The sequence below is a fragment of the Pinus tabuliformis genome, chromosome Q (assembly GCF_031772625.1).
Source record: "Pinus tabuliformis cultivar Carrire ecotype Pingquan chromosome Q, CPIR1, whole genome shotgun sequence".
In the NCBI taxonomy this organism is placed as follows: domain Eukaryota; kingdom Viridiplantae; phylum Streptophyta; class Pinopsida; order Pinales; family Pinaceae; genus Pinus; species Pinus tabuliformis.
The window spans coordinates 1,263,654,668-1,263,798,846 of NC_142296.1; positions in this window are offsets into that span (position 1 = coordinate 1,263,654,668).

The following is a 144,179-nucleotide window of genomic DNA, read 5'->3' on the forward strand; positions in this document are numbered from 1 at the left end:
AGAGACTAGCATAGATGACATTCCTCTTAGGCTACAACGCTATGTGATTGGGGTCCCAGGACCTTTCAGGAGGTTCCTTTGTAGGGTGGCCCGTATAATGGTTTCTTATCGTGATCATCACCAGTGATAGAATGATCGCATGTTGTAGACTCATATGACATTTTTGTTTTTTGTACTATCATTTTTGCCGATCATAAGCTGTTTTTCAACCTATGATCGAAGATGATGTATATTTAACACACTTCTATGCTATGCTATATCACTATTACTGGCTGTCTTATAAAACATGTTATGGAATGTTTTTAAATTTACTTGTTTGATTACTGCAAATGTCTACTTAACATTTGAGAAGAAATTGCATCTGCTAATGTATTTAAATATCTTGGAATATGCTGATATTCAATATAGTCAAATTCACGTTCCAAGAGATGAACTCTCAAAAATAATCTCAATAAAACTGGATTTCTAATGGCATAAACTCTATTAAGTTGTAATACAACGAGTTCAGAATCTAACCTCACAATCAAACTCTAAATCCCAAATGAGATGGATTTAGATAATAACTCAATCACTACACTATACTCTGCAATGTTGTTCATTGTTTGAACGAGGCTTACCCCATGCATAGATACCAACTCATCAGAGGGCGAATAAATAACCCAAGCTGCGGAAGAAATGTTCCATGTATCACGACAAGCACCATCAACAAAACCAATGTATGTTTGGAGAGACATCGACATCTGCAATATCAAGAGTAAAATCAAGATAAGCATGAATAATGACAAAAACACTCTCTAAGCTAAGCACACTTTTTAATCTAAAACACACCATCTAGAAAGAAAACTAACCTAACTAAAATCTCCACACCCAGATTTAAGCATAATATCTCTTCAGATAAAGACCATTTCTGGGCTTACCTAAAGAGACCCTGTCAAAGTCTACCAATTCATAGGCCCCTTTTTCCAGCTTTCGCTTAACAACATAAGGACCATGCCACATGGGTACGAATTTCCAGCGCCTAATTTATCATTTTCTTGATCGTACAGTAAGACTAGGTCTCCTTCCGAAAAATGACGAGGTGTAACATTTCGATCATACTGAGCTTTAATACGTTTGGCATGAGCTTCGATTGCTAGTGCGGCATCACTTCGATTCTCATCTAGCTGAGCTAAGTACAACAAATGTTTCTCCTCTTCGGAAGTGGCTGGAAGTAATTCTATGGCCATTTAGAATGACGGGATTTCACATTCAATGGGTAACACAGCTTCCAAATCGTAAACTAGTTCGAAAAGAGTGAAACCAGTTGATGTTTTTACTGAGGTTCGATACGCCCAAAGCACTAAAAATAACATGTTATGCCAATTCAACCTATGAATCCCAATGATTCATCGGATCATAATGACTAGAACTTTGTTGATGGCTTCAACCAGACCATTAGCCTATGGATAATATGGAGTTGAACTGTCGTGACGCAGGCCAAGTTGGTCTGTTAGTTCAGTCATCATAATATTTCAAAAATGACGCCCATGATCAATGATAATCGCTTGTGGAACACCGAACCTAGCAATTATATGATTGAAAACAAAAATCACAGCAGTTTTGCCATCTGCCTCAAATGTAGGCATCGCCTCGGCCCACTAGGTAAAATAATCTACCACAAGGATGATATACGCATGCCGCCCGACTGAGTGAGGGTTACATGTAATAAAATCGATACCCCATTTCGCAAAAGGACCGATGGCAATTATAGGGTGGAGAGGAGCAGGTGGAGTGCGCATCTTTCGATAAAATTTTTTGGGAGTTGTGGCATTTTTGGACCGCGTTAATACAATCTTTAAACAAAGACGGCCAAAAATAGCCAACGCACAATATCTTTTGGGCTGTGGAAAACCTAGACATATGACCGCCACACACTCTAGAGTGACATTCACTTAGAACCCTTTCAGCTTCCTCATGAATTAAACAACGTCGGAAAACAGAGTCCGCCCCACGACGATAAAGTGTATCTCTAATAATTTTGAATTGTTGGGATTGGAATCCTATTTTCCGACGCTGAGATCTTCAAATTTCAGCCCGAAAGGATTGGGGTTGGAGATAAACTATGATATCTCCATACCAGGGATCTAAAGTGCTGATTACAAACAAGGATTTGTCCACAATGGTCTCTTTCGCCACAGTTTCAGTGTCAGCACGCGGGAAGTCACACATTAACTCTGCAAAAAATATGACTTGGATTTTTCAAATTCCAAGTCAAACTCCTGCAGGATCACAATCCATTTGGAGTACTTGCCCCCTAGCAATTGTTTGGTCAAAATATAGATAATAGGGTTGCAATCGAAAATTAATGTAGTTTTGCGTAGTAAAATGTAATGACGAAAACGTTGGATAGCTTGAACAGCTGCCAGAGCCAATTTCTCCACATGTGAATATTTTAGCTCAGTTGGATTTAAGGTTCGACTAAGGTAATATATCACATGTTCACTACCGAATTCATCTTCTTGAACTAGTACCATTCCGATGGTGGAATACGAGGCGACGAGATATAAGAAGTAGTCCTGGTTGTAGTTGGGAGGATGCAATAACGGTACATGGGTCAACACGCGTTTTAATGCATCAAAATATTTGTCAGCTATCTCATCCCAAAAGAATGGAGTATTCTGTTTCAACAACTGGGTGAAACCCTTTCATATCTCGGCGTAGTTAGGAATGAATCGACGTAAAAAGTTTTCTTTCCCTTGCAAACTTTGGAGTTGGTGAAGAGTCGAAGGAGGAGGCAATTTGACAATAGCTTCAACCTTCGGGGGATCGACACGAATGCTGGTTTTTGAAACAAAAAATCCCAGTAACCGACCCGCTTCTATACAGAAAACACACATGTGGATTCAACCTAATTCGATAATGCCTACACCTCATAAATATTTCTCGTAAATGGATGATATGATCGGCTCGATGTAATGAATGAGCAGGTAAATCATCAAGATAGGGTTGCACAATGTGCTTGATGTCATGAAACGCGAAAGACATGGATCTTTGAAAAGTTGCACCAACGTTCTTGAGCCCAAAAGGTAATTTGCAATAAGCAAATGTCCCCCATGGACAAATGAAAGTCATTTTTGGTTGATCAACAGGTAGAATATTTATTTGATTATAACTGAAAAAACCATCCATGAAGGAGAATATTTCACTGCCGGCACAATCATCAATGATTTGATCGATATAGGGAGTTGGGTAATTTTCTTTTGGACAGGCTCGATTTATATCCCTATAATCGAGACATATTCTTATTGTCCCTTTCTTTTTATTAATAGGAACAATATTCGATACCCAATCCGTTAAGGGAATTGGATAAATGAAACCTGCTTTAAGTAATTTTTCAACTTCGGCTTTAATAGCAGCGGCTTTTCGCGGGTGGATCTGATGCAAGCGTTGCCCGATGGGTTTAGCATCTGGGTAAGTTTTGATTTCATGAACAACAATTTCTAGGTCAATTCCTGGCATTTCCTCATATGACTAGGCAAACACGTCACTGAATTCTTGAAATAGGGCCTTATATGTTTAAATTTCATCTTGCATACAAGAGGCACCTATATGAATGTTTTCAACAATTCCAGGCTTAACCGAAATGTCAATAGGAATAGTTCGAGAAATATTTCCCAAATTTAAGTCAGAATCAGGATTTTTCAATGGATTCTGAGGTTCCTTGACATAATCAGTCGTAAAAATAGATGAAAAATCATTTTCAAAGTGATCAATCTCAGGTAAAAAACGAAGATCTATGATGAAGATCTTCCCATGGTAAATCATCAACAGACGAGATATCACGAATTTTCTCATCAGTATGAACAAGTTCGGAGAATGTCATTGAATCTGAGTTTGATGTTGAAAGTGATTCTTCATGGACTACATTCATTAAGTCAATTTCGGTTGAAGAAGGGTTAGAAAATGACTATACGGCCTGATACACAATTTCATATGGACTCAACGACATAGCATCACCAAATGAATCTATCTAAAATTTGGAAGGTACGATCCAAGGATCATCATAAACAATAGTGTCTGATGAAATCATATGAATGGTTGCAGTAGAAGGCGATACGTTGGGAGGACGAAAGGAAAAGGTTCCTAGTAAACCAGAATCTTTAACTAGTCCTACTCCAACATCCTTATAAGGGATAGTTGTTTTGCCGACATGCTGGATACTTTCAAAAGAGGCTAGGTTGGATGAAAAGTAAGTTAGTTGGTCTATAGTTACGATCTTTCCATTATGAGGAAACTTTATAAGCTAAAAGACCAATGAAACAACAACAGTCATAGCGTAAGACCAACTACGACCCAAGAGAAGGTTGTAATATAGAGGGGTATCAACCACCTCCACATCTAGATTAATAGTTTTGCCTTCAACCCCTATAGGTAAATCCTGTAGAATGTGAAAAGGATGGAACCCATGGCCATCAAAAGCCTTTAGAATCATCGGGGATTGATTAAGTGTAGGAGAACCATGCGATCTCCAACACTGGATCGACATAATACACGTTGAGGCTCCCTCATCAATCACAGTCCTATAGCAAGGTTTGTTTTTTACTAACACTGGAATCTGGAAAGCCATTTGATGAGGTAAGTGAGGTGTACTATTTTCTAGATCGAAAATTATAAGGTTTGAGTCTTGAATATCAACAACTCCTAAACTGACAATAGAAATTTACGCTATGCTGGAAATGATTGTAGCACCTCCAAAGGCGACATTGTTGAAGGTGAAATAGCCAAATCTTCAACAATGTTATAGTTCTGAGTAGCTGTCGCATGTGGATTGAAAGCTGACTTTCGAAGTATACCCTTGGTGGGCGGTTTGATTACTAAGTCTGGATTAGGTTTCTCGATCTGTAGTGGATCAGATCTGGGAGTTGAATTTGATGGGTTTGAATTAGAAGATTCTACTTCCTTACCACCAACAGGACTTTTACTTCCATAATCTTGCGACCGTGTTGCAATCCTAACATGGGACATCATCATTATGGGTTCTTCTGAGGCATTTGAGGAAGAACCTATCATCTTACTGTCTTGACTAGGAAAATGATCCTTCAAAACAGCAGGCGTTTGAGAACCTTTGATGATTTTCGCAACCTTAGCGTGATGAGGGCAGTCTCTTGTAAAATTCTCTTCGTCACAAATGAGACAAAGATAACGAGGATTACGTTTCTCATAAGTAGATTCTGTTTTTTATGGTTTCTCTTTCGAATCTTTATCTGTTTTATTGTTCTTCTTCCCTTTCTTTTTATCACCAGATTTTGATTTGGCTGTAGATGACTCTACAACATGAATATCGGTAGAAATTTCCACAGAAGAGTCTCCTGTCAGGGAATCTGGTAAAGTTATGATAGGAGAAGAATTCTTGGAAGATTTATTCTTACTTTTGGTATTAACTATACCAATCATACCATCAGCGGCATGAGACATTGAAGGAGCTGCAGTTATTTGATTTTGTTTAGGAAGATCAGGGATTTTCTCATGTAACGTACCCGACTGCATATAAACAAGGTCTAGGTACTGAGCTTGTGAAATTAATTTCTCTTCAGTAATGACTCCTGCCTTAGCTACATCCTCAGTGATTTTCAGTAATAAAGATTTGAAAACCATTCTACTAAGATTTGATCCGGGATAAAAACTTTCACTAAACGTCGTCGACGTCTCCAATCATGAATGTGATATAAAATGTAAGTGGATGTTGATTGTTTTAATGAAGTTAATAATTCCGTTCTATTGTCATATCTGACATGCAATTGAGAATAAGTTAAAAACGAAGTAGCTAGCTGACTAAAATTATAAAAAGTGGCTCGCGGTAACTCAATGTACCACTTGGCTGCAAGACCAATTAGAGTGCGTTGAAAAAGCTGTAAACGAATTGAATCATCTGAAATGGAGTTAGATGCACACCAGAGGTGATAAGTCATCACATGGTTCGACGATTCCTCTCCTGATTTACCTTCAAACTTAGGAATATCACTAGGCAACTTATTCGGCATTGGCGGCCAAAACGGAAGATAATTAATTGGATCGTTCGTAAGGTGCGACAAATCAGGCAAGTCCAAAGTTGCAATGAACGGTAACTGATGATTAGGGTCTCTGAAACCCTAGGTCATGAGACCAGCCCCGGGAGGAGGATATCCAGGATAACTAGGAATTGGAATTGCTGGGATATTATATCCTCTCAGAAAACCAGGATTAACCGGACCATACTGGGGTTGTTGAGGTTGCTGATAAGTATATCCAGGGTACGGTTGATACTGATAGACTGGGTTCTGCACAGCAAGACCGAATTGGTACTGTCCCTAGTATGGTTGATAAGTAAATTGAGGTTGACTTGTGACAATCGTACTTGGACCAGGTTGTCCTACAGGCATTTGAGCCGAAGTCTAAATTGTGGGTCCAGACTGAGGTAAAAATGCTTGAGGAATTGATGTAGGAATAGTAGAAACCAGAGCTATCGATACTCCAGAAGTAGGTGGGGTAAATGGAACAGATGTTGCAGCAGTCATTTGGGGCAGAGTTCAAAGCGAACTAGGCCTAGGCTGAGAAACTACAGAAGGTGTAGAAGTTTGAATAGTAGGCTGGACAGGTTGCTGGGTTGAACCAGAAACCAAAGGTTGTCTAGATTGAGATGACAACTATACATTCGGTTGCAAGATCTGTTGTGATTGAGATGGATCCCACACTACATTCATTCTAGGGTATGGACCCATAGTAGATTGAGCATATTGAGGACCATAACTAGATTGAGGGTAGGGTTGATAATTCAAAGGTACATTTCCAGTTCCTTGGACAAATGATTGACCTGAAGGTGGTTGGAAACCTTGGGTTGGGTACTAACCTTTAGGTTGATAACCTTGAGGCATGTACTGATACTGGGGTTGACCTTGAGGTACATATTGATACTGGGGTTGACCTTGAGGTACATACCGAGTCTGGGGTTGACCTTGAGGAATGTACTGTCTCGTAGGTATGTACTGTCCTTGAGGTTGCCCCTCAGGCGGTAATTGGGTACCTTGAGGTTGCCCCCCAGGCGATAATTGAGGACCTTGAGGCTTCCCCCCAGGCAATAACTGGCCACCTTGAGGTTGCGGATTTGGAATGGTACCTAACATCATAAGAATATCTTCTACACTCAACGGCTTAGTTTCGTTATTACTAGTTAATAACCCTTGTTCAATAGGTTGAGGAGATGCTCCCAAAAAAGTACCAGTAAGTGACTGATACCCAGAGGGAACAGAAGGACCGCCATATAAAAATGTTTATGGAGATTGAGAAAATATGGATGACTGTCTCAACATATTCAAAGGAGGATAATAACCCCTAGGTGTTGGATGAAAAGGAATACGAGGTGGTGAAAAACTTAGTCCCGGGTTTTCCAAAAAAATGGTCAATGAAAGATACCAAGTGTCCCTCCTAGGTGGACTGTAAAAGATCGATTCACACTCCCTAAGTTCTATAGCTGGTTGATTTTCAAGGATAGGTATACCTTCTTCCGGAGTAACAAGTTCTTCAATAGCAATAAGTCCACAAGGAATATTTTGGGTAATGACTCTTTTTACCCTGGGTGAACCAGGACCATTGGAATTTGGAGAGGTAAATCCCGATGTTGGAGTAGCATCAGGCTCAGTTTCAGGTTCAGATATTTTAGGTTCCTCGACTAATTCACTTGTAGAAGAAAAACTACCAGTAACTTCAGAAAAGGAAACTGGTTCAATAATATACTCTGGTGCTTGCACTTGATAATCAGGATGTACAACTAAAGAAGAATCTCCTTCTTCAGGTGACACAACTCTACTGTCACTAGGAGTTACAAGGACTCGTAGCCCTTCAAGCTGGCTTGGTGAAAACTCAGGAGGTTGGCCTCGAAGTCTATGGGACTGCCTCGGTAATTCAGCCATAATTAAAAAAAATTAATTACTTCACACGCAAACAAAGGAAAATCTTAGTGAAAACCACCTAAAGTATCTAAAGAACCAAACAATTTTGAAGCATAGGCCTAAAGAATCTAGGAGGTCAAACCACACACAAACAGTAACTTTCCATACTGAAAACACTAGTTGGTGATGAAATCCAATGTCGCAGAATTCAATACAGAAATGGCGGTTGGAACAGTTACCCCAGAAATCTGCTTAATGAATAGACAGGTACAATTTTCTCCACTAAACCGTCTCGAGTGAAGAGAACCCCTTAGAAAATCCAAGTGAGTCTAGCCGACGTTTGCTCCAGGTACAGTGGGATCTTCCCTCCACTGTCACCTTAGGAAAGAATCCTATAGATTATGGTCACTATCGTTACCAACGGAAAAAAATATACCTGGGGGAACAGTCTGTGATCCGATACACACGCAAGGGCAGAGTAGCAAGCTCAATCCCCTTGAAGGCTCCTTGACATAATCCGAGGTTTACCAACAAGTGACCCCAGGCTCCTTGAAAATGGTTAATTGAGGAAGGATTGATTACCTCACTGGTTCAGACACAATCTCGTGCTTGACTCCTATAAGAGGAGCTTCCCAGAGCATAGATGTAAAAATTGGAATTTATCTCCTACCGGAAGATACAACTACTTGTTTATTTTACTATCCTGGAGAGTTAATTACTCCCTACTCCAAGATACTAGCCTAAGCTACGTTGGTGGTAAAGAGCCCTAGAAATAAAAAGATTACTAGATAGATTTTACTTTAAGTGTTATTTTTATTGGTTTTTTCTTAAGTCAAAAGGTGCGGAGATAAAACTTTATGGTGTGAAGACTCGACTCCAAAACACTAAAAATGCACTTAAGATGATAAACAATCCTTTCCCTTCAATGAACTTCTAGCTAAAGAAAGAGTTGAGAATGCAAATGCTTGTAAAAACAAATCTTTCCTTAACAAACAAATAAAGAGAAGAACTTTTTGTCTTTTACGACAAACTCAAAACGAGACTACTAATTATGCTCACGAAAGTTTCCCTTTCTTTTCAAACACTCAAATACTACAAAATCAAACTTTTTCAAAAGAGATTTTTTTTTTAATTTTATAAAACACTCAAAACTATTGAAAAATCTAATCTTGAGATCTATAAATTCTAAAAAGCTAATTGAAGTAAAAGCTTACAAGATTTCTTTTCAAGGATGTTTTACTTAGTTATGAGCAAACTAAGGACTAATTTGTCCAAAATCACAAATTAATCAAAAAACAACCAGCTTTTGTTTTCTTTTTTAAAAATGAAATCCAAAACTTTCAACACAAGTTCTTTCGAAGCTTCGCAAAGAGAAAAACAAGATGTATTCCTCAACAAAGGCAGATTTTACAAATCGGTCAGACTCATAAGAAGACCAACAAAAACCAGGGTGATCTGAGGTTTCTAAGGCTTCTAAGCTCTGAGTTACTACAAAGACCAAACAAAAATCAAGCCAGGAACACAACGCTTCTAGAAATTCACCTAAAACCTAAATGCCAATGGAATTAACCTACGAAAAGTTTTTGAAAAGACACATGCAGATCTTGGCAGAGGCTAAAACATATAAACAAATCCTAAGCTGACTGAATGAGAAAATTTTAAGTTTTTCAAAATTTTGACAGGGTCCGCAGGCTCCCAGTACAACCAGGTGCAGTACCACTCTGTGTGTAAAGCAAAAGTGCGGGGATGTCCGCACTGTGTTACAAACAGAGGGTGCGGTCCTCTTCCAAAAGCGTGAAAAACAAAAAATAATTCAAGATCTACAGAACCTACCCAATCCCACACACATCAAGCAAAACCAGAAACAAAGAAACAATTTCTCAAGTCAAAGTAAAAGCAAAGGCAAAAACCAAAAATTCAAGTCCCCAGTGGAGTCGGCATTTTGTCGGCTGGATAAGTCGTTCTTTTGGACAAGACCAACCTCCCTAGTATCTATGGATATATAGCGACAAGCAAACCAAACAAATTCTATCTTTCTCTAAATATGTGATTTATAAATAAAGGCTAGTAGATGTTTTAGGCCTACCTCGGGTCCAGTGCTAGTTTGTGGAAGCCACACTCCATTGATCCAAATGAGCTCCCTTCTAAAGAATCTGCAAACACAAACAAACACACATATTAAATAGCACCTGCATAGCCAATATAATAAAGCATATTTATCATGACGATTAAGGAATTCATGAAATAAATCATATAAGACAATTTATTGAGAAAAATGAATTTGATTGTATTAACTTTAATCAAAGAAGAACTTTACAACCTTGGTGCCTTGATGCTGTACAAGCTCCTCCCAGGGTCCAGCAAGAATCTCCTCTACTTTGACAAGTTTCACTCTCTTCCCAAAGAAGCCAAAAGGTATGTAATCTCTCCTCTCAAGCTTAACTAGGAAGTCTCAATTCCAACAGAATTTACCCTAAAAAATGTTTAGCTTTCAACCTCCATAGCAACCAGCCCAATGCCTCAATTTATAGTGCAGAGGAGGGAAGTTACTAAGTCCACCTTCAAAGGGATAGAGCCCTCCTTCAAAGGGATAAGCTCCTCTCATCAAGGGGTTAGCTCCTTTAGTTATTAGATGCATGAACCACCTAGGAGTGAACCAACCACGTCAAGATTCCTTCTAGAAACGTCCAAAATTAACCCAAAGTGAGTTTTTAAGAATAAACTTGCGCCTTTTTGACTTTTACAGGGGTCCGCACCCACTCCTTTAGAGACAGAGCGGGCAGGTCTGTAGGTAACATGACCAAGGGGTGCAGGACCGCAGGTAATGGTAAGAGAAAGTGTGGAACCAGAGTTTAATTGATTTTCAAAGAGTTTCTCTCGTTTTTAAAGCTTGACATGAAGAGCTGAGGTTTGAGACTTGCAAAGGAGGATAGTATGAGTGGTGATAGACTCACACTGACTACAAAAAGTCATGGTGACAATATTTTGTGTAACATGAGTCAATGTGTATTACATATAGTCATAAAATATAGATTTAAAAGACAATGTTAATTAAGAGAAAAAGGGTGTTGTGCACTAGAAAATGTCTTTTGAGACTAATGGGATGTAATTCCCAGTATTCATGCATTGAAGTGTTAGATTATGTCTCCAAGCTTGAAAAAATAGTGGGAGGATTAGAAGAGAAATTGGGTGATAAGTTATTTCTAATATGGTTGAAAAAACACTAGTTTATTTCTAAGGAGGCTAATAAACCACTTAGTGCTTGCCAAGAAGGTCGATAAATCACTACGCAGGGTAGCCATTCACTCGGGTGCTTGCTAAAATGGGATGATAAACCAATAAGTGTTTGCAAAGGAGGGTAATGAACCCCTTAGTTCTTTTCAAGTAAGATGATAAACCACCTATACAATGAGCTATAGGTTCCTACAATGCTGGATGTGAAAACACAACTAGTAAACCACTCATAAATTAAACTAATACACTCAGAGCTAGCTATTATATTGGATGAGCTTGGTTCAAATCCATGAGAAATAAATTCCTTGGATCGTGAAAGGAAGATCAATTTTATATTTTCATTTCTTAATGTAGATTAACAGGTTGAAACAAAAATTGAAAAGTATGACGTCAAAAAAATAAATATCAATCAAGTCATGTTTATTGTATTCCACTATCTAGATTTTATTTTAAATTATCTTTTTCAATGAATAGAATGTGTTAAAATAATTATGCATGGTTGCCTATAAATTTTCAAATTCATGTATTCAACAACAATGTTTTTAATCTATCCAGAATGTGTGTTTCAATTCGTAAGGTTGAATCTTCCCTAATATTTCTTTCTAAACCCCAATGTTTGAAGCTCTCCAAAACAATTTATCCTATTTAATTTAGTAATAACTATATATGATAAAGTAGTGTTTGTGCTACTAAACCCAACAAAATTTTGATAGCCATTAAGCTAAATGCGTGCAACATGACAAAGTGTTCGTATATGTAATATAAAATCTTAAAATTCCATTTTAGTTAATTAAACATACACAATAGCATGACGAAATTTCCATCCATCTAATAAAGAAATTTAGAAGTCCATGCATGTATTCGTTTTAACATATAGGATAACGTTAAAACATTCAAGAAATAAAGTAGAATGTACATCAACTAAACACATCTCATAATATGAAATAAAGTTCATGAATGAGACACTTATATTTTTTTTGAACAAATCCATAATAGAGGGCACTCCAGCTAATTATCGACTTGCTACTCCAATTCTCTCAAAAGCATGTCACCTACAGGTTGTGGCCATCAATCCACAAGAGGTGGTTGCTCTTAATGTTTGGCTATTGTCCCGTCAAAATAAGCTAATCCTATATTCATTGCAATCCACCATCTTTCTTTCCCTTCAAGATGCATAACCCAAGAAATGGGAACCCATTCTCTAGCATGTAATCCCTTAGGCTATTCCACTTCTCTCTAAGGCTTTAATGTAGTTAGCTCAGAAATATCCTTATTGTGGACTCTAGGAATTTACAACTACAACAAGAAAAGTTGTTGGTAGTAAATCACTTGTTATTGGGTAAAATCCCTTATAAGTTGAACAATCTCCTTCATCATGCATTTTCTAGCTTCGAGAGGCTTCATCATGCATTTTCTCTCTTTAAGCGACTATCCTCAATGCTCCCTATGTCTGCCTATAATTATTTAACACTAGAACTCCCTTTCTCTCATTCTCTCCAAATATAAAAGCTACTCTTTGTGCGCATTGAAATTCCCCTTTGTCTCATGCAAGTTTGAATTTCAGATTACCCAAAATGTCATTATATTGGCTTGCTACTCCCAATGAGTATGTGAATTGAATTTTGCCACTAAACCTGCCACATTATTTCAATGATTGGGTTTTTGGGATATTGAGAAAGGAAAATAAATGTTTCATGGCAAATAATTTAGAAATCGTGGTTTGATATTAACAAACCTAGATAGTTTCCCTTTGATCCCCCTTTTTAGTTTTGTCTTTTTGAAAAACTTGGCGCCCATGCCTTTGTCCATATTTTTCTATACTAAAAATTTATTTTGTTTTAATTTTCTAATTTTCGTCATCACTTCACCCATGAATATGTGTCATTTTTACTATGAATGTTTGGTGTAATTTGAAATTTCCCAAATTATTTTTTTGCGGAAGCAAGTGATGATCCTTCTATTTCATTAAACAAAAATAATGCTACAACATATACAAAAAACCTTACCTCTTCAAGGACTCAGGAAATATCAAGGGCATTCTGCCATAGATATGACCCTTCCCTCTATAGAAAGCAATGCTAACCTCTCAAATAATACCTTAGGTTGAACATAATTTATGATTCTTTACCCCAATGTAAAACTCCGCTAACCCCCCACATCATTGTCTTGAAAAGACTAATAGGACTTGTGGCCCCACAAAACAACACGGCCAATTGTGACTGTCAATTCATTCTGCTAAATCGAACAGCCCAGAGAAATATCGCATTTCCAAGATGAACGATTGTTAATGCACGACGGAGGGTGGTATTCCTTACCACTCCCTTGCCATGTGTTGGGAGCCTAATGGAATCGATCCCAAAATTCCAATACCACTTATCATTCAGAAGCCATGCGATCACCTGGAACTCGCTTTGTGCCTAGTTTTCCATTCCGTAAGTGGATTTCCAGTAAATAGCCACTGCAGGAAAGAACCAACTGCCCTTCCCACATGAGCTTGCAGCGGAGCTTACATCGGAGACTGCTGCTGATTGTAATTTGACCCTTGTGTTGCAATTAGAAAGAACAAGGAGACTGGTCAACTTACACCAGGGTGTTAAGTGACCGTTCTGAGCTTGCCCTTCTTCAAGGTACCAACCGGAGTGCTGTGATTAAATGTGCTTAGAAACCTTCATTCCATGCCTTTCACTCTGGCCGAATATCTAAAAATTTCTCGATCCTCTACTACTTGTTCATTGCAGAGAGCTTTTAATCTACTCTGAGGTGTCTCTTGCCACTTCATCTCAATCCTACATTCTGAATTACTCACTCCTTGGTTTCCCAGTGTATCCACTAGCTTATTAACTTTTCATCAAACATGGTTGAAACTAATAGTTCGAAGACTCAGGAGATGATTTTGAATTTTTTGGTACACTTGACATAGTCTCCAATGTTTTGAGACCTTCTTCGGTGCTGTTCTGCAATTTATTCTCTTAAACGCGTTAATCGAGGTCTCTGAGTCTACTTGTATAATGACATTTGAGCTATGATTTAGCTTCAGAAGCGCTAGACATTGTTCCAATGCCATTAGTTCAGCCATATGTTGGTGGCCTTACCTAAATGGTAGTGGAATACAAAGCTTATGTTTCATTCCTCATCTCTTAACACCCCTCCATAACCAGCTATTCCAGGGTTGGATTTTGAAGCACCATTAATGTTGCATTTTAGATAACCTTTCGTTGGACGATGCCAGAACTCCTTTTCCGTTTCCAAATCTTTTTCCTTTTTTCTTAGTCCATGAGGAATTATCTCTTGCATTCCTAGTTGCTTGAGAGTTTTCAACTCATTTTCTATGGGAGGATTCTTGGGATAATTGCAAACAGTGGTGCTAACTATCTCCTTAATCTAATTCAAGATCAGATCCAACAAGCGAAGATGAATAGTTTTTTCTTCCTTGAAAATTCTTTTATTCCTTTCTTTCCAAACATTCCAGATAATGAAGCTTGGTGTAAAGGCCCAAGCCAAATTAATGAGCTCATTCTCCGAAAAGTTTATTCTCCACTTCTTTAGGGTCTTAAGGATACTTCCTTTATCTTTGTCTATTTGTTGAAAAGTGGTTGCAAAAGGATCCCACAACTAGGTGGTGTATGTGCAGTTGTTGAGAATATGCTCCATTGTCTCCTCTTGAGCTTCACATAGCTGACATCTAGAAGGCCCAATAACACCCCTTTTCCAAATATTGTCCCAAGTTAAGATTTTATTGTGATGAACTAACCACATGAATAGCTTGATCTTCATCCACCCTTGGTGCCTCCAAAGTTGTTGCCAGGATTTCACCGAAACACAAAAATCTAGGTTCAGGATAATTCTTTTTGCTTCCTTAAAAGGTGCCTTCTTTATTGAGGCCCCATCTTAAGTGATCCTGCCCCTCTATTACCATGATCTTGCTTTGCTTTAATATGCTCATGAGTTCCTCTGCTTTTAATTTTATGTGGTTGTCATCTCTGCACTCTATGCTTCTCTAGTTTCTCCACTTCCTGGAGTTATGAGGAAGATTCCAGAAATATTTAACTTTGATTAATCCTTGGGAGTTTGTTTCCTACTTGAGGCTTATAAAGTCCTCTCTTAACATCATTGGTTCTTGTTTCCATTTCTCTTCCCAGAAGAGAGCTAGATCTCCTGCTCTAATTTCCCAGAAACTATTGTTTTGTACTAGGCTTCTATTTTCCCAGGCTTTATTCCAGATGTAAGAGCCTTTTATGTTTCCAAACATTCTTATAAGATCACTTGTTTTCCAGTAGCTTGCATACTTTTCTTTCTAGGTCTTAGCCCATTGAGCTTCTAGTTCTTTAACCCATCTCCACCAGAGCTTGGCTCCTAAAAATTTACTCAGAATCTGCTGATCATCTAAACCTAAACCCCCGTGACTCTTGGGTTTGCAGATTTTATCCAAAGAAACAAGGGCCCATTTCTTCCTTCTTTCCTCCTTGCCCCAAAGGAAGTCTCTCTGGATATTCCTGAATTGTTGTAAGACACCTTTGGGAGCTAGGACGACTGATAAAAGGAAATCATGGATTGATTACAGAATGGACTTTGTCAGAATCAACCTACCAGCTAGGTTTAACGATTTCATAGACCATTTTTTGACTTTTTCTTGCATCTTGTTGAGCACCAATTCCCAAATAATTTTGTGCAATGGTCTGGCTATAAGGGGAATTATCAAATACTTTGAAGGGAGGGAATCCCTTTGAAAGCCCAGAATTCTGGAGATATTTCTTTGAATTGCAATGTTAGTCTTTAAGAAAAATATTTTTGATTTGGAGAGATTAACTTCCATACCTGTAGCCAAGGCAAAGTCATTTAGGATTTGTTTGTATGCTAAAGATTCTTTGACTATGGGAATTCCTTACAGCATGGTATCATCCACAAATTGTTGGTGAGTCATTGCTTGACCATTTTTCATTAATTGAAGGCCCTTAATCTTTCCCAAGGCTTTGGCCTATTTAATGGACCTACCCAGTCCATCCATCATGGATAAAAAGAAAGGGAGAGAGTGGGTCTCCCTACCTGAGGCCTCTAGAAGGAGTGAAGATATCTGAGGGTGAACCATTCACCAAAATCGAAAAGATGGAAGAAGTTACCAGAGCCATAACATATCTAGCCCAGTTGTGATCAAACCCAAAAGCAGTAAGGACCTTCTTCATATAGATCCATTTCACCTTGTCATATACTTTGGAAATATCTAATTGCATGATCATATTAGCCTGCCTCTTGCTGGTTAGTGAGTGAACTACCTCATGGGCTTGTATAATGTTATTTGGGATTTGTTTGTCGTCCACATAACCAGATTGTTCCCCTGAATTAAAGAAGAATAGAGGTTTGAGTCTGCTAGCCAAAACCTTGGATATAGTTTTGTATACTGCATTACATAAAGCAATGGGTCTGTACTTGTCAGCACTCAGGGTTGAATCATGTTTGGGGATCAGCGAGATGAAGGAGGTGTTGAGGTCTTTTAGAATAGTCCTATTTCTTCCGGAGTCCTCCACAACATTTAGAATATCCTGTTTGACAATATTACAGCAGGCCTTAAAAAAGTCTACATTGAAACCATCTGGTCCTGGAGCTTTGCCATTCTGCATATATTTAATAACCTCACTGACTTCCTCTTCGGTTACTGGTTTATTCAAGTTAAAATTGTCCTCTCTAGACACCAGCTTACTAATATTTTTTATAATTTCATTGATGCATTGCTCTCTGTCTAGATTGTTTTGCTTATTGATGTCTCTAAAATGCTGTACCAACACAGCTTCAATATTATTATTAGAGGTCTAAAGATCCCCATTCTCATTCATTATAGAAGAGATTCTATTGTGAGCTCTGTTGGCCATGGTGGATCTATGGAAAAAATCTACTGTTATGTTCACCTTCTTTGAGCCATTGAACTCGAGACTTTTGTCTCCAAAAGATTTCCTCTTGTTTGCATAATTTTTCCCATTCTAGATGGTGTTTATCAGCTTGCTCACTTTTGACTTTATCAAAACCATATGTGATTAGTGTTTGATTGAGTTACTATAGTTTGATTTCCACTGATTTTTTGTCCACAAAAATGTTACCAAAATCCTTCTTGTTCCATTCTTTGAGTCTGAGTTTCATGTGCTTTAGTCTTTTATGTAGGAGGAACATTTAGTGTCCTAGATCTAAAAATCTTCGGACCACCATTTTTCAATGTTGCTAATGAAATCTGGGTGGGAGAGTCAGATATTCTTAAATCTGAAGGGTCTATTCCTAGGAGAATCGATCCCCTTGATTTCTAGTTGAATCGGCGAGTGATCAGAGCCTCCAAAGGGGAGAACTCTAGTTGTTATTTCTCTATTTGTGAGCATAAGATCCTCTGAGATAAAAAATCTATCTAACTTGGAGGTGACCTATGCCTCACTTCCTCTTTTGTTGTTCCAAGTAAAAAGGCCATTGTGTGTTTCTGAGTCAACTAGTTTCATATCTTCTGTGAAGGTTTGGAATGCTACGGAGTCTTTACTTAGCAATCTGGTACCTCCTTTTTTTTTCTAAAACAGATTTAATCATGTTAAAATCTCCTCCCATAACCCAAGGTATTTCTTCATGTCTGCTTCTAAGATCTACTAGGGATTCTAGAAATCTGAGTTTCTCATCCATTCTTTGAGGACCATAAACATTTGTGATTAGGAAGGTATCTGAAATCGTCACTGGTTGAACAATTACTGATTAATAATTTCTTGATGCCTCCGAATCTATTATGATAACTTCTTGGGGGTTCCATAGAGTGAGAATGCCCCCTGCCGTGTTCTCTACTTTAACTTCTAGAAACTCAAATCTATTAAGCCATTTCCTATGGATTTGTTTTAATTTCTGAATAGAGCATTTTGCTTCATGAATGAAGATTATGTCCAGCATTGCTAGTTTCATTATGTTACTTAGAATTCTTTGTTTCCTTTTACTACCTAAACCTTTGATATTCCAAGATATGAACTTCATAGTTAAAGATTTGTAAAGGAGTAACTGATTAGATCTTTCATCTTACCTGAATCTATCATTAGCTTTCCACACTCCAGCAAGATCTCATTTTGCTTTTTCCTGCCCCTCTTCTTTCCTGGATTTTTACTGGCTAATTCTAGAGTTGATTTCATATTTTTCACACCTCTGTGCTCCTGCTTGTGAATTTTTTTACCTTTATCCAACTCTCTTTCCTGAGTTTTCCATTAAAAAAAGACTGTCGTGTTCTGTTGCATTCTTCTTGAGGCAATGAATCTATTCCTTCCTTGGTTCCTTGCATCAAGAATCCTTCCAGATCCAGGTTTTCCTTATCGAGAATTTCATGTGGTTCATGATCTTCCAAATCTATTTCACTTTGGCTCGATTCCTCGTTTGTCTCCATTTCTGTTTCACTCATCATCGTCTCTTTTTTATAAACAATATCTTGAGATTGTTTGTCGTCTTCTTCCTTCTCTTTTTCAATAGGACCTTCCTCCTGAGATTGCTTTTCTCTCGTGATTTCTTCATTCTCTTCCAACACTTGAAACTTGTTCTGACTGACCTTCTGCCCTTCGTTATGTTGTTCTTTAGCCATTTTTTTCCTCATTTTCCCCTAGTTGCCACTTTCTGAAAGTTTTTAGTGTTCTTCGTTGTATTAAGTTTACCTTTGTTGTCTGTGTTACTGAGAGGGAAATCTTTGAACAAATGTCCATGCTCATGGCATTTATGGAATCTGAATGGGATATGCTCGTAGTCCACTGTTTTCACCCACTCCTCATCAAAAACTTCCAAGATAGCTTCATCCAGAAAAGCTTCTGATAGGTACATTCCCACACATATCCTTGCAAAGGAGGTATATTTCCCTCTTCTTGTGGCTTTAGAAGCTTTGACAAAATGCCCTAGTTTATTGCCAATGGAAATTAGCGATTCAGTTTGCCAATAATGAAGAGGTAGAGAATAGAGCCTTACCCAAACTGGAACCGAAGTAAAAGTCTCCCTCTCTGGGACAAAGTTCATCCTCCAAGGCCTCATATAGAGATCGACTGCTGCAAAAAAGTAGGGTCCTCCTTCAAATATTCTGTTGTTATCTTTGATATTTGAAAACACCACTGTGAAGAATCCCTTTGACCCAAGATGTAGGTCAATGCTTCCTTTGGGTTTCCAGTGATACTTGATCCACATCTGTAAAGCTTTTTCAGTGGGTCATAGTCCCATGAATTTACAGATAATGGCATAGGTCCCCATGTGTTCCATGTGCATTTACAGAGCAAGATCATTTAATATTATTCTTGGAGTGACTTCTGCTTTTGGTTTGCAAGGTCCCTTTTGCTTTTTTTCTCTTGAACCCTAGCTTTTGTCTTCTTCCTCCTTGTCCTTTGTGCTACTATTTTCCTTGGTCTTGGTCCCATCTGTCTCATTTTCATTATCCCTATTCCTTTCATCCGCAAAACCTTTGTTGCTCACCATCGGTGTTTTACCTCTACTAACTACAACGTTTTTATAGAAGGGAATCGAGCTCCCCCTCTGCCGCCCTCCATTAGAAACGATCTCTACAATTTTCTATAATCTTAGCTGATTGCTTCGGATCCGTTAACATCCAATGGATCCAATTTCCAAAATTCATATCATGATGACAAGTTTTAATATTTCCGTAATGGCCTATCTAAAACCTTACATTTGAATATACTAAAAGACAATTTTCCTAAACCTTGGTATTTGAATCTCCCCAAAACAATCTATCGAATTTAATTAAATAAAGATTATACATTTTAATCCACCTTTCTTCTAATTTGAATGGCTAATGACAAAGTTTCTAACTCTTAAAACAAATTTTCTTTAAACTTCGTTTAAATATACTTTTTATAAATTATAATATTCGAGTTTCTAGGAAACAATTTATCTAATTTATTAATATAATGGTTATTTGTTATAATTTACTTTTCAAATTTACATTATTAACGATGAAGTTTCCAAATCCTCATATAAATCTTGCTAAACCTCAATTAAACATTATATAATACCAATAATATAAATTAATATTCTAAATTACAATATATACGTCATTCTTTTAGAGCTATACTATCAAACAACATGTCGTCTTACCATAGCCAATTACATATTTAATAGTCAATAATCCGTGCTTTCAAAATGCTATTAACGTTAAATTTCCAATTTCTATTTTTTTTCTAGAAATTTCATCCTCTTTATATTCATATGCAAGATCATCTTTATATTCATATCAAGGTCAACTTTTCTAGGAATTACATCATCGTCATATCAATCTTGTCCATAACCTCACCGTTTTTCATCGAGATTTAATGGTTGATTCTTTGAAGAATGGTCAAGTAAGGTAGATAACCGTAAGTCAAAATAACAAATTATATACCTCTGTGCATATTATTGAATCATTTATGGCAATGAAAAAGAGATATAACTCATAACATGAAAATGATGTGAAAATAAAATATAACAAAACTAAATGAGTGAATATCGTGGATTCAGAATGGTTGTGGTTTGTTTTATTTCTCAGAAGGTTATTAGGGCTTCCTTGTGAGTAGTAGTTAGGGCTTCACTCTCACCTCCTTACCTGGTACTTATCCTCATTTTCATGACATATTTCACTGAAGGTCTTCTCCCAGTGCACTCACCTTGACTCGCATTGCCTTTCTGCCCTCGACAACCTCCTAAATTCACGTTATGACTGATTAGCGTGAGTTTCCCAGAGGTAGGTATTTTTTTTCTAATTTTCTGAAGGCTTTTAAGAATCGATAGAGTGGATATGTAGGGCAAATGAGGAAATTGTTGATTGTTTGGAAGATCCCATCCTGGAGTCTTTCATTTGGTCTATCCCTCCAAATTAGCCTCATGGGATGGAGAATATCTTGACATCCGGTGACCCACAACTCAGAGTATTTTCCTCGTTGTTGACCTTGCCGATAGCCACCTCTTTTTCCCCTATTGTACTTAACAATCCATCTTTTTACTCCTTCTCCTGCGGCTTTCCAGTCTTCGCCTCCTCTTCTGAAAACCCTCCAACCATTTGGTCACCTGCCCTGGATCACCACTCCCTGGAGGTTTCTTCCCCTGCGACCCTAATTTTTGTCTAATCCTATCTAAATCCTAGTAGCGGCATCCCACATTCTAGTCTCTCTGATCCTAAGATGATGCCCCCCTTACAAAGTACTCGAGATACCCCATTGGACTCCCTCGACCTCTCTGGCTCGACAACATATCCAAGCATTTCTAGGGCTCCCCCTAGGGTGGCTTTTTGCAGTGATCTAGGATCTCAACCTTGCCCCAATCATCAAATAGATGAGTCAATTTCGCAAGAGGAAACTACTACAAAGGAGTCGGATGAAATCCAAAAGCAGAAACTAAAGAAAAAAGTGCCCCAAGGTCAAAGACAAGAATCAGGTATTGGTTGTAGGACCTTCGCCTTGATGACATTATGGAGATGGCCACAAGTGTTTTGGCTGGAAGAATCAATGGAAGGAATTATTATGTCTTTCGACTACATAAATGGGCATAGGAAATCTACGGATAAGCCTTGAAAACCCTTCTAGTGATTCCAATCCTATAGAAGGGATTGTTCACACTCATATTTGCACATGAAGAACACACCATTTTGGTACTCACTCATTACTAAAACATTGAGATGCCTCTGGTTCTATTAGAGCTTTGGAATCCATTATTTGATCCTGAACATGAGAAACTGGGGGGCATTCCAATTGTTGGTACACCTTCTAGGATTATCGATGCAACTATGCTCTGAGGGCATCTTTTGCCTCATTGGAAATGACCTAGTTCGATATCTGGAATATGACAAATCCTATCTTGAGACTGGCAGAATGACCTATGCCAAGATATTGGTTTCTATGGATACGTGTGATCGTTTCATGGAGAACCTTATCTTACATTATAGAGGGCATATTTGAAATAAAATATTGGACTATGAAGTGGTACCTTTCATGTGTCACTGGTGCCATCAGGTGGGTCATGTTTATAAAGACTGACAACTTCTACAGTAAAATCGGGACCATAGTCTGGCGGGTGTTCAGGGATCTTGTGGGCAGACTCCCACTAGAGGCTCTTCCCAGTGTATGCCAGCCTCATCTAGTTTCGTTTCTTTTGGGGCATATCATCGGGTCGATAAGGAGATCCTTCAAACTTTTGGTGGGAGCGATAAGGTCATCAACACGATGACATACCTGCATCTCGTTACTGCCACACTGGTAATTTCTTCATCCTTACCGCCTTTTTCCTGTACTATATCACTGAATTTTGATCAATTGATGTCTTCAGACACTACTCTTTTGCATTTTCAGCTTACCATGCAACATCTTGATCCTATTTCCTACCCAGTTCTGACTCTCCATGTTTTCCACGCTCCTCCTCCATGCTCTACTCATGCTCACATCGATACCTCATAAAACTCAGGCTAGGGACATAGATATTTCCTCCGCTCTTCATCTTGTCCTCCCCCAGACCCTATTGTCCTCTGTCATCTCGGGATAGGTCTGGGACCTCTCTCCCCATCTAGGATCCCCAAGATTACCTGATATAGGAAGTATAAAATATCCAAATTTGTGAATGAGGTCAACCTGGACATAGTAGTTGAAAAGAAACTATCACTAGAAGGGGTCTTTAGAGCCATACATGCCCCTGCTAGCATTCCCCCATGAAATGGTTTTCTTTCAACTTTCAATGGTTGGACAACCCCTCAAAAAATACTTCCCTTAAACAATTGTTCATGTTTGATGATCTCAATATCATCCTTCTAGAAGAAATACTCAAGGCGCACCCAGAAGTAGAACACAGTCTATCATCTTTAGTTAAAGACCGTATATTTCATTAGTTTGATGCTATGGGTAGATTCGAGGCGATTACTTTCAGATACAACCCTAAATATATACTAGTGCACAACATTTCGGGATCTCATAACTATATTTCCACTGATATACACTCAATGGAACTTGGCACCTCTATCAGTCTGGTCAACATATATGGCCCATGTCACAATTGTGTCACTTTCTGGAATTCCTTGATGACTAAGTGCTTCACTAGCACTAATAAGATCATCATTGGGGGTGATCTAAATGATTCTATTTGAAGTACTAATTGTTGGGCTAGTAGGGACTCGAAGATGCCATGTCTGATTACATCATTTGACTCATGGAATCTCATAATCTCATCGACATCGATATGGAAAATTCCCTACCAACTTTGACGGACCAGAGGGTGCGGTGTGAAGCTATTTCTCGTGGACTAGATCGGTTCATGATCAAGGAGCACTTATTGCAGCATGTATCATGTTATAAGTAGAGGGTGGGTCAAGGAGGGAAATCTGACGACCACCCCATATATCTCAATATGCTTGGCCATTTTGAAAATCTCAGAGCCCCCTTCAAATTCAACTCTGCTTGGCTCAAGGAGGATGCATTTAGGAAGATAGTGATCTAATGTTGGAAGAGATGTCAACAACTGGAGAATCGAACCATTATCTCTCAATTCAACTATAAGATGAATAATATTGAAAGGAAAACCCTAGGATGTCTTAAAGGGAAACCTAGTTGAGATGAGGAAGTTTCATCTTAGAATGTGGCTACCCTAGAACGATGGGAACAGACAGATGGTGGGGTTACCAAACTCAATAATCAAAACTCCATCTTATACATTTGTAAATGGAAAACCAAAAATTTATGGAAGCCAAAAATGGAACATGGACACTCGAGAGTAGGGTCGTCTCGCACTATCCATGGGATGAAAACAAAAAATTATTCCATTAGTATGCAAAGGTTATAAAGGTTTTCAACAGTATATGGTCCCTTAGATTACTCTGAAAACGATGCTTCAAATTTGAAGGACTTGTCTAGAATGGGGATACAACATTTCCAAACAATATTCAAAGCCACTGAATATGTATCCCTGAGTGACATCATGCACATCATTCAGGAACTTCCTCGGTTTGTCATTGATGAAGACTCTGAAGAACTGACGTAGGCTATCACCTCAATGGAATTGGAATCTTTTCTTTGGTGGTTTAGGAAAGATAAGATCCCAGATCTCATGGTTGTACCATCGAATTCTTCCTCAAATTTTATGAATTCATTGGATGATATTTACTGGTTGTTTTCGAGGAATCTTGAACCACTGGTTAATTTTATAATGCTTTCAAGTCTAATTTCATTGCCCTTATCCATAGATTGGATGACGAATACTCCTTTGCAGACTACTGATGAGCCCCAAAAAATGGATAATTATATGGGCTCATTCAACCTCCTAATTCGACTTAATCCACCATTCTCATTATTTTATTGCATGTTTTTTATTATATTTATGCTAATATAGTGAATTAGGTTAGTCATTATGCCAACAAGTCTAATGGGTGCTTTGTGCAGATTTTTAGTCAATTTTGAGACAAAATTAAAGGTTTTAATGAGCACTTGGCAGCCAAATTTGTGGGAGAACAAGGGAGAGGATTTTTAATAAGGTGTCCCCTTCATTTATGGGCTCTTACCTCGAATTCTCCACCATCAACTCAGAGTTCAAGGGCCACCAAATAGATTATCACAAAGGCAGCCGAGCAAGTGCTAGTAAAAGTGTTGTTAACTAAAAGTCTTGGTAGTCGAGTTCCTAAAGTTTAGGAGGGCTGTTGGGGTCCTCAATTTGAATAAATAAGAGGGCTTAGGGCCTCATTTCATTTAGTCATTTTGTAGGAAAAAGTTAGCTAGTTTGTAGTTCGATTTTAGTCAGTAGATTAGCTTTGCATTTCAGCACATTTTCAAGCTTTCCCTTGTGGACAGTTTTTGATGTAACTATTATTTCTTGCTCAATAAAGATGAATCCAGCTTTGCACAAACTCTAAATCTCTCTTAGGAGGTTGTAGCTCTTGGGGTTGGGCCCATCCCAAGTGCCCAGTACCTCCTTTGTTTACTTTCATGTGTCTTTGTTGCATTCTTGGAATAAAATCTACTATTTAGATTTAAATCTTGTTTTGTTATTTGGGTTGCTTTTGATGATTAAAGTAGCTTTTCATGTTCAGATTGATTTGATAGGTTAATAACAGAAAGGATCGTCAGAAAAAAGGCCATCAAGCACCTCTGATCTCACCTCTCTCTCAGTGGGATCATGAGCTGGGACAAAGGTGACTTTGCTGCCAACAAAAACATTTTCTTTGCTTCGCCATGCAATCATTATCGTTCGATTCTTATTTGCAGAAGTTGGTTACATGTTCAGATTATTGATTGCTTCATTGCATAAGTTATTTCACATGGTTTCATTGTCAATAAAGTTTTGTTCATCATATTTTTGGTTTGTAGGTCAAAGTAGGTCAAATAGCTAGATCTCTTATTTTTCTAGACTTTCTTCGATCAGTTTTGAGAAATAGTGTGCAAATCACCTGTAATACATCCCTGCCTATCCTTCCTTCATCATACCACCTGCTCCAACCCCTAATCCAAGATTCCTTCCCTTCATTTGCCTCATTTTCCCACTTTGCCCTAATTTCTACATTCTTGTGCATCATCGCTTCCTCCATCCTCAAACAAATCCAATCGCTCCTTAGCCTCATCCACCACGTCCTAGACTCCTTAACATCATTATCAAACCTCCATTTCCACTTTCCCACCATTTTTCCTCCATCAACCCTCCAAAATCCTCTTTTGGGAACATCCTGTAGAAAATTATAGAACATCCTTTAGAAATTCCAAAACATACTGTAGAACCCCTGCAGACTTCCTGTAGAAGCTCACGAATGAGGTTTCTTGATAGCCAAACTCTGTGAAACTCTCTGGAAGGGTGTTAGGGACCCCTTAGGCCCTCTTTGAACCTTCCCGACCTCCTCCAAGCATTTCCTCTCACCAATCCACCTCTGCACAATAAAAAACAGTTAAACCTCATGCACAATAATTCTGCCAACTTACTCAAAAATACAAAAAGATGTTTCTTCCAAATTTTACTGTAAAAGTAGCTTAGTCACATGCCTTTTACCTTTCTAAGAGTCAATGGAATTCCTTTTTGTATCTTTCATCATTTTTCTTGCACTAGTAGGGTTAGCCGATAAAACTACGGTTTGCTAGGGTTTGCATTTTCTTTCCGCTTTCAATTTCTTTCTGCAAGTAGATTAGCCCCCTTTGAGTTAGATTTCATCCATAAGTTAAAAAGCTTCTTCCCAGAGCTCATAGAAGTTGGATTAAGCTCCTAGGGGACTTGTGCCAGCTGATCAAGTGACAGCTATGGCAAGAGCTAGTACTTGTGCATACAACACTGGCACTTCCAAGTTTGTTACGAACTACCGGGTTGATAAAATTAAAGAAGGGAGTCCCAGGAGTTGCAGCATTATTGCTGCAATACTGGGGCCCACCACTCTTTTTGGCGTCGTTGCCGGGGAAGCGTCAGAGTATTGGTGATTGCTGATTTTCTTCTATTTTCCACTACAACCTTCTGCTAAGTAGTTTATTTCATTTCCATTATGCAATTTCATTTCTGCAAAAGTAGATTAGCATTTCCCGCTTTCATAGATTAGCATTTCAATTCCGCAAGCGTAGCCTAGCATTTCATTCCTACAATTTCATTTGAGCAAAATAGATTAGTCCTTTCCTGCTTTCATTTCAATTCCTCATTTTCATTTCAGCAAGATAGTTAGTCGCAGTTCAACCTATTTTAGTTTTTACAGGTACAAGCAGAAAAAAGAAACAAAAATCAACCAAAAAGATTTCCTTTCATGCCTTGTAGGAGTAGAGATAATTCAGAAAAATGATTGCACAACACCCCCACTTCTTCACACAGCCAACCTTCTCTCTTCTTTGATGGCTGTGATTAAAGAACCCTTAGGTGGAAAGAAAGACATATCTGAAGAACCCGAAGGGAAGAAGAAGAAGAAACCATTCCTCTGGAGCAAATGGCTACAAGCAGAAATGTTGGGAGCAGTACCTTGTCCAAAGACGAATTTGAAAATCAGATGGAAGATTTCAAGAGTGATGTGAGGCAGTTTCTTGCCATGCAATTGGATACCCTACGGATCCAAAGGAAGCAAGAGGAAGCCAAGAGGGCTTTGGGCATATTTTTTCCTAGATGCACTAGGAAGCATCCTAGGAACGAATTTCCAATGCACTCCCTAGAAGTGTGTTTTGTCTGTGAAGAATACCATCCTACAAATCAGTGCCCTTCCTTACCTGGACTTAAAGCTGCATATCAGAGAGCCAAAGGAGCCACTGAACCACTCTATTATATGAACCAAAGGAGGCCACATGGACCTAGATATTACCAGTAGGAACTGCAAGGGACATCCGAGACCTATTATGACCCTTATCAAGTCACTTTCATGCCTTCTTGGGGTCCCCCTGCTCATCCTTCCTGGTTCACACCTCCTCCTTGTTCCTTCACAGATCCATATTATGCCCTACTAGTTGCTCATTTGTTTCACTCTTATGCTCAGCCACAGCCTTAGTGGAATGCACCTCATCAGGGGTGGAGGCCCCAGTACAACTCTCATCCCGTTCCTTTGCCTCCACCACCTGCCCAACCACAACCCCATCCACATCCATCTCAAATATACACCACCACTCAACTACCCATACCACCATTCCCAAAACCATACAATGGAGTAGCTCAACCCAATTGCAAAGCTGAGGCACAACATGTCCAAATGACTCCTCTTGAGCTTAATGATCTTCACCATAGCTCAGGAAGAGTATTGAAAAAGAGAGATTATCCTGAAAGCATTGAAGGACCACATCCAGTAAAAGAAGATTAAAAAGAGGAGATCAAAGAAGCATGGGCTGCACTTAATGAAGAGAAGAGATCAGAATCAGAGATCGAGAGAGCTTCCTCATGGTTACCATCAAATCCTCCATATATTCAAGAGAAAAATCAGCAAAAAGAGGAAGATGAGAAGCTCATGATAGAATAAGATATGAAGAGTGATCCAGATCAGAAAAAGGACCAAGGATATCAAAGCTATATTGAAATATGGTTTCAAACGGTTACTAAGTTGCAGCAATACTCTCTTCTTCAGCTATGTTTGATCCCTTCAAAGTCAAATAGTTTGGTCTCTGAAATCTGGATAGCTGTCAAAGCATGCATTTCAAGCCTCCACATTATTTTGTCTCTAATCTCGATGTGCGCATGGCTCCATTGGAAGTATTCTTACACTTGAAAATGATTTTGTTTTTCAAGTAGGGTAGGGTAGAGAAAAAAAAAAGAAAAAAAAGGAAAAAAGAGAAAAAATGAAAATAAGAAGAAAATAAAAATCTAAGGTGAAAACCTCCTCGGAGGCGCCTTAGATTGGCTCATTGATTGAAAACCTCCATGAGGAGGTCAATGGGTTAGAAAGAAGAGAAAATAAAAAGAGAAATAAGATCCCTGGGTGAAAACCTCCCTTGGAGGCGCCCAGGGCAGGCAATTAGGGTGAAAACCTCCATGAGGTGCCCTAGTTGTTTTCAAAAAAAAAAAAAAAGGCAGGACTAATCTCTGTGAAAAATTGCAGGTTGCAGTGAATACTTTGTAGGAAAAGAGGGGCACGCAAAATGAGGAAAGAATTCCGTACCAGGCTCCAGGACATCCCTTCGGACACTCCCTCCATGGCCACTCACCTCTCCTAGGATTTTCTCACATTCAGGTCAAGGTTAGCCTTTCTACAGGAAGTTATGGGCTTTCTACAGGAAGTTCCAGACATTTCTACAAGAAGTTTTGAATTTCTACGGGAAACATCCTGTAGAACCTTTGGACGAGCCAAATTCAATTTTGAAATGGAATCTGCTGGTTGGGATTAGTTTGTTAGGCCTACAGCCACACCTTTATGCAATCCAACACCATGTGGCGCCCTGTTCCATCTCTTTCCACCTCCATTGCACCCACCTGGTTATGGGTTCATGCACAGTCATACAAGAAACCATGTTTGCCATAGATTAACAACAAGAATTCTTAAGTGACAAGTGAAGCAACGAAGTCTTGCACGCTCTACCTGTCCAAGCTCCATCTAGACTCTGCATCAATGAATTCCAAGTCTGCATTATAGCCCGAGCTCATTTTTCTTACCATGCAACAAAACTACAGAATACCTTGAAGCAAAAATACCTAGTGCTGAAATTTGTTTTTTCCCTAGCTTGAAAACCGTGCATCCATTTGCAAAACCATTTTACAGGGAGTTTTACGGGGATGATGGCAACATGCTTGGGCACTTTCAGCCAATTCTGGTGCACGATTTCCAAGAAATCAGCCTCCATCACCTCCAGCCATTTTTGCATTTTCTCCCTATCCGTGCATCTATTTCAAAACCTGTTTCATGGGGAGATGCATATGGGTGATAGTCACCTACCCAAGAAGTTTCAGCCGATTCCGATGCATGGTTTCTGAGAAATTGATCTCTGAAATATTCAGACATTTTCCACTTTTTCTTGAAATCTGTGCATCCATTGATCACAATTTTGCTATGGGAGGTGCATAATGATGATAGGAACATGATCAGCAAGTTTCAGATCGATCCGATCTATCGTTCCGGAGCAATGGTGAAAACAATTTTTGGTCCTGTGAAAATTCGACATCAGCAGCTTGAGGGTGCAGATCTGAATGTGAAGCCAGCTCCTACAGCATGGATCTGGCCAGAGGATACCTGCACAAGAAAAAATGCCATGAATCAGCAACCAAGCCATCATGCAACCACCGAAACAAATGCATGCAGCAGCAAAAAGCACCTCACAACAACCACATTCGACTTCCAGGTATGTGACTAAAACTCGTTCCTCTGATTGGATGAATGTAATTTGAAAGGTGCATGAACGAATGAGATGGTGGGATTCAACCAGAAAGCTAGCTAGTTTTGATTGCACTCATCCAGGGATCACCAGCGCACGTGTATAGTCATCCACGGGAGATTTAAAAAATAAACAGACGGTGGTGGATATTTTGAACTCCAGCGCAACTAATGGTAAGGGATTACAGGCAGATGGCACTGTAGTCTACATGTGGCCATGTACGCCTGGCCACTGCACTCCCTCACCACGAATCACGCCAAAATTAAATGATTCTCAGCTGACTCTCACCACCCTCTATTCAACTGTGGTCACAACTAGAGCACATGTCCACCACGTCCAGATCAGTTAACTAGTGGTCCTTTGCAAGATTCCTGCCTGATTTCTCGAGATTTCTGCCGTTTTTTTTAAATTCCCACCTATCGGGCTCTACAGGAAGCGCAGTTCCATTCTACAGGAAGTCTTCTACAGGAAATGCAGAAAACAGCTCTGCAGAAGTAAAACCCGAGATTTTTGTCAAAATTCGAGCTTGAAATGAGGTAGGCTTGGGGAAATCTATCTGCATATGACTTATTTGAATGATCGAACACACAACAGTTGATTGAAAAAGAGTGAAGTTTAAAAGTCTGCATGCATATTTTCCCTGAGTTCTACATACTTCTCTGTTTTCTTCTCTGCACTCAGAGTCTGTCTCCTTCTTTCTCAAATTCTACTGTAAAGAAAATACACGCAACCATAGAAACGAGCCTGTGTGAAAAAAGAAACGAATTTGCATATCTGCCTACTCTCTGAAAAGAACCTATGTTATTTATCCACTATTCTGTCCAAAAAAAAAAAAAAACTTTTCAAAAGCAGAGAGTCAAATTCGGGATAAAAGCAGTTTAAATCAAAGGGAAATATTGCAATTTGATGTTGTAAGGAGAGGCACATGGGAAATTCCTTATTTGGTTTCAGAAAAAGATGAAAATTCAGCTATCCCTCTGTTTTCAGTTCTACCTGCTGTCTCACCTGAGCATTTTGTTGGAAAAAAAAAACTCGAAATCACATGGAGGACAAGCTAAAGGAATTAAGAGGAAAGTTGGCCATGATGAGACACAGTGAAAGCATAAAAAAAAAAAATCCCAGCTACAGGAGGAAAATGCACTGCTGAAAAATTAGTCACAGCAACAGGAAACTCAAGGGGCAGACATAACATAGATTTCTGAAGAGCAGCAACTATGGGAAGGTCCCCTAGTAGGTCAGCAAATAGCAGAGGAGAAAGCCAAGGGTAAGGAAACCTAGGACATACCACCATAGAAGGAACACAAAGAGGAATGAGGGAAAGGCCAAGCTGCTGAGGCCAAAACTGTGGGTGGAATAAAGGCACAAATGCCAAGGGAGAAACGGTTTCAAAGCAGGGCAGAGAGAACTGAAAAAGTAAAAACAAGTAAAGAGGCACACCCAAGGAAACCACAACACAAGTCAAAGAGAAGGCACCCCCAACCAAGCAAGCTAAATCAGGGAAAACTAGTTCTACAGGAAGCCAACAGACTGTTTCTATAGGAAGACAGAAAACTGCTTCTACAGGAAGCCAGAAAACGGCCATTACAGGACTTTCTACAGGAAGTCTGGGGAAATGGCAGCAAAAGGAGAAATCAGCAGAGATTTGAGATAGGGAGGCAGCATCTGTGCTGGCCACCCTAAGCACATCCCCCAAGCAGAAGGAAAAGCGAAGGAGGGAGCCTTCCCTGTACTTTAACGCAAGAAGAAGTGTAAAAATTAAAACCGGAAGACCCCAACCACCGTCCAAAGAACCAATCACCATTGTCGACACCCCCACTACACTAAAGGAGAGGTCCCCCTCCAAGGTAGACATCACCTATGAATGGGGAAGCTCGTAGACATCCACCTAGAGAGAAAGAATGAAAATGTTGGACACAAAGACCTCTCTACAAGATGATGAGACAGTTCTACAAGAAGCTGAGAATTCTCTAGGAAAAGGAGCATAGGTAGTGGGAAGAAGGAGAGAGAAAATCATGGTTTCATGACCGAGAAGAGGACATAACTTCAGGAGCTTGGCATGACAGGGAGGCCACCAAGGCCATCAAAGATGAGGAGATAGATTGGTTTCTCAAAGGATGAACAACACTTTCAGTAGGGGGTGATGATGAGCCCCAAAAAATGGATAATTATATGGGCTCATTCAACCTCCTAATTCAACTTAATCCACCATTCTCATTATTTTATTGCATGTTTTTTATTATATTTATGCTAATAGAGTGAATTGGGTTAGTCATTATGCCAACAAGTCTAATGGGTGCTTTGTGCAGATTTTTAGTCAATTTTGAGACAAAATCAAAGGTTTTAATGAGCACTTGGCAGCCAAATTCGTGGGAGAACAAGGGAGAGGATTTTTAAGAAGGTGTCCCCTTCATTTATGGGCCCTTACCTTGAATTCTCGACCATCAACTCGGAGTTAAGGGGCCACCAAATCGATTATCACAAGGGTAGCCAAGCAAGTGCTAGTAAAAGTGTTGTTAACTACAAGTATTGGCAGCCGAGCTCCTAAAGTTTAGGAGGGCTGTTTGGGTCCTCAATTTGTATAAATAAGATGGATTAGGGCCTCATTTCAGTTAGTCACTTTGTAGGCAGAAGCTAGCTAGTTTGTAGTTCGATTTTAGTCAGTAGATTAGCTTTGCATTTCTGCACATTTTCAAGCTTTCCCTTGTGGACAGTTTTTGATGTAACTATTATTTTATGCTCAATAAAGATGAATCCAACTTCGCACCAGCTCTAAATATCTCTTAGGAGTCTATATCTCTTGGGTTGGGCCCATCAAAAGTTCCTAGTACCTCCTTTGTTTACTTTTATGTGTCTTTGCTGCATTCTTGGAATAAAATCTGCTATTTAGATTTAAATCTTGTTTTGTTATTTAGGTTGCTTTTGATGATTAAAGTAGCTTTTCATGTTCAGATTGATTTGATAGGTTAATAACAGAAAGGATCCTCGGAAAAAGGCCATCAAGAACCTCTGATCTCACCTCTCCCTCAGTGGGATCATGAGCTGGGACAAAGTTGACTTTGCTGCCAACTACAGAACATCCTATAGAAAATTACAGAACATCCTATAGAAATTCCAGAACATCCTGTAGAACCCCTACAGACTTCCTGTAGAAGCTCACGAATGAGGTTTCTTGATATCCAAACTCTGTGAAACTCTCTGGAAGGGTGTTAGGGACCCCTTAGGCCCTCTCTAAACCTTCCCGACCTCCTCCAAGTATTCCCTCTCACCAATCCACCTCTGCACAGTCAAAAACAGTTAAACCTCATGCACAATAATTCTGCCAACTTACTCAAAAATACAAAAAGATGTTTCTTCCAAATTTTACTGTAGAAGTAGCCTAGTTGCATGCCTTTTACCTTTCTAAGAGTCAATGGAATTCCTTTCTATAGCTTTCCTCATTTTTTTTGCACCAGTAGGGTTAGTCGGTAAAACTAGGGTTTGCTAGGGTTTGCATTTTCTTTCCGCTTTCAGTTTCTTTCTGCAAGTAGATTAGCCCCCTTTGAGTTAGCTCTCATCCTTCAGTTAAAAAGCTTCTTCTAAGAGCTCATAGAAGTTGGCTTAAGCTCCTAGCGGACTTGTGCCAGCTGATCAAGTGACATCTGCGGCAAGAGCTAGTACTTGTGCATACAACACTGCCGCTTCCAAGTTTGTTACGAACTACCGGGTTGATAAAATTAAAGAAGGGAGTCCCAGGAGTTGCAGCATTATTGCTGCAATACTGGGGCCCACCAACTACCACCTAATTTCTCTACGAAATGTTATCTATAATATCATTGCCAAGATAATTTCCAATAGAATCCACCCCATTCTCTCTCCTCACATATCTTAGGAATAATTTTCTCTTTTAGAAACCAACAAATTCATCAAGCCATACGAATCTGCCAATAGGTCCTTCACAGTCTCAAGGCTAAGAAACTAAAAGGAATTCTCCTCAAGATTGACCTATCTAAGGCTTTTGACAGAGCGAACTAGCTCTACATTAGATTACTCCCCACGCATTTTGGTTTCCCTATATCTTTTATAAAATGTATCATGTGTTGTACCTCCTGTGCATCATTCTTTGTTCTCGTAAATGGTGTTGCATCAAATTTCTTTCATGTAGAGTGTGGAATCAAGTAGGGCTACCCACTCTACCCTTTACTTTTCCCACTGATTATGGATGGATTAACTAGACTTATTCATAACACCATTAGGTGGGGCACTCTCAAAGGGATTCACATAGGAGGATATACACTTATCTCACATTTATTGTTTGTTGATGATCTAGTTTTCCTCCTGGACAACTTACTTGGCAATGTGAATGCATTTAGAGCCATCATGGATTCCTTTTGTAATGCTACAATTCTCTCTCCAAATCAACTAAAATCTGTTATCACCTGTTGTGAATTTACTCATATTGAACTCACTCATGCTCACAACAACTTTCCATTCACATTCCTTCACCTTGAATATGGAATACAATATCTGGGTTTTCAACTCAAGCATAATTATGACTATCAGAAGGAATATTGATGTGGTTAGTCACCAAAATTGAGAAGAATATTAGATCCTAGTTCCACAAGTGGCTCTCAAGAGTTGGTATAATTTTTCTCATTAAATCAATCACTAAATCCACTCCCGTGTTCTGGATGTCCATATCTTGGACACCAAATGGTATCCTAGAAAACATTCAAAGGATATGTTGTCGTTTGCTTTGGTGTTGGGAAAAGGAGGGACACACTTTTAATTCGGTCAAATGGGAAAATTTTTCCCTCCCAAAGGCATGGGGAGGATGGTGTCTAGAGGACCTTCACAATATTTCACAAGCAATGCTGGGAAAGGCTCCATGTATATTAATCACTACAAATAAACTTTCGGCAGTAGTGACCCAACAAAAATATATCTCCTCCTATCTATTGAAGAGTGGATTTGAATCCCCAACAAATCGAAACCAAACATTTCAACCAGATGGAAATATGCCTAAAGTATTTTCCTCTCATTTTCATGGGATTATCTTGGCGCATTAGTATCGACCCATGGTCGGGATGTGATAAAAAACATATCCTCGCTCACTATTTAATTGCGTTCCATGTTGAACACTAGATAAAATTCTTAAATCGGATTAGGGATCCAATTAGATTTTACATCTGGGGAAAACACTGCCTCTAAGTCGAGAGGTAAAGATCCCTAAAAAATGGCATGAAGTATGGGTAAATTATCTCATATCTTTGTCCTCGTCACACACCAGGCTAACCGACTAGCAATATGAACTATTGTGGGTTTTCTCTAAACATGGTGCTTACACTCCTAAGGAGGGTCACCTCATAATAATTTTCAGAAGAGAACTTGATATACCCATCTAGTGGTAGAAATACTTATGGAAGCTCAAGGGGCTAACAAAAGTGAGATTTATATTCTGGTGCATTATGGAAAGAAAATTACCAACTATTGAAATATGAAAAAGCGCGCCTTTCATGGCCACTCATGGTGTTCATTATGTCGACAATCTAAAGAATCCATAGAGCATTGATTTCTATCATCTCAGTTGGTGTCCATCATATGGAATTTTATTTATCTTAGCTTCTCTTCATTGATTAGATGGTAAGGTAGCTCCATCTGACAAGCATGGGTGATATGGTGGAATGAAAGAACATCAAATAAAATAAAAAATATGCCTTTTCTTGCATGATGGGGTATATGGATTGGGAAGAACCAAAAAAATTCATGAATATATTGTTTGCCCGTAGAGAATAGTGACACAGGTCTTAGCCATATACTCCTTTCTCCCAATAGATGGGACCACTTCTATCGCTCGCATCATATCATTGGGAAACAATGATTGATCATACCCCTAGTCACATTCGGATGGATCCTCATAGCAGGGATCATGTGGTAGATGGGTTGTTCTATATCTTATCAATCATCATTATTTTAAGTTAAAAGTTGGTTTGGGTCAAGGCACCAATAATTATTCATAATTACATAGTCTTAAGCCTCTAATTCTCTTTGCATTTGAGAAACAATGCACAAAGCTACAAATGTTTGGTGACTCAAAAGTAGCGATCAATTGGGTCTCACCAAAATCTAGCTATCACACACACACTCTCAGAACTATATTGGATGAAGTAATGCTCCTCAAGTCACGTTTTGACTTCCTCTCTTGTCATCACATTTACAGGGAGCATAACCATATTGTAGACAAACTATCCAAAGAAGGCACACAATAGACATTTGGTACTTGGCACGTGAAAGAGGTCAACAATAATATGCAATGAAAATATTATCATCGACCATTCATGGAAAATCAATAGGAACATGAAATCATATAGGATTGATCTTATTTTCCTGGAACCTTTTTGGCACTCATGGACCACTTACACAGTTGATCTTTATCTTTTATATCAATGACAACACCCATTTACTAGATTATACTTCCATAACTATGTTAACGTGAGGTATATATTTTTTTATATGCTAGGACGATGGAGATGATTAAGATGATACCAATCAACTTTTTGTATTATGTCATATGAACCATGCAATATGAAATTTTCAATTTCTTGGGGAAAATAATATTCTAGAATAATTTTAATATTTCATTGAAATAAACATAATTAAAACAATATAAATGGTTTTTTTCTAAATAATTTATTTATTATATTATCTAGCAATCAAAACTATAGATTTTTTAATATCAAATGATTTTCAAAATCCTTTATATAAATTTAAAAATTCTATTAACTTAGTTATTTTCATGCCCATCTTATGTAGAGTTTTTAAACGAGTGATATAATTACTACTGTCAATATCTTTGAAAGTGTCATTCTCCTCCTCAGCGATGTGTTGATACCCTTCATTTTGGAACAAAGTGATATCATTATGATCACATATACTTGTTTATTTATTTGAGTTATATTTATATGTAATGGGAAAATATAATATAAATTTATTTTAATGATATAAATATATTAGAAATATATATAATATTTTTATTGGTTAATAATATAAGTATATTACAAATAATATGTTGTTTTTATTTTAAACTTTATATGTTTAGATAGTTCTAGGGGTAATTCAGTTGGTAAGTGTCATGAAAATGAAGTGTTATGTACTAAGACATATAGGGTTTAACTATCCTTGATTTGCTTGTGTTTGTGGAAGGGGTATACATAGGCACCTAGGGGCTATGGTGGTCAAAATCGAACCCATACCATGCGAGTACGAAACTAACACATGTCATGCAAGTACAATACTGAACTAGTACCTAGTAAAATTATGGGAATTGCATATCACTCGAGGAAGAAATTTTGCCTACTTCTTGGCCCAAATACAACAAATAGGTTCCTAGTACTATGTCAGCCCTCAATATAGACTCACTTAAGAGTAGAAGAAAGTTACTCTTTTCCAGAGTATCAAGATTTCCTTATGATGCTTGAACTTAAGTGGTGAGGAAAACAATTATTCTTCCCAAACACCCAATCTAGCCTTAATTCGAAAAATATTTAATTATGTTTATTTTTTGGGTAAAGATCCACGAGGGAATTGATGCTTGAAACATATGATTTATATCATATTTTGTAACATGACAATCACCAATTTAGGATTCCGCCATGGACTAATATATGTGTATGCGTACATGCATGCGTTTAAAGAAAAACTATGTTTTATTTCCTCTTATTAAGTAAATTTTGTTTTAACTAGTTAAGGCTGTTAATTTAATAAACATGATTTCAAACACCTAGTATTGGTGGTGTGTCATAATAGATGTAGTTAAAACATCTAAAATTCTTAGGGATTACGCATTATGAGGAGCCGGAGTTGAGTAAGTGGAGGGGTCAAAGTGTTTATGCTCCTAGTGTTATGAAACCAGCTCAAGAAAAGATAGAAAAGATAGATCAACGCCTTAGAATTCAGCCTCTTCGAGGGGGCAACCTCCTTTACATTACATAAATGAACAATTCTTGGATGATTCAAATGACAAAACCTCCTTTCTATATACAGGAGTCTAAGGAGTCACAATATAATCCAGCCGACCTAACAATAATAATATAAAGCCACAAAAATAACAATAGAGGGATTCTATGGGGCACAGTAATAATAATATGGGGGCAATAGGGGCACAACAATATTAATAATGGGTATAACTACAATATTAATGGGGTAATCACTAGTATTATAAGGACCCAACATGCCCCTCTCCTTCAAAAAAGTGTTGTCCTCAATGCTTGAGTAGTTCTGGATACTTCTGCATAAAATTCTCATCCTCCCATATGGAATCTTCAGCGGATAAGTTCTTCCACTTAATAAGATACTCTGAAATTGATCGATTTCATAGCTGTCGAGTTCTTGTTTCTGTGACTGCTTCCAGTTCCAATATAATTTTTCCTTCCTCGTCAAGTTCTGGCAATATTTCTTGAACTGGGAGCTTGTCGCCTATAACCTTCTTTAAACATGAAACATGGAAAACTGGGTGCAATCGAGAAGCTGTAGGAAGCTCCAATTTGTATGCCATAGTACCAATCTTTTGCAACACCTTGTACGGACCATAATACTTTGGTGATAATTTATTATTCTTCTTAGCTTGCTTGAGGGACATTTGCTTATATGGTTGTAGCCGTAGGAATACCCAATCACCTACATCAAAACTTCTTTCACTGCGATGTTGATCTGCCTATTGTTTCATTCTATTCGGTGCCAACACGAGGTTATCCTTTAAGAGTTGGAGGACTTGTTGTTCATGTTCGATGTGATGTTTCACTACCTGAATCTTGGAATTTTCTCTTAAATATGATGTGATGGATGGTGGTTGATACCCATAAAGTGCCATAAATGGGGTCATTTTTGTTGATGTATGGAAGGAAGTGTTATACCACCATTCAGCCAGAGGAAACCATTTGACCCATTGTGTCTGTTTATCTGATACAAAGCAACGAAGATATCCTTCCAAACATTTGCTTACTATCTCAGTTTGCCCATCAAATTGAGGATGATAAGATGAGCTATGAGCTAACTGAGTTCCAAGACAAGAAAATAATTTTGTCCAAAAATTTTCAGTGAAAATGGGATCTCTATCACTTACTATAATCTTTGGGTTTCAATGTAGCTTTTGAATTGTTTCCATAAATGCAGTAGAAAATGTAGTGGCTTTAAATGGATTTGATAATGCACAAAAGTGTTCATACTTGGTAAGTCTATCAACTACCACCATGATGACACTCTTTCCCTCAGACTTGGGTAAACCTGTGATAAAATCCATTGAAACCTCCTCCCAACGTTGGCTTGGAATGGATAAAGGTTGTAATAGACCCGGTGTCTTAATTGTTTCAACTTTGTTTTGTTGGCAAACCAAATATTCCGCCACAAACTTTTGAATATCTTATTTAAGGCCATCCCAAAAAAATTCCTTCTTAATCCTGTGGTAAGTTTTTAAAAATCCAGAGTGCCCTCCTAAGGGAGAAGTGTGCAATTCCATAAGAATCTTTTGTTTTAGCTGGGAATTCTTACAGAGGTATAAGTGATCTTTGTACCATAACGAATCATTTTGCCAGCTAAATGTATCAGACGTACTGGAATCTTGTTGTAACTTTCGAATAAGTGCCCACACTTCTTCGTCATTCTTCCATCCCTCCCTTGCTTCGTTTATCCAATCTGGTTGGATAATAGAAATGGCGCACAACAATGCTTCCACATCCTCATCCTTTCTTGAGAGTGCATCTGCCACCACATTTTGCTTCCCTTTTTTGTAGATGATTTCAAAGTCATAACCCAACATCTTTGTGACCCACGTTTTTTGCTCTTCAGATGATAATCTTTGTTCTAAAAAGTATTTAAGGCTATCATGATCCATTTTTACCTTGAAGTGTCTTCCCATTAGGTAGGGTCGCCATTTCTTAAGTGCATGGAGTATTGCCAACATTTCCTTCTCATAAATAGCTTGGCTTAAAAACATTCCCTTGATTGGACGACTTTCAAAAGTAATGGGTCTTTCATCTTGCATTAGAACAGCACCAATTCCATTTCCTGAAGCATCACATTCCACAATAAAGGTTTTTGTGAAGTTCGGTGTAGCTAAGACCGGTGCTTGGCACATTGCCTCTTTAAGATGTTCAAAGGCCTTTGTTGCTTCTAGAGTCCATGAAAATGCATCTTTCTTCAATAATGTTGTTAGAGGTGCTGATATTCTCCCATAATTCCTAACAAACTTGCGATAATACCCTGTCAACCCATGAAATCCTCGCAGATGCTTTATGGATGTGGGGATTTTCCATTCCTTAATGGCTTTAATTTTGCTAGGGTCTACCTTAACTCCTTCATGAGATACAATATGACCCAGATATTCCACCTCCTGGACTCCAAAGAAACATTTGGATCTTTTTGCATATAATTGTTTCTCCTCCAATAGTTGTAGCACCCTATCAACATGTTCAACATGATCCTTCCAAGACTTGTTGTAGATTAGTATATCATCAAAAAATACTAACACAAATTTTCTAAGGAATGGTTTGAAAATTGAATTCATCAAACCTTGAAATGTTGAAGGTGCATTGGTAAGGCCAAAAGGCATGACCAAAAATTCATAATGACCCTCATGAGTTCTAAATGCTATTTTCGGAATGTCTTCAGTCTTCATTCTGATTTGATGATATCCTGAACGAAGATCCAACTTGGTGAAGTAAATTGATCCATGCAATTCATCCAGTAATTCATCAATGAGAGGAATGGGGAACTTATCTTTAATAGTGAGCTTGTTGAGCTCCCTATAATCCGGACACATGCGCCATGATCCATCCTTCTTGTGCACCAATACTACTGGAGTAGAGAAAGAACTTTGACTTGGTTGAATTATACCAGCCTCTAGCATTTCTGCAACCATACATTCAATTTCACTCTTTTGTACATAGGGATATCTGTACGGCCTGATGTTTGGAGGAACACTTCCTGGAATCAGATGAATAGCATGATCATGATCACACATAGGTGGGAGACCTTTGGGAGTCTCAAATACCTTGGAATGATTGTCCAGGACTTTTTGGAGATCTGGAGAAATAGATGATTCTGATGTGGAAACATCTAGTGAACATAATTGTGCAATTACACATCTTTGCTCCTTTTTTAGAAGCTTTGTCATACCATTAGAGCTGATTATCTTTCCTGGTTTCCCTGCAATACCCCTTAATTCAACTTCCTTTCCTTCCGTAGAAAATTTGATGAAAAGTTCTTGAAAATTAAAAGCTATTGTACCCAAGGATTGTAGCCATTGGACTCCTAGTACAACATCAACACCTCCCATTGGAATGGAAAGCATTGGGCTAGTCAATACATATTCTCCCATGGATAGCTTGATATTATGGCACTTTCCAAAGCAATTTATTGTTCCTCCATTTGCAATCATCACTTGACACTCTGGTGATAGATATAGGAAGCAATTCAATTCTTTTGCTACCTTACAATGAATAAAATTGTGGGTGCTTCCTGAATCAATCAACACTATTACCTTTTTCTTCTTGATTTGTCCTTCTATCTTGATGGTTTGAGGAGTGGTAATTCTCGCCAATGCATTACAAGATATGGTTGGATTTATTTGTTCTTCATCTAGGCTTTGTTCTTGGAGTATATCCTCTTCTTTTGACCTTTCTTGCTCCTTTTCTTCTTCCTCTTCACAATCTATGTAGAATAATTTCTTCTCAGCACACTTATGACCTTTAGTGTATTTGCTATCACAACTATAACAAAGCCCTTTTGCTCTTTTTTCTTCCAATTGTTGTGGTGTCAACCTTATAGGTTGTGGAAGACTAGGGGCAACAACACTTCCGTCTTTAAAGTTGTGAGTGGTATGCTTCCTGGTTGCCATAATTTTGGTTTCCATTTTTCTTGCTAACCTGAATGCCTTCTCTAATGAATCAGGTTCCCAAAGGAAAACATCATGTTGGATATTATCCTTTAAAGATCCTATGAACACATCAATCCTATGCTCCTCTGGAATATCTTTTACCTTTATGCTCAATTTTTGGAACTCCTCAATATGCTCCATTATTGAACCCTTTTGTTTGAGACTTATCGATTGGCTAAAAAAAGTGTTGCTTTTTGTATCCTCATAATGTGCTATCAATTCTTCCGTAAAAATTGCCCAAGTGATAAATTGTTTATGAGAGAAAAGCCATTGATACCATACAAACTGATTTGGTTCCAAATATAAAGTTGCCATAAGTACCTTTTGTGTGTTTTGCACATTATTGAGATCGAAGAATTGCTCCATCTGTAATATCCATGTGGCGGGATCCTTGCCATCAAACTTCCTCATATCGATTTTTGGAATATGGTGAGTCTTCGATCCAACATTAGAGTCTATGGAATCATGATTAACATTTCTTTTTTTCTCATCATGAGTTTCTTTTAGTACACTTTCACCCTTAGTGACCATTTCTTGTAGCAACTTATTCATATTTATCTTCAATTCTTCCATCTTATCATCCATGCCATCAATTTTATCTTCTATGCCTTTCTTTAAACAATCCATCTTAGCTTCTACACCTTTCTTTAAACCATCCATCTTAGCTTCTACATCTTTCCTTAAACCATCCATCTTAGATTCTGTTGCTTTTTGTGCAAGTGACACTTGTTGCACTTGTTCTTGTAATCTTGATATATCATATAGCATTTCTTCTTCTTCTTCATGAGTCATGCTAGAGATTTCAGGTTCCTTACTAGGTGTTTTCATTTTCTTTCCTTGGGGCATGAGTTACCGATAATAATTCTCTATTATGCCCTTTGAATTCCTTCAAAATAATTTTCAAACCAAGCTTAAGCAAAAATTTAAGAAAATCTATACACCTTTTTTCACTTTGTAGGATCTCGATATTGCCTCTGATGTATCTCTGTACTTTCCGATCATCTAGATCTGAATTTGTGACTTGCATTATCCCTTTGTGTCCTCTTTCCAATGCTACAAGTCTGACCCAAATTGGATTCTCCAAGGAAGAGTTATGCGAAATCGCCCACAGTGACTTGATTATAGACTAGTTCAGTAGAGCTAACTTGTACGACGTGCCACGAGTCACTGTTTCAACCTTTGGATCTGAAAAATGCATACAAGAAACTAAAGTCCATCCTCTTTCTGTACCTTCTTACGAAATTTCAATCTGATCCCCAGAGAGAAAGTTATGATGATTTTTCCCAGGTCACCTGTTTGGAATGTAATTCAGGAGTCTGCAAAAAGACCAATTTCCTCAGATCATATCTCCGCAAATATAGTGTGAAAAGATCTAAAATTTGGACCCGAGGTTCAGCGTGATTTCTACGCAAATGGGTTTTTTTTGAAACTTTTGAAACATCGCAGAAAAAACGTTTTAGCGAAAATTCCACGATGACCTGTTTGGAGCAGCGAAACCCTAGAATCCAAAGCTCTGATACCAAATGTTATGAAACTAGCTCAAGAAAAGATAGAAAAGATAGATTAACGCCTTAGAATTCAGCCTCTTCGAGGAGGAAAGCTCCTTTACATTACATAAATGAACAATTCTTGGATGATTCAAATGACAAAACCTCCTTTCTATATATAGGAGTCTAAGGAGTCACAATATAATCCAGCCGACCTAACAATAATAACATAAAGCCACAAAAATAACAATAATGGGATTCTATGGGGCATAGTAATAAAAATTTGGGGGCAATAGGGGCACAACAATATTAATAAGGGGTATAACTACAATAGTAATGGGGTAATCACTAGTATTATAGGGACCCAACATCTAGCCTCCCACAACCTCCAATGTTGAAACCAAAACAACTAGAGAAAAAAGGATCAAAAGGGGTTTGTTACAATTGTGATATAAAATACACTAAGGGTCATAAGTGTGTCGAGAAGAAATTATTTTAAATAGATTTTAAAGAGGAGGAAGGAAAGGAACACGAAACATCTAAAGAGGAGGATATACACTAGGAACCAACCATAGATAAAGAAGAAATGAATCTTCCCATATCTTTTAATGCATTGGAAATAATTACCACTCCTGAGGCTATCAATATTGAAGGATATACAAAGAGGAAAAAAATAATGGCATTGATCGATTCTGGTTGTAACAATACTTTTATTCATTGTAAGACAAGGAATTGAATTTATTTCTATATCTAGCACTAGAGTGTTAAGTGATGGTTGCAAATGGAGGAAGTATAAATCTCTAAGGCAAGTGTCATAATAACAATCTAACCATGAGGGATTATGTATTGAATATGTTAAGACATTCCATTTTAAAGGGTGGTGGTGATGTTGTTTAGTCAATTTGGTATGTCCTAAATTACTACAGTAATTATCAATCTGGGAGTTGTAAACTTATGAAGTGTGGCATACTATATGTGAAAGACAACCTCTTTCTTACTTTTTATTATTTTCAATTTTATTTTGTTTTTGGGGTTTTGTCTTTGTTTGTCTCCTAATGCAAATGGAAATCCTATTCCTAAGTTTTAAGAATAATTTTAGAGGGAAATTATGGATGTAGATTTAACACAAGGTTTTATGTCTCTTATGATAACTTCTAGAACTTAACACTTCAAAAGATCTCAAAACATGCTAGTGATAAAATTAGTACTTGAACAGGAATGTAAATGTGTAGCTATTTAAATCAAACAAAAGATGAAATATTGATCATGAAATCATTGTCTCTGCTGCTCATCTAAATACAGAAATAAAATCTAAACTTTTGCACTCAAACAAATCAAAAATTGTAGACTAATGAAAGTAAGATCAATTTACTTCACTTATAATCCGATAGCTCGCCAAGTATCTTTTCAGGGTTAAGCCATGGCTCTAGAGATAACGTCAAATAACATGAAGAACTTGATATCTAAACTACCTACTTGTAGAATGACAGTAAAATCAAATCACTTCACTTATAATCCAATAGCTCGCCAAGTAGATTTTCTGGGTTAAGCCATGGCTCCGGAGATAATGTCAAATAACATGAAGAATTTGATATCTAAACTAGCTAACAACAACAAATAAATAAGACTGAAATCAAAGCATAACTGAAATTGAAAGGCTTAAAAACAAAGTTCAGCAAAGAGGCAAATCTCATGTCACTATTAGATGCAAAAATCATATGAAAAAGCTCGAGCATAACCTATCCTGAAACACACTGATCAGTGTTAGTAAAAGTACACAATGCTGGAAAATCATGTACAGGAATGAAAGATTAACACCATAAATGAATTATGAAACACTTATAGTTAAACAAACTATGAAATATATACAATGGAAATAAGAAAACGATGCATGAAAACTTTACAGAAATGAAAAACAAAACCTCAGCCAGCAGGGGCCATCTGCATTGCCTTTGGTTAATACGTTGTCAAACCAAAATTATGCTCAAACAGTCATAAGAAACAGAGTCTTTATATTGCAAAATAAAGGAAATGTCTTCTTGTTACAACAACAGGACTAATGCTACAACAATAGTATAAAAACTAACAGCAAGACTAACTATTTGCATTTGCAAACACGTTATTTATAGAGGAAATTGTATAACTGTTTCTCCGTGAGGAATCTTCAGCAGAGGACACGTAAAAAGATAGAACCCATGAGCTCAGCATCTTGGTTGCCATGATCATTCAATCTACAAAAGGTGGATGTTGGATTTGCATCGTGGAGACGGTCGACAACTGCCAAGAGGGATCCACGGATCGAGGAATGGTCTCGGACCTTTCACGTGCTGAAAACAGAAACCTAATTGCTGTAGGACTCCTTGTTTGGCCATCCTTTAACCAATTCTTTCCTTTATGAATTCGACTGAACAGATATGACCTTTTCCATGTCCAAATCATTCCTGACCTACCCACGTGCCTCGTTTTACTTACCGACACCTGTAACCCATAGATCAATAAAAATAGTTGTAGCATCGCGAGTCAGCTGCAGAAAGTGGCTACATTCCGCAGCTGATTAAAAAAATCTAAGTCAAATAGAAAACACAAAAATATAGTTATAAAACCACATAGATGCAGTCCTAGAATCAATATGTAATGATCTTTGATAGCTTATGAGGTGCTGGGTTGGGAAAAAGGTCTAGGAAAGTATGTAGAAGAGAGGTAGTTTTAGGGCTTAACATACCCCCACTGTGAAGATGTTGCATGTCCTCATGCAACCAAAACTGTGACCATCCTTCCTTTATTTCATTTGTTCTGAGACCTCTGCTAATACATCTAGCCTTCTCTTCTTCTTCCTTGGTATCACTGTCATCCTAGGCTTCCTCATTAGGCACCTGTATTTGAAGTTGATAAGGGATCTTCTCAACCTCCTGCTCTTTTTCTTCAATTCCCTATTTTTCTTCTGCCATAATACAAGATGCAACATGGTGTTGTCATGGATAATTTTATCCAACCTGATCTGTTCTTTGAATGTTTCATTTTCCCTTTTGATGTGTCTATTCAGGACTTCTAGTTCAAAAACTTCCTCCTTTAGTGATTGGATTAAAACTTTCTGGACTGTATTAGGCTAAGTAGATGAAGTGCCCGGGTCTGTTGTAGTTTTCTCCAATGATTCAATAAAATCATACATTTCTTGCTGAGTTGGATCTATTTCAGGTGTAGCCTTTCTTGGGCTGATCTCAAAATCTGGTTGAGAAAAAGGAGAATGTTGTGGGCTATGGTCAGGAGGGATTGCTGGTGACTGTTCTGGTATTTCCCCTCCTAAGTCTATGAAGTGGGCCCTTTTAGTTTTCACTTTCTTCAATTTACCTTTAATTCTGGAGCTCCTCCTTAGATTTTGTGAGCTGGTGTCTCCTTTCTCTACACTCTGTTTTTCTTTCCCTTTTTCCTTTGCTTTAGCTGATTGTTCTTTAAGGTGGATTAGTCATTCAAAAAGTATTTGATCCTCTTCTAAGGAAGGTTCTGGGGTTTGATAGACAGCTTCAACATTTCTTTTCCCCTTTAGTTTCACTTGCTTCCTAACCTCAATCAAAGTTTCAGAAAACTTTTCTTCCTTACTAGTTTCTTTAGTTATGCTAGTAGGAGTATCCTGAATGTTTACACTTATTTTCCTTCTCCTACTTTTCCTTGTTGAGCTACCTTTAGGTGTTTCAGGTGGGTCATGAAAGAAGTTTCTAATCAAGAACTATTCCCAAGTGTCCTTTCTTTCCTTCAATTGTTTTGCAATCAGAATTTTAACAAGGTCGTGATGGTAAAGCTGAGGCTCTACGTCATCTAGATTCTTTTGTATAGTTGTGGACATCTTTTTCAGCCTACTCAATAGGAAATAAGGAAAATTGATGGTTTTATTATCCAGAAAATTCATTAGTAACCTAATGTGGTACATGTACATGGACCCAAACTTTCCTTCACACGTAATAAACTTCTAAATTATCAATAATAAACTAGTCCACTTTTCCTCTAGAGCAGAAACACGGATTCCACGTTTGAAAATGGTTATATCCATACCTGGGTTATGCAAAATAATCCTCCAGGCCCTCTCATCAAAGTCTTTGTTTTTGGACCACTGTTCTCCCTCCTATGGGAGCTCCATTGTTGCTGCAATGGATGCCTTTGTGACTGAAAATTTGAGATCTCCAACCTCAACTTCCACACCATTAAAAGACCTTGTAAATGTCTTCGTGACTTCTTTATTGTGACCTCAGAATTTCTGGATAAATTACAACCACCATGCTTTCCTTAATATGCTTTTTAATTGTTGATAACCCTCCATGAATTCAAGCCCGCTTGGCTCTGCTCTTACCAGAAGGCCCATTCCTTCTTCCTACTTTGAAAATACCTCTTTAAGTGATGGATTGGCGGAGGTGGAATGGTTGTGTGAGAGAAAGATGGAGGAGGATCAATATTTACAAAAACAAAAAGAATACATAGTATGTAATGAAAATGAGATCACGGAGCGAACGCTTGTATAAATAGGTCAATACTGCCAATTGTAAACTCAATGGGCGGGTATGGAAATAGAGTGAGTCTTGGCAGAATTTTGAATTAAAGGTCTACAGAGTGGACGTTAGCGAATTCATAAATGACTGTAGAGTTGTGCGGTAGAGGAGAGCCGTGGTCAAATAGGATTACATCTTCATAATTAACCAGTTCAATAGGTGGAATGTAGACGTACAATTAAGTATGATTTAGATTCAGAGGCAGATCATGATGCCGTTGGAAATTGATGTGGAGTTCATGGTGGAATTATGCAAAGGTCATGGAGGAGTTATGGAAGCTATCAATTCGAATCATTACACATAATGGAGCCGGTGGTTTAACAACTATATAGATTATGTGTTTTAAAATGCTATTTGAAATTAATTTTGCTCATAACTTAGAATCTTACAAATTCCGTTCGATAACCTTAGATTGGCTGCTTCTTATTATTGCTTTAGATGCTAACATCTTGAAAATATCTTCCTCTTCCATACCTGCATTTGGTTTTCATCATTATTTGGTTAACATCTAACTGTCACTACAGAGTAACAGAGTATTAGCTGCAGAATCAATAATCAGTTGTGGAATCAATATTCAACTGCGGAATCAGAAGTTGGCTGTGGAAACTGACACAGTAAGCATATGGCTTGGTGAAGTGAATGGATATGGATGGAAATGAATGATGAATGAATGAATGATATATGAAAACTGGACATGAAAGGAATTTTATTGGCGAAATGTTATGGTGAAATGGAATGAAATGAAGTGAAGTGAAATGACATGAAATGGAACAATTATGAATGAAATGAGAGGGATTTTTTTTGGAAAATATAGGGCATCAGAAGTTCTGATTTTTGCCCTGTATTTTATGTATAAGACTGCCAATCAGTGATTGGTTTTCAGGATTATACAATTTTTTTTTTTTTTTTAAGAAACAATGAAAAGAACAAGGACTAGGCTAGTGGAGAAGAAGGATCCTTCTTCACTAGCCTTATTGCAGAGTTACCTTGAAAGACTTTGACAAATTCCACCTTTGAGAGTGGCTTATGATAGATCTTCAATCTGTGACCATTCACAATGAGAGGAATTTGATACTCATCAATCGTTTTGATTCTTACCGCTCTATTGCTAAAAACTTTGTCAATCGCATATGGCCCAAGCCAATGAGTCTGACATTTACTTTTGAAATCTTTGAACTTGGAATCAAATAGAAGTGCCCAATCTCCTTCTTGAAACTTTTTCTCCTTGATTCATTTGTCATGCCACTTAGCTCTTTGATATTGAACTAGATCGGTTCTTAGGATTTCTTCTTGTCTGATATCATCTAGTTCATTCAACTGCTCTATTCTATGCTTTTGAGCTTCTAATAGATCCATTCCCAATCGAACTACCATTTTGATGGTCCTAACTTGGAATTCATTGGGGAACATAACTTCTTTCCCATAAACAAGTTCATAGGGAGAATCTCCTGTTGTGTTCCTCCATGTAGTTTTGTAGGCCCATAAGGCTTTAGGAAGCCTTTTTGCCAAATCTCTTTTGTGTAGATGAACAATCTTGGTAATGATGCCTTCAATTACTTTGTTTGTGGACTCTACTTAACCATTTTCTTGCGGATGGTAAGGAGTAGATTTTCTATGCTTGACCTTTTATTCTTCCATCAACTTCTCCACCAGTTTGGATGTGAATTGACCTCCCTGATCTCTGACAATTTCTCTTCGAACACCAAAGCGAGTAAAAATATCCTCATAAGGAAAACTAACAACTAAATGCTCAGTAACAGAAAATAATGCTTTGGCTTCTACCCATTTACTGACATAGTCAATACATACCAATATATACCTTTTCTGTTCAGATGGTGGATTAATAAGTCCAATAAAGTCTAAAGCCCATTTTTCAAAGGGTTTGATGAGTACCTATGATTGTAACGGCATCTCATTCGAGAGGATAGGTTTCCCTACTCTTTGGCAGTTGTCACACCTTTTGACATACTGTTTTGCATCTTTGAAGAGGGACGGCCAATAATATCCTAAACAAAGGATTTTATAGGTTGTCCTTTTGTCAGTAAAGTGTTAATCACACAGTTCATCATGACATGCTTTGAGAATATCATGCATTTCATCTTCCCTGACACATCTTTTGATCACAAGATCTGGCCCTGTTTTAAAGAATTCGTTAGAAATCCATAAATATTTTGAACTCTCCTAAATAATATTTCTTCTTTCACTAGGAAATAAATACAGAGGTAGTTTCCATATAACCAAACACTTAGCTATATCTACATACCAAGGAATATTAGTAGTTACTGCAAATAAATATTCATCGGGAAACTTGTCCTCTACATGAGAATCTTCTTTAGTATTCTGAATCCTAGACAAGAAATCAGCTATTGTGTTTTGTTTCCCTGGTCTATCTAACACAGTAATATTGAATTCCTGTAAAAGTAGGATCCACCTTGTAACTCTACCATTAGTAATGGGTTCATTCATTAGATATCTAATTGTAGAATGATCAGTATGAATAAAAGCTTCATAGCCTGTTATATAATGTCTGAACTTATTGATTGCATGAACAACAACTAAGAACTCTTTTTCAGTCACAGTATAATTCAACTCAATGGGAGTTAAATTTTTTCTAGTATAGTAAATGGCATAAGGAACTAAATATTTTTTGTTGTATCTGAAGCATATGTAGAAATATGGAAAAAAAGTTTCCAATTTGGTCCTGTCAAGATAGGTGCTTTAGATATTCTTGTTTTCAAAGTTTCAAATGTTGATTGGCAATCAGGACTTCATTTGAATTCACAGCCTTTTGTAAGTAGTTTAAAGAGTGGACATGGTATTTTGGTGAAGTTTTCTATAAATATTCTATAATATCAAGTAAATCCTAGAAAACGTCTGGCATATTTTTGACAATTTGGAATAGGTAACTTGGAGATGACTTCAACTTTTGATCTATCAACTTTAATCCCATCCCCTGAAATATGATTTCCTAGAACAATACCTTCAATAAACATCATAAAGCATTTTTCATGGCTTAAGGAAAGATTTGTTTCTTTACATCTTATAAGGATTTTTTCCAAATTTTCTAATGCCTCTTCAAATGAATTACCATAAATTGTAAAATCATCCATATATACCTCTACACAATCACGGATTAGATCAGAAAAAATTCCTAGTACTACTCTTTAGAATTTTACAGGTGCATGTTACATAATCCAAAAGGAAGCACTCGATAAGCAAAATTTCCCCATGGACAGGTAAATGTTGTCTTATCCTGATCCTCAGGTGCTACCTGAATTTGATTATAACCACTAAAACCATCCAGGAATGGAAAGTACTTTTTGTCTGCTAATGTATCTAATACTTGATCGATAAAGGGCAAAGGAAAGCGATCATTCAAATTTGCTTTATTCAATTACTTGTAATCAATGCACACCCTCAATTTACCATTCTTTTTGGGTACTATAACCAAGGGAGAAACCCAGTGGCTATCTAAAATTGGGTAAATGAAGTTTACATTGAGTAGTTTTTGGAGCTCTTCTTTCACAATATCCCTAAGATTTGGATTCATCCTTCTCTGAGGTTCTCTGATTAGTCTACTGTTTTCCTCGATATAGATATGATGGATACAAGTCTTAGGGTCAATACCTTTCATATCAGTATACTCCCATGCAAATGCAGCAGAATGTTTTTGCAAGATTTTGGTTAGTTCTCCCTGTTGTAACTTTTCCAATTTTTTTTTGATACTCCATGTTTTACCTGGAAAATTTTTAACTATAGAACTACCAAACTCTTCCATAGAGTAAAGAGACATTTGCCTTGATGACAAATATTCAATATCAGAATCTAACTAAAATTGTGCGTGGTCATATTCTGAAGATGCTTCAAAATTTTCTAACGTGTTCAAAATTTTACTATCTTCATTAACTTCAAAGATAGTAAAGACTGGTTGTATAATATCTTCATCATTGACCCATTCATTGTCTCCTACTTCTGTAATTGCTTTTGCTGGAGGATACAAATTGAATTTCTTTAGTGAACTACCATCATAAATGTACATATCCCTAGATCTACAACTAATGAAAGCATCAACTGTGGCTAGCCAAGGTCTTCCTAAGATGAGTGGGTGCCCTCCTAGGTTACTCTTGGGAGTCAAAATCATGAAATCTACTGGATATTCCCAAGAATCTAAGGAGATTGAAATATCTTCTAATGCACCATCTATTTTTATTATTGATCTATCTGCAAGTCGCAGTAAGGTGGGTGTAAAAAGAAGATTAGGAAGTTTAAGCTATTCCATAGTCTGTCTACTCATATTGTTTATAGTAGCCCCTAAGTCAATCAAGTATTTGGAATTTCTATCCCATTTATGTGTGTCTTGACAATTGGACTACCTAGATCCACATATTTCTACATGGTAATATTTCCCATCATGATATTTGCAATTTTTCCTACCAGGTGGATTCTTTTTGTATCTCTTGGTTTCCTACCTGGTCTTTTGAAACTCATATCTTTTATTGTTTTTGCTATAATAGGAATCTCTCTAATGGCTTGTAGCAAGGGAATCTTGATAAAAAGATTCTTTAATTCATCTAGGAAATCATAGTCACGCAACAATATTTTTTTTTCCACCCCTTTGTCTATTTGTAATCTTTCGGGAAAATGAGGTGTAGATGAAGATGTAGGTTGCTAAACTATAGGAGTTGTGTGGGTTGACTCTTTTTCTTTTTCTTTTTGAATCATTGGGTTTTGAAGGAATGCTTCCTCAGAACCTTTATTGACTTTAAGAGAATCCTCCTCAGAAGCATCTTGCTCTTGAACATCTATAGAAGGTTTTTCCGTTCCTAAAACTCTACCAGATCTGAGTTGAACATCATTAAGAGGAACAATCATATAGGTAGGAAATTTTTGTCCTTCTACCATGTAAGCATTCTAAGGATTTTTGTTGTTGGGATTTGGCAATGGCTGGGTTGGTAGTTGATTTTTCTTTTGTTGAAATGGAAGCAAGAGTTGAGAATTTGGATTTTGTTGAGAAGGTTGTTGTGGAAATGGCAATCAAAGTTATGGGTTTTGATTTGGAAGTTGTGGATTTTGAAAAGATGGAGGATATTGATAAAATTGAGCAAATTTCCCATAAGGATTTTGTACCCCTTGTGCCCATGATTGGTACGGATTTTGAGGTTGGGGCCAAGGTTGTTGCCAAGAATTCCAATTTGGTGGGAGCTGAAAGTTCATAGGATTATTAAATCCTTGATTTTGTTGCCCTTGCCAAGGACTTTTTGAAACAAAACAAATGGATTCTATTTAATTTCGATCTTTCTGAAAGATAGCTTTGAGCCCAGGAATTGAAGGACAATCCTTGGTCTCATGACTTTCTGATCAAATCATACATGTTTCTACAACTTTTTAATCCAAGGGGGATTCCCTTAGAGCATGTTTCTTTGTACATTTTGGTAAAATGATGGCCAAGGCATCAGCTTCTACTTTCTGCTTGTTTTGAATTTTAAGGGTGTCTAGTTGTTCACTAGGCTCCCTAGAATATCAATTTTGAACTCATCAAGCATATTGCCAATCTCTGCCCTACTTACTGATCCAGTTGCAGATTTTTTTTCTCTAATAAGAGAAAGATCTCTAGGCCCTTTTCCAATTTTCTATTTTCTCCTTGAGAGATGGAAACATAGTTCTACTATGGCATATAGTGGAAGTTGAGAAATGTCTCCCTTTCGCATCATGTTTAGAATATCTATCCATTCATCTCTAATGGCTTTCAATAGAAGGACTTTCAAGGTTTCCTTGTCTAAATTTCTCATTTTCTCTCTCTTTAAGTTGAATTGAAATATTTCAAGTAAATCCTCCAAGTTCTCATCTTCTTTTTGCATCATTTTGAGTACCTCATACTTATGATTAGTGGGCATACAAGAATCCAGTTACCTATCCAAAAATGTTTTCTTCAATTAATTCCAAGTTCTAATAGATTGAGTGAATAATCCCATGAACCATTTCAAAGCAGCTCCTTTCAATGTTGAAGGAAACAGTTTGCGTTTTTGAGAGTCTTCCATATAGTCATAGGTTTGGCACAAGACTTCGAACTCAAATAGAAATGTTTCAGGATCCTCACTTCGCAACCCATAAAAGTTTGGGAGGACAGATGGTGAAATGTTTTTCATTGTTGTATGGGTTTCCTCATCAGCTATATGGAATCCAAATGAGTCATCTCCTTCCCTATTTCCCCCATTATTAACTCTACCTCCTCCGTTGTTACATCCACTGTTTCCTCTACCACCACCTCCATTATTTCCTCTACCTCTACCTCTACCCCCTCCCCCAAATAGAGAATACTCCCCATCTAGTACTTCTTCTGCCGTGATAGTTTCCTCAGGGTCTTCTAGTTCTTCTATTAATGGCTAATGAGAGAAATTCTCTTCCTTTCCTTCTTCTCCAGGTGATTCTACTTTTTCAATTACAATATGTTCCCCTCTAGAAGTGAAGAAAGGTTCCTCTCCTAGATCAAATTTAGTAGATAGTGTGGGAGAATCTTCTAATTCAGTCGCTACCCATTGAATTCTAGGAATCCTAAGGCTAGGAGTATGAGTCTGGGATGGAGGTGTATCTTGTCTATGCCTTGAAGTAGCTAGAGTTGTTAAAATCAAACTTTTGGCCCTAGCTATAAACCTTCCCCTAGAATCTCTTGCTCTATGCATGTCATTTTTTTATTTATTTTTTTTTAATGATTTTTTTTTTAGTCAGGCTAATAATTCTCTTTCTGATCTTCCAGATCACACTAGGTGCAAGAAGAGAGCATAGTCAAGAAGTTATTGAACTAATAACTATCTTTTCTGATCCTCCAAATCACACTAGGTGCAAGAGGAGACCATACTTCAAGAAGTTATCAATTTTTCCCTTTTATATGTAAGAGATCGGGTACCTAGTTACACTTCCCCGGCAACGGTGCCAAAATGTTTAGTCAATTTACTATGTCCTAAATTGCTACATTAATTATCAATCTGGGAGTCGTAAAATGATGAAGTGTGGTGCACTATATGTGCAAGACAACCTCTTTCTTACTTTTTATTATTTTCAATTTTTATTTTGTTTTTGGGGTTTTGTCTTTGTTTGTATCCTAATGCAAATGGATATCCTATTCCTAAGTTTTAAGCATACTTTTAGAGGGAAAGCATGGATGTAGATTTAAGACAAGGTTTTATGTCTCTTATTATAACTTTCAGAACCTAGCACTTCAAAAGATCTCAAAACATGCTAGTGATAAAATTAGTACTTGAACAGGAATGTAAATGTGTAGCTATTTAAATCAAACAAAAGATGAAATACTAATCATGGAATCATTGTCTCTGTTTCCCATCTAAAAATAGAAATAAAATCTAAACTATTACACTCAAACAAACCAAAAATTGCAGACTAATGAAAGTAAGATCAATTTACTTCACATATAATCCGATAGCTCACCAAGTAGCTTTTTGGGGTTAAGCCATGGCTTTGGAGATAATGTCACATAACATGAAGAACTTGATATCTAAACTACCTACTTGTAGAATGAAAGTAAAATCAAATCACTTCACTTGTAATCCGATAGCTCGCCAAGTAGCTTTTCGGGGTTAAGCCATGGCTCTGAAGATAACGTCAAATAACATGAAGAATTTGATATCTAAACTAGCTAACAATAACAAATAAATAATACTGAAATCAAAGCATAACCGAAATTGAAAGGCTTAAAAACAAAGTTTAGCAGAGAGGCAAATCTTATGTCACTATTTGATGCAAAAATCATATGAAAAAGCTCGAGCATAACCTATCCTGAAACACACAGATTAGTGTCAGTAAAAGTATACAATGCTGGAAAATCATGTATAGGAATGAAATATTAACACCATAAATGAATTATGAGACACATACAGTTAAAAAAATTATGAAATATATACAACGGAAATAAGAAAACGATGCATGAAAACTTTACAGAAATGAAAAAAAAAACCTCAACCAACAGGGGCCATCTGCATGGCCTTTGGTTAATATATTGTCAAACCAAAATTATGCTCAAACAATCATAAGAAACATAGTCTTTATATTGCAAAATAGAGGAAATTTCTTCTTGTTACAACAACAGGACTAATCCTACAACAACAGTATAAAAACTAACAAGGAAACTGAATATTTGCGTTTGCAAACACGTTATTTATAGAGGAAATTGTATAACTATTTCTCTGTGAGGAATCTTCAGCAGAGGACAAGTAAAAAGACAAAACCCGTGAGCTTAGCATCTTGGTTGCCATGATCATTCAATCTACAGGAGGTGGATGTTGGATTTGCATCGTGGAGACAATCTGCAGCTGTCATGAGGGATCCACGGATCTAGGAATGGTCTCGGACCTTTCACGTGCTGAAAACAGAGACCTAACTGTTGTTGTTTTCCCTGTTTGACCATCCTTTAACCAAGGCTTTCCTTTATGAATTCGACTGAATAGATAGGACCTTGTCCATGTCCAAATCATTCATGAACTGCACACATGCTTCATTTTACTTGCCGACACATGTAACCTATAGATCAATAAAAATAGCTACGGAGTTGCAGGTCAGCTGCAGAGAGTGGCTCATTCCGCAGCTGATGAACAATATCTAAGTCAAATAACAAACAAAAAAATATAGTTAGAAATCCACTTAAATGCACTCCTCGAATCAATATGTAATGATCTTTGATAGCTTATGAGGCGTTGGTGTGGAAAAAAGGTCTAGGAAAGTATGTAGAAGAGAGGTGGTTTTAGGGCTCAACAGATGTTTTATTAGGAGTCCAATGGTTACAATATTTGGGGATGATAGCTTTTGATTTTCAAGAATTTTTCTTGAAATTTTTCTACGATGGTGTTGACGGGCTAGAATTTTCCACCACTAGCAAGGGCATCTCCCTTGTGTAGAATCCCAACTCGATTCTCAACCGTTCTCTTTAGGGATCTATTCTAGTATGTAGGTCTGATTGTCGTACAAGTTCTTTGAGTACGCTTCAGATTGAAGTGCGATACTAACTTAGTCAAACATATGGAATTCAAAAAACACAAGGAAATAACTGACAAATTTATAGAATATTAATACCATGAGTAGAAGAATTAAAACTTGACAACATGAGTCTCACATAAAGTAATTGCTAGCAAAACTTCAAATAAGATCATGCCTATATAAAGAATATGCTTAAAAACTATAAAGTAGTTCACAGTAGTTAAGCATGAATACGCATAGGCAAATGCATAGTCAATGATAAGATCATGCAAATTTTAACAAAAGAATTCATCAATACAAGCATAGAGTACTCATATCATTTACCATCAATGTGTTGGAAAATAAGATTCATCACACAGGAAGACACAAGAGGAGACTACACATCAAAGAACTCATAGGAACCTTTGATCCATCAAGAAAGTAACATCCATGGTATCACAACACAAATTACTCATCGAATCCAATAATGGAAATCAACTATTACTCCTTGTATTTATTAGAAGAGAAAAGGTCCTCTTAAAACAATATCTCCCCAAATAAGTCCCAAGCTAAAATTCATTGTCAATAGGCCATGAGGGTGTATTTATAAAAGGAGAGTGGCCTTTAGTCTACCCTTGACTCTTAGACTTCCTCATGACCTTTCAATTACCTCATGACCTTTATATGTTGGTTATAAGAATGGTTCCATAATAGTTTCTAGCTATGGATATTGATATGCTTTGAGTAGTTGATGAACGGTTAAGGAATGCATGAAATAGAAAATGTTTTTCCAACTATTATGAGAGGGAGTTATACCTTTTGGCTTAGTCTTAGATAATTTTTAGGCCCCTATGTTCATATATGGGTTCATAACCTGTAGATTACATATTCACCATATGTTTGATGAAATGAATGTCATAGTTAGGCCTGATTATATCAAGTCCTTGATCATGTTTGGTATGAATGGATCTTTCATGATGTTATTTTCATTTTGGAAAGTATCATTGAGTTATGGGTAGTGGTCTAGAGGCTAGCCTAAAACGGTTGCTCGGAATCTGAGGCCACACCCTCGAAATTGGATGTTTTGGGCTATAACTACATCCTTACAAGATTATGCATGTCGTTGGAGTAGTATAACTACATGGATTCCTTTTCATGCATGTGGTTGTGGGTACAGGTCACTTTTAGCAATCCAGCTCAATGTTTGGGCACATGGAGTTGTTATTTAGCTCCTGGGTGTCTTGTAGCCCCTGAGGAAAGTGAATAATATTCCAGGTTTCTGACTCCACTTCGTTAACTGTACATTGGAGGTTGGGTCATGCAATAGTAACTCTTCGTCTTATGTTTACCCTAACAAACTAGTGAATTTGGGTAAATGTGGGAGGGGGTGGTTACATTAAGGGTCCATTCATATATATATATATATATATATGCCTTTAGACATAGTTGAGACTTAGTCTATTCATACATGAAGTTGAGAGTCGGTCCATTTATATATACAATTAGATTATATGACAATAAATCTAATTTTATGTGCAAGTTGGTTTATATCAAATCGTCTATTTGTGATTGAAATCCTGCATCATTTTCTTAGGTTATCTTCATTAATGTTTTGAAGACACACACGAGAGATTTTTATAAAAGAATATTGCTGGAAGAATTTTGACTATTTACGACAATCTTAGAAATTTATTCAATAATGCATTTTCTCATCTTAATAGTTGGAGTAGTTATCACTAGGAAAGAGAACTACCATGAATGGTACATAAAGATAAATCATACCCTCATTTTAAATGAAATATGGAAAGAAGCATGTGAATGTGCAGATGGGAATCCACCTAGGAATCTTACATCGAACAAGGAGTTTTCCATATGGGTGACAAAAAAAACTAGGCCTATGTTTTTATTATTGCATATCTTGATGAAAATGTGAGTCATAACATTGCACCAATTACTAATGTTTTTAGTGTTGTAAAGAAGTTGAAATACATATGACACACACTAGGAGCTTGTGGTAGTCCGGCTAATTATCAAACTCTTCAATGTTGAATTGAAATATGATGATCCCCTTTCCATATTCATTCAAATAAGAGAAATTATCCTTGATCTATAAGCCTTTGTTTCTCTCAAATGTTTCGTTAAGGCAATGTATCCCACATATTCTCACTATCTTTAGTCATTACAAGCTAGTGGCCAACTTAAAAAGATTACATTTGACATGCTCCTCTCCCCATCACTTTCTCTCCCTTGTCACTCCCTCTCTGTCTTTGCCTTTCTCCCTCTGTATCTTTCCTTTTCCCTGCCTCTCTTTCCCCCTCCAACTCCATCTCTCTCTCTCTCTTCCCCTTCTCTCCCAATCTCTCTTCTCTCCTCTTCTCTCTCTTCCCTTCTCTCCTCTCTCTCACTCTCTCTTCACCTCTCCCTTGTGACTCTATTTCTCTCTCCACCTCTATCTGTCTATTTCTTTGCTTTTTCCTCCATATCTCTCCCCCTACAACTCTCTCTCTTTCTCTCTCTCTCTCTCTCTCACACACACCTCCTATCTCTCTCCCACCTCCCTCTCTCTATCCCCCCATCACTCTCTCTCTCTCTCTCTCCACCCTTAGCTTTGTCACTATATCCATGCCTCTCCCTCCATCCTACTCTCTCTTAAATTTGATCCCATTGTATTGTGTTTAAGAAGGTATCTAAATTAAAAAAAGACTATCAATTGGTTGTAAGAAGTTAAACCTATATTTTGGATCAATCATGTCAAATAAAATAACGTAATGAATCCTCTTCACTTTGCCTCCTCTTATTACTTGGATCCTTAGTTAAGAAAGATTTATGCCGGTTCATAATAATATTATTTATATTATATAAATTCCACATCTTTATATATAAAAGTATTCTGATTTTTAATTTTATAAAAACCTTGATTAAATTTCTATAGGGATATTTTTAGTAGTTATAAAGGGTTTAGATATATCTCAAAAGTAATTATAACCCCTTTCATTTTAGATTCAATTAAAAAAATGTTGTAAAATTAAATTAAATTAAAATAAGTTATGGTTTTTGGCCATGTGGTATTGATAAACCATGGTATTGGCCCATAGTATTGTAACAAAGCCTAGTTACAAGTTAATCATATCCATGGTAAAGCGGGGGTGAATATCTATGGTTAAGAGTATTGTCGTATTGTTATAAAATATTTTGATTATGAAATAAGTTATGATTTTTGGGCATGTGGTATTGATAAGACAATGATTTAGCCCATGGTATTGTAACAAATCCTATTCATAACTTCATAATATCAATGGCAAAGTGGGGGTGAATATCCATGTTTAAGAATCTTGTCATATTGTTATAAAATATTTTGAATGTGAAATAAGTTATGTTTTCTTGGTAGGTGTGATTGATAAGTCATGGTATTGGCCCATGGTAGTGTAACAAAGTCTATTGACAAGTTAATAATATCCATGGTAATGTTGGGGCGAATGTCCATAGTTAAGAATCTTTTCATGTTGTTACAAAATATATTGATAAGTCATGGTATTGGCCCATGGTAGTGTAACAAAGTCTATTGACAAGTTAATAATATCCATGGTAATGTGGGGGAGAATGTCCATAGTTAAGGATCGTTTCATGTTGTTTCGAAATATTTTGATTGTGAAATAAGTTACGTTTTTTGGGCATGTGGTACTGATAAGCCATGCTATCATACCAAAGCCTATTTACAGGTTAATAATATCCACGGTAAAGTGGTGGTGAATTAAGAATCTTGTAATATTGTTATAAAATATTTTGGTTGGGAAATAAATTATGGTTTTCGAGCATGTGGTATTGATAAGACATCGTATTGGTCCATGGTATTGTAACAAATCATATTCTCAAGTTAATAATAAAATCAAAATATAGCAAATTGAATTTCACTATTTGTATTACTTTAACTTTTTATTATTAATTGAACCAACATTTAAATGTTTACACTCTTCCATATACTAAGGTTTATATTATTTTTTTATTTTTATTTACTAATTTTAACCTTTTGTTTATTACTTTTAACTTTTTATTATTTTTTAATTAAACCGACATTTAAAATTGTTTACATAGTTACATTACACTTACACATCTACCCTATAGTGGGCTCTAGAGTCTTTTTGGTGCAAAAATACTTACTTCTAAAACAAAAAAACCTACACATCTGCCTATACATGGCTTAGAGCCCCTTTGGTGCAAAATACTTACTTTTTAAAGTAAATGAATTCCAAAGACTCTAAAAAAACCTTTTGGATAAAAAAAAATACTTTTAAAACAAATTAATTCAAAAAATAATTTTCATTTGGATGAAATTGGCTATTACATTCGTCTATATAAATTTAATAAATTGTCAAAATTAAATATATATATATATATAATATTAACTCAACACAAATAAACCAAAAAAATAAAAAATAAAATAAAGTTTCCCAAAATTCGAACCTAAGGAAATAAAATTAAATTAAAGTGACATTTTCAAACCAATAACCTGAAAATAATTTTTATAAGCCCATCTCGATGCCCACGTCCATGCCCATAGCCGGTCTTAACGGGTGCAAACATACCCCTTACATTTAGTAATGATCTAAGTATTGATCTACTTGTATTTATAAGCTAGGGATCTTTCTCTCATCATCGATTTCACTAATCTTCTCTGACAAAGTGGACTCGGGCAAATTATACCTAAAACCTTCACCAAGTTTGGAAGTATGGCCGGATCTTCATCATCTTCTTCAGACCACGCGTCTAATTTTATAGATGAAAATATGGTTTCTTTCAATTCGTCAGACGACGGACGTGCAGAAGTTCTGAGAATAGGAGTTCCGCGGTGGACTAGAAAAGCAGAAAGATCTTCTTTGATGGGCCAAGATAATAATACCACCTATAAGCAGAAGCGAAAGGCGATAAATATTGGAGCAGGTGAGTTCGATGAAATAAGGGCTCCAACGAATTCAGAAAGTTATTTCCAGATTAAAAGTGGGAATGAGACACGATTGCCTGTAATGAATGGAGCCGAGGCAGCGTCTATGGAATGTGGTTGTTGTTATTGGCCATATCGATTTGAAAGAATGCTACAGTGTCGAAGTGGGCATTGGTTTTGTTTTAAATGTATAAGGAAGCAAGTCGATCAAATCATTTATGGAGGTGTCAAGGCGCATAACTATTTATCCTGTATGGCTATTGGTGATTGCAAGGAGTCAATTCCTTTCTCAGACATCAATAGAGCTCTTCCAGATGATGTTATGGAAAGATATGAACATCGCGTGGCCGAACAGGCTGTAGTTGAAGCCAAAATTGAAGGTCTTGTTTATTGCCCATTCTGTAACATTCCATATGAAATAGACAACTGTCTACAGGTTTTGGATTGTCCAAACCCTAAATGTTTAGTCGCTTCATGTATTCAATGCAAGAAGGTTAGTCATTCACCATTACCCTGTGAAGAGGTTGACAAAAATTCCGAGACTGCTGTTCGTAGGGCAATAGAAGAGAGGATGACAAAAGCTGTGATAAGAGAATGTAACGTTTGCCACGCGGAGTTAATCAAGACGTCTGGATGCAATAAAGTGAGATGTAAGTGTGGAAACATAATGTGTTACATTTGCAGACAGACAGTTTCTTATTCGGATGAGTCGCGTCATTTTTGCAATTGTCCTCGATACAGTGGAGCGCCGGGGAAACCTTGTGAAGCATGCAACAGGTGTAGTTATATAGAGAATGAGATTGAAGATAACGCGGCTCTGGCTGCTAGGGAGGAAGCATTGAAGGAATTGGTAGACAGCAAAACTGAGTTGCTTGATGTGGAAATTGGGCCTCCCCTAAAAAGGCGGAAACGACAACGTCAAACTGACTTGCTTGATGTGGAAATTGGAATTCCCCTCGGAATACGACAACATCCCGCAGAGCAGCAGGGGCATCGTATACAACGTTTGCCTCGATACGGAATTACAGCTCTACCAGAAATCCAAGCACACGGTGATCGACCTGCAAATATGGCCGTAACTGCACCACCACGTACGCCGCAATTCTTGAGATTTGGTGAGCAGAAAGGAAACATGGCTGTACCTCCAGCGTTACGTCCGGCACAATTCTTCAGATTTGGTAATCATCTGGCAAGCGTGGGTGTACCTTCAATGTTACCTCCGCAACAATTCTTCAGATTTGGCAATCAATTCGCAAACATGGCTGTACGTGCACCGATACCTCCGCCCGAATTCTTAAGATCCGGCTATCAGGTTGCAAACACAGCTGTATCTCCACCAGATTTATTCAGTTTTGATGATGCCGATCAAACTCTCGATCAAGTTGCAAGCACTGTTGTACCTCCGCCGGACTTCTTCATATCTGATAATGGTTACCAGCAAGAAAACATGGCTATACATCAACTACCATCAACCACACAATCCTTCAGACTGGATGATCACCTTGAAAACATGGCCATCCCTCCACTACTACGTCCCCAAGACGACTTCAGAATTGGTTATCAGCTTCCACACATAGCTGTACCTCCACTGTCACCTCCATCTCATTTCTTCAGATTTGGTCATCATGATCACCTGGCAAACGTGGCTATACCTCAACCAAATTTCATTGAACATGGGATTCAGCTTGTCGATGGTGATTTAAAAGCTGAAGAAGATCCCCGCCGTGATGAACAAGTATCAGAAGATGGATACGCAATTGGTATTCATGTGGCATTTAGATATAACTAGCTATACACTAATAAGTTCTCTTAGCGTGTTTTCACACAGATAATGATAGAATCCAGTTGTCAAGCGAATTTTAGCATTATAATTAAACTATTGTCATCGTTGGATGTCATTTAGTTTTTGATATAAACTATTGTTATAGTTGGATGTCAATTAGTTTTGAAAAGAAATATGCAGTATCCATTTATCTGGCATGGCATATGTTATTGTTCTTGCGGGATTAATGTCTCTCATTTAGTTATGGCATGGTATATGTTATTGTTATGCGGGATTGATGTCTCTCATTTAGTTCTGTAAAAATAATGCAGGATCCACTTATCTGGCATTATATTTTGTACCTAGAACAATATCATTTTATGTTATTATTTTGTACTTAGAACACTTCTCTCGCATTATATTTTGGACGTGGAACAATGTCACTTTATGTTATTATTTTGTACTGAGAACAATATCATTTTATGTTATTATTTGAAGTTATCATTTTATAATAATGAGAAAAACTAGTATTGTAGTCTTAATTTTTTTGCTCGTGCACACATAGAAAAAGAGAAAGTAGCTTCACAAGGGATTCACCTCAAGACCATAAACTTGAAAACCATCCCAGAGGAATGTGGAGAACTTAAACATATCTCTTACTTCAAACCATCAAAGAGGAATGTGGAGAACTTGAAAATATTTCTTGCTTCACCCTAGTGCTATTACCAATCTAGGTGGTCATTTGAATCATTGAATAATTGGTCATTTATGTAATATATATGGAGGTTTCGCCCTAGAAGAGAATTATTTTGAACTAATTAATCTATTTGTTTTTCTAATTTTTGATCTACTTTAATAATATTTGGTATGAGAGATGGTGAACTTCATGTAAATACTTTAGATCTTGGTTCACTATATTTTTAGAGATATGGTATGAAGAAGTTATGTTTTTCACATGATCCATAATTCTTCTTCAAATAAGTGACATATGGGAAATTGTCAAAACTTTGTCTACAAGAATAGGATTTGAACTTCATAAAAGTGACTAAAATTACATGGTATTTAGTTTTTCATGTATCATTTTCATAACTAAAGATTGAAACAATGACATGTGGAATCTCATACATGTTTTTGCTACTGAACCAATCCATAATCAAGTCATCATGGGATATTGGGCATAACTTTATATTGAAGAATCCAATCTTAGTATGACTTGTGGCCTTGGAAATAAGTCTCATAGGGCTACCACAACACGAAATTTCAGACGTTGGAGAGATCAAATTACAAATATATGGAAATTTCATGATCAAGCTCCAAGAAATAAGAAATAAGTTGTGTATATTTTAAATTTCCATAACTATTGTTTGAGAATTCAGTTTTAAGTGATTCAAAGGGCATAGTGAAACATAGATATCATTATGTATTTATAACATGCCTCACAACAAAAAAATGTATATACCTAGTAAGGAACTAGAAATATGTACTATGACGCATGGAGAAGAGGAAGAAATGAAATGTGACATATCAAATTTATAGGAGAAACCACAACAAATTTCACTATCACAAATAGCAACCAAAAATGAATTGAATGCTAATATGAATGGTTTACAAAAGAAAATAAAGGGGACATGGAAGTTTTAAAGGCAGACATAGAAGGTTCGAAGGAAGGTTTGACAAAGTTGATGCAAGAAAGGCTTCCTCATGGTGACAAGTTACTCCATGAAAATCATGATAAGGATAAAAGGACAATGAATCATGATTTTAAAGACGTCAATAGTGTGTTGAGGACTAACCACATTCCAATGATCGATATGAGGAAGTTTGATGGAAAGGATATGGTAGCATGGATACTATAGATGGAACAATTATTTGACCTAAATGATGTGTTGCACACACAAAAGGTTGCATCTTTATGTTTAGAAAAACATTATTTTGTGTAAATTAATTGTCACCTAGAAAAGTTTTACGAAAGAATTGGTATCACATTATGAGGATATAAAGAGTGATACCTTATTTAGTGAATTGATAAATATCAAACAAAAGGATTCAATGGTAGAGCACATTGATGACTACCAAACTTTGAATATCAGGGTAAATGATATTCTAGAGGACGGTACAATTGATTTCTTCATAGAGACTTTTAAGGGTAACATCCAACATGAGGTTTTCATTTGGGAACTTAATCCATTCGAGAAGACATTCAAGGTGGAAAAAAATTTGAAATAAAGATTATGGCAACAAGGAAGTCTACTGCTCACAACTATAAAGATCAAAGTGTTTATGCTCCTAGCCTCCCACAACCTCCAAGGTTGAAACCAAAACAACTAGAGAAAAAAGGATCAAAAGGGGTTTGTTACAATTGTGGTATAAAATACACTAAGGGTCATAAGTGTGTTGAGAAGAAATTATTTTACATAGATTTTGAAGAGGAGGAAGGAAAGGAACAAGAAACATCTAAAGAGGAGGATATACACTAGGAACCAACTATAGATAAAGAAGAAATGAATCTTCCCATATCTTTTAATGCATTGGAAATAATTACCACTCTTAAAGCTATCAATATAGAAGGATATATAAAGAGAAAGAAAGTAATATCATTGATCGATTCTGGTTGTAACCATATTTTTATTCATTGTAAGACGAGGAATTGAATTTATTTCTATATCTAACACTAGAGTGTTAAGTGATGCTTGCAAATGGAGTAAGCATAAATTTCAGAGGCAAGTGTCATAATATCAATCTAACCATGAGTGATTATGTATTGAATATGCTAAGACATTCCATTCTAAAGGGTGGTGTTGAGGTTGTTTAGTCAATTTGGTATGTCCTAAATTGCTACATTAATTATCAATCTGGGAGTCATAAACTTATGAAGTGTGGCACACTATATGTGCAAGACAACCTCTTTCTTACTTTTTATTATTTTCAATTTTATTTTGTTTTTGGGGTTGTCTTTGTTTGCCTCCTAATGCAAATGGAAATCCTATTCCTAAGTTTTAAGAATATTTTAGAGGGAAATTATGGATGTAGATTTAACACAAGGTTTTATGTCTCTTATGATAACTTCGAGAACTTAGCACTTCAAAAGATCTCAAAACATGCTAGTGATAAAATTAGTACTTGAAAAGGAATGTAAATGTGTAGCTACTTAAATCAAACAAAACATGAAATATTGATCATGAAATCATTGTCTCTGCTGCTCATCTAAATACAGAAATAAAATCTAAACTATTGCACTCAAACAAACCAAAAATTGTAGTCTAATGAAAGTAAGATCAATTTACTTCACTTATAATCTGTCAGGCCAGGGTAACTCCAGAATGAGCGGAAGAAAAACTGATATATTATTTCATTAGAGAACTATTGTTTATATACACAAAGGAGACGGAACAGTTCATCTTCTTGATGATTGTTCACGTTCCAGTTTACCCAACCGCCTTCGGATTAGGTGTGAACATTCCCCCCCTTAATCTGAAGGGATGTTGGTGAGTCCAAGCATCGTTCTGAATCTTTCAAGCTTTTCTTTTCCAAGCGCTTTGGTGAAGATGTCGGATCAGATGATATTTAGTATTGATGTGCTTAGTACGATCATGGAACTTTGGGTTCTTGGCCAACTTTATTGCAGAGGTGTTATCAATCATGAGTGGAGTTGATTGTACTTGTTTTGCCTGCAAATATTCAAGAATTTTCCTGAGCCACACAATTTCTTTCGTTGCTTCAGCTGCTGCCACGTATTCTGCTTTTGTTGTGGAATCTGCTGGAACTGATTGTTTGCGTGATCTCCAGGAGACAGCTCCTGATCCAAGACTCATAGCATATCCTGAAGTAGATACCCCAATTTCTTTGTCTCCATTGAAGTCTGAATCAGAGTATCCAATCAAGTTGAAGTCGTCCACCTGTGTATACTTGATTCCAAGGTTTTGAGTTCCCTTCAAGTACCTTAGAACTCTTTCTGCAGCAGACCAATGTCCCTCACAAGGCTTTTCCATAAACCTGGAGAGGATTCCAACAACAAATGAAATGTCTGGTTTGGTAGTAGTGAGGTAGATGAGACTTCCTACAAGCTGTCTATACTTTGTTGCATCCTAAAATTCCTTTCCTTCAATAGATGTGATCTTCAAGTTTTGTTCCATTGGAGTAGAAAGAGGATTGCACTCTGTCATGCCAAATCTGTTTAACAAGTCTACAATGTATTTCTTTTGAGAAAGAAATATGGATTTTGGATGTTGGGTTACTTCAATGCCAAGATAGTAATGAACATAGCCCAAATCAGTCATTTCAAAACTTTTTCCTAATTCTTTCTTTATGGATGCAATATAGCTTTCATTGTTCCTTGTCATTAAAAGATCACCTACATATACTTGTTGTGGGGAAAAATGCCTATGCACGACGATCCTATCCACCTAAGGTGTGACAGTGCCTTAGCAACAAACAGATACAGCTATTCTGGTTTCTTCCTTTATGAAATGTGAAAGAGGGGAGATCGATAGACTTACCGTTGTCTTCCGTTTGTCCCTCGATCTAGATCCTCTTCTCTTTGGGTGTTCACAACTACTTGCCTCCTCGCTTGCTCAAGAGAACAACTAGTTGCGACAAGAGAAGAACACAACACAATGGCAAATATTCATATTCATAAATGATTCAGGATTAGAAGTAAATAAAATACACTAATGCAATCATACAAATACACCAGTATATAGGAGAAAACCAAGATAGATTTATTGATTGATAACAAGGTTCAGGAAGAGATACAACCCAGAGGGCTCCAACCCAGCATCTCCTTCCCAGCAGAATGGAATTCCTTCTTCAGCTCCCTTCAAAGCATTAAGCACCCAATGTTTCCAGTCTCAAATCAACATCAATTCTTTGCAATAACAAAATTCCAGCCTCTAGATCTCATGGAGGAGAGATCTATATATAGATGTTTGGAAGAGAGGATGAGTCAGCATGAGATCTGACTAGTGTCCTCTCCCTCTGTTAGTTCTTGAGTCCACTTGGAGGTTCTTGCTTCCACTTGGAGATTTGGAACCTCTTACTCATCACCAGTCGAATTCCCTGAGGCAAGTGTCATTTTGGAAGCTTCCTGGCTTCTGACACCTTGAGGAATGAGTCTGCCACATGTCCAAACTCTCTCAGCGCAGGTAGCTAGTGTTGGAGTTGACATTCAACGCAGGTAGCCAGTGTAGCAGTTGACATTCAGCGTAGATGCTCAGTGGAGCAGTTGAAATGATCCTGAATTGACTTGTTTTTGAGTGGTTTCAGGTGGAGAACTTCTGTGAATTGTTGTGGTTAGTTAGCCTTGCTCCTCTAGGGGTAGGAACAACATGTTTAGGGACTTTGGATCCCTTAGATTATGGACATTTCATGCTCAATGCTGTAAGGCACAAAAATGTCTATAACAGTTGCCCCCTAAAGTATGAGGCCGTTTATCGGGTGAAATGCTTTATCCAGGAGGGTCCGAAGTTCATCCATTTGCTGGGAGGAGACCTGTAATAAGATACAATACAATATATTATGATTCATACTGCTTTCATGATCTAGCTGAGGCGGGCATTCCCATGCTCAGCTTTATAAATTCATTTTTGTACATAGAACAGACGATCGTCTGATGGTAGACTGATAATTTTGGCGAAATTATCATCCTTTGAGTATGATGATCATCTGCTGCAATGATGTACATGTCAAATGTCTTTATCTTTCCTGAATATATATCGCAGCCCGGATGGATGAAACTAGATCTGGGGTCTTCAAACTAGTTCGATCTTCACTCTAAGTACAAGTCGATCCATGTGAGAATTGCGCTGAAGTCGAACATGGAAAGACATCTCTTGATTACCGGTCAATGATGTAAACCGTTAACAAGCGTGAGAGGAATCACCGATAATGATAATGACCCTCAAGGTACTGCAGTACAATTCACGTGGTGTGAATAAAGGACTTGGCGTCGAACACCGCGCAAAATCTTCTGGTCGAAGGTCATTGATGTATACCTGTTGTCGGAAGTGAGAAACTTGCCATTGAGGCATGCAAGCTTCAAAGTACTGAAGGGGTTGTTCCTAGATCAACTTCTTGGATAATGAGCTGATGTCGACAAGAAGCGATCCGTCAAAGGAGGGCCTTGATGAATCCCACATCAGTGACACGGAACAGAGCTAATGATTTTAATGGAGGTGAAAACGATCTGTGACATATGATTCAGGGTGGCGGTCATGAATGGATGAAGGATAATGTATGGCAGTGGATGGGACACGGTTGACTCTTTCTGAACGACTTCTCTTGAACATATGGCGACACTGATGCGATGGATCGGTAGCATTACCCCAAATATGGATGGTATGGCGAGACCATGGTGATGTGACCGGTGAATGAGACAACCCAACCCGATTGTGGTACGGAGGAAAAGTGTCATGTTCAAGAGCGACTTGCTACCATTAAAGTTTTCTTTAGTTTTCTCCCAATTTTTCCCCAGTCATTGCTGACCAGTACCTCTTTATTTTTGTCAAGCTTGAGGAGGATAACATATGCTTGTTCTATAACCTGCCCTTCGGGCAAGCCCATCGCTATGTTTTAATGAGCCTAGCGATAGTGAAACTCGTTCTCGTCTAAAGACAAGTTTGTCGCTATTTAGTGATTTTAACGAGTCTAACGACAAGGATAACTCGGTCCTTTTCATTTTTAGAGAGTCTGAAAAGGTACATAAAGTTAAATCCAAAATTCCTTTTTCGTCATCTAATCCCTTAAGTACGAAAAAGTATAAAACAATACATAAGGGATGAGTTTTCGATAGTTTTAACGAGCCGAACAAAACAAGCGCTCGATCTTTTTGTGCAATAATCCCTCAGGTCCAAAAAGATTAAAATCTAGAGGAGGGATAGCTTTTCGGTTGCTTTAACGAGCTGGAAGGCCAAAACTTGGCAATCTTTTCATATTTTACGAGTCAATTGAAAAGAGCTTAAAGAAGACTCGTCTTTTGAGGAACGAGTGATGAACATGGATAGCAGCTGATTCCAGGTACAAGTTGGAATTTCCAATCACGGCAGTGTCACAAGGATGGCTAGGTGAAATCACTCTTCATAGCTGTTCCTCAAAATGGGTAAACAATCATATGGAGGTGAACGATCAGCCAAATGGAAAGTGGAGGTGACGGTGCAAACACGACCAAGGCTTTTATGGCTGATAAATTTACGATCACAGTGGTTATTTACCGGTTCATTTTTCTGGATGAGCTTGAACTCTAGGGGAAAGCTTGCTCACAATCGCTTTTCTATTTTTTAACGAGCTTAAATTCGGCGTTAAAACTGCTCGATTTTTGCGTTTATTTTTTAACGAGCATGAACTTTACGATAAAACTGCTCGATTACCCAGTCATAAGATAAGAGTGTCTCATCAAGATTCTATTTTTTATGGAGCTTCATCTCACTAAGATTTTCTCCTTATCCTTTCTTTATGCAAGTTTGGAAACGACTAATCCTACGAGTTTAAAGGGTTAGAGGTCCTAAAAAATTAAAAAATAAATAGCCATCCCTTGCTAACACTCCAAAAGGTTTGCATGCCCCCAGGTATAAAGTACAATTTCAAGGTTACCTCTACTTCTTTTCCTTCAAAACAATTGTTTTAAAGAGAGAGGCTTACCTCTTTCAGGTTACCCAAAGATTGTCTCATTACTCTTTCAAACAAAACACTTCCTCGGCAATGTCTACCGAAATAGACAAGGGTGAATGACTCTGGCGCTAAACACGTAACTTTGACAAAAAAATCCTATTCTAGAACAACCCCTCTTCCAATCACGGACGGTGTACGGACTATTCATATTCTCCCGCGGAAACCTACTCTATACCCAAAGTTTTCCTGCCGAAGCAGACCAGGACGCATGCCCCCTAGGTTCCAGTCATATCCTCCCGGATTACTCGCGCTCATCAGGAGGACGGACTGTGGGTTGAGACACTTCTTGCGTGAATAGACCATTCAGGGATGGTTCATGACTACTTGCGATGCATGATCCGGGGAATGAAAGTTGGTCCACGAGCTTGACCATTCTTCCTTCATGCGGAAAACGCATTACTCTAAAGAGTGATGAGACGATGGATCCCATGCAATATATGTAGTCTCGTCCAAGGAGTAGGTTATAATTCAAGGGTCCTTGAACGACCATCACGTTCATTTGAACGGTCTTCCCTTTCAATGTTATGGGCACATTGGGGAGGATCCCTAAAGGTCGACTGGTTCCCTTATCAAAGCCTGATAGATTTCTCATTTCAGGCAAAAGCGCAGGCGAACCAAGCGCTTTCCAAGCAATAGAGGAAAGGATACTCACAGATGCCCCTTCATCAATAACTGTACCAGCCATTACCATTCTGTATATTTGGACAATGATTCTGAATGGTATGCTAGCTGGCAAGCGGGGTCTGCCTAGTCGGTTCCAGTCGAAGGACACAACCAGGTTGCTTGGTGGTGGGACCGAGTATACGGCCGGATAGTGCTCTGATGAACTTCCTTCCTGCGATAAAGGAATGGTGGCATTGCCCCGTTGATCATCAGAGTCAGTGCTGATGAAGAGAATCTGGACGGTGTCGTCTTTATTCTCCTCTGTGATGGTGTCATTCGAAGATAGATCCTCTGAAGGCAAAACCGGGTCAACTGCCGTTTCAACCTTTAGAATTTCGTCAGGTATGGATTCAGACGGTTCATCTTCAATGACAGGTGTTTCGGCTGACCATCTGGGCGGGTCAGCCGGGTTCTCAACTAGTGAGGGACTTGGCAAGAGTCTTTGATATCCAGGAGGAAGTTGCGCTCGTAAAATCGGGCGATCTTCCAGAACTCTTTTTGCCTCGTCTAAGAAGGGACAACGGTGGATGGCGTGATCGCCTTCACACAGTCTGCAGGGAAATTTAGCTTTCCCGCTCTGTCCTGGGGCTTCACTCCGACTAGTTGATGGTGAGCAGTCGACATGGCTATCAGAGGTCAATGCTACCGAATTGTGCAAACGGGGGGACCAGTCCCTTAGTATCCGGGGGGATACAGGGACAATCTCTATGGAAGTGGTCTCTCTTGCATATGACGCATGGCGATTTAGGCCTTACAAGTGTTGTGTGTGGATTTTTGTTAGATGACACTTGTTTGCCCCCAGTCGCCTTAGGCTCCTTCTTCTTCTTTTCTTTCTTCTTCTTCTCCTTTTTCTCCTTAGGAACCCGGTTTTTTGTTCGACCAGTTCCGTCAAGCGAAGAGGAAGGAGGGGAGGAAGATGAAGTGGAAGGCTGGGAGGCAACTCTTGTCTGATCTGACTGTTGACTCGACTGTTCAGGAATGGTGCTATTCTGAACGACATTGGTTGAAAAGAGCCAGACTGGTAGGCCAATTGTCAGTCCTGGAAGCGACAATGTGGCCATGTGGGGCGCACCAACATCTCCCCAACAGGAGAAGGGACTAGGATTTCCACCAAGAGGAATTCCTTGGTTGGCGTGCTCCATCTTTTCAACCTAAAGATCAACACGGGAATAAAGGGTGATTGTTCCGTTTAAAATAAATTGTTAACGACGCTTTAGACACAACTTGCTTTTTCACTTTTAAAGAGTCGAGAAAAAGCTAAAGATGACTCTAGTACCCTTCGATGTTTTAACGAGCCCGAAGTGACAAATTCTCGGATGGAATTTTTCTGTTATAGAGTCTGAAAAAGGCCAAAAGAAACTGCTCTGGAGTTCTAGGCAGAGGGTGTGCCAAACTTTTCGCAAAACCGCAAAATACTTTTTAAGGTACGGGCGATCGATCTTCGTGAATGCTGTGTTCACTGCATTGCGATCAGTAGGGCGGCCGACACGGCTTCCTAAGGATAAAGGATATATGCCTATAGGGGTCTCCCAATATATACGCGACGGTACGTGGGAGCACAATCCGTACTAGCGCTATCGTCCCTCAGGAGGAATCACCCACCTTCCACGAGATCGACAGTCACTAGGCTTAACGACGCCGGAACACGTCTCTAGCCTAGACCTCTATGTTGTGCGTTATGTTACAAAGCGTTGTTAGGTTCATTCAGTTTATTTTAGGTTGATCTTTTTAAAGTTTGCCTTTCAAGGTTCACCACGAGATGTATGATACAAATTCCTAAATGCAGTCTAAAGATGATAAGCAAGCTTTATATCTTTTCAACTTTGAAAATCCTAGCTACTAAGGGAAAAGAAGAACACTATCTTTTCTCAAAGAGCAATCAGCACACTCTAATGCACTCTTCCCTAAATCAATCATGCAAACTTATCAAAATGCAAAATGCACAATGCAGGTGTTTGTTTTCCACTTTCTTAGTATAGATGCCTACAAAGAAAGCTTTTTGTACAACTTTGAATTTGCTTTTAAATGACAGATACAAACAAGTTTACTTTTTCGAAAACAACAAGGGTAGAAGAGATTACAATCACTTTGCGACTTTCGAAATGAATACTTGTTTCGACACTTAAAAGAGACAAACTCAAACCAATAAGCAAAAGCAAATGATAATCAACTGTAAACATCCAATGAACTCTCTCCTAAGATCACAATCAATCAGATCTGAATCAAGGGCTACAGGACGATTATTTCACTCATGCAAAGGAAAACTGTAAATGACGCCACAAACACATAAAAACACTCACAGTCTTTTTGTACAAAAGGAGGTGGAATCTAAGAAAAGAAAAGGAGTTATCAGACTGGTACCTATGCTGGTTAAGGGCTGCAAAAAACAGAGATCAAAACAGGGCAACAGACAGCAGAGAACCCCAGCTGCACAAGGCTAAACTGGTTCAGCGCAAGTCCAACACTGTGGGTTTGACATTCAGTGCAGGTAGCCTTCACAGGACCTGCGTTTAAATGCAAACTGCCTTCACAATGTCTGCGCTGAAGGAGAAACTCTCGTTTCCCCTGGGTTCTGGGTCATAAAATGCTCAAAAATCAACTGTTTCAGGCCAAATCAGAAACACAAGCAAGGTATAATCAAAGGGATGATTTGAGAGGGTACTAAAGACTATCACAAATGATCATCAAGTCATTTGTGAGTCCATTGTTCAGATCATAGACAAAATCCAGTGAAGGATCAAGGCAGCAACAGCCTACTTTGCCGAAGCAGTTCGATTGTTGCTGTTGAGTCTATGAAGCAAACAATGATGTAAACACAAATAAAATGACTAAAGCAATCTCCCCAGCGGAGTCGCCAATTTGTTGTGGGGAAAAATGCCTATGCAGGATGATCCTATCCACCTAAGGTGTGACAGTGCCTTAGCAACAAACAGATACAGCTATTCTGGTTTCTTCCTTTATGAAATGTGAAAGAGGGGAGATCGATAGACTTACCGTTGTCTTCCGTTTGTCCCTCGATCTAGATCCTCTTCTCTTTGGGTGTTCACAGCTACTTGCCTCCTCGCTTGCTCAAGAGAACAGCTACTTGCGACAAGAGAAGAACACAACACAAAGGCAAATATTCATATTCATAAATGATTCAGGATTAGAAGTAAATCAAATACACTAATGCAATCATACAAATACACCAGTATATAGGAGAAAACCAAGATAGCTTTATTGATTGATAACAAAGTTCAGGAAGAGATACAACCCAGAGGGCTCCAATCCAGCATCTCCTTCCCAGCAGAATGGAATTCCTTCTTCAGCTCCCTTCAAAGCATTAAGCACCCAATGTTTCCAGTCTCAAACCAACAATAATTCTTTGCAATAACAAAATTCCAGCCTCTAGATCTCATGGAGAAGAGATCTATATATAGATGTTTGGAGAGAGGATGAGTCAGCTTGAGATATGACTAGTGTCCTCTCCCTCTGTCAGTATTTGAGTCCACTTGGAGGTTCTTGCTTCCACTTGGAGATTTGGAACCTCTTACTCATCACCAGTCGAATTCCCTGAGGCAAGTGTCATTTTGGAAGCTTCCTGGCTTCTGACACCTTGAGGAATGAGTCTGCCACATGTCCAAACTCGCTCAGCGCAGGTAGCTAGTGTTGGAGTTGACATTCAACGCAGGTAGCCAGTGTAGCAGTTGACATTCAGCGTAGATGCTCAGTGGAGCAGTTGACATGATCCTGAATTGACTTGTTTTTGAGTGGTTTCAGGTGGAGAACTTCTGTGAATTGTTGTGGTTAGTTAGCCTTGCTCCTCTAGGGGTAGGAACAACATGTTTAGGGACTTTGGATCCCTTAGATTATGGAGATTTCATGCTCAATGCTGTAAGGCACAAAAATGTCTATAACAATACCACAAGATATACAATTGTTTTGCCAACTTTCTTGACAAATAAAGTTGCATCATCAAGATCAAAATGTTTGAAGTTGAGTTTCAGAAGATGCTCAGTTAGTTTTTCATACCAGGCTCGTGATGCTTGTTTGAGGCCATACAAGGACTTCACAAGTTTTCATACTTTATGTTCATGTCCTTTCACAGCAAATCCTTCAGGCTGGGACATAAAAACATTCTCTTTTAGATCTCCATTCAAGAATGCAGTTTTTGCATCCATTTGATGGACTTTCCAACCGTTCTGGGCAGCTAGTGCAAAGAGTGTCTGGATGGTGGCCCATTTTGCTATGGGGGCAAAATTTTCCTCATAATCGACCCCTTCCTTCTGTGCAAAACCTTTTGCCACAAGCCTAGCTTTGTGCTTGTCAAGTGAGACATCAGCTTTGTACTTGTTCTTGTAGACCCACTTGCAGCCAATTGGTTTGGTTCCAAATGGAGGATCAACCAGCTTCCAAGTGCCATTCTTTATGAGGGCATCATACTCCTTCTGCATGGCTTCTTTCCATTCATCATGAGAAGCAACTTCTTTGAAGGAAGTTGGTTCAAAATCTGTAGACAAGTTCAATTCACAATCATAAGTAACATCCATATCAACAGGTGAATTAGAGTCATCTACATCACCTCCATCTTGTCGGTTTGTATTTCTGGTTCCTGTTTTTCCAATTTTATCAGGATGAACACTTTCAAGTGTCTTTGTCAGCCACTTTGGGGGACCTTTCTGAGATGGTCCAGGCTGCTCTGTTGATTGAGTTGGGACTGAATCAAGATTGAGTCTCCCAATTCTATCAATTACATCACTTAAAGGATCATCCGGTGTTGGAGTTTCATGCAAGGGAGATTGTTCTTTAGAAGAAGATTCCATATGTTGATCTAGTATAGGAATCCCCCCTTCAAGATGTGGAATTTGATACTCAAACTCTTGAAATGATTTCGTTTTTGTGAATCTATCCAAACGATCAAGTTGTCGCTCAACAACATTGTCAGATTTGGATGAATCAAGAAAATGACATCTCTAGATACAACAAAATTTTTATTTACTTCATCATAGAGACGGTATGCTTTATAGGTGTTTGAATACCCCAGAAAGATACACTTACGACTTCTAGCACCAAGTTTGTTTCTATGTACCTTTGGTATTAAAGCATAACAGGTGGAACCAAAAATCCTGAGATGTTTTACCGAAGGAACATGTCCATACCACAATTCATAAGGAGTCTTGTTTCTTATAGCACTAGATGGACATCTATTCTTTATATATGCAGCACATAGAACAACATCAACCCAAAACATTATCTTTACATTTTTGAAGAAAAGCATGGATCGTACCATATTCAAGATTTTTCTATTCATTCTTTCTGCTACACCATTCTGTTGGGGATTATAAGGTACAGTTGTTTGATGTTTGATCCCATGTTGGTGAAGATAGTTTTCAAATTCATTTGATGTATATTCTTTTCCATTATCAGTGCGAATAGACCCAATATGAGATTGTGCATCATTTTCAATCCACTTATGAAAATTCTTGAATGTTTGAAAAGCATCAGATTTGTTCTTCAATAAATAAACCCAACACATTCTGGTGTAATCATCAATAAATGTCATGATATATTTATTTCCATTTGCAGAAGGAACATGCATTAGACCACATAAATCTGAATGAATGAGTTCAAGCTTCCTATGTGCTCTTGAATGTGAATCATGAAAATACTGTTTTCTATGCTTTCCTAGAATGCAAGCATCACATTGCTTATGTTTTCTAGGAATTGTAGGCAAACCAGCAACACCATTTTTCTTTAATAAGCAGAGACTGTCATAGTTTAAATGTCCAAATCTAGCATGCCATAATAAACTTGATGGAAGTGTACCTTCTTCATGATGAGAAATATATGAGAAATGTTGTGCATGAGCAGAGGTTCCTTGCAGTTTAAGAAGTCTTTCTTCTTCTATACCCCTCATGACAAGTGAGTGGTCAGATGCCTTTCTTACCTCAAGCTTGCCATCAAACATATGAATGGAGTGACCTTGCTGGCGGATGTGTACCAAGGACAGCAAGTTTCTCTTGAGCTGTGGGAGATATAGAACATGGTCCAGAAGAAAGTCTGGAAGACCAGGCAGTTTAAGCCTGATTGTGCCAAGCCCTGATGGCTTGATTTTTGACTGATCTGCAAAGTATACTGCTCCATCAACATTGTCAGTGAAATCTTCAAAAAAATATTTCCTATGAGTCATATGACAGGTTGCTCCTGAATCAAGCAGCCAATCATTTTTCGAAGAAGCAAGTGAAGCATTAAACAAATCTTCATTTACTCCAATGTTACATTGTGCCTCAATATAGTGAGCGGATTCAGGTGCTTTACCTTTGTCTGTGTCATCAGTTTTACCTTTCTGCTGGTTTCTTCTCTGCTCAATTTTTTCGCATGGTAGCTTGCATGTAGAAGCATCATGTGATCCATTTCGTTTGCAGCGAATGCAATGCAGATCTGCCTTTTCTCCTTGAGAATGTCTGCCCCCCCTGCCTCTGAATTATCTTCCTCTTCCTCTTCGTCCACCTCTTCCTCTTGTAGAATCTTGAGCAGGATGCTTTTCTTTATGAGCAAGGCAAACAGTCTCTTCAAAAGATTCAGGGACTGTTTTCTTTCCAAAGGCTTTCTCTCTTTCAGCAAACTTTTTCACAAGAGACTCAAAGGTTATGTCTTTAAGATTTCCATTTGCTTGTAAAGACTCAAGATAATTGGAGTAGGTAGGATAGAGTGCTTTGAGAAAGGCAATAAGAGAGATATCCAACTCAACCTTAGTGGATTTAATATCATGCATTATAGACTTTATTTCAGATGCAAGGGCAAGGGGATCATTATTTTTCAGTTCAAGAGTGAAGAGTTTAATCATGAGCTGAACAACTTCAAGTGCAGAATGTGAATCATAGAGTTCTTTCAGCTTTTGTAAAGCTTCAAAGGCAGTGGAATAGGATGAAATATGACGACTTACTTCTTCATTTACAGATGCTGCGATCAATGCATAGGCTTTGCTGTTCTTGTTTTCCCAAATGACAAGTTCTTTATCTGATGTAGGCTGCACAGGGTCTTTGTCTTCTTCTCCGACACACACTCCTTTCCACAACTCATTGTAGATGAGGGTGTGTTTTACCATCCGAGACGATTCAGAATAGTTCTCCTTGCCAGTGAGAACTATTCCTACCATAGAGATGATTGAATGCATTCTGTAAAAAAATATTTCTGCTAAAAAAACTTTTGCTGATAAGAAATTTCTGCTGATATAAAAACTTCTACTGATGTACAGTGAAATTGTACTCAGAAAAGGGCAAATACTTTACTGTTTCTTCAAAGCCCTCCAAAGATCCTCACAATATTACATATGTATAGACTACGCATTCAAAACTCAAACGTTGGTTAATGTAACCACAGTGCACACATATATACAGCGTTAGTGCACATATAAAGCACCGCCACAGCAACATCGTTAACTCAGCACCGCTATCTCAGATAAAAGGAACACCGCATATAAAGTGATCATAAAAAATTTCAATGTATTGTAAATACACCAGCATGCAATCAACGCACATACAATCTCAATTGTAACGCACAACAACATGGACCATCATATACCATTCAAGGCAGCAATTAACACATGAGTATAAGGTCAGATCAACAGTCATACAATCCATGCAGCTAGGTCTTGAACGCAGAGATCAAATGACTTACGTAGAACGAATCACCATAAGCAGCTCGGTCTTACATTTCTTCCGCCAGCTTCAACATGTACACATAAGAAGGAAATGCAACTTATCTCGAGGTGGTGGTCAGAGTCATATCTGCCGCAGCTGGATTTCTATAGGAAACGTCATGTGGAACTTTACTTTTGGGCGTTTCTAGGCACATTCGAGCCCGAATTTCGTAGCAGCAGAATCGCCTTCACAAAACTTTCAACCTCGATGACGGTTATAGACGACCTATATGATACTCACGGAACTTTGGACGAAATCAAAATCTTCATTGAGGGAGTGAGAAGATGGTCTCAGACCTTTCACGTGCTAAAAACAGAAAACTAATTGCTATAGGACTCCTTGTTTGACTGTCCTTTGACCAAGGATTTCCTTTATGAATTCGACTAAACAGATACAACCTTTTCCATGTCCAAATCATTCCTGAACTGCCCACGTGCCTTGTTTTACTTGCCGACACCTATAACCTATAGATCAATAAAAATAGTTGTGGAATCACGAGTCAGCTGCAGAAAGTGGCTACATTCCGTAGCTGATGAACAAAATCTAAGTCAAATAGAAAACACAAAAATATAGTTAGAAACCACATAAATGCACTCCTAGAATAAATATGTAATGATCTTTGATAGCTTATGAGGTGTTGGTGTGGGAAAAAGGTCTAGGAAGGTATGTAGAAGAGAGGTAGTTTTAGGGCTTAACATACCCCCACTGTGAAGGTGTTGCATGTCCTCATGCAACCAAAACTGTGACCATCCTCCCTTTAGTTCATTTTTTCTGAGACCTCTGCTAATACATCTAGCCTTCTTTTCTTCTTCCTTGGTATCACTGTCATCCTGGGCTTCCTCGTTAGGCACCTGTATTTGAGGTTGATAAGGGCTCTTCTCAACCTCCTGCTCTTTTTCTTCAATTTCCTATTTTTCTTCTGCCATAATACAAGATGCAACATGGTGTTGTCATGGATAATTTTATCCAACCTGCTCTGTTCTTTCAATGTTTCATTTTCCCTTTTGATGTGTCTATTCAGGACTTCTAGTTCAAAAACTTCCTGCTTTAGTGATTGGATTAAAACTTCCTGGACTGTATTAGGTTGAGTAGATGAAGTGCTCGGGTATGTTGTAGTTTTCTCCAATGATTCAATAAAATCATACATTTCTCGCTGAGTTGGATCATTTCAGGTGTAGCCTTTCTTGGGCTGATCTCAAAATCTAGTTGAGAAAAAGGAGAATGTTGTGCACTATGCTCAGGAGGGATTGCTGGTGACTGTTCTGGTATTTCCCCTCCTAAGTCTATGAAGTGGGCCCCTTTAGTTTTCACTTTCTTCAATTTACCTTTAAGTCTGGAGCTCCTCCTTAGATTCTATGAGCTGGTGTCTCCTTTCTCTACACTCTATTTTTCTTTCCCTTTTTCCTTTGCTTTCGCTGATTGTTCTTTAAGGTGGATTAGTCATTCAGAAAGTATCTGATCCTCTTCTAAGGAAGGTTCTAGGGTGTGATAAACAGCTCCAACATTTCTTTGCCCCTTTAGTTTCACTTGCTTCCTAACCTCAGTCAAAGTTTCAGACGACTTTTCTTCCTTACTAGTTTCTTTAGTTATGCTAGTAGGAGTATCCTGAATGTTTACACTTATTTTTCTTCTCCTATTTTTCCTTGTTGAGCTACCTTTAAGTGCTTCAGGTGGGTCATGAAAGAAGTTTCAAATCAAGAACTATTCCCAAGTGTCCTTTCTTTCCTTCAATTGTTTTTCAATCAGAATTTTAACAAGGTTGTGATGGTAAAGGTGAGGCTCTACATCATCCAGATTCTTTTGTATAGTTGTGGACATCTTTTTCAGCCTACTCAATAGGAAATAAGGAAAATTGATGGTTTTATTATCCAGAAAATTCATTAGTAACCTGATGTGGTACATGTACATGGACCCAAACCTTCCTTCACACATAATAAACTTCTAAAATATCAATAATAAACTAGTCCACTTTTCCTCTAGAGCAGAAATAGGGATTCCACGTTTGAAAATGGTTATATCCATACCTGGGTTACACAAAATAATCCTCCAGGTCCTCTCATCAAAGTCTTTGTTTTTGAACCACCGTTCTCCCTCCTATGGGAGCTCCATTGTTGTTGCAATGGATGCCTTTGTGACTGAAAATTTGAGATCTCCAACCTCAACTTCCATGCCATTAAAAGACCTTGCAAATGTCTTCATGACTTCTTTATTGTGACCTTAGAATTTCTGGATAAACTACAACCACCATGCATTCCTTAATATGCTTTTTAATTGTGGATAACCCTCCATGAATTTAGGCCCATTTGGCTCTGTTCTTACCAAAAAGCCCATTCCTTCCTCCTGCTTTGAAAATACCTCTGTAAGTGATGGACTGTAAGTGATGGATTGGCGGAGGTGGAATGGTTGTGTGAGTGGAAGATGGAGGAGGATCAGTAGTTACAAAAACAAAAAGAATACACAGTATGTAATGAAAATGAGTTCACGGAGTGGAGGCTTGTATAAATAGACCAGTACTACCAATTGTAAACTCAATGGGTGGGTATGGAAATAGAGTGAGTCTTGGTAGAATTTTGAATTAAAGGGCTGCAGAGTGGATGTTAGCGAATTCATAAATGACTGCAGAGTTGTGCGGTAGAGGAGAGCCATGGTCAAATAGGATTACATCTTCATAATTAACCAATTCAACAGGTGGAATGTAGACGTACAATTAAGTACGATTTAGATTCAGAAGTAGATCATGAGGCCATTGGAAATTGATGCGGAGTTCGTGGTGTAATTATGAAAAGGTCATGGAGGAGTTATGGAAGCTATCAATTCGAATCATTACACATAATGGAGCTGGTGGTTTAACAACTATATAGATTATGTGTTTTAAAATGCTATTTGAAATTAATTTTGCTCATACCTTAGAATCTTACCACTTCCGTTCACTGACCTTTGATTGGTTGCTTCTTATTAGTGCTTTAGGTGCTAACATCTTCAAAATATCTTCCTCTTCCATACCTGCATTTGGTTTTCATCATTATTTGGGTAACATCTGACTGTCACTGCAGAGTAACAAAGTATTAGCTGCAGAATCAACAATCAGTTGTGGAATCAGTATTCAACTGCGGAATCAGAATTTGGCTGCAGAAACTGACACAGTGAGAATATGGCTTGGTGAAGTGAATGGATATGGATGTAAATGAATGATGACTAAATGAATGATATATGAAAATTGGACATGAAAGGACTTTTATTGGCAAAATGTTATGGTGAAATGAAGTGAAGTGAAATGACATGAAATGGAACAATTATGAATGAAATGAGAGGGATTTTTTTTGGAAACTATAGGACATCAGAAGTTTCTGATTTTTTCCCTGTATCTTCTGTATAAGACTGTCAAGCAGTGATTGGTTTTCAAGCTTATCCAATTTTTTTTTTTTAAGAATCAATGAAAAGAACAAGGACTAGGCTAGTGGAGAAGAAGGATTCTTCCTCACTAGCCTTATTGCAGAATTATCTTGAAAGACTTTGACAAATTCCTCCTTTAAGAGTGTCTTGAGATAGATCTTCAATCTGTGACCATTCACAATGAGAGGAGTTTGATACTCATCAACGGTTTTGATTCTTACCGCTCCATTGCTAAAAACTTTTTCAATTGCATATGGCCCAGGCCAATGAGTCTGAAATTTACTTTTGAAATCTTTGAACTTGGAATCAAATAACAATGCCCAATCTCCTTCTTAAAACTTTTTCTCCTTGATGCATTTGTCATGCCACTTAGCTCTTTGATATTGAGCTAGATCAGTTCTTAGGATTGCTTCTTGTCTGATCTCATATAGTTCATTCAACTGCTCCATTCTATGCTTTTGAGCTTCCGATAGATCCATTCCCAATTAAACTGCCATCTTGAAGGTCCCAACTTGCAACTCAATGGGGAGCATAACTTCTTTCCCATAAACAAGTTCATAGGGAGAATGTCCTGTTGTGTTCCTCCATGTAGTTTGGTAGGCCCGTAAGGCTTCAGGAAGCCTTTTTGCCAAATCTCTTTTGTGTAGATGAACAGTCTTGGTAATGATTCCTTCAATTACTTTTTGTGTGGACTCTACTTGATCATTTTCTTGTGGATGGTAAGGAGTAGATTTTCTGTGCTTGACCTTGTACTCTTCTGTCAGCTTCTCCACCAGTTTGGATGTGAATTGACCCCCCTGATCTGTCACAATTTCTCTTGGAACACCAAAGTGAGTAAAAATATCCTCATAAGGAAAACTAACAACTAAATGCTTAGTAGCAGAAAATAATTCTTTGCCTTCTACCCATTTAGTGACATAATTAGTACATACCAATATATATTTTTTCTGTTTAGATGGTGGATTAATAGGTCGAATAAGGTATAAAGCCCATTTTTTAAAGGGTTCGATGAGTACCTGTGATTGTAATGGCATCTCATTCGAGAGGGTAGGTTTCCCTACTCTTTGGCAGCTGTCACACCTTTTGACATATTGTTTTTCATCTTTGAAGAGGGATGACCAATAATATCCTAAACAAAGGATTTTATAGACTGTCCTTTTGTCAGCAAAGTGTCAATCGCACGGCTCATCATGACATGCTTTGAGAATATCAGGCATTTCATCTTCCCTGACACATCTTTTGATCACAAGATCTGGTCCTGTTTTAAACTATTCGTTAGAAATCCATGAATATTTTGAACTCTCCTAAATAATCTTTCTTCTTTCACTAGGAAATAAATGCGGAGGTAGTTTCCCTGTAACCAAATAGTTAGATATATCTGCATACCAAGCAGTCTTAGTAGTTACTGCAAATAAATATTCATTAGGAAACTTGTCCTCTATAGGAGAATCTTTTTTAGTATTCTGAATCCTAGACAAGAAATCAGCTACTATGTTTTGTTTCCCTGGTCTATCTAACACAATAATATTGAATTCCTATAAAAGTAGGAGCCACCTTGTAACTTTGCCATTAGTAATGGGTTAATTTATTAGATATCTAATTGAAGAATGATCAGTATGAATAAAAACTTCATAGCCTGTTATATAATGTCTGAACTTTTGATTGCATGAACAACAGCTAAGAACTCTTTTTCAGTCACAGTATAATTCAACTCAGTGGGAGTTAAATTTTTACTAGTATAGTAAATGGCATAAGGAACTAATTTTTTTTTCCCAACACAGCCCCTAGAGCTGTATCTGAAGCATCTGTAGAAATATGGAAAGGAAGTTTCTAATTTGGTCATGTCAAGATAGGTGCTTTAGATATTCTTGTTTTCAAAGTTTCAAATGTTGATTAGCAATCAGGACACCATTTGAATTCACACCCTTTTGTAAGTAGTTTAAAGAGTGGACATGCTATTTTGGTGAAGTTTTCTATAAATCTCTTATAATATCCAGTAAATCCTAGAAAACTTCTGACATCTTTTTGACAATTTGGAATAGGTAACTTGGAGATGACTTCAAATTTTGATGTATCAACTTTAATCCCATCCTCTGAAATATGATGTCCTAAAACAATACCTTCAGTAAACATCATAAAGAATTTTTCATGGCTTAATGAAAGATTTGTTTCTTTACATCTTATAAGGACTTTTTCCAAATTTTCTAATGCCTCTTCAAATGAATTACCATAAACTGTAAAATCATCCATATATACCTCTACACAATCATGGATTAGATCAGAAAAAATTCCTAGTACTACTCTTTGGAATGTTGCGGGTGCATTACATAATCCAAAAGGAAGCACTCAATAAGCAAAAGTTCACCATGGACAGGTAAATGTTGTCTTATCCTGATCCTCAGGTGCTACCTGAATTTGATTATAACCACTAAAATCATCCAGAAATGAAAAGTACTTTTTGCCTGCTAATGTATCTAATACTTGACTTCGATAAAGGGTAAAGGAAAGTGATCCTTCAAATTTGCTTTATTGAATTCCCTATAATCAATGCACATCCTCCATTTATCATTCTTTTTGGGTACTATGACCAAGGGAGAAACCCATTGGCTATCTGAAATTGGGTAAATGAAGTTTACATTGAGTAGTTTTTGGAGCTCTTCTTTCACAACCTCCCTAATATTTGGATTCATCCTTCTCTGAGGTTGTCTGATTGGTCTACTTTTTTCCTCGATATAGATATGACGGATACAAGTCTTAGGGTCAATACTTTTCATATTAGTATACTCCCATGCAAATGCAGCAGAATGTTTTTGCAAGATTCTGGTTAGCTCTCCCTATTGTAACTTTTCCAAATTTTTGTTGATATTCCATGTTTTACCTGGAAAAATTTCAACTGTAGAACTACCAAACTCTTCCATAGAGTAAAGAGACATTTGCCTTGATGGAAAATATTCAATATCAGAATCTAACTAAAATTATGCGTGGTCATATTCTGAAGATGCTTCAAAATTTTCTAATGTGTTCAAAATTTGACTATCTTAACTAACTTCAGAGATAGTAAAGACAGGTTGTATAATATCTTCATCATTGACCCATTCATTGTCTCCTACTTCTGTAATTGCTTTTGCTGGAGGATGCAAATTGAATTTCTTTGGTGAACTACCATCAGAAATGTACATATCCCCAGATCTACAACTAATGAAAGCATCAGCTATGGCTAGCCAAGGTCTTCCTAAGATGAGTGGGTGCCCTCCTAGATTACTCTTGAGAGTCAAAATCATGAAATCTACTGGATATCCCAAGAATCTAAGGAGACTGAAATATCTTCTAACGCACCATCTAGTTTTATTATTGATCTATCTGCAAGTTGCAGTAAGGTGGGTGTAAAAAGAATATTAGGAAGTTTAATCTATTCCATAGTCTGTCTACTCATATTGTTTATAGTAGCCCCTAAGTCAATCAAAGTATTTGGAATTTCTATCCCATTTATGTGTGTCTTGACAATTAGACTACCTGGATCCACATATTTCTACATGGTAATCTTTCCCATCATGATATTTGCAATTTTTCCTACCAGGTGGATTCTTTTTGTATCTCTTGGTTTCCTACCTGGTCTTTTGAAACTCAACCCTTTTATTGTTTTTGCTAGAATAGGAATCTCTCTAATGGCTTGTAGCAAGGGAATCTTGATACAAACATTCTTTAATTCATCTAGGAAATCATAGTCAGGCAACAAGATTTGTTTTTCCACCCCTTTGTCTATTTGTAATCTTTCAGGGAAAGGAGGTGGGATGAAGATGTAGGTTGCTAAACTATAGGAGTTGTGGGGGTTGACTCTTTTTGTTTTTCTTTTTGAATGATTGGGTTTTGAAGGGATGCTTCCTCAGAACTTTTATTGACTTTAAGAGAATCCTCCTTAGAAGCATCTTGCTCTTGAACATATATAGAAGGTTTTTCCTTTTCTAAAACTCTACCAGATCTGAGTTGAACATCATTAAGAGGAACAATCATATAGGTAGGAAATTGTTGTCCTTCTACCATGTAAGCATTCTGAGGATTTTTGTTGTTGGGATTTGGCAATGGCTGGGTTGGTAGTTGATTTGTCTTTTGTTGAAATGGAAGCAAGAGTTGAGAATTTGGATTTTGTTGAGAAGCTTTTTGTGGAAATGGAAATCAAAGTTGTGGGTTTTGATTTGGAAGGTGTGGATTTTGTTGTTGATTTTGAAGAGATGGAGGATATTGACAAAATTGAGCAAATCTCCCATAAGGATTTTGTACCCCTTGTGCCCATGATTGGTACAGATTTTGAGGTTGGGGCCAAGGTTGTTGCCAAGAATTCCAATTTGGTGGGAGCTAAAAATTCATAGGATTATTAAATCCTTGATTTTGTTTCCCTTGCCAAGGTCTTCTTGAAACAAAACAAAGGGATTCTACTGAATTTGGATCTTCCTGAAAGATAGCTTTGAGCCCAAGAATTGAAGGACAATCCTTGGTCTCATGACTTTCTGAGAAAATCATACATGTTTCTACAACTTTTGAATCCAAGGGGCATTCTCTTAGAGCATGTTTCTTTCTACATTTTGGGCAAAAGATGGCCAAGGCATCAACTTCTACTTTCTGATTGTTTTGAATTTTAAGGGTGTCTAGTTGTTCACTAAGGCTCCCTAGAATATCAGTTTTGAACTCATCAAGCATATTGCCAATCTCCGCCCTACTTACTGATCCAATTGCAGATTTGGTTTCTCTAATAAGAGAAGGATCTCTGGGCCCTTTTCCAATTTTAGATTTTCCCCTTGAGAGATGGACACATAGTTCTGCTATGTCATATAGTGGAAGTTGAGAAATGTCTCCCTTCCCCATCATGTTTAAAATATCTATCCATTCATCTCTAATGGCTTTGATTAGAAGGAATTTCAAGGTTTCCTTGTCTAAATTACCCATTTTCGCTCTCTTTAAGTTGTATTGAAATCTTTCAAGTAAATCCTCCAAGTTCTCATATTCTTTTTGCATCATTTTGAATACCTCATACTTATGATTAGTGGGCATACAATAATCCATATATCTATCCAAAAATGTTTGCTTCAATTCATTCCAAGTTCTAATAGATTGAGTGACTAATCCCATGAACCATTTCAAAGTAGCTCCTTTCAATGTTGAAGGAAACATTTTGAGTTTTTGAGAGTCTTCCATATAGTCATAGGTTCGGCACAAGACTTCAAACTCAAATAGAAATGTTTGAGGATCCTCACATCGCAACCCATAAAAGTTTGGGAGGACAGATGGTGAAATGTTTTTCATTGTTGTATGGGTTTCCTCATCAGCTATATGGAATCCAAATGAGTTATCTCCTTCCCTATCTCCCCCATTATTAACTCTACCTCCTCCATTGTTACCTCCATTGTTTCCTCTACCACCACCTCCATTATTTCCTCTACCTCTACCTCTACCCCTTCCCCCAAATAGAGAATACTCCCCATCTACTACTTCTTCTGCCATGATAGTTTCCTTAAGGTCTCTGGTTCTTCTATTAATGGCTAATGAGAGAGAGTCTCTTCCTTTCCTTCTTCTCCAGGTGATTCTACTTTTTCAATTGCAATATGTTCCCCTATAGAAGTGAAGAAAGGTTCTTCTCTTAGATCAGATTTAGTAGATAGTGTGGGAGAATCTTCTAATTCAATTGCTGCCCCTTGAATTCCAGGAATCCTAAGGCTAGGAGTATGAGTCTGGGATGGAGGTGCATCTTGTCTATGCCTTGAAGTAGCTGGAGTTGTGAAAATCAAACTTTTGGCCCTAACTATAAACCTTCCCCTAGAATCTCTTGCTCTATGCATGTCATTTATTTATTTTAATAATTTTTTTTTTAGTCGGGCTAATAATTCTCTTTTTGATCTTCCAGATCACACTAGGTGCAAGAAGAGAGCATACTCAAGAAGTTATTGAACTAATAACTATCTTTTCTGATCCTCCAGATGACACTAGGTGCAAGAGGAGAGCATACTTCAAGAAGTTATCAAATTTTCCCTTTTTTTATGTAAGAGACCGGCTACCTAGTTACACTTCCCCAGAAATGGTGCCAAAATGTTTAGTCAATTTACTATGTCCTAAATTGCTACATAAATAATAAATCTGGGAGTCGTAAAATGATGAAGTGTGGTGCACTGTATGTGCAAGACAACCTCTTTCTTACGTTTTATTATTTTGAATTTTATTTTGTTTTTGGGGTTTTGTCTTTGTTTGTCTCCTAATGAAAATGGAAATTCTATTCCTAAGTTTTAAGCATACTTTTAGAGGGAAGGTATGGATGTATATTTAAGACAAGGTTTTATGTCTCTTACGATAACTTCTAGAACCTAGTGCTTCAAAAGATCTCAAAACATGCTAGTGATAAAATTAGTACTTGAACAGGAATGTAAATGTGTAGCTATTTAAATCAAACAAAAGATGAAATACTGATCATGAAATCATTGTCTCTGTTGCCCATCTAAATACAGAAATAAAATCTAAACTATTACACTCAAACAAACCAAAAATTGCAGAATAATGAAAGTAAGATCAATTTACTTCACTTATAATCCGATAGCTCACCAAGTAGCTTTTCGGGGTTAAGCCATGGCTCCGGAGATAATGTCAAATAACATGAAGAACTTGATATCTAAACTACCTACTTGCAGAATGAAAGTAAAATCAAATCACTTCACTTATAATCTGATAGCTCTGCAAGTAGATTTTTGGGGTTAAGCCATGGCTCCGAAGATAACGTCAAATAACATGAAGAATTTGATATCTAATCTAGCTAACAACAACAAATAAATAATACTAAAATCAAAGCATAACTGAGATTGAAAGGCTTAAAAAAAAAGTTTAGCAGAGAGGCAAATCTTATGTCACTATTTGATGCAAAAATGATATGAAAAAGCTTGAGCATAACCTATCCTGAAACACACAGATTAGTGTTAGTAAAAGTATACAATGCTGGAAAATCATGTATAGGAATGAAAGATTAACACCATAAATGAATTATGAAACACATACAGTTAAACAAACTATGAAATATATACAATGGAAATAAGAAAGCGATGCATGAAAACTTTACAGAAATGAAAAACAAAACCTCAGCCAGCAGGGGCCATCTGCATGGCCTTTGGTTAATATGCTGTCAAACCAAAATTATGCTCAAACAATCATAAGAAACAGAGCCTTTATATTGCAAAACAGAGGAAATGTCTTCTTGTTACAACAACAGGACTAATGCTACAACAATAGTATAAAAACTAACAACAACACTGACTATTTGCGTTTGCAAACACGTTATTTATAGAGGAAACTTTATAATTGTTTCTCTGTGAGGAATCTTCAGCAGAGGACACTTAAAAAGACAGAAATCGTGAGCTCAGCGTCTTGGTTGTCATGATCATTCAATCTACAAAAAGTGGATGTTGGATTTGCATCGTGGAGACAGTCTGCAGCTGTCATGAGGGATCCATGGATCTAGGAACGGTCTCAGAACTTTCACGTGCTGAAAATAGAGACCTAATTGTTGTAGTTCTCCTTGTTTTACTGTCCTTTGACCAAGGCTTTCCTTTATGAATTCAACTGAAAAAATAGGACCTTTTCCATGTCCAAATCATTCCTGAAGTGCCCACGTGCTTCGTTTTACTTGCCGACACCTGTAACCTGTAAATCAATAAAAATAGCTACGGAGTTGCGAGTCAGCTGCAGAAAGTGGCTTATTCCGCAGCTAATGAACAAAATCTAAGTCAAATAGCAAACAAAAAAATGTAGTTAGAAAACCACTTAAATGCACTCCTAGAATCAATATGTAATGATATTTGATAGCTTATGAGGCGCTGGTGTGGGAAAAAGGTCTAGGAAAGTATGTAGAAGAGAGGTAGTTTTAGGGCTCAACAGATGTTTTATTAGGAGTCCAATGGTTACAGTATTTCGGGATGATAGCTTTTTATTTTCAAGAATTTTTCTCGAAATTTTTCTACGATGGTGTTGACGGGCTGGAATTTTCCACCACTAGCAAGGGCATCTCCCTTGTGTGGAATCCCAACTAGATTCTGAACCATTCTCTTTAGGGATCTAGTCTAGTATGTCGGTCTGATTTTCGTACAAGTTCTTTGAGTACGCTTCAGATTGAAGTGCGATACTGACTTAGTCGAACGGATGGACTTCAACAAACACAAGGAAATAACTGAGAAATGTTTAGAATATTAATACCATAAGTAGAAGAATTAAAACTTGACAACATGAGTCTCACATAAAGTAATTTCTAGAAAAACTTCAAATAAGATCATGCCTATATAAAGAATATGCTTAAAAAATATAAAGTAGTTCACAGTAGTTAAGCATGAATACACATAGGCAAATGCATAGTCAATGATAAGATCATGCAAATTTTAACAAAACAATTCATACAAGCATAGAGTACTCATATCATTTACCATCAATGCGTTGGAAAACAAGATTCATCACACAGGAAGACACAAGAGGAGACTACACATCAAAGAACTCATAGGAACCTTTGATCCATCAAGAAAGTAACATCCATGGTATCACAACACAAATTACTCATCGAATCCAAAAATGGAAATCAACTATTACTCGTATTTATTAGAAGAGAAAAAGTCCTCTTAAAACAATATCTCCCCAAATAAGTCCCAAGCTAAAATTCATTGTCAATATGCCATGAGGGTGTATTTATAAAAGGAGAGTGGCCTTTAGTCTACCCTTGACTCTTAGACTTCCTCATGACCTTTCAATTACCTCATGACCTTTAGATTTCCTCGTGACTCTTCAAATTCTATTACTGTCATATTCTATCCTAAATTTCTAATTACATAAAATAATCAAATTATATCATATCAACCTGATAATAGACAGTTCTAGGATGTCTAGGTGGAGTTGCTCCAATAGCTAAGTCTACGAATGCTTGTACTGAAAAACTATGAGGGTTATCTACGATTGTTCCTCTTCATGTTTGTGTATGCACTGGAGGGTTTCTACGATGAGAGTGTTTCTTCTGATGTTCACCTGATTGACTAGGGTCACTAGATTTGTATACATTCTCACCAGTTCCACCACATACCGTGTGACATTCTTCTTTGTCAACTGTAGGTTGTCTAAGTCAACAACCTACATGCATGTGTCAATTAATGTATGAACTTCCTCTTAGATGTCTTCCTGCTTCTTCACTTTCCCTATTTCCCTGATACATGGAACCCCATGGTTCTTCATCATCAACTACAAAGCACTCAAAATGTGCCTATAAGAATTGAACACTCTATCCACGTCTTTCACTAGATTGTCTTTTGATTGGATCTTGATGCAAATATGGAATTTAGAATTTTTCATAGTGATCCAGTCATTTTTTAGATTACCACTGGCATAGCAAGATACTTGGTGGATCACTCAACGACCTCCTCTAGTTGCAATGACTTCCTTTAGAATAACAGACCTTTCCTTTGTGTTGTTTTGTATGGCCAATATTGGGGCTACCATATGATGTAGTTTCAACATTTCTTCATAGATCATCACCATGGCCCCTCTAAGTGTTTCAACCTCATCCTTGATTGCAACCTGTAGCTCTCTCATACTAGAGTGTACTAAGCAGAGGGTTACATTTTCTTCTTCTTCCTTCTTTCTATCTTCTTCTACTATAGCGGCCTTCTATTCTGTTGTGTAAACTTTATTTATGAGTTCCACAATTTTTTTCTCATCCTAGCAATATTATGTTCAGTCGCGGTCACAAAAGAAGTCCCAACAGAGGCGATAATCTCAGGTTTAACATTAGTTCCCAGAAAAAATTCTTTCTCTGTTCACTGACAGGGGTTGTGTAGTGTTTTTGGAATAGAAATTCCTTCTCTCCTGCATTATCTTAAAGCTAACCTGATCAAAAGTGAGCTTGGTAAGATCAAAAAATTCATATTATTCTTCCTCGGGAATGCCCAAATCTTTGAGAGGAAGGTGGCCTCCGGAGAGGGGAGTGGATGTGGGAACATCCAATGGAGATGGTTTAACTTGCTCAAATTCTCATTGAGCATCCTTATCAACCTCTTCTTGTTGCTTCTTTCTTCTTCCCTCCTATTCTATACTATTTTTATCTTCTTCTCTCTTCATTTTCTCTTCCTCTAGCTGCTTCTTCTCTTTCTCTTCATGCTCTTGCTGCCTCTTAAGTTCCTTGGCTTGCCTGCATATCACTTCCTTCTCTCTTTGTTCTTGATCCAGCCTCTTCTTCTCTTCTTCTTCTTTGGCATTTTTCTTTGTTTCATCCTTCAATTGCTTCTCTTTTATATTCCTCTTCCTTTCTTCTTCTTCCAACCAATTTTTTTTCTAAAGCTGGTCCTTGGAGTGTTGGGCACTTAAATATTGCAACTTCTTGAGCTATTCTTCTCTCTTGCTCTTGATATCCTTCTTCTTCTTTGCTAGGGATGCATTTATCTTCTCTAATTTTTCGTCATCCTCACTTGCCTATGGGACACATGGGGAATCCTCTACCTCTTTCTCCTTGTGTTTCTTTCCCTTCTCACTTTCCTTCTACGACTTCTTCTTCTTTATAGAAGATGATCTCTCTTGAAGGCTTACATTTTCTTAGGAATTTTCATGTTCCTCATCATATTTTTCTTGCTACTCACTGGGGCTCAACTCCCTAGTGGAATTGTGCCAGTTCCTAATCCTATCTTCCTAATCATGCTTAGAATGTGGGCATGATGAGTTGAAATTGGCTCTTTTGCAATGAGCAACTACTACTTTCTCATGATCATATGTATGATATTTCAGGGTCACAAAATGGCATCCCCTAAATTCTTCGGCCTTTGCCCCTACTTCCTTAAAATTTTTCACCATGTAGGCCTCGATAATAAGAGGGAATGCAAGCAAGGGATTCTTCTTCCCTTTGCTCAGTGCTTTCAAGAAACCCTATGTCATTTGGTAGGATACTTCCTGCATGACTACCATGTCTTTGGAAAATTGAGGAAGTGTGTGGAGGGCCTTGCAGGAACCAAAGACTCTGATAAATTTTCCCTCTTGGATTGGGAACCAATGCGCCACCATGACGATGGTTTCCATGGCCCTGTTTGACACACAATGTGGTTCTTTCCTGAAAATAAGATGATATAATGGGGCGATAAATGATTCCGAGATAATGTCGAGCATACCCTTATACTTAGGGTTCCAAAAGATCTTGAAATGATGTTGAATTGACTCTGCTGCAATCGTGATCCAATAGTATGAACAATGGTCAAACTGACACCTTACACAGACAACATCCAGGCGATATGAGGCCATATAGAACTCTGATGGATGGTCCAGGTCAGGAAGGTTGGCTACAACTGTCTTTGTTCTCAAGGATGAAATGAGGATGTTGGCCCAATTGAAGAATGTACCCATGGAAACTAGAACATACATGATAGGGACCCATGTCCCATGGAAAACATCACTCTTCCATACAATCAGTTCATCATGTCAGCAATCAATTGACAAACCTTCTTTATCTTATCTCTACTATATATATGAAATGAGGGTCATGCCACCATTCTCTAAGAATCTCCTTGGTAGGGATCACATAACTGGAGAGCCATCGGGTGTTGAAGCACTCCTCCTTCTTGGGAAATCTATAATATAAAGTGATATTTGTATAGTAGATAACTTTGAGCGATGTGCCAGCGTGATCCCGTATCATCCATTGATCTGTGTTCATGCTCTGTACCATCCAATCAATGGTTTCAGCACATGGGAAGATTGGAGGATGTGATGCCATTTTGTGAAGCCTTGAGCTCTTGACATTTTTATATACTAGGAAATCCTCCTGGTCTTATAGGATGTCCTGTTTGGAGAATTCTACGTAAATTTCATATCAGGAGAGGTTGATTATTTTGTTGATGTGGAAATAATTATCCCTGTAGATGGAGGGTAGTGGGTCATGATGAACTTCGTGCGAGCTTCATCCAGAGCTCTTGCGGGAATATTTTTTTACTAGGGGCACCATATCATATTTAAAGCAGGAGACCAAAATGAATTCTAGATCGACGTCACCTGGCATATCCAACAAACAATCCCACGATGAGAGGGACAACATGAAAAGAAATCCATATCTCGGGAGAAAGATTCTTTGGCAGGTCGCAAGATCGTAGGAATAAAGAGGTCGCTTAGGTCACGTGGCTAACTGTGTGACTTGGTGACTCGAAGGCTAGAAGTTACATCATTGGGGTTGCAGCTCGTGAGGTCAGGAGGGTCGCAAAGTCTCACCCGTTGTCCTATCATGTCTTTTGGCCATGGGGCTAGCTTCCTTGGGAGATTTTGGAGAGTTAAATGGGGCTCATGATGGGTCATTGGGGCCTCTTAGGATCATATGGCTTGGTATTCAGGGAATGCAGGTCAATTTGGGATGGGAATGGCCATGGAAGATGTCCATGGAGGCTCATAAAGAACACAATGACCTCACAAAGGATTTCTAGTTAAAATGGGGCTAAAACATGGATAAAAGAAACCAAAGGTGGAAGAAAGGTCAGGGAAGAAGAAGGAGACAACTGATATAAATAAATGATTACGAGGGCATGGGAAGAACCACCTACCTGACGAGGTCGCATGCCTCTTACAATCGTAGCTCCTATGTTCTTCGTGAAAACTAAGTGAGAGGCTCAAATGAACAGTCGAGGATGGTATTTATAAATTTGGTCAAACGTGTGGGGGTCGTAGGGGTCATGCTTGCTTGGTTTCAAATATTTGTGACCCTTGTTACCTCTTGACCTTGCGACCTCAAGGGGTCACTAAGTTGTCTTGTCTATTAGGTCATAAGTATGTGACTTTGAGACCTTTCTAACCTTGTGACTTAGTGACCTTTTAGGTCGTGAGGCCACAAAGTCACATACATTGCATGATGCATCATATATAGCCCTTGTGACCTTGCAACCTCATGACTTAGAGAGGCTTCATAGTCCCAAATGTCACATCAGGGGAATAAGTCACAAATTTTCACTGCAACTTTCCGACTAGACTTGATTATAATTTTTGGTTACCTCGTAGGGTCGCTTATTTCCCTTATGAGGCAAATATTAAAGATTTTCAAGCCTTTCAAGAGTTAGGTTAGTGACATGAAGGGGGTTCAAGGCTCCTAAACAAACTTTAAGAACTGGTTACATCTACGAGAACCTTATGGGGGCTCGAAAATTTTGAAGGGCCAAAAATTTTGGTTTGGTTGTTGCAACAACTACAACAATTGGGAATTCATTGGTAGGATTTTAGAGTGTCTCGGGTCCCATGGCCTTTGGTAAGGTGGACATCGATGAGTGTTTTTCCTTAGAGTAGCAAGTCCCGCTCATGCTTTTTGGTCTTTCCTTGATATTTATTAGCTATCTGAAGTTGCTAAGACTTGACCTTTTGAGTTATGTAATATGATAGATTACGTGTTGGCTTGATGTGGAGGAGTTGAATAATGATATACAAATTAAGGATTTTTGCTAGAGTGGTTACAGATCTCTAGTGTTGCTCTACTGGCACGTTGCCAAAATAATCCCTCGACAGAGTCACTACCTAGAAAACGCATACTAGAGGGGAGCAGTTGGTCGAGTTTGTCTTCCTTCATGCTTTTGATAGATGGGACACATCCAAGGATAAGGATGCACATATTTGAAAAGCATGGGCCAGTAGAATCCTTCCCTCATGGCCTTATGGGAAGAGGTGGTGCTGGCACAGTGACCCCCTGTAAGTCCATCATGTAACTCCTTCAACACTTGTTGGGCTCTGTCATATTCCAAAAAACTGAGTAACATGTCGTGATGGTGTTTACGAAATATATTACCTTGTACCATTTGGTAGCATGCGTGTTTCAGCCTCACTATCATTTTCTGCTTCAAAGACAAGGTAGGAGGTAAATTCCCTTACCATATAAGTTGCTTCACGCCGAAGTACCATGGTGAGGGGTCATGAGTGATGAGGAGTTCATTATAATACATTTCAATCTCATGATATCAACCTTTTGACTCTTATTTTTGTTGGTTTACGGCTTCAGTAGTCAGTTTACATAGTCTATGCCCTTTGACCAAGTGTGAAAGCTTCAACTCCAAATCATATTCTTGGTGGCAAGTCATCTAGTTGTCCCTTCTCTCTCTCAACTCTTGTTGAATGAAAAGTCACCTTATAGCAGGGTGATGCACAACCTGCGATGCAATTATTTAGAATGTATGGTCTAAAATGTTTCACCAGTTTGTAAACTGCATACAAATACTTATCTATGTTAGGGTATTTGAGTTATGTCCCTTACAACTCCATGGTCATAAATGATATGGGACGCTCATCATTGTTTCTATATTTCATCGTAATAATGGTGGCTAAGGATGAATCTGAGGTGAAAGTGTATAGGATGAAATACTTGCTGAAATTAGGGCTATAGAGGGAGGGAGCTTCACCAATATATTTTTGGATATGATCGAACACTTCCTTTTATTCTCAATTTCATTTAAGCACTGAATCCTTCTTTATCATGTTCTGCAAGGGCTTAACAATCTGGGAAAAATATGAAATAAACTTGTGAAGGAAATTGTTATTACCAAGGAGAGATTGCAAACCTTTTTTTTCCATTGGGGAGAGGAATTTGCGCTATAGCTTACATGCGACTAGGATCGACAGTGATTCCATCCCTGGTGATGATATGCCTAAGAAAAATGCCTTCTAAAAGCATGCATATTCTCTTCTTGGGGTTAAGCGAAATCCCATACTTTAGACACCTCTCAAATATTTGCTTGAGGTTAAGAAGGTGTTTAGATCTCTTATTCAAAAATAGCATGACATCATCTAAATAAACGACCATTGTCGGACCCATTAACCATCTAAAAAAAAATTCCATTGCTTTTTGAAATGTTGCTCCGGCATTGATGCGCTCAAGCACGCATTGACCCATGCACCGTTGCTGCATCCTCCCAACTACAACCGGGATTACTTTTTGTACCTCGCCGCCGCTCATTCCACCATTGGAATGGTCTTAGTCCAGGAAGACGAATTCGGAATGGAACATGTGATATATTATCTTAGTCGGACATTAAATCCCACTGAGCTCAAATATTCACATGTGAAGAAATTGGCCTTGGAAGCTGTTCAAGCTGTCCAACGTTTTCGTCACTACATTCTTCTCCGTAAAACTACAGTCATTTCGGATTGCAACCCTATGATCTACATTTTGACTAAACAATTGCTAGGGGGCAAGTACTCTAAATGGATTGTTATGCTGCAAGAGTTCGACTTGGAATTTGAAAAGTCTAAGACTAAGAAATCTTTAGTTTTTGCAGAGTTGATGTGTGATTTCTCGCGTGCTGACACGGAAACTGTGGCAGAGGAACCCATTGCAGACGAATCTCTGTTTCTCATCAGCACTTTAGATCCGTGGTATGGGGATATAATTGTCTATCTCCAGACCCAATCCTTTCGGCCTGAAGTTTCAAAGTCGGAACGTCGGAAAATTCGATTCCAGTCCCAACAGTACAAAATTATTGGAGATACTCTTTATCGCCGTGGGGCGGACTTGGTTTTTCGTCGTTGCTTAACTCATGAGGAAGCTGAAAGGGTTCTGAATGACTACTACTCTGGAGCGTGTGGCGGTCATATGTCTGGGTATGCCACAGCCCAAAAGATATTGCGCGCTGGCTATTTCTGGCCCTCCTTGTTTAAAGACTGTATTATTGCGGTCCGGAAATGCCACAACTGTCAAGTGTTTGATCGCAAGATGCGCGCACCACCTGCTCCTCTCCACCCTATAATTGTCGTTGGTCCTTTTGCTAAATGGGGTATCGATTTTATTACATGTAACCCTCACTCGGTCGGGGGGCATGCGTATATCATCCATGCAGTTGATTATTTTACTAAGTGGGCCGAGGTGATGCCTACATTCGAGGCAGACGGCAAGACAGCTGCAATTTTCGTATTCAATCATATTATTGCTAGGTTTGGTGTCCCACAAGCGATAATCACTGACCATGGGCGCCATTTTTGAAACGTTATGATGACAGAACTTACAAGCCAGCTTGGTTTGCGTCACGATAGCTCAACTCCTTATTATCCACAAGCCAATGGCCTGGTTGAGTCCATCAACAAATTTTTAGTTATCATGATCCGACGAATCATTGGTATTCATCGGTCGAATTGGCACAACATGTTATTTTCCGCGCTTTGGGCGTACCGAACCTTAGTGAAAACATCAACAGGGTTCACTCCTTTCCAACTAGTTTATGGTTTGGAAGCAGTGCTGCCCATTGAATGCGAGATCCCATCACTTCAAATGGCTGTCGAATTACTTCTAGCTACTTCCGAAGAGGAGAAGTGTCTATTATACTTAGCTCAATTAGATGAGACTCGACGTGACGCTGCATTGGCAATCGAGACTCACGCAAAACGGATGAAAGCTCAGTATGATCGCAATGTGACCCCTCGAAATTTTTTGGAAGGAGACCTAGTGCTATTATATGATCAAGCTAACGATAAATTAGGTGCTAGAAAATTCATTCCTATGTGGCATGGGCCCTACATTGTCAAGCGAAAGCTAGCAAAAGGGGCCTATGAGCTTGTAGATTTTGACGGGGACTCTTTGGGTAAACCCAGAAATGGACTTTACCTAAAGAGGTATTATGCTTAAATGATGGGTATGGAGATTTAGTTAGGTTAGTTTTTCTTTCTAGCTGGTTTGTTTGTATAGACAGTGTGCTTAGCTTAGAGAGTGTGTTTTTCGTCGTTATTCTGGTTTATCTTGGTTTTACTCTTGATATTGCAGATGTCGACGCCTCTCCAAACGTACATTGGATTCGCTGATGGTGCTTGTCGTAGTACACAGAATATCTCTTCCGCAGCTTGGGTTATCTATTCGCCCTCTGACGAGTTAGTTTCTATGCATGAGGTGAGCCTCGGTCAAACAACAAACAACATTGCAGAATACAGTACAGTGATTGAGTTATTGTCTGAATCTATTTCGTTTGGGATTCGGAGTTTGATAGTGAGGTTAGATTCTGAACTCGTTGTATTATAGCTTAATAGAGTATATGCCATTAGAAATCGAGTGTTATTAAGGTTATTTTTGAGAGTGCGCCTCTTGGAACATGAATTTGATTACATTGAATATCAGCATATTCCAAGGTCTTTAAATACATTAGCAGATGCAATTGCTTCTCGAATGTTAGACAGACATTTGCGATAATCATACATGTAAATTTAAAAACATTTCATCACACATGTTTAACAAGATAAGCTGGTAATAATGATATATATAGATAGGAGTGTGTCAAAAAATACATCGTCTTCGATCATAGGTTGAAAAACACCTTATGATCGGCAAAAATGATAAGTACAAAAAACCAAAATGTCACATGTGTCTACAAAAGTGACCATCCAATCACTGGTGGTGCTCTCTATACGACACCACTGCACGGGCTACCCTACACAAGAACCTCCTAAAAGGTCCTGGGACTGCGACCACATAGCGCTGAAGTCTGGTAGGAATATCGTCTATAGTCGTCTCTGGTATGTCTGCCGTAAGACGCTCTAGGTCTTGTTCCAACTCAGCTAAGGTCTCTGCGGCCGCGTCCTGTGGGGCCGGTGCCGGTGCAACTGGTACTCTCCTCTCGAAAGGCCGGAGATTGGATGGACGCTGTGGGCCTACATCTGCATTTTGAAAATTGTCACTGTCAGTTTTGAGACGATATAAAAACAAAAAAAGTAAATAATTTAAAAACTTGTGAAAAATGAAGTACCCGTGTCATCCCACTGTTCTCTCGGTGGAAGAATCATGTCCAGATCTCCACAAAAATCAACTCCGGCATACGGAAAATCCTGTATCGAGAAGACCTGGTTCTCTAACCAGTGAAAATACTCCGGTCTAAATCGGACAACCTCCGTGCCCTCGTCAGGATGACAGGCCATCACCGCAACCCATCGCATCAACTTAGGCTCTTGGGGAGGCCTAACCTCAACAGTAAGCTGCTGTGGGATCTGCATCGGAACCCTCTCTAGAGCAAAACTCACAACTAAAGGCCCATAACCAAAAGTCTTCAGCAGTCTGTTTTTGGTCCTAGTCAGTTGGCCCTTTAAGTTGGCCAACACAGCATTGCACCAGTTGAAAATGGTGCCCCGATAGCAATCAATCGCCATCCGCTTTTGGGATCCAGTGGCAATGTGCAAAGCGGCAGCCCCGCAAAGTCTGGTAACTGTAAAGGCAATTACCATAAGTTCAGGTCGGGATATCTTTTTGATTTCTATCCCCTTAGCCTGGTTTTGATTATTGCACCACTCTAGTCGGAGACTAGCAATGGACTAGCCACCCGGTCTAGTCCCGGACAGAGTCAATTGTTCGCCCCTCTTGGGAAAACCAGTGAGAAAGTAAATATCAGAGGGCTCTATCTCGAGCTGGTGCCCTCCAATGTAAAAGCACTGATCCTGAACGTTCCACCTTTCGACCAGCCACTCTAGAAAGCGCACCTGGGCCCTCATGCCAGGTATGGCCCAATATTTGTAAAGACCGCATGCCTTCAAAGCATCAATGGAAGGTTGATGATTAATCGCGGCCAAATCAACATCTTCGTGTTCTCTCTCGCGCCAATCAAGCATGGTGGGCAATCTACACACCATAAAACATTTGTTAGAGTCCATAAAATTGAAAGTTTTTGGTTCATTTTGGAGAAATTGGAGTTTAAAAATCCACTCCGCGGTGTACGCAGCCCGCCTTTAGAGACAGGTCGTATGTACGCAGGTTCTCTTAAGGCAAGCTACGTATGCCTGACATTTTCCCAATTGAGAAAATGTCGTGGTACGCAGGTCACCCATGGGGCACTTGCGTACCCCAAAAAGCGGACCTTCAAACCCCCAAGGCCTCCGAAAAATAAAACTAAAGCCTAAAAACAAATTCTAAATGGATGGAAATGCAAGGGAGGATGTTGTAGAATACCTGATGAGACGGTGTTCGATTTCGACGGTCGGATTCTCCGCAATGTCCACGGGAAGTTTCTTGCCAAAAGCCCTTATTCTCTCCTCAACAGTAAAATGGTAAAAGCCCTTTTTTATAGGTTTTTTGAGTAAATGAATGTCAAATTTGTTTATTTTCCACCATGAAAAGGTATTTTTCAAGTATTTGTATCTATCTTTAAACAGGTATGAGTAATGTGTTGGTTTTTGTGCAGGATAAAAGGATTTTCAGGGAAAATGTCATTTTTTCACAAACAAAAACATCAGAGTCATCTTTTAAGCCCTTTTCTGACTCCTAAAACATGAAAAGATTGCCGAGCGTTTCTTTTACACTCGTTAAAACGGAATTAAAAGATGGTCCCCTTATAGCCCTTTTCTGACCGTAAAAACACGAAAAGATTGCCGGATTTTTGTCGTTTCAAATTCGATACTGGAAATAAAACGACGTGTCCTTGATCGCTTTTTACTTTCAGGTCAAAGACACTAATCATGAAAGTACTCCTTGGTCGCAAGATCAAGCGATTCTCTCAGGTATTATTTTATACTTTTTCGGGCTTGGGAGACACAACTTTACGAAAAAGTTCAACCTGGAGTCTTCTTAAGTTTTTTCAGACTCTCTAAAATTGAAAAACGCCGAGTTTCTCCTATACTGGACTCATTAAAATTTCACAGTAAAGGACCTGTTCGATTACAAACAGGAACGGACCACTCCTTCTTAGGGTTCAAATCTAAAAATAAGTTGGACTCATCCGAAGGATGAGCTTATAATCAAGCATATGTTATCCTCCTCAAGCTTGTAAAAAATAAAGAGGTACTTGCCAGAAATGGTGGGGGAAAAGAGAGAAAAATGAGCCTATTTGTTATCCTTTGTCTTAGAAGAAGCCTTATCACCACTCTTGAACACGACACTTTTCATTCACCTGGGTTGGGAAATCCTTTGCCTCATAGTTGATCAAACCACATTGAAAGTCTTCAGCCGGGTATTAACTTTGGGTGAAATGTCACTAAGCCATCTGTTGTGTCGTTATGTGTTCAAGAGGTCACTGCAAATAAACCTTTCATCTGCAAAATACCCATCATCCATCTCGACCATCCCTGAGTCAGTCCTTATAGCTACATTTCTTCAACTTGATCTATGATTTCGTGTTGTGGGCTTGCCTGCAACGGGTCGCTTTCTATCGACATCAGCACATTATCTAGAAAGATGACCTAGAAATCGTCAGTACCTTGAAATTTGCATGCATCAGTGGCAGGTTTCTCGCCTTTGACGATGGTTTACATCATTGACTTTCGATCGAAGGATTCCATGAAATGTTCGACATCAACTCATTCATTCACATCTCATGGATTGTACTGGGTACTTTGAGAACCATTGACATCACTGGTGGTCTCTCTCACACTTGTTAACAGTTTACATCATTGACTGGTAATCAAGTGGTTTCTACCATGTTCGACATCAACTCATTTATTCGCATGGATAGAATCGTACTTGTTCGGGAAGTAGAAATGAAGACCCTAGATCTAGTTTCCACCATCCAGGCTGCGAGGAGTTTTGTATTCATTATACAGTAGACTAATCATAAACAGATGGTTGCACCCATACTGTGTCTACAAAAGTCTATGATTATGATGTACTGCGAAATCATTCCTGTATCAGAGCAGTAGTTAGTTTCTTAGTTAAAGTTTTCAATCTGAGTATGGGAATGCCTACCTCAGCGATGATATGATCTTATATATGTATTTTGTGTTGAATACTTGCAGGTTCCGACTGGGCTCTCCACAAGATAATCCTTGAAATGATAAAGTACTTCACCCTTCCTAGATGATATGAAACCCTAATCTACTACAGGCTTCGCACTTTAGGGGGCAATCTGTTACACTAAAATTTGTCACCATGACTATTTGCAATTAGTATGGCTCCATCAACTGTCATACTATCCTCCTTGGCAAGTCTCATACCTCTGCTCTCCATGTCAAACTCCAAGAAAAAGAGAAAGTCTTTAAAAATCTATATATCTCTGGGTACGCAGTTTCTCTTAGCCTTACCTGCGTGTACGCACCCCAAGTTCACAATACCTGCGTACTTGTACGCTCTATCTGTAAAGGGGAGGGTACGTACTCCTGTAAAGGTCAAAAGGCGCAAGTTTCACTCAAAAAAGTTACATTTGGTCATTTCTAGAGCATTCTAGAAGCTTGTTTGACGTGTATGGAGCGCCTCGAGATGGTTCATGTATCCCTATCAAAGAGGAACTTATCCCATCAAGAGGGGAGCTATCCCATCCAAAGAGGGGCTTATCCCATTGATGGTGGACCTGATTAACTTCCTCTAGAGCACTATAAATACAGGCATTGGGCCAGAGGGAGGGGAGGTTGAAAGCTGAAGATTCCTAAGGGTAGATGCTGCTGGAATTAGGACTCCCTTGTAAAGCTTGAGAGGAGATATTCCCATCCTTTCCTAGCCTTATTTGGAAGTGGGTGAGCTGATCAAAGTAAAGGAAAACTCTTGCTGGACCCTAGGAGGTACCTGCACAACACCAAGGCTCAGGTTGTAATGGTTTCTTTTGTTTCCACTTAATACAAATGAACTCATTTTTCTCAACAGATTGTTATTCATGATTTGTTTCATATACGCCTTGGTCTGTATGATGGATATGTGTTATTTTATAAGTTTATCAGGTGCTATTTAATCTTTTGGCTTGTTAGTGAATGCAGGTTTCGAAGAGGAGGAGCTCATCCGGATTGGCGAGGCTGGACTACTACAAAGCGTTGGACTAAAGGTATGTTATAATCACCTGATTACTTGTATTCTAAATGCATGTTTAGAGAAAGGTAGTGTTTATTTGTCTTGTTTGTCACTAGAAAGCCTTAGCTTCTAGGGAGGTCGACTTTGTCCACAAAATCGACTCTTTCCGCATGACATAAAGGAAATAGAAATAAGGACATAAGTGACACTTTTTTTTGGACTAATGTCCTTGGAAAAACCCAATGCAGGAAAACTGGTGTAGTTATTTGAGGGTTCGATTTATTCAACATTTTTAGAATACAATCTCGGTGCCAAATCTAGCTCTCCCAATAGAGAAAAATCTTGGCAGGACTACCTCTCTACTTGGGAATAAATATTCTGGCTAAAACCTCGGATAAACACTTTGACAGCTTCATAGGTCTAATTTGCCGCATGAAACCCCAGCGTCAGCCTCTAGGGACTGTGCCAGCCTCTATCTGGCCCAACGTTAGCCAACATCACTCTAGCTTGGCCTGCATCATCCTCTGGAGGCATATGTCAGCTGCCTAGCCCTCTACATCACCCATGCTACCCATTTGAGGCACTGTGCAGCTCCTGGCTGGCTGTGCGTGAACCCTAGTTATCTCTACATAAACCTTTGGTAGTTTCTGCATCCCTCTCTCTAGCTACTACATTGATCCTCCCAGTGCTATCTCTACCTCTCTGGTTCTGTATTCACTTCCACTCAACTGCAAATCTGATTACTCTCTCAACTTTCTTAGTAAACCCAACCCCAAAAAGTTGAAACCTTGATCTCTTTGTGTGTTCTCCAAGTGACCCTCAAGCCTCGTCTTATACTTTTCCCATTGACTAATCAATGTCTGATATTAAGTCCCTAATCAATAACTAAGATTAGATCTCGCTTGATATTCTAAGAGAGATTTATATTAATTTACATTAATTTTTTAATTTCCCTAAGTTTAGACTTAGGTACTCCATTATAAATATTAATTATTTTAATATGTCCCAAACTGTTCAGAATTTTCCCAAATCCTTTCTGGGTATTGTAGACCTCATGTGCCTTATCCTCTCCACCAATTTTCCTGGCTAGAGCACATTCGCTGCTACCCCAAATCAGTAATATTGCCCCCTTTTGGTTCCCGAAACTGAAACGATTATACCTATCATGAACAAATTTGATAAAATAACTAAAAAACGTAAAATTTCTAGAATACCTTAATGGACAAGCATCTATAGGATCACCAAGGGGTAATGTAAAACATGACACTGAATTAAGAATGATTGGCGGTGGAACCAATGCTAAAAATCAAAATGTTGAATTATCGCAAGTCATAAGGAGTTTAAAAATGGATTTGGATGACATAAAAGAAAATCAAGAAAGTTTGGTCAAATTGAGAGAGGAACATGAGGATATTAATAGGCACTTGTTAGGGAAATTGGAAAATGATAAGTACAATAAAAATACTGATAGGAAAATATCTATAAGTAAATCCACTAGTGCCACTAATAGAAACAACTTAATAACTTCTACTGACAACCAAGAAAATGAGTTTAGTGATATAGAAGAATAGAAGTTAGGTAGAAGCACATGTTTAACTAGGAATAGGAAATCATCATCTTATTTATAGTGAGATTTTAAGAAAATTTGACCTTCCAATTTCGATGACGAATCTAAGTGAGGTGCAAAGGCATAGCTCCTAAATATGTCCAAATACTTTGAACTATACAATTGTCGAAGTAATTTGAATGAAATCTTGCCAACTTAACTAGTAATACAACTTTAGGGTGGGAGGAAAATAAATTTGTTAAAATAACTAGAAGAAATCATTTAATGTAGAAATTGTTGAAGAAACAATTAAAGAAGAAATATTTGGCTCAGGGAGATTTTGATGAAAAATTTAGGGAGTTTCATGAGTTGAAGTTGGGAGAACTTACTATGGATGTGTTTGTTAATAAATTCATGAATCTATTAAGATATGTTACCTACATGAAACAGGAGAAGCAAAAAATCCAAATATTTCTTAGCGGTCCACCTTTCTCATATAGGGAAAGGATTGAGTTTGATCAACCTAAAAATATGGATGAAACTATTAGAAAAGCTAAATTATGTTTCAACCACAATATGAGAAAAACAGAAAATTTTAAACGATTGATGTCAAAGAACCCTGACAAAATTATGACAAGGGAAAGGGGTTTCAAAAGCCCACTTTTATGAACAGTGTGCAACCAAGAAACTATGACATAAATTTTAATTAGTAGAAACATTTTGAGCAGAAAACGGGACATGTTACTCAAAACAAAAATTTTAGTGAGATAATAAAATGACCTATTAATTGTCGAGGTTGTGGTGAATACCTACTTATGGAGAGATTGTTGAAAAAAATGAGTAAAAAGGAAGATAATAATAAATAATGTTTAGGAAGCATCCACTCTAAATGATGCTTTTGCAACATATACATAATCAATGTTACATTGGATGGGACACAAGAAGATCATCAGTCAACGATGGTTGTAGTCCAAGATAAAATATTCGATAAACATGTGTTTGTGCATATAGATCGAAGATCTACATTACATTAACTTATGTTTCCCTTGTTCTAGTTGAAAGTAGTAAATTAAATAAAGAAAAACAATATAAGCCCTAGTTAGTATAGCTGGTAATGGGAACTAAGTGAAAACTAACTGAAATTAGTAAGAATTGCACAATAAATCTAATGTTGGACACTTGTTATTATCTAGAAGGCTACTGGTTGCAAGTGTGTTGGCATTGATGAAAACCAGATCGGCTTGGAGGTTTGTGGTTGCATATGCTTAGGGAGAGTCTTATGTTTACTACAATCCCTATTAAAAAATCACCATAGTAGCAAGCTTATTGGAGAATCCATAAAATCATCAGTATGGTGGTTGGGAGTCTAGGATTCTAGGTACAAGAGAAGGGCCAAAGTGAAAAAAAAATCCATAGTTTACAACCATTTCACAAGTAGGATCAAACCCTATAATATACATTCTCCACTAGAAAGTGATTTGAAAGAAGTTTCCAATGGTGCGTGGAAGTTTGCAAATGGCATCCTAGATCAAAACTTATACACTCTGGAAGTTAAGATCTTGAAGTCCTAATGAGGCCAAACTATCATAGCAAGCGAGCATATCAGGACCTCGGAACTTCATAACCTCAATGATATTCCTTTTTAATAAAGTTTTGATCCAAGAATATGGAATTAGGGATGATTATTAGTGGCAAACGACATATCAGAGATCATAATATTGGATGGTCAAAGCAAGCTGGAACCTAAGAAAGATGAGATCATCAAAACCTTAGAGTTTCTTAAGCCCTTATAAATCTAATTCCTTTAAAAGTGTCATGTTTTCTTTTTTGAGAATGACAAAGGGAATTTGCTGCAAAATTAAAGGACCGAGGGACCCTTTCTCTCTCCTCCCTTAGGACACATGGCAATAGGTGATTGGCCCTATGAACTTGATGAGAAAGATGTCATAAAATGACGTGGAAGTACAAAGGACACATGGCATTCATATTTAGCATTTTGGGTGGTCTAATGGGGTAAATCCACATGAGACATGTCACTAATAAGGAGGCTCCATGTGGAGTTGATGGAACAACATGGAATCATCTCAGAGGTCAGAATTTCAAAGGTTGGATTTTTCATAACTACTATCTAATTATTTTATGGGAAATATTTGATCACATGTGTGGAGCTACGATGTGACTGACACATGGCTATGGAATACCCAAAGGACCAAGGGCATATAGAATATCGAGCACCCAAGCGCTATGGAGTATTTCAAAGGAAGGAAACATTGTAACTTAGTTATAAAAGTAGTTTGAAAAAGTTACGATGGAGGGAACTTCCAATGTTGAGTGACACATGGTCAAGGGAGATAAAAAGAACCAAGAGCGGAGAGAGGTCCTAGCACCTAGGTCTTGTGAATATGCCACTTGGAAAGTAATTCAGAGGTCAAAATTTTAGAACTTCTCCATAATTGAATTGTGAGAAGGTTTTTAGGCTTGGGAGCTCTGATGTTGGTCATGCTTGGTTATGGAAGCCCAAAAGATCTAAGGACAAGAGCTATAACACACCGAGATAGGCCCCTGTCAAGATCCTGAAGCCATTAGAACTTGAATAATATGCTCCCGATCATGACACTCAGTCTTATGGAGGAAATACATAAAAGGGCTAAGAAGAAGGAGCTAAAAGAAAAATAGGATTTTACAATTTAGTAAGGTCATTTCAATAAAAGTTACGAAATGAAAGGGATTTGATAGTTTAGTACAAAGTATTATTAAGCATTGGATGGGTTAGGAGATGAGTAAATGTCTACAAATGAGTTGTTTGATGAATTCAATGGTGATTGCAGGGATCACTCGGTTAGGGTGACGAGGAACACAATTCTAAGAGAATAATTGTTGGAATTGTCTCGATGCTAAAAGAAATCCATCTCTCATCTCCCGTGCATGTATTATAGAAATAAATGAAGAACAAAGAAGCCATGCAGAAGTACATCCAATCTCTTTGAGCCATGAATAAGGATGGGGAGTCTCATTGGAGTGTTTAGGTGGATTGAGATTAAATTCTCATAATGGAGAATCACACAAGGAGATGGTGAATTGAACGAAGCCCATTCTCATGTTTTAATGTAGTGAAAGAATTTATGAAAAGAGAGGCAATAGAAGAACAAGATTCCATGCCAGGAGTATAATCTTAGTAAGTGTCGATGGCGACAAAGACAACACTACGCTCAATGCAGCATAGGAACAAAATTCAATATTTCCATTCAGCAACTAGGGAATACAATATTGTTGTGTATCTACTGAAAAGAGTGGAGCAATGTGTCCAGAAGTTGAGCAACTAGAAAAGGTGTTGAATTGAAGCAGAGTGTTACAGAGAGACTATGCAATAGTTGAGTACATGCAGTTTGGTGCATAACTATAAGTATAGTGTGCTAATGCAGAGTGAGAAGAGGATAGGGGGTTGTTGTGTGAGGTCTACAGAACCTGTGGAATAGTAGAGGGCTGAGAGTAGAATATTGCAGTGAACCATATTGGTATTTCTCTATATATTTAATTTCCCCTATTTTCAATTTTATAAAAGGTAAATCCATGGCTACAGTAGGTGGTGGCTTGAATTCATAAGAGGTTGGTGCCACTTGGCAACTCGGTGCTTGCTTTCTTAATGGGGTTAGTGCCTTCTGTGAGTGGGTGCTCACAAAATAATTGATGTAATTAAGTAGATGATTAATTTACATCATAATAAAAAACATATTGGTGATTTTCTTGCTTTGGGATTCCACGTAAAAATACTCCTGTCAATGTATGTATGTTTCTCATGTGATGGACTGTATGTAAATGTGAATCCTTTATCTTGTTAATCATCTATATTTTGTATGAAATCTCTCACAAGTAACTCAACATAGTCAAATTAATTAAATAATTATACTTGAAATTGAAATAACTTCACTACTATTGATTTAGCCCCCCGATTAATTCCTTATTCCAAAAATTGGCATCAAATACAAGTTCCTTCAGGAGTATTCTAACCACTTGAAGGTAAATCCATAAGGAATTATGTCTAGGAAAGAGTGTCAAGATGCTTACTCCAGCAAGATACCAGTATTTGATGGGAGAAACTATGCCTTATGGAAATTTATGATGGAATCCTATGTTATGTTTATTGGAGAAGATTTTTGGAGCTTTGTACTAGTAGATTATGATGTCCTTGGTGTCCCTACCACTTATGCAGATGGTAAGAAATTGTATGTAAATAATGTTAAAGCCATGAATTCCATTTTCTTTGGACTTAATCAATCTGAACTCGTAAAGGTTATGCACTGTAAGTCTACCAAGGAAGTGTCGTTGAAGCTCAATTGAAGTCATGAAGGAGATGAAAAAGTCGAGCAGACAAAACTTCAAATCTTCAGAATGAGGTTTGAAAGCTTAAGCATCTGTGAAGAAGAAATCAACATAAAATACTTTCTTAGAGTTGATGAACTAAGCAATATGATTAGAAGACTTGGTGAAGAATGCAAGGAATATATGATTGTTCAAAAGCTCTTAATATCCCTATCCATGATATTTAATGCCAAATTCTGTATTATAGAAGAAGGGCTAATTTAAAGAATCTAAAGATTGACTAGCTACCTGGTACTCTCATAGCCTATGATATGTGAGTAGGAAGAGAGAAGTCTGAAAACGTGGAGGCAACATTCAAAGTGTCCAAGAAGGCCAAGGAGAAAAAAGGTCATCAAGATTGCTCGAGTTGTGAATCTAATCAGGAGTTGGTTCAATTTTGCATGCAACTAAAGTGTGGCTCAAGAAAATATAAAGTGAAGTTACCCTTTCAATGTTTTGATTGTAGGCGAGTTGGAATTTTTTCGTCCAACTGTCCTTACAAAGAAGGGACTGGAAAGGAAGATGACCATAAATTTAGAAAAAAATCTTAGAAACATCAGAAGAAGAAGTTCAATAACAAAAATGGGCTCTACTCCAAAGAGGATAGTTTAACATCAAAATCAGACAACGAAAACTCTTCGGACGATGATTTAGATAAGTATTTACTTATGGAATTTGGAGCATACTCCAAGAAGAAAACAATTATTGACTCTGAAGAGGAAGAAGAAGGAGGATTGGAATTTGAAGGGGAACTCATCATTTCTCTTGAAGAATTAAAGAAGTCAAGGATAATGATAAAGAAACTCCAATGTGTTGAAGAAGGTATGTACAACTTTGACAATGAGTAGTTTGTTTATCAAAAGGAAAAAATCGAAGAAGCCATTAAAATAAAATATAGTTTAGCCCTTCTACTAGAAGAAAAATAAGGATCACGTGAGAAGCTAGAAGAAGAGAACAAGAAATTAAAACAGGAGTTGTTCAAGGTAAATAAGGAAACAATCTCAAAACCATGCAAAGATGAATGTTTTCCTTGAAATTCAATCTCAAAGAAGCTAAATGAAACAAATAAGTTCTTTAAGATTTGATCCATTAATGGGCAGGGACCCATCAGAGTGTCAAGACAGAGGCCATCTCTCTCAGAATGGATTTGGGGAAAATGAAAACTGAGAAAGGCATACATGAAAATTATGTAGAAGGTACAAGAAAGCTTGATCAAATTATAAGAAGTTAGAGGTCTTTATGAAACAAAACAAACTTGGGATACTCCAAACCACATGAATCTTCTATGGGAAGGATGAAATTCAGGTCCGCAGGATTTGAGAAACCTTAGAGCTATGCAAATATGTATCAAGAAATAATCAATGAAGATAAAAAGAGAGAGAGCCACAGAGAATGCCATGATTGGATAAATAGCTCCATATACCCCAAGGAAACAAACTAGTGGACAATGAATCAATCAGCCAGACAAAAGTGGTACCTTCATGAAAATACCCATGAACCTTCCAACTTCGAGTACTCATATATTTTATTGTGATTGTTATAAATATCACATACTTGGACATAAGGTTGTTTATTTTAGAAATATCAAAGTTTAAAGAGATCAAAATTTTAAATACAATCAGTATCATAATTTTATATCTCAAAACCCTAATCTTAGAAATGGAATACATTTTATCCCCTAATTAATAATGTTTAATGTTTCAAATGTAAAAAAGTTGGGCACAATACAAGTGAGTGGAGAAGCAGGTTTGAGTATCTGGTTGATCGATTCTCATCATAACCATAATTTTATTCATTGTAAGATGAGGAATTGAATTTATTTCTATATATAACACTAGAGTGTTAAGTGATGGTTGCAAATGGAGCAATTATAAATTTCTAAGAAGGTGTCATAATATCAATCTAACCATGAGGGATTATGTATTGAATATGCTAAGACTTTCCATTCTAAAGTCTGGTGTTGATGTTTTATTAGGAGTCCAATGGTTACAATATTTGGGGTTGATAGCTTTTGATTTTCAAGATTTTTTCTTGAATTTTTTTCTAGGAAGCTGTTGATGAGATAGAATTCCCCATCACTAGCAAGGGCATCTCCTCTGTGTAGAATCCAAACTATATTCTGAACTATTTACTTTAGGGATCCTATCTTGTATGTAGGAAAGGCTGTCGTACAATTGCTTTGAGTAAGCTTCAGACTAAGGTATGATACTGACTTAGTCGAACATATGGACTTCAACAAACACAAGGAATTAACTGACAAATGTTCATAATACGAATACCATAAATAGAATCATTAGAACTTGACACATGAGTCTCACACAAAGTAATTGCTAGAAAAAATTCAAATAAGATCATGCCTATATAAAGAATACGCTTAACAATTATAAAGTAGTTCAAAGTAGTTAAGCATCAATACGCATAAGTAAATTCATAGTCAATAATAAGATCATGCCAATGTTAACAAAACAATTCATCAATACAAGCATAGAGTCATCATGTCATATACCATCGATGCATTGGAAAACAACATTCATAACACTTGAATAAAACATGAGGAGACTACACATCAAAGAACTCATAAGATCCTTTGATCCATCAAGAAAGTAATATCCATAGTATCACAACACAAATTACTCATTGAATCCAATAATCATAAACAAATATTACTCTTGTATTTATTAGAAGAGCAAAAGTCCCCTCAAAACAATATATCCAAAAATAAGTCCCAAGCTAAATTTACTTTTCAATATGCCATGAGGGATTATTTATGAAAAGCGAGTGACCTTTAGTCTGCCTTTGACTCTTAGACTTCCTCATGGCCTTTCAACTACCTCATGACCTTTCAAATACCTCATCACCTTCAGACTTCCTCATGACTCTTCAAATTCTATTACTGTCATATTCTATCCTAATTTTCTAATTATAGGAAATAAGAAAATTATATCCTATCAACTTGACAATAGATAGTTCTAGGACGTCTAGGTGGAGCTGGTCCACTAGCTAAGTCTGCCAAAGCTTGTATTCAACAAATATGTGTGCTATTTCTGGTTGTTCCTTATCATGTCTGTGTAGGCAGTAGAGGGTTTCCACAATGAGAGTGTTTCTTTTGGCATTCACCTAGTTGGCTAGGGTCAATGGATTTGTATACATACTCACTAGCCCCACCACATACTATGTGACATTCTCCTTTGTCGCATGTAGGTTGTCAAAGTGGACAAACTGCCTGAACATGTCAATGAATGCATGAAATTCCTCTGAGATGTTTTCCTTCTTCTTCACTTCCCATATTTCCCTGATAGATGGAACCCCATGGTTCTTGATCATCAACTACAAAGCACTAAAGATGTGCCTATAAGAAGCCAACACTCTATCCACGTCTTTCACTACTTTGTCTTTTGATTGGATCTTGATGTGAATATGGACTTTAGCATTTTGTGTAGTGATCCGGTCCCTTTTTTGGATTATCACCGGCACACCAGGATACTTGGTGGATCACTCAATGACTTCCTTTAGCTGCAATGACTTCCTTTAGCATAACATACCTTTCCTTGTGTTGTTTTGTATGGCCAAGATTGGGGCTACCATATGATGTAGTTTCAACATTTATTCATAGACCATCACAATGGCCCCACAAAGTGTTTAAGCCTCATACTTGATTGTAGCTTGTAGCTCCCTCATACTAGAGTGTACCAAGGAAAGGGTTATATTTTCTTCTTCCTCCTTCTTTCTATATTCTTCTGCTCTAGCAGCCTTGTACTCTGCTATGTAAACTTTATTTTGGATTTCTACACTTTTTTTTCTCATCCAAGAAATATTATGTTCAGTCACAACCACAAAAGAAGTCCCAACAAATTCTATAATCTCAGGTTTAGTGTTAGTTCCTGTAAAAATTTCTTTCTCTGTGGTCACTGATAGGGTTTTTGCAGTGTTTATGGAAGAATAATTCCATCTCTCCAGCATTATCTTAAAGCTAACCTGATCAAAAGTGATCTTGCTAAGATCGAAAAATTCATCTTCTTCTTCCTCAAGAATGACAAACTCTTTGAGAGGAAGGTGGCCTCTCGTGAAGGGAGTTGATGTGGGAACATCCAATTGAGGCAATTTAACTTTCTTAAATTCTTTTTGGGCATCCTTATCAAAATCTTCTTGTTGCTTGTTTATTCTTGCCTCCTATTCTCTACTATTTTCCTCCTCTTATCTGTTCCCTTTCTCTTCCTCCAGCCACTTCTTCTCTTTCTCTTCGTGCCCTTTTTTCCTCATGAGTTCCTCCGCTTGCTTGCATATCACTTCTTTCTCTCTATGTTCCTGCTCCAACCTCTTCTTCTCTTCCTCTTCTCTGGCCTTTTTCTCTATCTCATCCTTCAATCACTTCTCTTTTAGATTCCTCTTCCCTTATTCTTCTTCCAATTGATTTATTTTCTGAAGCTGGACCTCAGAGTGTTGGACACCTGAATCTTGTGAACCCTTGAGCTCTTCTTCTCTCTTCCTCTTGATATCTTGCTTCTTCTTTTCCAGGGATGCATTTATCTACTCTAATTTTTCTTCATTTCCGCTTGCCTCTAGGTCACATGGGGAATCTTCTACCTCTTTCTCCTTATGTTTCTTGACATTCCCATTTTCCTTCTACTACTTCTTCTTCTTATTTATAGAAGTTGATATTAAAGGTTCATGTTTTCTTGGGAATGTTCATGTTCCTCATCATCTTTTTCTTTCTGTTCACTAGGGTTCAGTTCCCTGGTGGAATTATACTAGTTTTTGATCCCATTTTCCTGATCTTACTTATAATGTGGGTATGACGAGTTCAAATTGGATATTTTGCAATGAGATACTACTATTTTCATGGATCATATGTACAATAGTTTAGGGTCACCAATTGACATCCTCTAAATTCTTCGACCTTTGCCTCTACTTCCTTGAAATTTTTCACCATGTAGGTCTCGATAATAAGAAGGAATGCAAGAATGGGCTTCTTCTTCCCTTTTCTGAGTGCTTTTGAGAATCCCTGTGTCATTTGGTAGGAAAATTCCTGCACGAGTACCCTATCTTTGGAAAACTAAGGAAGTGTGTGCAAGGCCTTGTAGGAACCAAAGGCTATGGTAAATGTCCCCTCTTGGATTGGGAACCAATGTGCCACCAGAACGATGGTTTCCATGGCCCTCTTTGGCATACAATGTGGTTCTTTCCCGAAATAATATGATAGAATGGGGCGATAAACAACTCTGAGATAATGTTGAGCATACCCTTATAGTCAATGTTCTAAAAAATCATGAAATGATGGTGAAATGAGCCTGCTACAGTCGTGGTCCAGTAGTATCTCCAATGGTCAAATTGACACCTTACACAATTGACATCTAGGAGATATGAGGCCATATAGAACTCTGATGAATGATCCAGGTTAGGAAGGTTGATTGCAACTATATTTGTTCTCAAGGCTGAAATGAGGATGTTGGCCTAGTTGAAGAATGTACTCGTGGAAGATAGAACGTATATGATAGGAACCCATGTCCCATGGAAAACATCACTCTTCTATACAATCAGTTCATCATGGTGGAAATCAATTAATAAACCTTCTTTATCCAATCTCTCCTGTATATCTGGTCAGTTCTAACCCAGAACTTGGACGAGTCTTTCCACCATTCTATGATAATCTCCTTGCTATGGATCACAAAACTGGAGAGCCACTGGCTGTTTAAGGACTGCTCCTTCTTAGGAAATTTATAATATGTAGTGATATCTGTACATTAGATAACTTTGATTAATCTTCCAGCATGATCCCTTATCATCCATTGATCTGTGTTCGTGATTTGTATAATCCAATCAATGGTTTTAGTGCATCAGAAGATTGGAGAATGTGATCCCATTTTGTAAAGCCTTGAGCTCTTGACATTTATATATACCAAGAAATCCTCCTCGTTTTCTAGGATGTCTTGTTTTGAGAAATCTGTGTAAATTTCATACCAGGAGAGCTTGATGATTTTGTTGATGTGGCAATAATTATCCTTGTAGATGGAAGGTAATGGGTCCTGATGGACTTTGTGCGAGCTGCTTCCAAAGCTCTTATGGGAACATTTTTCTATTGGGGGTGCCATCTCATATTCAAAGGAGCTGATCAAAATTCACTTGAGATCGACATCACCTAGAATATCCAAAAAACAATCCCACGATGAGACAGAAAACATGAAAAGAAATCCAAATCTCGGTAGAGATATTCTTTGGTAGGCCGAAAGATCGCAGGGATCAAGAGGTCACTTAGCTCGGGTGGATGAGTGTGCGACTTGGTGACTGGAAGGTTGGAAGTTAGGTTGTTGGGGTTGTAGGTCGCGAGGTCACAAAACATGAATGGGTCATGTGGTAGCGTAGGTCGCAAGGTCAAGAGGGTCGCAAAGTCTCACCCATTGGCCTATCGCGTCTTTTGGCCATGTGACCAGCTTCCTTGGGAGATTATAGAGATTTAAATGGGGCTCAAGATGGGTCCTTCGAGCCTCTTAGGATCATATGTCTTGGTATTTATGGAATGCAGGTCAATTTGGGATGGGAATGGCCATGGAAGATGTCCATGGAGGGTCATGAAGAACACAATGACTTGGCAAAGATTTTCTAGTTAAATTGGGGCCAAAACATGAATAAAAGCACTCTAGAGTGGAAGAAAGGTCATGACAGAAGAAGGAGACAAATGGAAGAAATAGATTATTACCGGGGTATGGGAAGAACCACCTACCTAACAGGGTCGCACACCTCTTGCAGTTGCTCAACTCCTACGTTCTTCATGCGAACTAAGTGAGTTTCTCAAATGACCAATCGAGGCTAGTATTTATAACTTTGGTCACACGTGTGGGGGTCATAGTTTCCTGATTTCTTGGTTTCAAATATTTGTGACCCCTATGATCTTGTGACTTTGTGACCTCAAGGGGTCACTACGTTTTCTTGTCCACAAGGTCACAAGTGTGTGACTTTGAGACCTTTCCGACTTTATGACCTAGTACCCTTTTGGGTCGCGATGCCAAAAAGTCACATATGTTGCATGATGCATGGAATGTAACCATTATTACCTTGCAACCTTACGACTTAGAGTGGTCACATAGTCTCCAAGGTCAAATGAGGGGAATAAGTCGCAAATTTTCACTATAACTTTGCGACTAGACTTGATCACAATTTTTGGTTAGGTTGTAGGGTTGCTTCTTTTCTTTATGAGGAAAAGTTTCAAGATTTTGAAGCCTTTAGGGAGTTAGGTTAGTGTGATGAAGGGGGTTCAATGCTCCTGAATAGACTTAAAGCACTGGCTACATCTACAGGAATGGTATAAGGGATCGAAAATTCTGAAGGGTCAAAATTTTTGGATTGGTTGTTGCAACAACTACAACAATTGGGAACTCATTGGTAGGATTTTAGAATGTCTGGGGTCCCATGGCCTTGGGTAAGATGGACCTTGATGAGTGTTTTTCCTTAGAGTTACTGGTCCCGCTCATGCTTTTGGGTCTTTCCTTGATATTAATTAGCTATCTAAAGTTTCTAAGACACGACATTTTGAATCATGCAATATGATAAAATACCTGTTGGATTGACGTGGAGGAGTTGAATAATGATATGCACCTAAGGATTTTTGCTAGAGTGGTTACAGATTTCTGGTGTTGCTTTCCTGCCAGGGAGCCTGAACAATATGCCAGTAGAGTCACTACATAGAAATCGCATATATTTCTCCATTATGAGCAAGCATGGAAGCACCCCGATGGAGTCATTGCATCACCTCTTCACACAAGAAGCCTTTATCAGTCCTATTTCCCTTATTAGTTTAATACTTGCACTCATTGGTACTTATTCAAATGTGCTTATTTTCACTTATTTGTATGGATTTTTTCCTGGGCAGACGAGGGATGTTGACTTATTTTACTTACAAGCAAGGTTGTTTCTCATTTTTTAGAGACTTTCCCAAAAAATATATGCACATTCAAGTTTTCTTCCATTCCACTTTCAAGCGAGCCAGATAACCCAAGTCATTGAAAACTCTAACCAAGTCATAATCTGAAAGAAGCTATTGAAAGATAGGGTACCGCTGATAACATCGAGTTCCCCACTACAGCAAGTTTCAATGCCCATTTCGGTCATGACTTAAGATCCAGTCAAGGGCACACCGAAAACACACATACCTCGGCCAAAAGTGTAGGGGCTAACTCAACTCCTAAGTGAGATCCCAGATGCTTTATTCAAGGTAAAACAAACTTCAAAACAAAGGTAAAGGCAAAAGAAAACTGACTAAAGGAAAGGATAAGAAAAGAAAAAAAAGAACTATAGTACAAGGTATGTGAGAAGAAACCACCCTTCTAGGTGAAGTACAATTTAAGGTCTTGGCCATTGCCAAGAAGGGGTTCTACCCTCCCTCCTAGAGTCTACAATCTTTAGGTGTGTTGGCTAGTTTTTTCTTTTACTTGGATAGGACAGATCCACAAGGCTTGGAACTTGGTGTGTTTTCCTTTGTCCTCATGGGCCTTGTCCCATCTTAGAACTAGGTATCCTACACTGAAATCATTGGTCCCTGCAGATTTATTATAAAACCATATTTTAATTGGGCTTTGGTGAACAACAAATGTTTGTCTATCCTTTTGTCTCCCTTCTTCCATTTTAAGGAGGGTGCCAAGTCTGTTTTTAAGGGTATCATAAATGGAGCCTCGTGATTCATGTGAAAATTGAAGAGAGGATAAGTAGAGGTTTGGTGGTAAGATAACTTCTTTCCCATAAATCATAAAATAGGGAGATGTTATGAGAGATGGTTTAGGTGTAACCTGGTCAACCCACAAGGTGTTGCTGAGGGAATTGTGCTCGTTTCTCTCGTGGGATCACAAGTTCCTTCTGCTGATGTGGATTGGGTTCTTATTGGTGCATTCTGCCAAGCTATTCCCCTGAGGGTAGTAATTAGCCGAATGTTTTAAAAAAATTCTATGTTCCAAAGAAAAATCATATAATTTGAAGACAAAAAATACATAGAATTATTAAATACAAGTGAGGTTGGAATGTCAAACCTAGCCATGATTTATTTATTGATGAAAGATATTACCTATTGCTCATTGATTTTGCGTAGTGGAATTTCTTCGACCCACATGGTGAAATAGTCTATGGATATGAGAATATACTTATGCTACTTTGATGATTTTGGCATGATTTTCCCAATAACTTCCAATCCCCTTTGGTTAAAAGGTCCTTCCACTGCTATAGAAATAGATGGGAGAAGTTGGTCGAGTTTGTCTTCCTGCATGGTTTTTATAGATGGGACACTTCCAAGGATAAGCATGCACATCTTTGAAAAGCATGGACCAGTAGAATCCTTCCCTCATGATCTTATGGTAAGTGGTGCCCCGGGCATAGTGACTACTTGTTGGCCCATCATGTAACTCCTTCAACACCCATTGGGCTTCGTCATATTCCAGAAACCTAGGTAGCACATCGTGATGATGTTTACCAAATAGTTTACCTTCTACCATTTGGTAGCATGTTTACTTTAGCCTAACTTCCCTTTTCTGCTCCAAAGACAAGGTAGGAGGTAAATTCCCTTACCCTAGATTTTGCTTCAGGTTAGAGTACCATGCTGAGGGGAGATGAGTGTTGGGGAGTTCATTCTAATACATTTCGATCTCATGATCTCAACCTTCTGACTATTCTTTTTGTCTGTTTGCAGCTTCTATAGTTAGTTTGCATAGTCCGTGCTCTTTGACCATGTGTCCAGGCTTGAACTCCATGTCATATTCTTGAAGGAAAGTCATCTAGTTGGCTCTTCTCTCCCTCAACTCTTGTTGAACAAAAAGTGACCTCACAGTAGGGTGGGGCACAACCGGTGACGCGTCCTTTTGAATATGGTCTAAAATGTTTCACCAATTTGTAAACTGCATACAAATACTTATCTATGTGGGGGTAGTTGAGTTATGCACCTTGCAGCCCTTTGCTCATAAAGGATATGGGATGCTCATCATTGTTTCTATCTTTCATTGTAAGAATTGTAGCTAAGGACAAATATGAGGCAAAAGCGTATAGGATGAAATCCTTGCTGGAATTAAGGCTATAGAGGGAGGGAGCTTCACCAATATCTTTCTGGAGATGATCGAATGCTTCCTTTTATTCTCGGTTTCATTTAAACATTGAGTCCTTCTTTATCATGTTCTGTAAGGGCTTACTAATCTAGGAAAAATATGAAATAAACTTGTGAAGGAAATTTATTTTACAAAGGAAGGACTGCATACCTTTTTTCCATTGGGAAGATGAATTTTCACTAGAGCTTTCATGTGGTCAGGATCGACAATGATTTTGTCCCTAGTGATGATATTCCTGAGAAAAATGTCTTATGAAACCATGAATATGCTCTTCTTTGGGATAAGTGAAATCCCATACTTTCGACACCTCTCAAATATTTGCTTGAGGTTGTGAAGGTGGTTGGATGTCTTCTTCAAGAATAGCATGACATAATCTAAATAAATGACCATGCTCTCACCCATTAATCCTCTATAAAAAATGTCCGTAGTTTTTTGAAATGTCACTTCGACATTGATAAGCCTAAAAGTCATACATCAGAATGTGAACGTTTTTCACTTCATCATGAAGGTTGTCTTTAGCCAGTCTAGTTCAGCCACTAGCACTTGGTTGTAGTTGGAGAAATCTTTGAGTAGAGAAAACATTTCTGATTAGTAAACCGTTAGGATAATTCGTTCCATGGATAGAACTGGGTAGTTTTATTTGTCTAATGCCCAGTTGAAATTTTGAAAATCGATGCACAAACTGATCTCACCGTATTCATTCCATACTAGAACAACTTTTGAAACCCACATACAATACCTGACCTTAAAGATAATACGTGCATCCAACAACTTCTTGATCTGCTTTTGGATGAGGGTTTCCAATGTGGGATCCACTTTCTCAAGTTCTTTTGAAATGGTTTGACCCGTCCTTTCATGGGGAATAGTGTGTTGAATGATGCAGGTGTCATAAGTATTTAAACCATCATACGTAGGTAAATATGTGAGGATACTTCTTTAATAAGTCAATGAAGGAGTGCCTTTCCTCAGGGGAGCATCCCACACCTAGTTTCATGAATTTGGGCTTGGCCTCAATCCTGAGATCAATTTTTTCTTGAAAAAGAATGGAAATTTGTGTTTTGGTGTTTGGTGGGCCTGAGAAATGGTTTTAGAGATTGAATAACATTTTTTATTGTGACCACTCCTTTAGGTATGCAGTTTCCATTATGTTCATTTGTCTCTTCTAGCAGGGACCTTAATGTTCCTCTTCTTCAGTTTATGTCTTCAAACACCTCTATGCTCGCCATGAAATCCAATATCTATTGGTCATCATTGAAAATGTGTAAGTTAGTTACATTATCAGGGACAACAAGTTTATAAACAATTTCAATTGAAAAGAAAACCCTAAGAGGTGTAAACCTAGTTGCAGCATCTGCCAGAGTATTGACAACAACATTATTGAATATCAAAACAAAATTAATATTGAAATCTTTAAAAGAACCAATCAAACACCATACCTCTTGAAGATAATTCTTTAGTTGTGGTGGCAGGTAATGAATTGTGTTTCATACTTGTCTTGTAATTATTTCTGAGCCACCAATCACCTTCAAACATTTTTTTTTCAGGTCAATAGACTACTTGAGATCGAGAATAAATGCTTCATATTCTGTGGTGTTATTGATTCATTTTAATCCTAACCCAAAAGAAATTTAAAATATATTTTTTGGGGGTCCACAAGGATGCATGTTGCTCCAGACCCATTGTGAGTCTTCGACCCATCATAATTGATTGTCCAGCTAAGCATGTGTGTGTGTGGAGTATTTGCATATAAAGTACATATTTCATTTTCATCAACTAGGGGGTGTGACGGTAGTCCCACCTACGTGTCAGGTGAGATGGTTGATGGCTCATCTTGGTAGTAGCCCATTATTGCTTCGAGGAAACCCACTCCGAGTTCCTCCTAAGGAAAATTAATCAGATCATTGAAGCCTTAAAGGTATGTGACCATATGTTTCATGAAAGGTTCACTGTTAACCCTAATATGATTTTTCCTTTCTATTGCAACCACAAGTGGGACTAATATGTGGAAAAATACCCTTAGAGTTTACTCGACCAGTCGCTGCTTAGCACTAGCCCATATGGTACTATGATTTCAGCCACACGATGTCGATGCACTGGTGTACCCTAGACGTCAGAGGAAATCTAATCAACACATTATTCAGTCCGCCAACAGCGGGGACTTCAGACCTATCTCATTGAATGATCTTCACATCTATCTTCTTGGGTCGACTGTTTAATTTTTTACATATTGGCAAGGGCATGACATTGGTTAATGCACCAATGTTGACAAGGAAATTATGCACATTGTAGATAAATAAGGGGGGTTGAGCCTCTTGAGTTTTCATTTGTGGCATTAACAATAGCTTGGAGGTCAATGATGACTCGAGTTTGGCTAGGATAGTTAGATTTGGGCAAAGAGGTCACCTTGCTAGTTGGTGACGAGGTGATGAAGGTTTTGAAAATTAGCTCGTGTTGGCTAGCTATCTTAGCAAGCCAGTAGAGTGAAATGTTGGCTCGTGCCTTCTTCATATATTTAATTATATTATATCCCAATTCCATGGGTGTGGTTCCTTCTAGGGATACCTATGAGGATGGGTTGGTTTTGGTTGAGATTCTAAATGTGGATGTGTTTCCTTTACCACTCGACGAGGCATCCTTTGGGATTTGGCAAGATGAAACCTCACGAGAGGGGGAGGATGGTTGTTTTGAGCTATTAGGGGGAAGGATTCTCCTAAATAAATCCATTTTATTTTCTTCTAGGGTAGAGTCCAATACTTGTCCTCTTATTTTGAGGTTGTAAGTCTTCAGAGGTTTAGTGGGAGGAGGGTCTCCTATATTAAGTTCTTGAATGGATTGGACCTCTTCCCCGGGGATGAATTGAAATTTTAGAAGAATAAAAGGATCATCCTCATTGGGAGGTGTGGCTTCCTCTTCTGGGTCATTTGACTATTCCTCACCTTCCCCTATGGCTTGATCTTCCAAGAGTTGGATTACTACAACAGTAATGTTTTGGAGCCATTACGGGCAGGTCTTCTTGGAATGAGAGGCTTTGTGGGAAGTGCAAAAAATTGTCTTTTCCTAGCTCTTCCACATTGAAATTTGTATTGGAACCTTGAGTTGACTTCATGGGTGGATTATTGGTCTTTCAGAAGAAATGTTTGGCTATTTTACTCCCTAAGGAGGACTCACTAGTCTTTATTTTCAACTCATAAACCTCAATTGTGAATTGTTTCAAGGATTTATCTAACCCCTCAAAATCAAAAGAATCCTTGTCTTTGTCAGTAGACTTGCTAGTCAAGGCTTGAGTTTTCTTGCCTGAAAAATTAGTTTCCTCTCAGAAATCATGTTGACATACACCTATTGATAGCATATATTTCTCTACCACAAGAGTTGTTGTGAATTTCTCCACTAAGGTGGCTTTAGCTTCACTTTTGACAAACATAGCAATATCTCATGGGAGGGCCCTAATGTAATACTCAACAGTAATATAATTATCCATAGCCATGTTCATCAAAAATTTATTTAAGACGGTGGTGAATCACTAGTTGAAATAGTTCACCTTTTCCTTCTTATGACACTTCAATGTGCTCAACTGAGTCTGGAGCATGGAAAGCATCGTGTCCTCCAAAAACTTATCCATGAATGTCATCCAGAATTCTTCCGAAGTTCAAATGAATGCCACGGGTAGCAAGCGATACCAAGCCATGAATTTACTCTCAAAAGTGTGAGGGAAGAAATGGCAAGACACGTCGTCATGTTGCACTCTCATAATTTGTAAGGCTAGGTAAAAATTGTTGATATGATCGTTAGCCGAGGTTCCCTTTTTGAGGTTAAACTTTGAGAGGTTCTTTTTTATGTGGTGAGGCATGTGGTGGATGGGGCCTTAGATACCCAAAGGGGACTGAGCCATCAAATATAAGGGTTGTTACTAATTGCGTCTCAGTGGTGGAGGAAAAAGGGGGTGATTGGCTTTCCCTTTAGAATCACTTTCCATATCTGACCTCCCACCGGTGTTGGGAAGTTTTCTACCATTACCCCGGGGAACTCTCAAATTCCCTAAGTCTTGAAACTTTCTCATATTTATGAAATTTCCCAGGTTCTGAGCGAACATAAAAATCAACTCGTTGTTGTAAAAATTAATGAAATCTCTTATATTGTATTCATGTGCTTTTCCTAAGGGTACCTCAATGTTCCCTCTCAAAGGTTGGTTTTTGACAGGGGTATCTTAGGGGGGCAGTTGATTATTTCCATGTGTTTTCTCCTATCGGAGTTGATTATTTCCCCTTGTGACTGTGCTCCTTAGGCCTTCTCTTTTAGATAATGCAGGTATTTCCGAACCCTCGATTGAGAGACTTTCAATATAATTTGTATAATCATCCAAAATCATCCCAATTAAATGTGGTATATAATCACCTTGGATGCCTTAACTTGTGTGATGAGGCCTGGAGGTGTACTGGTTGGTTAGGGAGCCACTTGCAGACATTCACTTCAGACCCCTTGGGAATTGATGAGTATTAGGGTGCAAAGCCCTCAACTGGTGATATGTAACTTCAAAGGGAGGAGATCGCTCTTCTACTTGATTGTCTTCAAGTGGAGGAGGTTAGGAATCCCCAAGCTGAAGCTTCCAAAAATGTGGGCCAAAAGAGGGATGAACATACATGAAATCTTTTAATGTGAGAGGAGAACTAGAATCCCTCTTAAAAGTGATTTTACTAATATCGGTCATGCTATATCTTCCATCATCTACCATCTCGATGTGTATCTGAAAGTCCTTGTCGTCCAAGCCACTAAAAAATTCTTTATTGCACATCACATCAAATGTGGCTCCACTATATATATACCACACACTACCCATAACCGATGTCACCATGCATGTAATGAGTGTGAAAAAACTATCTAATTATGAAGCTAAAGCTTCACCTTCCATTCTTCCTGAGGGCTTCTTCTCACCCTTCTTATGCAAACACTTTGTGCCATAGTATCCCAGCTCGGGATAGTGAAAAAATTTAATCTTTCAAGTCTTTCTTCTTTCCTGCGTGACCATAACATGCTTTGGATTGGGATTTCTTCCCTCTCCCTTACTTTCCCTATGAATCTGTTGTGCTGTACGACAACCCCCCATTTCATAAAATTTTACTTTAAAAAATCATAATATAAAATGGGTCCCTTTTAAACTTAGATGTGTGAATAAATTGGTCTTAACTCATCATTAGAAAAACCTCATCAAAAGGTCCAATGGAAATGATATATTTTAAAACAAACCTTTCGAATAGAAATAAAGTCGGTCTTGTAAATAAATATTAAGTTCTTTATTATTATGATAAAGCGATTACAAGATCGCATATCGCAATAATAAGGAAAAAATATACAAACACCCATTGACATACTTCGATCCGAAAAACAAATAACCATCAGATATTGGGAAAGGCGAATCTCAAGTATAATGAAAGACCCTCACTCATTTCTCCGATGCGATATCACTATTGGCAATCGAGGGTAATAGCCCAATGCATGTTTAAAGGTACACTCAAATCCTCTGATGCGATAAGGCATATCGCAATCGGCGATCGGTGAAGTTACAAGAGCATAAGTAATAAGACCCTAATCCATCTCCGACTATGACGCGTTAAATCAAGGCGCATGTTTCGAAAACGTAACTAAAAGGCTTGCATGCACTGTATCACCTTTCGGCAATCAAAAGATATTTTGGACAAATATTGAAGCATTTCCATGCACATTACTAATCGCTGATTGCGATTTACTTCTGATTAGCCGCCAAAGAATCCAAGCCACGCTTGAATGGATCATTTAGCATATAAATGATATAATGGGTATTTAAAAATTCCTTTACCATCATTGACAGGTTAAATGGCTAATTAATGAAGCAATTATGGTGAGATTTTCCTTTAGATTGTGTCTACGGTAGTTTCACTTTAATCCCTTATTATCCGTTAATCGACATAATTCTTTCATATTGGTTTATACTAGCTATTCTTTGTATCAGGTTGGTTTCATTCCTTGTGCAGAACTCCACCGAAATAACGAATTTGAAACAAATGGGAAAGAAATCTAAGAAATTTGTAGCAGCAACGGCTCATACAGCAACAGTGCAGCCAACCAATGATCCAGGACCAAGTAAAAAAGTTTTAATCTCAGACACTACATGTCTCGGCCTTGGAAATACTAGTTGGCAAAGCATCTACAATTTAATTGAAGCAAAGGAGCCTGAGGAAGTTTCGAAAGAAGCTACTTCAGACTCAACGAATAAATTTGAAGCTTCCCTTAAAGATTTAGCTGATTCATATTTGCACAGGATAACAACACGTGAGAAAATTCTTCCATACAATGATGTAGCAAGGTGGGTGGTAGAAGAAATTCCAGCTTCAAATAGAACGTTTTGCACAGTTGACGGAAGGATTTTTGGCTCATTTCAGCTTGATGACTTAAGGAAGATGTATCACTTGCCTGAACTTGAAAAGAAATAAAACAAAGCCGTTCTTGAAAATTTCGTAGAGGAGAACGAGACCAAAATAGCCCCAATTAAGCAATGGAGACAGAACCCCACAAATCACAAACATGAATCATTGGGTAAGTACTCTGTGGAATCATTGTCATCTCCTTACTGTTATGCTGGGGCAATGATGTGTAGAATGTGGGGAATGCGTGACTCTACAATGTTCACTATTGAAATGGTTCCTTTAATGGAAGAGACGGTTAATAGTTATGTGATGGATTGGGCAAACATTTTTTCCAATAAATTAGCCACTACAATTCCTGACCTTAGATCAAATTCACGTAAAACCACCAGGACCATTCCCGCTTTTTATTACAATGCTTATATTATGGATATTCTTTTTTTTTAAATTCTGAATATCCTATACTTGGGTTGAGATGGACTTCACAATACCCTAAGCCAATTCAAATTTATCATCAAATGTTATGGAAGGCACACTATAAAGACCACTTGTACCAAATCTGTAATGGTTTCATGTTCCCTATCTATTATGCCATTTTTAATAAGCCTGCACCAAGGATTTCCAAGGAAGCAGGGATTGACTTGACTGTTGTAGGGAATTAGTTTGGGGAAGACAAGTTCACATATATAAGGGTTTATGGTAGCCTTGCAAGACCCCATGTCCTTCCTCTGTATATACCTGATAAGCTATTATCTCAAGAATTTGCCTACCAGATAACAACAACAGGAACATATAAAACTCTTAGGAATTCTAGAAAGCAGGTGTGGCCTACATTTCCTTTGAGATGCGGTGTTTACACTCTACATGATTACAAACATGTGGAAAAGGAGGTAGGAAAAATAAACTATCTAAATCTTGCAACCATTCCTAACAGGCAATATGATCCAAGGAAAGTTGCCTATAATGTTCTTGAACAAGCCAAACATACAAAGTTTGATCATGAAAAAGATGAATTTGATGACCTGTTTTCTTCAGCAGAATTATTATTTCAGGTAAAAAAATTGGAAAAAATGAAATATAAAGATGAAGGTCTGGTAGAATTCAATAAGCTCAGAGAACAGAGGTTGCAAACTCTACCTCTAGACTTATTAGCTACTACTCGAACAACCCAGTCAAGCGAGCCTGAACAACAAATTATTGACAAACCTCCTGCTATAGAGAAGATTTCCGAGAGAGGAAAAGAGCCGAAACATGAGATAGAGTAGGAGAAAGAAAAGAAACAGGGCAGCAAACATATTGATATAGATACTCAGATTGATCCCAAACTCCTTAAAGAATGGAAACAATTTGACTCCATTATAAGCAATCCTAAGACTTCACAAGGTTTCAGCACACCTCAAGTAACAGTCGGTCAAGAGAAAATGACAACTACGGTCCAAATTGAAGGGACCAGCAGCCTACCCACCAACAAATATGTAGAGATAATTCCTACGGATCCATCCGATCAGATTTTTTTGTAGATATAAGACATACCACCATTAGATGTCTTTACAGTCCCAAAAACAGGGCTGTAGTGAAAAGATAAAGGAAAAGGAGAAGACTTGATCAATCTTCACTTTTACCGGCACAAACAGAGATGGCTAATGTGGTGTGGAAAGAAGAATTTAATCCTTCCGATGAGCTCACAAAACTTTCTTAGTTTGCGGAGCCTATTCGAAAGCCACTATGGATAAAGCCTCGGAAGTAAGAAATCTACTTAAGGAAAGAGACCAAAAAATTATTTCATTGCAGTCATAGGTGTCTGAAAGACAATAAAAAATAGAACAGTTAGAACAACAACTATCAACACAGCAGCAGATAAACAACCAATTAAATGAGCTATTGCTCAAGGAGAAGAAGAGGATAGACCTAAGTGCAATACAGAAACAAAAAGAATTATCTGAAGCATTGGCTAGGTTAAATAAAATGAATGAACAAATGAGTAAGACGAAAGATGAGCAAATCGCTCAACTATCACACCAAGTAGAAAAGTTCAAGAGTCTTCCTCAACTAGTAGATTTCAAATCCGAAGCTCTCCAGATCAATAAAGCATTGATTACACATCTAAAATTGGTATGTCATAATATTTCCCTGGTTGAGCCCCTCTGTGAGATTATTTCATCAATAATTGACAAATCAGTTGATGCCAGGCAGGATTTGGAACAGGCCGATGAGACTTTAACCAACTTTATTGCTTGGCAAAAAACTAGTGAAGGGCAAGCCGCATATCTGCCTAAAATTCTAGAATCACATAAAGGGATCCTTTTCCTAGAATGGCAGTCACAATTGATGAAAGCAGAAAGAGAAACCTGAAGATCCAGATTATCAACCAGTGATTTGATTGAGTTAATCAATGACACTCTTTATCTGTCTAACTTGATCTCACAGTGCACTCCAGGTAAATTGTCATCAGCCAAAGCATTGGAACAAACATGCAATCAAGAATTGGAGAAGAATGGAAGATTAATCGCCGACATCCAAATTTTAACTTGCGATAACTTTTGGTTTTTCTTAGTTAAACCATACAGTCAAAGGGCATCACTCAAATGTTTAACCAATGCGATCGGTTACATGATTCCTGAAATCCATGATAACACATACCTAGCCCAACTACATTCTCATCTAATCACCCTCCAGAATGGCAACCAATGCTTGCTATCTGCCAGCTCAAGCAAAAGGAAGATCATGCAAAATAGTGAATCATGCTGCCGACTGCAAACATGCCTATTTCAAGGAGATTCTCATGATTTAGTTGTACCACATAATAACACTTTTATTTCATAATTAGTTAGCTTAGACAATATTTATAGGCCCTTTCATGCTTTTGGAAAGGGTCCTCGGTTTTTCTATAAACTCAAATCAATAAGTCACACTATTGTGCTTCTGATATATTTTTTATGAAGACTGGGCCAATATTCTGAAAACAAAGAAAGTTTTGATGAAATATGCACTATTTCTTTGTTATGGAAGTGTTTGTAAGTTAGAAGAAGGAATCTGAATGCGATTGATATTGGGAGTGATCCAAATAACATATGGTACTATTATCTATGCTCTTGTTTCATTCTTTCATGTGAATCATCATTTACTTAATATTGCTATCATTGATTCATTGGATATATGTATGTGTTTTAACAACATTCTTTATAGTTATCACTATTGAATGTCTAAGGAGTGTTATTCTTTCAATCATATATATGTCAATGATATATATGAAGAATAGTGTAATAATGTTTTCATGATTAATTTGTTCAACTACTTGAACAAACTAATTAGTATATAAATAAATGTATTTGTTTACAAATAGAGTCATCTATATGCCTGTTTGTAGATAAAGATCGTCAAAAGTTACACTAAAGCATAAATTTCCCGGGATAGGATAGCTGTTTATAATTTTACTTTTTAGATTAAATCATTCATCCATTATCATTATATATTAGAGAATCAATCACTTATCCATCCTATGTACCAATTATTGGGAAGCTGGTCGCATTATTTCCAGTTGAAGCCACCACACCAAATGGAAAAGGAGCTACCTTTAAGGTCCGGACCGGGTGGTTTTCCCCAATGTTGTTGCAGCAACTTTCAAGGCATCAACATTTTTGGTGCTAGAAGAAGGGCATGAACTGTGAATTGCGAGTAAACCCAAATCTATAACCCATTCTGAGAGTAAATCTCCCTCCACCTCACCTCGGACCTCCTGTTTGCATGCTAGAATATGAGTATACAAACGAGAAGATGAGGAGTCAACCACAACTTCTCAAACCCAAAATACCACAGAACGACTAAGTCCCGAGTCTCCTGAAGTTCAGTCTCTCATCCATAAACTTCAAGGCTTTTTGATATCACCATAGAAATCTGAGGTATCTCAAGGCAGTGAGACTTCGCAATTCAATCTACCTCACCCTCTCACCAGACTTCAAAGCGGAAAGCTCGGTATTGAACCTACTGAGTTGTATTTACCCAAAAGGAAAAGGGCAAAAAAGACTACTGAAGGATCTGACAGTGAGACTTTCTCATCATCATCCTCCATCTCATCTTCTCTAGTGCGAAGTCAACCATCCACCCCTCCATTACACATTGTTATGCAACAGGGATCAGGAACTTCAACATCCCAACCACCTCAAACCTCAATATCAACTCCTCACCAAACATCTGGAATTTCATCAGCAATATCATCTACTATTAATTTGACAATGGCTCATAATCTGTGGAGTAATCTGGGTGCAGTCACTATGCCTGCACCATTACATCCATTTCCAGATCATCCTGAAAAATGGTTGTCAAAATTTAACCCAGATGCAGGAACACAAGCCGATGAGCATATTAACAATTTCATGTTGTCCGTTAATTTAAAAGGAGTAACAGAGGAAGATGTTGTTGTTAGGATTTTCCCTTATACTTTAGAAGGATGAGATGGGTCTCGGTATCTTTCCCTGCCCTCTGGATCCATTACAAGTTGGAACATTCTTCAAGAACAGTTTCTGACTAAGTATGGCGATGACAGATCATTAGCAATGTTAGTCAGCGATCTCTTGAATCTTAGGATAGAATCCAAAGAACCTATAGAGGAGTTAAACTCACGATTCAATAAACTCTTGAATAAGATTACAACTGCCTCTAAACCAAGTGAGAAAATCAGAAGTGAATGGTATATAACAGCCCTACCTTCAAATATAGCTATTTTTGTAGATAGAGCTGCAAAACCAAATTTAGCTGAAAACATGAAAGAGGCACTTGCCGTAGAGAAATGCACTGTTACCTTAGAAAAAAAAGCGGCTCTTGAAGATAGAAAATCCAAAAAAGTTTCTTTCAAAGATGATTCAAAAAAGAAAAACCCTAAAGATCCATATGATATGGAGGGTCTCCAAAAAGTTCTTAAGACCATGTCAAATGAGATGGTAGAAATCAAGAAGCAAGTAGCTAGACTTCAAAAAAAAGGCCATTTAGAAATTTTAAGAAACCTGAATCAAAACCACCAAATGCTATATCCAATGCAGATTCAGATCATGAAGAAGAAGAAGAGGATGAAACAACCTTATCATCCATGGAACTTGAAGAAGAGGAAACTGTAGATTGTCATGGGATGTGGGACTTTAATTTACCTAATTCCGATACAGAGAATGAATAGGAAGCTTTCCGTGTGATTACCAGGAGTAAGGGTACTCCTGAACCCATTCAAACAACTTCAAAGAAAAGGAATGAAGGTACCACTACTACCAAAGAAAAGGTTCCCACAAAGAAAGCTGCAGCCATACCATTCCAAAATTAGCCATCATCTTCAAATTCACCTTCAAAATCTAAGACAACAGTAGTTACAGATTCTATGGACTATAATATTATCGAAGATATGAAGAAGACAAAGGAAAATATTACTATGTTTGAACTTAGCAAACTCAAAGATCAACAAAAATTACTTCTTAAGGATCTAAATGTTGTACCTTCTTCACCTCTTCCTAATGATGTATTGTCCAAAGCTGTTAATGATTCAGGCCAACCACCTCCTACTAGAGTGGAAGCTACTGATGTTGTTTTAATTGGAGATAGATCGAATTCACATACTTCTCCTTTCCTCTTAACCTATGAAATCTATAATAATAATCTACACAACTGTTTGATTGACTTAGGGCTTCCTCAATGCCAGCTTCAGTTTGTTCAAAACTGAACATTGAACCCAAAAAGTTTGTAATTCATATTGTATAGTTGGATAGAACTAAGGTCCAGGTTTTATGGGAAATAAACTCAATGACTATCAGGTAATCAGCTAATCCAAGAGTGGTTCAGAGAATTGATATTTTAATCGCTGATATACCTTAAATCTATAGTTTGATTTTGAGTAGAGACTAGTCTGAGAAACTCCATGGTTATATTTCCACCGATTGGTCCCATATGTGGCTACCTTATAAAGGAAAGCCGGATCATATCAAGATCGATCGGGAGAAACACATGACCCATACTACTACTGAATTCGAGCAAGAAAATCAACAAATAGAATTCAATAACAATATTTTGGGGAAATACTCATCTGAATCATTCTTTGAAAATTTCACTGCCCAACCATCTCCTTTCTCAGTTAATAATTTCACATCTCAAATATTTTTTTTTTCACAAACATATAGATCAAGATGTGTTAATATTACTGAAGAAACTGTAAATAGAATTGTTGATAATTCTTTATTTTGGTCATTATACTTTTATGGGTCTAAATCTAGTGAAGGTGCAGGAGCAGGATGTATTTTAGTTAGTCCCAAGAGAGAAAAAAATATGTTATCATGCAGATTGGAATTTGAATGCACAAGCAATACAACTGAATATGAGGCCTTAGTTCAAGGACTCTACAAAGCAATTAGCCTTAAAGTTCAATATTTGAAAGTGTTTGGTGGTTCAGAAATTGTTATAAAACAAGTTAAAAATACAATTCATTTCCTTTCTAGTCATCTCAAACACTATCAGTCTTTGGTGCAGGAACTCATATCTCAATTTTTAGCATTCAATATTTCTCCCATCCCTAGGTCCCAGAACGCAGCAACAGACCTACTAGCTAATGTTGCCTCCAAACTCCTACCATCCGAAGATTATAGCGTAGAGATTTTCAGTAGAATTAATTTTTAGACCATCAATTCCCGATAACGTCACCAATTGGCGAGTATTCAATCATGATGAAGACATTTTAAATTTCTTGACTTCTGACAAGTCCTACGATGATCAAATTATTGATGAAAGTGATCATGATATTCAAATGAAGGAAAAGCAAGAAGAAAACTCAATACCTAAACTAGTGGTCAAGCTTAAAGATCTTTATGATATTAAAGACATGTTTAAATAGGTGACCAATTCAATGCTCCTGAGTTCCACTTTAAGATTTTAATTGATAAACCTAGGTACTGAGGAAAACCCTCGAAACATCAATTTGGGATTAGGAATTTCTTCAGAATAAAGAACAACATTCATTACATTGTTGCGGAAAAACAAATATGTCTTCACATGGAAATATGATGATTTGAAAACATACGATGCATTGATCATTCAGCATACTATTCCAATGCTTTCCGAACAAAAGCCAGTGTAACAAACGTAAAGGAAGATTCATCCTAACCTGGAGAGTCAAATAAAGGTTGAACTAAATAAACTCTTGAAGGCTAAGGTAATTTTTCCTATCAGACATTCAAACTGGGTGTCCAATATGGTGCCAGTAAGAAAGAAAAATGGCGACATTAGGATCTGTATCGATTTTAGAAATCTTAACAAGGCAAGCCAAAAGGATAACTTCCCTTTACCTACCATGGAGCAGACACTCCATTTGGTAGCTGGTTCTGAGTTAATGTCCTTTTTAGATGGGTTTTCACGATATAACCAAATTTTGGTCCATCCTAAGGACAGGCTTAAAACTACCTTCAGAACTAAGTGGAGAACTTATGCTTACCAAAAATTCCTTTTGGACTTATCAATGCTGGAGCTACATTCCAGAGAGCAATGGACATAGCATTCAAAGTATTGATCAATAAATTAGTAGTTGTCTATTTAGATGATATCACTGTATTTTCCAAGAAAAGATCTAATTATTTACATTATTTGAAACAAATCTTTGAGCGCTGCAGAAGGTATGGCATCTTGCTTAATCCAAAGAAGTCCTTTTTTGCTCTTAATCAAGCAAAGCTTCTGGGCTTCATTATTTCAAAGGATGGTATTTATATTGATCCAGATAGAATTAAAGAGATTTCTGATATTCCATTCCCTCATAATAAAAAATCCATGCAGTCATTTCTGGGTCAAAGTAACTTTGTTAAAAGATTTGTTCCAGAATTTTCCCAGATTATTTTACCATTGCAAACGATGATCAAGGAAAATTCAATGTTTAAATGGGGACCTGCAGAGAAAGAGGCATTTGATTCTATCAAACAATCAATCATTAATGCCCCTGCTTTAAGCACTCACAATTTTTCAAGTCATTTCATGCTATATACTCTCGCATCCACCTCATCTTATGCAAGAGTGCTGACTCAGATTAATGATCAAAACTTAGAAGCACCAATCTCATTTTACAGCTCAAGTATTCAAGGTTTTGAACTTAATTACTCGAAAGTTGAAAAACAAGCCTTTGTTGTGTACAAAGCCATTAAACACTATAGAACCTTTATCTTAAAAGCTCACACAGAAGTTATAGTTCCTTTCTAAGCAGTAAGACAATTACTAGTTCAAAGGGAATTAGGAGAAAAGAGAGCAAATTGGGTCACAACATTATAACAATATGACTTAGAAATCAAGCCAACAAAGATTATCGAAGGCCAAGGTTTTTGTAGGTTGTTCGCAAGAGCATCCAATATTCAAGAGCTTGACGGTACAGAAGATACTGAAGAAATCAATCAGACAAGTACCACAAATCTTGAATCACAATATGCAGATCTGATTTTCTATTTAAAAAATGGATATGCTCCTTCTAATATTTCCTATAAAAAGAAACATGCCATTAGATTGAAATCAAAAAACTTCATAATTGTGAATGATGTATTGTTTAGGCGAAATTATGATTCAATTTTGTTAAGATGTTTAGAAAAACCTGAAGCACAAAAGGTTTTGCAGGAGCTACATGATGGACCAGCAGGAGGACACTTTGGAGCTGATGCAATAGCTCACAAAATCATTCATTCTGGATATTATTGGCCCACCCTGTTTAGAGATACTCATGAATACGTAAGGAAATGCCAAAGTTGTCAAACCACTAGTGGAAGACAAAGAAAGTCGGCTTTCCCTTTGTAACCAGTGAACATTGAACAACCATTTGAGAAATGGGGATCGGACATCATTGGGGAAATCACTCCACATTCATCCAAACAGCATAAGTATATCCTTACCACCATTTATTACTTTACTAAGTGGGTTGAAGCAATTCCTTTGAAGACAACAAACTCTGAGGTAATCATGGAATTCATAGATCAATTCATTATTACTGGGTTTGGTGTCCCAAATGCTTTTGTTTTTCATAATGCATCCTATTTCTCTGGAAATTATATATTTGAGTTTTCTATTAAAAGGGGATTTAAATTGAAGTATTCTTCAAATTACTACCCTCAGGGTAATGTTTTAGCATAATCCACCAATAAAAATCTGATCAAAATTATTAAGAGGACTATTAAGCAGAATCATAAAAACTGGCATAAATATTTGATATTTGCACTATGGGCTGACAAAATAACATAGAAGGCCTCCATAGGCACTTCTCCATTTAATCTAGTATATGGAAGGGAAGCTGTCATACCAGCAATTTTACTACTTCCATCCCTAGCTTTAGTGCAGTTTATTGAAGAAAGTCCCTCATCTTCTATTCAACTAAGACATGATCAAATCTTGAAATTAGAAGAAGAAAGGGAAAAAGCCAAAATCATACATGCAAAACATCAACAAATTATCAAGTCATCATTCGATACAACTTCTACCAGTTCTAAACAATTACATGTTGGTGATCTAGTTTTAAAATGAGACAAATCCCATGAAGATAAAGGGAAACACACTAAGTTCTAGAAAATGTGGCTTGGATCATTTCAAATCAGCAAAAAGATAGGCCCTTCCACACTCATATTGCAAAATCTATCAGGAAAGAGAGATCCTCTTCCTGTTAACGACCTTATCTTGAAAAAGTTCTTCAATTAAGGAGGTAACCCCTTCTCCCTTGTAAATATTCAATTTTCAATAAATTTGTGTACATAGTTTATTTTTTAGAATCTTAGGAAAATAAAGTTGTAAGAAGCCTCCCATTGGTTTTTTTCTATATTGGAAAAAGTTACTCAAAAGAAATAGTTCTGATATTTACTTTTGAAAAATGGAAGCCTTAAACAAAAGGAAAATTTCTAGGAAATTAAGTATATTTAGATTCTGAAACCCCATCTTATTTTTGTGAAATCTTCTCAAGACATAGAAGAATTGTAAATCATTTTAATGTTTTCAACTAGCCGAAAAACGGTTATCAATACAAAGCAGAAACCAATTCAGTCTTAGCATCTGCAATTCTCACCCTGTCATCCATGTTCTCTTAAGGAGAAAATTGTTCATCGCATTCATCAAAGTTTATAATTACTTAGAGTGTAATTCCAAAATAAAGTTGATATAAAAGATAAGAGGTCTTATTACAAGCCCGCTTACCATGATCATAGGGGAATAGTTCAACTGACATTACCAATAGTGCATACCAAAATAGGGTAATGACTTATAATTATAAGACAAGGGGTCTCGTCATGAGCCAGCTTGTTCAGTTAAATTACAACCAATGAATGGCATTGTCAAAGAACTGGCCACCAAACCGGGACAATGGCTTTTTATCTTACAAAATAAGAAAAAAGAAAAAGTGATACAAAAATATGGAGACATATTTTTGGATTCATTCTTTTTAATTATACTCTGAAATGGATGGGATAATGAATGATCAAATGGTTAAAAGGTATACCTGTCGAGACTATAAATGTTTGTTGGCAACAGAGGCTCTACCTATGAAAAAGGAGTCATTATAAAGCTAAGTTGGAAAAGTTTCTTATTTTATCATTATGAACCAATTAACGCTGATTTAAAACTTAGAACATATTTAATTTTAACACAAGAAGAAAATAGCAGAAATAGTTATCATTATATTCAGAATTTGTGATTGCCTAGTTATATTAGAATTTTTCTCTCAGATAAGATTTCCAGATTAAGAAAGTTTAAATATTTTAACATTTCCCAGAGATAACTCTTTCTCCCATTGAATCGCCAATTGTTGTGGTGTACAACAACCCCCCATTTCATAAAATTTTACTTTAAAAATTCATAATATGAAATTGGTCCCTTTTAAACTTAGATGTGTGAATAAATTAGTGTTAACTCATCATTAGAAAAACTTAATCAAAATTCTAATCGAAATGATATATTTTAAAACAAACCTTTTGAATAGAAATAAAGTCGGTCTTGTAAATAAATATAAAGTTCTTTATTATTGCGATAAATCGATTGCAAGATCGCATATCGCAATAATAAGGAAAACATATACAAACACCCATTGACTTACACTGATCCAAAAAGAAAATAACCATCAGATATCGGGAAAGGCGAATCGCAAGTATAATGAAAGACCCTCCCTCATTTCACCAAAGTGACATCGCTATCGGCAATCGGGGGTAACAAACCAACGCATGTTTAAAGGCACCTTCAAATCCTCCGATGCGATAAGGCATATCACAATCGACGATCGGCGAAATTACAAGAGCATAAGTAATAAGACCCTAATCCATCTCCGATTGTGATGCGTTAAATCAAGGCACGTGTTTCGAAAACATAATTAAAAAGCTTGCATGTGTTGTATCACCTTTCGGCAATCGAAAGATATTTTGGACAAATATTGAAGCTTTTCCATGCACATTACTAATCGTTGATTGCGATTTGCTTCTGATTAGCCGCCAAAGAATCCAAGCCATGCTTGAATGGATCATTCATCATATAAATGATATAATGGGTATTTAAAAATTCCTTTACCATCATTGACAGGTTAAACGGCCAACTAATGAAGCCTTTATGGCGAAATTTTCCTTCATATTGTATTTGCGGCAGTTTCACTTTAATCCTTTATTATCCATTAATTGACATAATTCCTTCATATTGGTTTATACTAGCTATTCTCTATATCACGTTGGTTTCATTCCTTGTGCAGAACTCCGCCGAAATAACGAATTTGAAACAAATGGGAAAGAAATCTAAGAAATACGTAGCAGCAGCGACTCCTACAGAAATAGTGCAGCCAACCAATGATCCAGGACCAAGTAAAAAAGGCTTAATCTCAGACCCTACATGTCTTGGCCTTGGAAATACTAGTTCGCAAAGAATGTACAATTTAATTGAAGCAGAGGAGCTTGAGGATGTATCGGAAGAAGCTACTGTAGACTCAACTAATAAATCTGAAGCTTCCCTTAAAGATTTAGCCGATTCATATTTGCACAGGATAGCAACACGTGAGAAAATTCTTCCATACACTGATGTAGTAAGGTGGGTGGTAGAAGAAATTCCAATTTCAAATAGAACGTTTTGCACAGTTGACGGAAGGATTTTTGGCTCATTTTAGCCTGATGACTTAAGGAAGATGTATCACTTTCTTGAACCTGAAAAGAAATACAACGAAGCCTTTCTTGAAAAGTTCGTAGAGGAGAACGAGGTTGAATCATCCCCAATTAAGAAATGGGGACAGAACCCCGCAAAGCACAAACATGAATCATCGGGTAAGTACTCTTTGGAATCATTGTCATCTCCTTACTATTATGCTGGGGCAATGATGTGTAGAATGTGGGGAATGCATGACTCTGCAAAGTTCACTATTGAAATGGTTCCTTTAACGGAAGCGATGGTTAATAGTTATGTGATGGATTGGGAAAACATATTGTCCGATAGATTAGCCACATCAATTCTTGAATTTAGATCAAATTCACGTAACCATTCCCCTTTTTTATTACAATGCTTATATTATGGATATTCTGTTATGAAACCAACTCAAGAAAAGATAGAAAAGATAGATCAACGCCTTAGAATTCAGCCTCTTCGAGGGGGCAACCTCCTTTACATTACATAAATGAACAATTCTTGGATGATTCAAATGACAAAACCTCCTTTCTATATATAGGAGTCTAAGGATTCACAATATAATCCAGCCGACCTAACAATAATAATATAAAGCCACAAAAATAACAATAGAGGGATTCTATGGGCACATTAATAACAATATGGGGGCAATGGGGGCACAACAATATAAATAAGGGGTATAACTACAATAGTAATGGGGTAATCACTAGTATTATAGGGACCCAACATGCCCCTCTCCTTCAAAAAAGTGTTTTCCTCAACGCTTGAGTAGTTCTGCATAAAATTCTCATCCTACCATGTGGAATCTTCAGCGGATAAGTTCTTCCACTTGATAAGGTACTCTGAAATCGATCGATTTCGTAGCTGTCGAGTTCTTGTTTCTATAACTGCTTCCGGTTGCAATATAATTTTTCCTTCCTCGTCAAGTTCTGGCAATATTGTTTGAACTGGGAGCTTGTCGCCTATAACCTTCTTTAAGCATGAAACATGGAAAACTGGGTGCAATCGAGAAGCTGCAGGAAGCTCCAATTTGTATGCCATAGTACCAATCTTTTGCAACACCTTATACGGACCATAATACTTTGGTGATAATTTATTATCCTTCTTAGCTTGCTTGAGGGACATTTTCTTATATGGTTGTAGCCGTAGGAATACCCAATCACCTACATCAAAACTTCTTTCACTGCGATGTTGATATGCCTGTTGTTTCATTCTATTCTGTGCCAACACGAGGTTATCCTTTAAGAGTTGGAGGACTTGTTGTTGATGTTCGATGTGATGTTCCACTCCCTGAACCTTAGAATTTTCTCTTAAATATGATGTGATGGATGGTGGTTGATACCCATAAAGTGCCATAAATGGGGTCATTTTTGTTGCTGTATGAAAGGAAGTGTTATACCACCATTCAGCCAGAGGAAACCATTTGACCCATTGTGTCTGTTTATCATATACAAAGCAACAAATATATCCTTCCAAACATTTGTTTACTATCTCAGTTTGCCCATCAGATTGAGGATGATAAGATGAGCTATGAGCTAACTGAGTACCAAGAAGAGAAAATAATTATGTCCAAAAATTTCCAGTGAAAATGGGATCTCTGTCACTTACAATAATCTTTGGGTTTCCATGTAGCTTTTGAATTGTTTCCATAAATGCAGTAGAAACTGTACTGGCTCTAAATGGATGTGATAATGCACAAAAGTGTGCATACTTGGTAAGTCTGTCAACTACCACCATGATGACACTCTTTCCCTCAGACTTGGGTAAACCTGTGATAAAATCCATTGAAACCTCCTCCCAACGTTGGCTTGGAATGGATAAAGGTTGTAATAGACCCGGTGTCTTAATTGTTTCAACTTTATTTTGTTGGCAAACCAAACATTCTGCCACAAAATTTTGAATATCTGATTTAAGGCCATCCCAAAAAAATTCCTTCTTAACCCTGTGGTAAGTTTTTAAAAATCCTGAGTGCCCTCCTAAGGGAGAAGTGTGCAATTCCATAAGAATCTTTTGTTTTAGCTGGGAATTCTTACAGAGGTATAAGCGATCTTTGTACCATAACGAATCATTTTTCCAGCTAAATGTATCAGACGTACTGGAATCTTGTTGTAGCTTTCGAATAAGTGCCCACACTTCTTCATCATTCTTCCATTCCTCCTTTGCTTCATTTATCCAATCTGGTTGGATGATAGAAATAGCGCACAACAATGCTTCCACATCCTCATCCTTTCTTGAGAGTGCATCTGCCACCACATTTTGCTTCCCTTTTTTGTAGATGATTTCAAAGTCATAACCCAACATCTTTGTGACCCACTTTTGTTGCTCTTCAGAGGATAATCTTTGTTCTAAAAAGTATTTAAGGCTATCATGATCCGTTTTTACCTTGAAGTGTCTTCCCATTAGGTAGGGTCGCCATTTCTTAAGTGCATGGAGTATTGCCAACATTTCCTTCTCATAAATAGCTTTTCTTAAAAACTTTCCCTTGATTGGACGACTTTCAAAAGCAATGGGTCTTTCATCTTGCATTAGAACAGCACCAATTCCATTTCCTGAAGCATCACATTCCACAATAAAGGTTTTTGTGAAGTCCGGTGTAGCTAAGACCGGTGCTTGGCACATTGCCTCTTTAAGATGTTCAAAGGGCTTTGTTGCTTCTGGAGTCCATGAAAATGCATCTTTCTTCAATAATGTTGTTAGAGGTGCTGCTATTCTCCCATAATTCTTAACAAACTTGCGATAATACCCTGTCAACCCAAGAAATCCTCGCAAATGCTTTATGGATGTGGGGATTTTCCATTCCTTAATGGCTTTAATTTTGCTAGGGTCTACCTTAACTCCTTCATGAGATACAATATGACCCAAATATTCCACCTCCTGGACTCCAAAAAAACATTTGGATCTTTTGGCATATAATTGTTTCTCCTCCAATAGTTGTAGCACCCTGTCAACATGTTCAACATGATCCTTCCAAGACTTGCTGTAGATAAGTATATCATCAAAAAATACTAACACAAATTTTCTAAGGAATGGTTTGAAAATTGAATTCATCAAACCTTGAAATGTTGAAGGTGCATTGGTAAGGCCAAAAGGCATGACCAAAAATTCATAATGACCCTCATGAGTTCTAAATGCCGTTTTCGGAATGTCTTCAATCTTCATTCTGATTTGATGATATCCTGAACGAAGATCCAACTTGGTGAAGTAAATTGATCCATGCAATTCATCCAGTAATTCATCAATGACAGGAATGGGGAACTTATCTTTAATAGTGAGCTTGTTGAGCTCCCTATAATCCGGACACATGCGCCATGATCCATCCTTCTTGTGCACCAATACTACTGGAGCAGAGAAAGAACTTTGACTCGGTTGAATTATACCAGCCTCTAGCATTTCTGCAACCATACGTTCAATTTCACTTTTTTGGACATAGGGATATCTGTACGGCCTGATGTTTGGAGGAACACTTCCTGGAATCAGATGAATAGCATGATCATGATCACGCATAGGTGGGAGACCTTTGGGAGTCTCAAATACCTTGGAATGATTGTCCAGGACTTTTTGGAGATCTGGAGAAATAGATGATTCTAATGTGGAAACATCTAGTGAACATAATTGTGCAATTACACCCCTTTGCTCCTTTTTTAGAAGCTTTGTCATACCATTAGAGCTGATTATCTTTCCTGGTTTCCCTGCAATACCCTTTAATTCAACTTCCTTTCCTTCCGTAGAAAATTTGATGAAAAATTCTTGAAAATTAAAAGCTATTGTACCCAAGGATTGTAGCCATTGGACTCCTAGTACAACATCAACACCTCCCATTGGAATGGAAAGCATTGGGCTAGTCAATACATATTCTCCCATGGATAGCTTGATATTATGGCACTTTCCAGAGCAATTTATTGTTCCTCCATTTGCAATCATCACTTGACACTCTGGTGCTGGATATAGGAAGCAATTCAATTCTTTTGCTACCCTACAATGAATAAAATTGTGGGTGCTTCCTGAATCAATCAACACTATTACCTTTTTCTTCTTGATTTGTCCTTCTATCTTGATGGTTTGAGGAGTGGTAATTCCCGCCAATGCATTACAAGATATGGTTGGATTTATTTGTTCTTCATCTAGGCTTTGTTCCTGGAGCATATCCTCTTCTTTTGACCTTTCTTGCTCCTTTTCTTCTTCCTCTTCACAATCTATGTAGAATAATTTCTTCTCAGCACACTTATGACCTTTAGTGTATTTGCTATCACAACTATAACAAAGCCCTTTTGCTCTTTTTTCTTCCAATTGTTGTGGTGTCAACCTTATAGGTTGTGGAAGACTAGGGGCAACAACACTTCCGTCTTTATAGTTGTGAGTGGTATGCTTCCTGGTTGCCATAATTTTGCTTTCCATTTTTCTTGCTAACCTGAATGCCTTCTCTAATGAATCAGGTTCCCAAAGTCGAACATCATGTTGGATATTATCCTTTAAAGACCCTATGAACACATCAATCCTATGCTCCTCTGGAATATCTTTTACCCTTATGTTCAATTTTTGGAACTCCTCAATGTGCTCCATTATTGAACCCTTTTGTTTGAGACTTATCAATTGGCTAAAAAAAGTGTTGCTTTTTGTATCTTCATAATGTGCTATCAATTCTTCCGTAAAAATTGCCCAAGTGATAAATTGTTTACGAGAGCAAAGCCATTGATACCATACAAATTGATTTGGTTCCAAATATAAAGTTTCCATACGTACCTTTTGTGTGTTTTGCACATTATTGAGATCGAAGAACTGCTCCATCTGTAATATCCATGTGGCGAGATCCTTGCCATCAAACTTCCTCATATCGATTTTTGGAATATGGTGGGTCTTCGATCCAACATGAGAGTCTATGGAATCATGATTACAATTTCTTTTGTTCACATCATGAGTTTCCTTTACAACCTTTTCACCATTAGTAAGTATTTCTTGTAGAAAATTTGTCAAATTTGTCTTCAAATCTGCCATGTCTGTCTTCAAATATGTCCTCAAATCTTCCTTCAGATCATCCATCTTAGCTTCCATGCCCTTTATCTTAGATTCCATGCCATTTATCTTAGCATCTATTAGCTTTTGTGAGCGTGACATTTGTTGCACT